The sequence below is a fragment of the Labrus mixtus genome, chromosome 18 (assembly GCF_963584025.1).
Source record: "Labrus mixtus chromosome 18, fLabMix1.1, whole genome shotgun sequence".
Classification (NCBI taxonomy): domain Eukaryota; kingdom Metazoa; phylum Chordata; class Actinopteri; order Labriformes; family Labridae; genus Labrus; species Labrus mixtus.
The window spans coordinates 6806395-6950573 of NC_083629.1; the positions used below are offsets into that span (position 1 = coordinate 6806395).

The 144179-nt window shown below is 42.9% G+C and overlaps 5 protein-coding genes across 8 annotated transcripts; 4 read left to right on the forward strand and 1 right to left on the reverse strand.

The window, feature by feature from the left end:
* Window positions 1–1718: 1718 nt before the first annotated feature.
* Window positions 1719–10173, forward strand: LOC132993003 (GTPase IMAP family member 9-like). 2 transcript variants are annotated; one of them, XM_061062636.1, is made up of 2 exons: window positions 1719–1984; window positions 7625–10173. In XM_061062636.1, exons 1-2 carry the CDS (start codon window positions 1963–1965, stop codon window positions 8383–8385), a joined length of 783 nt encoding a protein of 260 aa, XP_060918619.1. In that variant the 5' UTR covers window positions 1719–1962; the 3' UTR covers window positions 8386–10173. The 2 variants fall into 2 exon arrangements, with proteins under 2 accessions (XP_060918619.1, XP_060918618.1); XM_061062635.1 differs by lacking the exon at window positions 7625–10173 and adding an exon at window positions 4313–7490 and having other exon boundaries at window positions 1759–1984.
* Window positions 10174–10370: 197 nt separating this feature from the next.
* On the forward strand, window positions 10371–18289 carry galcb (galactosylceramidase b). Of its 2 annotated transcripts, none has more exons than XM_061062630.1 (17): window positions 10371–10641; window positions 10754–10822; window positions 10907–10970; window positions 11241–11354; window positions 11428–11567; window positions 12550–12588; window positions 12760–12887; window positions 14017–14172; window positions 14602–14726; window positions 15809–15936; window positions 16027–16116; window positions 16228–16317; window positions 16403–16547; window positions 16833–17013; window positions 17099–17262; window positions 17557–17633; window positions 17964–18289. In XM_061062630.1, the coding sequence occupies exons 1-17, from the start codon at window positions 10471–10473 to the stop codon at window positions 18105–18107; spliced, it is 2025 nt and encodes a 674-aa protein (XP_060918613.1). In that variant the 5' UTR covers window positions 10371–10470; the 3' UTR covers window positions 18108–18289. The 2 variants fall into 2 exon arrangements, with proteins under 2 accessions (XP_060918613.1, XP_060918612.1); XM_061062629.1 differs by lacking the exon at window positions 12760–12887 and adding an exon at window positions 13576–13706.
* Window positions 18290–19106: 817 nt separating this feature from the next.
* On the forward strand, window positions 19107–27356 carry ak7b (adenylate kinase 7b). The gene is made up of 19 exons (XM_061062798.1): window positions 19107–19231; window positions 19354–19381; window positions 19451–19521; window positions 19621–19735; window positions 19981–20075; window positions 20400–20510; window positions 20601–20684; window positions 21113–21201; window positions 21397–21487; window positions 21759–21836; window positions 22741–22890; window positions 23894–24022; window positions 24124–24220; window positions 24506–24634; window positions 25246–25308; window positions 25416–25613; window positions 25765–25985; window positions 26485–26643; window positions 26739–27356. The coding sequence occupies exons 1-19, from the start codon at window positions 19139–19141 to the stop codon at window positions 26775–26777; spliced, it is 2040 nt and encodes a 679-aa protein (XP_060918781.1). The 5' UTR covers window positions 19107–19138; the 3' UTR covers window positions 26778–27356.
* Window positions 27357–36110: 8754 nt separating this feature from the next.
* On the reverse strand, window positions 36111–90987 carry si:dkey-288a3.2 (protein phosphatase 1 regulatory subunit 37). The gene is made up of 11 exons (XM_061063118.1): window positions 90653–90987; window positions 88961–89061; window positions 76482–76527; window positions 73038–73138; window positions 72727–72846; window positions 71548–71695; window positions 67786–67941; window positions 67442–67554; window positions 63825–63966; window positions 63506–63675; window positions 36111–36468 (listed from the first exon to the last, which is right to left on the reverse strand). Exons 1-11 carry the CDS (start codon window positions 90834–90836, stop codon window positions 36307–36309), a joined length of 1443 nt encoding a protein of 480 aa, XP_060919101.1. The 5' UTR covers window positions 90837–90987; the 3' UTR covers window positions 36111–36306.
* Window positions 90988–93101: 2114 nt separating this feature from the next.
* On the forward strand, window positions 93102–101861 carry vrk1 (VRK serine/threonine kinase 1). 2 transcript variants are annotated; one of them, XM_061063057.1, is made up of 14 exons: window positions 93150–93215; window positions 94604–94655; window positions 94739–94898; window positions 95114–95169; window positions 95757–95826; window positions 96389–96476; window positions 96704–96812; window positions 97565–97657; window positions 98281–98413; window positions 98725–98845; window positions 98936–98994; window positions 99726–99895; window positions 101314–101407; window positions 101538–101861. In XM_061063057.1, the coding sequence occupies exons 2-14, from the start codon at window positions 94641–94643 to the stop codon at window positions 101696–101698; spliced, it is 1329 nt and encodes a 442-aa protein (XP_060919040.1). In that variant the 5' UTR covers window positions 93150–93215; window positions 94604–94640; the 3' UTR covers window positions 101699–101861. The 2 variants fall into 2 exon arrangements, with proteins under 2 accessions (XP_060919039.1, XP_060919040.1); XM_061063056.1 differs by lacking the exon at window positions 94604–94655 and having other exon boundaries at window positions 93102–93215; window positions 101314–101861.
* Window positions 101862–144179: the final 42318 nt, after the last annotated feature.

Below are 144179 nucleotides of genomic sequence, written 5' to 3' on the forward strand. Positions count from 1 at the left end.
CACAAATGCATGCTCGGATCTGCAGCCTTTTGCAACACTTGTACTGAGCAAGATCCAAAATTGCATGTTTTGATCAAGGACAGCGTGTCCCAGCCTCCTCCTGTTGAAACAGGATGAAGCCAGAATATCTCTATAATTAAACCTGCATTTGATACATTCAATTTTACTTTAAAAAATGTTTTAACATGGCGGGACTTGTCCAGAGGTACAGTGACCATATGACCAAGACCAACGCTAACCTGGGATTGGCCGTTGAAATCTGATCCATCAAGGCAACAGTTGAAGATTCAGTTCTTGCTGCCATCAGCACAGACATGGTTTTCTGTGCTTTCAGGGCAGAGTGCATTTCTGACCTCCCTCATTTTACAAATACAAGATTTTTCAAGATTCGAAAACCAACCTCTCGCACTGCATGGACGAGTTGTTATTTGATGAAAAAAGGCTGAGATCTTTTACATTGGAACTGGATTTGCAGTGATAGCTGTGTGCTACATATGCTTAACTTTTTTTTTTCTTTATTGAACACAGCTGTCCATCCAGTGGATACCAAGGATGGAACAGGGATGTGGTGTTGTCCTGTGCTGACTTTTTTTTCACCATCATCCTCTGGAGGGAAGCATCACTTAAAACAATGGTGATTGACACATCCATCAAAAAAGACGACAGCCATAGATTTGGTGATAAGTTAAGGTCTAGCTAAGAACATCAGGTAAATGTCTGCACGTGTTAGGCTGGACTACATTAATTTGACATGACTGTGTTTACTTGGGAAACAAAATTAGACATGTGTAATGTCCAGGAAGACCACATGATTAATTTTCTTTCAGCTGCACTTATCTGTTTCCTGTCTCTCAGCAAAGGTCTAGAGACCAGTTGTTCTTGTCTTGAAGCAGGTCAGTCATCTGGGAAAGGGACTTCAGGTGATTCGCATGCATGAAACAAATGAATGTCATCATAAACTAAAACAAGAAGACATCCCTGTAATGTGAAGGATGTTGTCTGTTAAATATTTACATTTCAGGAGGATGAGAGATAAGAGGGAGTAAAAAAGGAAAAGATACTTTATGCTATTTTTCTGCCGAGTCATGGAGACTTGTTTCTAAGTTGTTCAGACAAGCGGAACAAGTTTGTCGGCATGCAGAGGTTTTTCTTAGCTCAGTTTCTGGTAAGCTCTTGTTGGTGTTACCTTTTTAAAGATTGACCTTAATGCATGAAATGAATGTGTCACTGTCCACCAGTCATTGGTTATATGTCTTTGAATTGTTCATAATTGCACTGTGCAAAAAATGTGTTTTGTGACTGCGGTCTCAAAACACCACAAGACTGTTTTTTTTTCTACCTGCATACAAAAGAAAAAGCCGAATACTTTGGATAACTCTTTAAGTAGCGTCATCCAGTTTAATCTACTTCCTTCATCGCGGCTGCTGTCAGAGATAGGTGGAGTGTTGAAAGTCATTTCTTGAAACCAGTGTTTAGCTTCTCATGAAGAATGTTGTTTTTTACATTCAGTGTGATGAAAGCTGTGGACACTTTCACATACCATGAATGAATGCTGGCACACAAACCTGACAGAACTGGAGTTACGTGTTCATCCCACTTACAAACATGTGAGTCATAGTTCAAGTTGCCCTAACTATGTAGCCCACAGACATGAAAGCAGGCGAATGATGAAGAAAAAGCCTGCCTCGATTGTGAGTGGAAATGAGGCTGGTTCAAAAGCATGAAACATCCACTTTAAGATGGCGGCATTAAAATCTGACATTCCACACGTTCTGTGACTTGATTGTATGTTTGGGAAAAACACGCTTCTCTTCCTCCTGCTTGGAAATACCTGTCGAACAGAGAGAGGGACCGCCCATGTGAGAGACACAGATAATGTCATGACAACATTGTTAGAAAGAAATGTTCATAGCATGAGAGGAGACACAACAGCAGGACCCTTCCAGATTTAAGCTTTTCAACATGAGCAAAGAATACTATAACGGTAAGAGTCGGGGGTTATCCTGTGAATATGACCGCTCGGTGGAGTTATTGACTTTGTGAGATATTTACTTTAAAAAATATATTTTATTGATTATTTTTCAATATCAACTTTCGTCAAGTTTATTAATGTTATTTTTAATTAATCAAAGTTTGACATTGCATGACAACTTTGATGTTGAACTACGATGAACTAAAAGCAGAGTGGTTGGGTTTTTGTATTATTCCAATTTTCCAGACAGCTTCAAAGTTAAGTATACTTAAAGACTGTTAATTAAAGCACTTACATACAATTAAATACCTTAGGGCCCATACTTCACCTTTCCTATTATTGATGCAATTATGTATTACCATCTGTGCGTAGCTATAACTACATTAATCTAATGCAATTTATTATGACTTTACATAAGCATTGTTGGGCTAGTTCACTTTGGGTACAGGATATCTTGATTTCTTTGTATGCTAGCTTAGCAGAGCTAAATGTAGCATCAGTTTGTTTCCCCACATATCTTGTTCAATTAGTCACTTGGCTGTGTGGTTTGCTCTGGCAGTAAATTATGTCATCTGAAAGACATTTAAAAAAGGTTAGGCTGCTGCTAAATTACATTATTTACAAACCTCCTGATCGAGACACTTTAACTTTTCCCGCAAACCCACATTTATTGATCCACAGTTTGATCACCTGCACTGATCACATGAGGTGGAAGGTTAAGTTGCCTCCTGAGTAGCCTGTTTAAGTTGGTTGTAATTGTTGTTTGCCTCACAGAATGAGGTCACAACAGTGCTTCTTCCAGCCTGTACCTACCGTTTGTGTTTAATAGTTTCAAAATAGCTTTGCATGTAACATTTTCAAGCTCTGTGTCTCAACAAATATATATAAGAACAAATACTATACAGTTCTTAATTGTCTAATTTAGTTTCTCAAACACTTACATGTGTCCCTAGTCTGTCTACAAAACCCAGAATGATTAGAAAAGTCCATCCTCTTCGTCTTTTGCTTGCTCCACTTTTCATAAAATGTGTGCTCAAACAGGCCGTTTGGAGATTTTCCCTTCATGACATCACAAAGGGCAGTAACCCCTCCCCCAGGTGGGTGACACTCCCATAGGTGTTTGTTCTGCCCTCTGAGTCTGCCTTCTCACCATAAACAATAGGACATGGAGCGAGAAAGCCCAAGCCACCCAAGCCCTTCCAGAGAGGGGGCGTGGTCAGACACAGCTCATTTACATATTTAAAGGTACAGACACAGAAACAGCCTGTTCTGAACAGGGCTGAAATAGAGGGGTTTATAGACATGATCAAATACAGGATCAAAGTGGATTTAGAACAAGAAACTTCACACACATGTTTCATGGGGACCTCTGAGACTTATTTTAACTGGTTAAAAAAGAGAAGAATATGTGACCTTTAAGTTTGTGTGTTACTTTTAAAATCGTATTTGTTGTCTGTGAATACTGCCTTGATATTCTGTCACTTATTTACTTACTGTGTTCTGTCTTACATTACTTCGAAAAGCTTTGGTGTTGGAAGGTGCTGCACATTTAAACTGGTTCTGGGTTTTAAGAATTATTTGAATTGTTGGATATAAGGGCCCTGACACCTGTTGGATATCACCATTATTGCATTACCCAAAAATAACAAAGGATGTTTCTTTCGGGGTTGTGACATGACTGTTGGGTTTAAATAACTGACTGATATTTTCCCATGAGTGGTCACTCTAATCTTTCATTTCAAAAACGAAGAGAGTCTTTTCATCAGTACTGTGCTCTCATAGCCCCCCTGTTTTTGACAGAACATCACTGTATGTAGGGCTGGGCGATACAATTGTTGCGATTACGTTTAGGTCATTGACATTACTCAGATGGATCAAACAGCCTATCACACAACGGCTAAAAGGCATTCAATCTGTAGGTTGGAGCTGGAATTCCCACCATCAAAAGTAGTCCAATCGGCCAATTTCAGTACACTCTTTCTATTTCTCTTTCTATTAACTTCCTGACAAAACCATTTTAAGAATTTGTTTGTAACACCCACATGGCATGGAGGAGAGGGTTAAAACAAGGAACTCAGATCATAGCTGCTGAAGTCCCAACAAAGTCGACTAGTCCATCGTACTGGTTTCAATAACTCGGTACATTGGTTTATGAGAAGAGGAGACCTGAGAGTAATTCAGATAAGGGTACAAAAATAAATTCTAAACTAAGCTAATATACTTCTAAATTGGTAGGATAATCAGGTAGTACATCATGATAAAGAACAATCTTGATAATTGAAGTATCACTGTATCGCCCAGCCCTGATTGCATGATAAACAGTGTATTTCTGTCTGACAGGGTACGGAGGAGCCACTGACTCAGATGAAAGAAGGATTGTTCTGGTTGGAAAGACCGGAGTAGGGAAGAGCGCGGCAGGAAACACCATCCTGGGCAGAGAAGCGTTTGAGTCGGAGCTGTCTCCATCTTCTCAAACTGCTGAATGTCAGAAAGCTAAAGGGAATGTTGGAGGCAGAAAAGTGGCTGTCATCGACACTCCGGGGTTGTTTGACACTAATTTCACTCAAGAAGAAGTGCTGAAGAGGATCAAGATGTGCATCTCCCTGTCGGCTCCGGGTCCTCATGCCTTCCTGGTGGTTCTTCAGCTGGGCAGGTTCACGCAGGAGGAGAAGGACACCATCAAGATGATCCAGATCACTTTTGGGGAAGATGCTGCGAGATACACAATGGTGTTGTTCACCCACGGAGACCAGCTGAGGAGGCAAACCATCGAGGGGTACTTGGCTGAGAGTCCTGACCTGAAAGCCTTCATCCGGACCTGCTACAACCGATACCACGTCTTCAACAACGAAATCAAAGACCCAGAGCAAGTCAATCAGCTCGTGGACAAAATCAACAAGATGACCATGGCTAACGGCGGCGGCTTCTACACCAATGAAATGTTCTTGAAAGCAGAGGAGGCCATAGAGAAGGAGACAAAGCGCCTCATGAAGGAGTTAGAGGAACAGAGGCAGAAGGAGCTGAATCAACTGAGATCCAGATATACAGGATCCACATACCGCAGGGAGGAGCGTCTGGTGTACAAGAGATACGAGTGTCAAGCCAGATCTCAGGCTGAGAGATCAAATGATTTTATTGCTGCTCCAGCTATTCTGTTAGCTGCGTCGTTTGGCGCTGCTGTCGGAGGGATTCTGGGTATTGCTGGAGGTCCAATTGGTATCGCAGTCGGCGTTGCAGTCGGTGCAGGAGTTGGAGCAGCAGTTGGAGTCTTAACTGTCAAAGCCTCAGATAAATGCAATGTTCAATGAGAAGAGCCAACCCAGTCTAACAGCAGTTCATTAAATAGTCACAACATGTGAGTCCTGTACGCGAATACTATACTCTTCTGTGTGTGTCAGACTTTCAAACGACTCCTTTCAAGTTGAAGCATATTTCTCACCCGCTGCATGAAAGTGTTTTTGTCATCCCCAATGCCGCAAAACCCAGTGGGGATTTAAATTAAATTCAGGGCAGTCTTCATATCCGTGTGAAAATTATCCTTCTTTTAACCAGACCATCAATGCTTGTTCTTTAAATCAAAATCTGATTTTGATGTGGGGTTTTTTTGCTGCTTCAACTCTGATCTATTTAAGACTTTCCTATGGTTCATTTGGTGCCAAAACTGCTTGCTGACGTCTCAAACAATATCTAGAGTCCAGAAGTCTTAAGGGTCTATAGAAGTTTATTCTCTTTTCACTTCGGAGGATTTTGTTGGAATACTATGTGAAACTTGAGGTCAACATCAGAGAACTAGTTTGCAGTGGCGATTCTAGAGTCTGTTTGGTCCCTCTGCAAAATTTCACAGGGGGGTCCTCAAACCAGCGTTCATCAATATTATGTCTTAAAGGTCAAATTTTGTGCAGAATCCTCTTCACCATGTTCCTATAACACTAATGTGTCCCTAGTCTGTCAACAAACCCCCCATAGATGAGATAAGTCCATTCTCTCCTTCCTTTAGCCTGCTCCACTTTTCAGAAAATGTGTGCTCAAACAGGCCGTTTGGAGATTTTCCCTTCATGACATCACAAAGGGCAGTAACCCCTCCCCCAGGTGGGTGACACTCCCACAGCTAGGTGTTTGTTCTGCTCTCTGAGTCTGCCTTCTCACCGTAAACAATAGGACATGGAGAGAGAAAGCCCGAGTACATTTAAGACCTTCCAGAGAGGGGGCGTGGTCAGACACAGCTCATTTACATTTATAGACACAGAAACAGCCTGTTCTCAGCAGGGCTGAAATAGAGGGGTTTATAGGCATGATCAAATACAGGATCAGAGTGGATTTAGAACTAGAAACTTGTTTTAAAGTTTGTCAACCTTCAAGGGTTCAAAGTGCTCAGGATGAATTAAGCCAGGTCTTTGTAATATAGCATTAAGTAAGGTCTTTTACCTGCTCTTTGTAAGATAACAATGCGCCTTGGCTGTTGATAAGAAGCGTTTTGCTAGTTTAGCCCAAATCATCTCATGCTAAACCTTAATACAGACTAACTGAGGTGCATCTGGTGCCTAAAAACGACTTGGTCAGCTGTAAGAACAAAACAAAGAATAACAGAGGAAAGTTAAAATCAAAGGAAGTTAACTCAGTGAAGTGTTTCTCTGCCTCTGCCTGACACCTACCTCCAGGCATTGATAACTTTGTAAAAAGTAATCTTGTAAATATTGCATTTATTCTTGTAAATGTAGATCTTTTACATTCTTGCCTTTGTGTTTGAATTGTGTAGATCACTCTGTTTGGAGTCTCTGCCTTTGCCTTGTCTTTCAAAGCACTTTGTAAACATCTGTTTTTAAAGTTTTTATATAAATAAATGTATTATCATGAAGTTGTATTTTTCGACAATGGTCTGGTGAATATTCTGTTGTAGCTCATAAAGAGACATTAACTTTAATCTCAGTTTGATTTGTAACCAGTGAAAAACTCCTGACAGGAGTCTAAAGGAGCTGAGTGGTTTAGTGATACGACCTTATTTATGCCAGTGAATCATTTTCGACTCCATGCTTTCTCTGTGGACGCTTTTCTCATGTGAAACCAGAGGACAATATGAATTAGTAATTCATTAAGGACACTACGAAAAATTGAATTAATGTTTTGTATGCTATGTTACATATTTGCATCACCTTCCTCTGTAAGGCTTTCAGAGGCATGAAACATTTTGCCAAAGCGGTATGTTTGTGGAAATGTTCTGCACATGTTTTGTGACTGTTTGTGCATTTACAGGATAATGGTTTGTCAGAACATACAGTTAAAGTTTGTTTAGTAATGTTTACTGTGAAAACATTATTCCAAATTCTGATGTCATCTGCCTTTTATACCTTTGTTAAATCTTTGCACATCTGACAGTACACACGACTCTCATGATGTTATGAATCACTTCATATCTGATACATTTTGTGCATAAAAGCTAATCAACATTAACATGTACCATCCTGCTACTTATAGAGTTTGTATTTATGTGCAATAAAATTTAAGAACTAATCCTGCTGGACTCAGGCTGAATGATTTTTGTTGTCGTACATAAAGGGGGATGAGGGAATAAGTCTTAACATTAAATAAAGCTGCGTTCAGATTGTTTGCTCATTAAAGAAATTTAAGAGACATTGCTTTGTTTTGTGTACACAGGAACAAGAAAGCAGAAGAAGAGTGACGCTCTCCGGATCATTATGTTGGGGAAGACCGGCGCAGGGAAGAGCGCGACTGGAAACACCATCCTGGACAGAGAGGCGTTCCAGTCTGAGCTGTCCTCCTCATCCTGGACTTTTCAATGCAAGAGAGCCGACGGAGAGGTCGGAGGTCGAAATGTGGTGGTCATCGACACCCCGGGGCTGTTTGACACTAATTTCAACGAAGAAGAAGTGTTCAAGAGGATCCAGCCGTGTATGACGCTGGCTGCTCCCGGTCCGCACGCCTTCCTGGTGGTTCTCCAGCTGGGCCGGTTCACCAAAGAGGAGAGGGACACCATCAAGATGATCCAGTCCTATTTCGGCGAGGATGCAGAGAGGTACTCTTTAGTGTTGTTCACACACGGAGACAAGCTAAAGAAGCAAACGATTGAGACCTTCATCTCAAAGAGTGAAGAGCTGAAGGGGCTCATTGAGATGTGCTACGGCAGATATCACGTCTTCAACAACCGACTCAGTTCCCGGGAACAGACCGTTCAGCTCATGGACAAGATCGACAGGATGATTCTGGAGAACGAGGGGGGCTACTACTCCGTCAAGATGTTCAGAAAAGCAAAAAAGGCGTCAAAGAAAGCGAAAAAGAGAATTTCAAAGGAGCAGCAGGACGTCGAGCAGGAGAAGAGGAACACGGTGAGGGCTGAAGTGGCTAGAGAGATGGGTTTGACAGAAGAGACAAAGAAACAAATATGTCTTCTGCAGTAGGACATGGGGGGGTTCTCAGGATTCTGTCCCCTGCTGGTCATTAGAAACAATGTCGGTTTAAGACACTCCTGCATTAAACCCAGAGGCTGCATCCCCTTTATGTTAGGTTTGAAGTGAATCTGCAACCAAATGTTTGTGCAAAGGATTTCTTCAAACTTGTGGACATAACAGTATTTTAAGCTAACAGTTAATTTTGTCACTCATTTATCTAAATGTAGCTCTAGCTAACATTCAGTCAGGAACACTTTATATTCTGCTCACATCTATCTATAGCAGTGCTTTACTCCCTCATCGTTAGCCTATCATGTTGCTGCTGTCTTCCACAAGTTCATTCATGCCATCGTTGCCACCAAACCTTTGCAGTCTCATCATCCTCTTCCTCCGATCAGCCCCAGATCACAGCATAATGTTACTTGTCTCTCCTGAAATTGTAATGGTTTTATTACATGTTTTATATTGTGGGGTATAAATTTAAATATCATCATCATCATTATCAAAATACAAAATGTTCATGAGAGAGCTGGGTCTTTAGCTTTTTCTTAAAGGTGCAAAAGGATTATGCAGATCGAATTGAGTTTGGAAGTTCATTCCACCACCGGGGGAAGAGTCTAGTTAGAGACTTAGGACCCTGTTGTGAAGGTTTTGATCAGACGCCTTTCATTGGCAGAGCGTAGTGGGCGGGAGGGAGTGTAGACCTGGATTATAGAGTGTAGGTAAGTAGGTGATGTTTTTGTAAGCGAGCAGCAGAGTTTTACATTTTTGATGCGAGCAGTAACTGGGAGCCAGTGGAGGGAGAAGAGCAGCGGAGTGACCTGTGCTCTTAGGTTGAAGACCAGTCGTCATTTGACTAACAAATGGATGGATAGTGACAGCAGGATAAGTGGGGGGTATTCATGTGCAGGTATTTTAAGTGCTCTGTGAACATGTGTATTAATGAGAAGATGTACACGATTACAGCTGTTCAAAAATAAAATCTAAATTTTGACAAAAAGTTGACAGAAACGGATGTACAGTCATCTGTAATAGAGGTAATTATTCAGCTGTCTATTTATCAGTTTAAAACAAACAAACCTCTTTAAACTGCTAAACAATGAACTGGACGATGAATGAATGGGATTTGTTTTACTGCCTGACAGTTTAATGGTGTGAGAGAGGATGAATCATTTCACAGCAAACAGAAGCAGAGATTATAGCCTGCAGCTTCCGGTGAGTTCAAACATTGTTTACGCAGACAACAGCACCACCAGGTGGCTTTAGAGTGTCATTGCGCCCCATTGAAGGTTGGTCATGTATATAGCCTATGTTTATTAGTTTAAAGTCTATATGTTCACATAAAATAAGTCTTGTAAAAAAAAAGGTTTCTCAGTTTCACTTCTGTAATGTGCATAACAACTTAAGCTTCTAGACTTCTGACTACTCAGCACTTTTAAACCGCAGGTCACACCTACACATTCACACCTACACATTCACACACTGGTGGTAGAGGCTGCTTGGGGTTAAGTTTCGCACACATCGGACATGTAGCTGCAGGAGCTGGGGATCGAGACGATTTGCCAACTAGCATGTAGCTCTGTATTCAGTACTCGTTGTATTTTTGATCACCATTGCACTATTATCACTTTACCCATTCTGTATTCCTCTACTGCATTAAGTTCTGTTTACATCTGTTAGTCCGATCACCGTCCATTTATACCTCTATTCTACTTTATCTATTTATTATTTTCTTCATACTGCTCTATGTGCCTTTGAACTGCCCCCCAGGGACAAATAAAGTTTTTTTAAATTGAATTGTTTGGGTCTTAAGGGTCTTAAAAAGTCATTAAACATTTTATAAAGCTTTACAGTCTCATTTATTTTTCCTTTATCTTAGAGCAAGTTACAATCTTTCAGCACAATCTTTACGAAATGAGACAACTTCTTCCTAAATAAATTAAAAGGTCAAAGGTCACAAATGTTGCTAGACAACTTTTGAGAGCACGTGACTTGTCAGCAGTTCAGTCACGTGAGGTAGCAGGAGGAGGCGCGAGCGTGCACACAGTCCGCAGTCGCAGCCGGAGCTCGCGCTGCTTCCAAGAAGATTCAGTGATGGATTTGAGAGTTTCTCCGGTGTTAGCTTTAATCCTCCGTGTTTCTGCGGTGCTTGTTTTAACCCTCGGTGCTCCTGCGGCTCTCTGCTCCTCTGAGGACTACATCCTGAACGATAAAGACGGGCTGGGCAGAGAGTTTGACGGGGTCGGAGGTCTGAGCGGCGGAGGGGTGAGTTCACTCTGTTTACTTCCTGTTTCAGAGTTAAAGTGACATATTTTCATATTTTTCTGTCGTAATTTTGATGATTATAAAGCATCATTTTTTCCACCGGTTTCTGCAGGCGACGTCTCGTTTGTTGGTGAATTACGCAGAGCCGTACCGCAGTCAGATATTGGACTACCTGTTCAAGGTGAGCCTCGATGCAGCTCATTCATTCAGCTCACTTTAAACCACCTGACAAAAATCACCACCTGTCGTCTTCTTCTGATTGCAGCCAAACTTTGGAGCCTCTCTGCACATTTTAAAGGTGGAGATCGGAGGGGACGCTCAAACTACAGGTGAGGACAGAAAATAACTTAATTATTTAAAAACCTGTTTGTCGTCAGAAAAGACCAAAACCAACATCCAGACATCAGTGGCGCTCCTGGAGTCTGTGTTGGCCCAAGGCAGAGATTCAAAAGCTTTGTTACACACGATCCTGAGGACAGATAAGTGGAGGAAACAACCAGAAGTTATCCTGGAAACCAGCATTGTTCTCTTGAGTTTTTCATGTGAGTTATCTTATTTTAATATTGTCCTATTATGTGTTTTTATTTTTAATTCTCCAGATGGCACCGAGCCGTCGCACATGCACTATGAAAATGACGAGAACTACTTCAGAGGTTATGAGTGGTGGCTGATGAAAGAGGCCAAGAAGAGAAACCCAGATATCACTCTCATAGGTAAAGTTTGAATCCTGCACCATGAAGTCAGACCAGCAGCTGGGATGATAAAGATTGTATTTTCTGTGTGCAGGGCTACCCTGGGCGTTTCCCGGTTGGGTCGGTCACGGTAAAAACTGGCCGTATGATTTCCCAGACATCACTGCGACGTACGTGGTGAACTGGATCATTGGTGCCAAACAGTACCACGACCTGGATATCCAATATGTCGGGGTGTGTTCACGTTTAATTTATCTCTCTTTCTTGTTAATGTTGCATTCTGCACAAATACAAATACCTCTACCTCATCATGTGTAATCTTACCTCTAACAGTACACAAACTGTGTAATGGCTGGGTGCTATGTCAAGTTTGTAAGATATATGGTCATATTTACAAATGAGATATAGTTTATGTTGCATGAAGATAACTTCTTCCATCGAGCCGCCAGTTCATGCATTGGGCTCTTATAGTGCTTTTCTGAGAGTCCAGCATTGACTGCAGAGTCCGTAGGTCGGCGCTGTTAGCCATACTTGTGCTAGCTGTAGCCGCAGGGGGTGACGAAGGCGCAGTCAAATGAGAGGCTTTGCTGCGGCCTGCACGAGCAGCATCGGTTCTTGTTTTAGTGGAGGTCATAGTTGGTAAAAGTTCCAGAAAAAGTAAAAAAAAAAAAAAAAAAAGTGTCCCAAAGTTATAACTAAGGAAGCAGAGAGTCACACGGTGTCCAGAAATGACATCAAGAAACTGATTTTAGGTGAAATTGTCACATAACAACGGAGCATCGAAAAGCACGTCTTACATGCTTGGTGTCCGGCTCCGCCCCTCCTTATAGCACTTTTCTAAGTACTCAAAGATACTTCACAAAACAAAACAGTGAAAACAATACAATAAAGAAATAATGTAGGAGAAGGAAGATGAGAAGAGTCTGTTAGAGGTGATAGGCGATGTAGAAAAGGAGAGTTTTTAGGGATTTCTTAAAGGTGGAGAGCGAGGGGGGGTCTCTGATGGATTTTGGGCTTGAGTTCCAGAGGGTGGGAGCAGCAATGGAGAAGGCCCTGCAGCTTATGTATGCAGACCCCCCAGATCCAACCATCAGTCCTGGGGAGTCTGACCCTTCTGCATCACACATTGAATGTTTGTTTGAAGGATTTGTTTCAGCAGCAGATCACAAATAAAACCAAACAAGTTTGTAACTAAAACTCACTTTCCTGTTTTCAGATTTGGAACGAGCGAAACTATGACAGCAAGTACATCAAGGTAATCCTAACCGCTGAAATTTTAATGTCGTACACATGACTGTTGAAGTGCATTATGGGAAATTAGAAGAGAAAAAACAGCCACAAACAGTTGAGTTACATCCCACATGGGGGGGAGATGTAGCCTGCGTTCAAAGCTTGGCTCCTCTGAGAGCGTGTCTTTATCACTAAGGTGCTCCGGGACTCTCTGGATAAAGTCGGTCTGACTGACGTCGCCATCATCGCAGCAGACGGCGACTGGAGCATCGCTAAATCTGTCATCGTTGACTCTTACCTTAACGATGCTGTTCAGGTGATCGGGTGAGTACAGCCAGCCTGAAGTCAGGTGACTGAAATAAAACTCCTGTAAAGTGAAGGAATGAGGTTTGACACAGAGCTGTGAGGTGACTTAAGGACACTTGTATTTCTAACAACTGATTGACAGAACAATTGTGCACGATGATGCACACAAGGTGTCAACAGTTCAGTTCCTCGTTCTTCTTCCCATAAAAACCTCCTGATGTGTGGTTGAGAGCTGAATGTTTGTGGCTGTTTTTTCTCGGGGATCTGTTGTAGTTCCGTCGTACATTTAACTTCATCGTCTGCATACAGTGTGTGCATGCTCGTGTCATTCACCTTTCTGCATGGGAACGTTTTCTTATGAAGCGCAGTGTTGCACAACAACATTTATGTTCAGCCAAACAACTGATATGCAGACAAAGAATTGAAAAAGAAATCTGCATCAGTTTGATATTGTATTTAGCCTTTTTCAGGGGAGGAATATTAGCCAATAGTTGCATTTTTTACCCATAATCTTTTGCGAGTTCAAAGGGGGAGTACCTGTAAAAAGCTTGAATATTTCAGGATGTCTAACAGCGAGATAAAGTCATTAAACATAGATTTGAAGCCAGTTTATTTCCCTTCAGAAGAAGTGGTTTTTACATGGTGTCAGTAAAGTCTGCAGAGTCAGACACAGTCAGTGATTCTGTGTCTCCCTCTGCTGCTCCAGCTGCTGCGCTACACTCTGGATAAGAGCGGTCTGGAGGGGGTCAGGATCATAGCCAGTGACAACCTGTGGGAGCCCATTTCTCTGACTCTGCTGCTAGACCCTGAACTCAGCACAGCTGTAGACGTGATAGGGTAGGAGCCTCTTCTGTTCACGCTAACAGAGTCTGTCTATAACTCATTATCACATGCATGCAAATACTAACACTGGTTATCTTTGGAGGGGCTGAGAGCGTTTGTCTTTATCTGCAGGATGTGAGAAATAACGGCACTACATATACATATATATATATATATATATATATATAGGTATCCCTCATTTGATTTCATGTCAGTGTGTGTGTGTATGTGTGTGTTTGTACTACTCTTGCATTGGTAAAATGTGTGAACAGACCTCTGTTGTTTTCTCTTCATATCGACGCGTTGTGTGCTGTGTGTCGTTCAGGGCTCACTACCCGGGCACCACCACCGTGCTGGACGCTCTGAAGACGCAGAAGAAGCTGTGGTCGTCGGAGGACTATAGCAGCTTCAACGACGAGGTGGGAGGAGGCTGCTGGGCCCGGATCCTGAACCAGAACTACGTCAACGGACTCATGACGGCGTAAGAAAATGCTCAAAAACAAGCTATAAGCGACCATTAATTACAACTTAATGTTAAAGCAAGGTTGAAAAATCATTGTTTAACATTTTCTGTAAGGTTTAAAAGCCCTGTGTTAATCCCTCCTCTCTCTCTGTGTGTGTGTGTGTGTGTGTGTGTGTGTGTGTGTGTGTGTGTGTGTGTGTGTGTGTGTGTGTGTGTGTGTGTGTGTGTGTGTGTGTGTGTGTGTGTGTGTGTGTGTGTGTGTGTGTGTGTGTGTGTGTGTGTGTGTGTGTGTGTGTGTGTGTGTGTGTGTGTGTGTGTGTGTGTGTGTGTGTGTGTGTGTGTGTGTGTGTGTGTGTGTGTGTGTGTGTGTGTGTGTGTGTGTGTGTGTGTGTGTGTGTGTGTGTGTGTGTGTGTGTGTGTGTGTGTGTGTGTGTGTTCTCTTTCCAGGACGATCTCATGGAACCTGGTGGCGAGTTACTACGAGAAGCTCCCGTTTGGTAGAGACGGGCTGATGACGGCCGAGGAGCCGTGGAGTGGAAACTATGTGGTGGAGTCTCCGATCTGGATCACAGGTCCGCTTTAAATACTGCACAAACATGGGACTGTGTGTGTTTGAGACGATGATAACGTCTATTTGAACAAGTAAAACACTGAACACTCCTTCATGACCTGTGCAGGAGTTCATCGTCCTGCACTAATACACGATTATGAGATGCATTAAAAAGACATATTAACGGGCCGCTGGTGGCGCAGTGGTTGTATGGAGGCTGTACTCGTCAAAGCGGGCGGCCCGTAATCCAGCCTGTGGCTCCTTTCCCGCATGTCATTCCCCACTCTCTCTCGCCCTGATTTCCAACTCTATCCACTGTCTATCTCTCCATTAAAGGCACAAAAAGCCCAAAAATAAATCTTTATTTTTCAGATGCTGTAATGCCATTCACCACACACTCCCAGACACTACGGGGCAGTATACACCTTTAGAAAGATGCATGTTTTACGTGTAACCTACGTTAAAGTCGTTTTTTTTTTATTGAGTTAAATTAATTTAACATTTCTGTCGAGTCTTTATTTTTCAGAACTTCAGCTCTGAATCTTTGGTTTCATTTTATTTCTAAGATGATTTAATCCTGATCTGTATTCTGAAGACCTTATTCTCATGATGAACCGTAGTTTACAAAAAGACACCAGGCCTTCATTTAGAGACAGGACAGTGGATAGAGTCAGAAATCTGAGAGAGAGGGCATGAGTGAAAGGAGCCACTGGTCGGATTTGAACCCGGGCCATCTGCTTAGTTGACTAAATCCTCTGTACATGGGGCATGCACACTAACCACTAGCCTACCCAAGATGTTTTGTTTCTTCAATGTAGTGCCGATTCTTCTTCTTTTCTGTTGAATCTCTCAACTCATTTTCTGTCATCGCCCCACCTATAGAACAAAATCAATAAAATATCCTTTTTATTTCAGTTTGATGCATTAATAATAAAACTTTGTGTTATTAACTTTTTAACCGTGCAAGCTGCCTGTTGCAGTTATTCCTGTTCATCATGGAGTTCCCCCTCGAGAGGCATTATTTCTGATTCTCATTGTTTTTAAGCTTTGATATCTTTTTTTCTTTTAGTTTAAACTGTAAATCCCTGTATCATTTCTCTGAAGCCCACACCACTCAGTTCACTCAGCCCGGGTGGACGTACCTGCAGACTGTCGGACACCTGGAGCACGGAGGAAGTTATGTCGCTCTGACTGACGGGAAAGGAAACCTCACTGTCGTCATAGAAACCATGGCAAGTTATCCTTCACTATGATCCTCTTTATTGTTCTTAGCAGTATGCCTGTACATGAGATAAAAACATAAACTTTATTTTTTTTCTCAGACTCATGATCACTCGGTGTGTGTCCGACCGCCTCTCCTCCCCTTTAATGTGACGTCCCAGAATGCAACTTTCCAGCTGAAGGGATCGTTTGTGAGTTCATCTGAGGTTTGACTCGTACCGTTATGTGTCAGGAAGTGTCACCTTTCTCTTTAATCACAGCTGTTTTTCTCCCCCCCCCCCCCCCCCCCCCCCCCCCCCCAGGCCTTCATAAAGGAGCTGCATGTTTGGCGTTCACAGTTTGACTTCAAAACAAAGAAACCGTCGTTCTTTGAGAAACTCGCTCCAGTGAAGGTGAAAGAAGTTCACAAACATTGATCTCATGTGAGCTGTAGGGAAGCTTACATTTTACATGAACATGTTGTTTTAATGTTTTCAGATCATAGACGGATCTTTCACTTTAAATCTGGCTGAAGATGAAGTGTACACTTTAACCACGCTGACAACGGGACAGAAAGGCGTTTACCCCGCCCCCCCTCCATCGGCTCGCTTCCCTAAAGTCTACAAGGACGACTTCAATGTTCGTAAGTACAACGGATACACCTCGGGAACTAAAATCAGAACAAAGACTTTTTTTTTTTTTTAACAAAATTTTATTTACTTTAAATTAAGATCTCAGTATTAGTTTATTGGCATGCTAATTAGTAGCATACTGGCTGCTCATTAGTCATTATTAAACTCTTATATGTGCCTTATTCTACATGACCATAGTCTATAGCCAACAGGTCATTAACTTAACCTAATTACTGTTTATTAATTATTAACACTGAATGAAGTAACCCTCACGGTGCCCCTCCACCTCTCTGCAGGAAACCCTGCGTTCTCGGAGGCTCCAGACTTTGCAGATCAGACCGGTGTGTTCGAGTACTTCATGAACCTGACCGATCCTGGACCTCATGTCTTCACCTTACGGCAGGTTCTGACCCAGAGACCTGTTACCTGGGCAACAGATGCTGACCAGACCGTCAGTGTCATCGGAGACTACCAGTGGTGAGCAGAGCAGAGCGGGTTTAATACTGTGCACGTTTTTATAAATGTAAATAATATAACTCTGTTCAATGTTTCTGTGTTCCAGGCAGAACCTGACGGTGTCCTGCGACGTCTTCATGGAGACGGTGAAGACTGGAGGAGTGTTTGTAGCAGCTCGAGTCGACAAAGGAGGACAGTCGATCCGCAGCGCTAAAGGAGTTTTCTTCTGGGTGTTTGCAGACGGCACGTACAAAGTCACCAACGACCTCGGTCAGTGAGAAAAACCACTGCTTATTATGGAGAAAATAAAGAGAAAGAGAGAGATATGTTTGCTCAAGTTTTAAGTCGATATTCAAAACCTTACTATGCAACTTTCAGAGCAGATTGTCTGTCCCAAATATACGCTGTCTTCAGACACACCTCCTTCATCCCTCAGCTTCCCCCTCCCCTCCTGTCTCCACACTTCCCCTGCCCCTCCCTTGCTGTTTCGTCAGTCGATGTAAATCTAAAAGATTAAACTGCTGTCATTTTGTGTGTTTTTAATCTGGTGTTGTTTGTCCACAGCTGGACAGACTGTTCTTGCAGAGGGAAAGTCTGGTACTCTTGCGTTCGGTTGGCACACGTTGACACTCACTGTGGAGGTGAGTACACACTTTTGGAAACATTGACATTTTCTCAGTCTTCTGTGGGTTTTGGAAAAGAAATCAGCAGGAGCAGATCATTCAGTCGTGTTAACATCACAAGTCTGAGCAACTGTCTTAAATTAAAAAAGTCAAAGCGTCCCGACTGATGATAAAGTACACAGACATTGGATACTGACAATATAAATAATGTTGGTTAACCTCAGTATAATTTAGACAGACCTGCAGAGTCTGGTTGTTAATGTAGAGGAGATCCAAACCTCTGTGATGTACCTGCAGTCTGTGATAGACAGATGTATCTAATGAGGTGTGTGTGTGTGTGTTTTGCAGGGTCAATTTGCGTCTGGTCTTCTGAATGGATATCCTCTGTGGAAGAACGCAGTGGTCCTGATGCCTCAGAACGGCTGGGCCGCTGTAGGAACCCGCTCGTTTGAGCTGGCTCAGTTTGATAACTTCAACGTGGTGGCGGAATAATCACTGACTGATGAAATGTACACTGTGCTGTGAATGCTGTGATGACTCTAATTTATGACTTCATTCATGCTTTGATTAGGATGCGAAAGGGGAAATAATGTATCAATACGCACTCCTGCCTTTAAATTCTTACCTGATCATTTTGTAAATTATTGTCTTTGTAATAAAAGGATGTTTTTATACTTTTGTTTTGAGTTTAGTTGTTTTTTAAGTATCTAAAACGTGTGTTTAGTAAGGGCTGAAAGCTATTTTTAAATTGAGGTTATTATGTGAAAGCTGGAAAGGAGGCTCCGACTGATTGTCGAACCTCAGATAAAAGAGGAATAATGCGGACTCCATCCGGCCGTGGGACAGTGGACTGACTCTTTACCCTCGCAGGGCTCCTGGGTGGAGCATGGGAGTGTGCTCATTGAGTCTACATGTGTTCTGTGGACTTGGAGAAGGCCAACGACTGTGCCTCTAGGAGGTCATTTGGGTGGTATTGCGGGAATATGAGGTCCCGGGGCTGTTGCTACAAGCCATCAGATTCTTCATACAGTTTACAAGTAGCCAAAATGAGTTTCCCCCAGAGAGTGGCTCAGCGTTAATACTCTCAAAACTTGTGCATAGGGAACAGGTTTAGCTGTCTTAAAAGTTTCTTCAGATACATTTTAAAAGGATGCTTTCTAACTGGGGACACGATCAGTCAAAGATTACATTTCTTACATTTAAAGTGTGATAACTGGGCACAGACAAGCACAGGCTCAGGTTAAAAAGAAACCGACAAGGGGATATTGTGTTTTTACTCCTTAGTGCCATTATGTTGTTGTTTTTTTTTCATTATTTTTGCAGATTAAAATTTAATTAATGCTAGGCAGGGTCAAATATTTACTTTTTATATATGTTTTATTAACAGAGAGAAAATAACTACTTTTCTTAAATGAGAAATCACTGAAAAGCTTGACAACCCGTCTCCATGGCAACGACGGTTCTTTTGCGATCTCTGCGGTCGTCTCCATGGTAACAAGACACCGACAACAACACTAGCCAACATGGCGGAGCAGGGGATGGAGAGACTCAAACGGTCCCCTAAAAGAGTTTTTATCAACAACGTAGACTCATACACTTCTGAATGGATCGCCAAGGTAAATATATTATAAACCTGTCAGAGCTGCTAGCTCGAGCTAATGCTAGTGAACAGGTTGGTTATTAGCTTAAACATGCCTCAGCTAACGTGTCGTTTTTCCTCTTTTTGTTGTTGTTGTAGTTCTTGTCGGAGTGTTTGGTGGGAGCAGCTGTCTATCCTGAAGGAGAAAATGAAGATGAGGAGGAGAGGAAGATCTCTGACCACAGCGGAGACAAATCTTTCTGTGTTGTTGGAACTGTTTCTGACTCACCTGAGGAGGACAGACCTTACCTGCACGAAGAGTATTCAGTAAGTACTTCATTCATAAAATAATCATTCATAAAATAATAAATAGTAACATTAATAAAACTAAATAAAACCAGGATATTTTAACTTCCTTTTAAAAAGATAAAGAATATGAACGGAGACATCCTGCTCTCCAAACTGATGGACTGTGACGTAGTTATCTACAACATTACCCAGCATGCCGAGCAGCTGGAGGAGGCTCTCTGGGCTGTTTCAGGTAAGAAGGTTTGTTCCTGATTTTAGTTTTAGTTTAATGGATTCATCAAGTAGTTAAAAAAAATAACTAGAAAGAACCTGATAAAAAGAACTCAAAAACAAAGTTCAGTTCAGATTGTGCATCAATGTTCATCTTTAGCCATCACATGACCAGTGGCTGAAGTTTTGCACCTGTGGACAATAATAAGATTTGATAAAAATGTAATTAATCAGTCAGGTAATGAATCGTGTTTTTTGTATTTGTAGCTCTTCATGATAAAATGAACATTTTCTCTGGACCAAAGATGTTCATCCTCGTCTCCACGGTGATGACCTGGGCCTGCAGCAAACCAATCGATCCTGTAAGAAAGCGCATACAGTAACATTGACAAGCTGTACATCAATCATTGATCAAAATAATTAAATAAATGTATTTAATGAATATTGTTCTTTAGTTTAAGTGAAGAAAAACATTTATTCACTTTCACAAACATCAATAGAAAAATGAAGATTCTTTTTGTACCTTCAACCTGCCATTAACCCAACGATGTACGGTTTTGTTTTATATAGTTACTCCATTAAATGACTTTTAGTTTTGACTGTTCATTCACCACCTCTGTCCAGATCAGATTTGTGTTAAAGTGAAAATCTTCTGTTGTGTTTTTGTCGTCTTTGTTTTGTTTCAGGACGATCCGGAGCTTCCGTTCACAGATGAGATTTTCTGGAGAAGACGAGCTCACCCGAACTTCAAACATCACATCGACCTGGAGAAGAGGGTTGTCAAGATGGGGAAAACTGTCAGTATCAAAACCGCCCAATTTATAAAGTCTTAATAGAGGATTGTTATTAGAGAATTAACCACAGTGTCACACGATGGTTGTTTTCAGAACAGGAAGTTGTTCTCGACTTACGTGGTGGCGTCTGGACTTCAGTACGGGATGGGGGAGCAGATCTTTCACTTCTTCTTCAAGGTCAGATTCAAAGACTGCTGAGGGTCGTTGTGCCGTTGTCATACAGCGTCCCTGAGTGGGTGGGAGCCATCTCTTTCCCACCACTTGGTGGCAGGACTAAGGGAGAGGGAGGGGTTAACATAAAGTACAACAACATATGAATCCTGTTTGAGCCCCTGAGCAACACATAAACAAGCTGAAGGAAACGTCCCGTTAGTGTGAGCACACAGCTGAGAACAAGAAATCCAGAGGGAGTTTCACTCTGTTTTTAGGAAGTCATGACTTCACAACATATTTATGATTTATGCTTAATTAGTATACAGAATGTCACACAGTATACCTTTACGATGTCTTACTCTGGTGAAAATGTTGGATAGGCAAACATCACAATAATTACAAAAAGTGTGAATTTTATTGTGTAACTAACTGATAAAAACCTTTATTCTCAGACGTCCTGGCTCGGGCAGAAACAAAGAGTTCCTGTGTTTGGAGACGGCAAAAACATTGTTCCCACGGTTCACATTAAAGACCTGGCAAGGTTAGACACAAACACACAGATGATCAATTCTACTTTTTATTATTACTATTAGACAGTAATCAATCATAAATGCTGGTAAATCTATAAGCTCACATTCATGATTTGATTGAAACAAATGCTGTTTGAAATTGAGATTTGACTTGTTGTGTAATTATTATTTTTTTTTTTACAATTTTAAACACTTTTGTCTTGTAGTGTGGTTCATAATGTGATCGAACATCAGCCCAAGCCGTATTACCTGCTAGCTGTGGATCAGTCGCACAACACCATGGAGGAGATAGTCAAGGTGAGGGTCTCAACTGAGGGAGAAACCAGAGGGAAATATTAAACTCCGAAAGTCTACATAAACAGACTGGACATGTTGAAACCTGTCCAATGCAGACAGTGACATCTTTAGACTGATCCTCTTCTGTTACAACAAACACTTAGAATATCTATAAATATATCTGTTAATGTAGATCTGATCACTAGTCTGACTTCTATCTGTTCAGGTGCTCGATGTCATTTTCATTCATTCCGATGATGATTTCATAAAATGTATCTGTGTCCTCCTTCAGACAGTTTCCACTGCTCTGGGACCGGGAAAGATTGAGAAGAAGATGTTCAAAGAAGCTTTCCTGACAAAGGACCTGAGTGTACGTTCTGCTAAATGTGTTTTATCTCACAGCAAACTTTTTTCAACATGTAGGAAATAAATGACATTGCTCTTTGGTTGAAAGCATGTTGAAAAGATAGATGTTGTTACAAACAGTCAGGATGGTTTCACTTTAGCTTAGCTTAGCATTAAGACTTGCAGCAGCTAACCTGGCTTGTCTCAAGTCAGACCAGAATAAATTAATATCGAACAATTCAGACATGATGGGTCGACTCAATATCCTCCAAATTAAAAAGAAAAGAAAGAAAGAAATCATTTAAAAAGTGCAACAGTCAAACCTGACACAAGCAACTGAAATAAGAACAAAGGAAATGCCTGTATAAATATAAAACAAACTAGGGGAAAGAAAAAAGATTAGAAGACTTAAATAAAAGGAGAATCGTTCAAAAAAGGTTTTTATGTATTTGTAGTAAATTAGAAGTAGCAGGTCTGCTGTTTTGTTCCTGTTTTTTATACAACGATTGTGTTTGATGTCAGCTAACCTTAAAAAAACATAGAGTCGGGGCGCCGGTATCCTAGTGGTTAGTGCATGAGCACCATCCACCGACTCCTGGTCCTCAAGTCCAACCTGTGGCTCCTTTCCTGCATGTTATTCCCTACTCTCTCTGTCTCTCTGTCTCATCCTGATTTCTGACTCTGTCCACTCTCTGTCTCTTCATTAAAGGAATAGAAAAGCCAGAAAATAGATTTTTTTTTAAGCCGTAAAGTCACGCAACAATAACTGAACTGACTGATCGAGGCAGCAGTGGACCTCCTGTGTTCTGTGAGGTCAAATCACGGTTTTTATTACTGAAGTCTGGTGTGCTTGAAGAAAACCATGTCACAGCTGTTTCTGGATTCAGAAGAAATACTGAATCTTATTAAATATGATTTTCGTGTCTCAGGTGATGGAGATGGACTCCCTGCAGGTGAACCTTCATATGGAGGCACTCCACATTAAGGAGCTGTTCTCTATGGAGTGGAGCTGTGAGTCTGGACTGGTGGAGAACATGGAGCAGGTGGTGGAGGAGTTCAGGCAGACCAGAGGAATGCTGGTAGGAAACAAAGCTGAAGCCAGATGTGTTTTATGAACAGTCAGAACCAGGAAATAACTGACAATATAAACCTCTCACAGATATTTAGTTGGTGTGTTCCCATGTAACACTCGAGCAAAAGCGCTGTATGTGTGAGCGCAAACAGTCAAACTTTTCACTTCAACTTTAATTCCTCCTGCCAGCCTCCTAGTAGAATTTTCACGAGAAGTCAGGGCAGGTCCATGAGAGACTACAGCAGGAAATATTCAGTAAAACTCACCGCAAGCAAGCAGGAGGAGGTGATGAGGTTAATATCCTTTGACCAAAACATGACCATAGACTGTGTCGCTGCCATCTTCGTGCTCATAATGAAACTCCTTCATATTGTTTTCTGTTCTCTTCTCCACTCTTTTGTTGATGCGCTGAATATCTCCAACTACACATACCACTGATATAGCTCCATATGAATGCAAAAATGATCATCAAAGTGTTGAATTTCCTGCCGTAAATTTTGTAGACATTTTCAGGAGTGCATGTGTAAAACCGTCTTTAGATAATATTATAATATTCTGGGTTGTACAAATTAACCCTTGTGCTTTTGTAGGTCTGTCTTAAGTCTATTGGTCTTACTGGCAGATTGTCTTTAGTTTGAAACAAAATAATTTCACTGTATTTTAGAATATTTTGCTTCTTTCTAGTAGAGCTGTTTATTGCAGTGCAAACATGAAATTTAAATCCACACAAGTGACATTATTAAACATCCAGACGGAAAAAAATTATAGTTTGACATCAATAATTTATTACATTGGTGTGTGTGTGTGTGTGTGTGTGTGTGTGTGTGTGTGTGTGTGTGTGTGTGTGTGTGTGTGTGTGTGTGTGTGTGTGTGTGTGTGTGTGTGTGTGTGTGTGTGTGTGTGTGTGTGTGTGTGTGTGTGTGTGTGTGTGTGTCTGTCTGTCTGTCTGTCTGTCTGTGTCTGTGTGTGTGCGCATTTGTGTGTGCATTTGTGTGTGTTCTCTCTCTCAGCCCCTGCGTGTGTGTGTTGTGGGTCCTCCTGCTGTGGGGAAGAGCTCAGTGTGTAAACAGATCTGTGAACATTACAGACTCCATCACATCACTCTGAAGGAGACCATCACTGAAACCATCGCACAACTGGTGATCTCTCAAACACACATATACATACTTGTATACATACATTACACATACACATTTCTATTGTTTAACGCTCGACTTTTCTATTTTAACCTACTTGTCAGGAGTTTGTTGGAAAGAACTCTGATCCAGAAGCAGAGAACGATGAATTGGCAGCAGATCTGCTGTTCAGTCTGAAGGAGAGCATGGAGCAGAACGGAGGTAAACACAGTGAAAACCAAAGATGACCTTCCTGTTACCTCCTGAATAAACCCTTTAAAGCACACCATACTTACTAATCTTGCAAGTCTTACACATTTCATTAAAGGCTGTATTGTTTGAAATGTAGGATGAAGTGTTTATTGAAGCACAGCTCGGGATATCTGTGACTCTTATTCATCCGTCCTTCCCAAAGCTTCCCCCTTTATAAAAGTGCAACATTTAATCTTCATAATGTTCCTATAAGGTTAATTTTCCACTATAAGAATGTATTTCTGTGTCTGTCAGGTCTATTGGAGGATCATCTGCTGATGAAGGTGCTGAAACTTAAACTGATGTCAAACCCATGTAAAAACCAGGGCTTCATCCTGGACGGGTTTCCAAAAACATACGAACAAGCCAAAGAGCTCTTCTCCGGTGAGACACACACACACACACACACACACACACACACACACACACACACACACCAATGTAATAAATTATTGATGTCAAACTATAATTTTTTTCCGTCTGGATGTTTAATAATGTCACTTGTGTGGATTTAAATTTCATGTTTGCACTGCAATAAACAGCTCTACTAGAAAGAAGCAAAATATTCTAAAATACAGTGAAATTATTTTGTTTCAAACTAAAGACAATCTGCCAGTAAGACCAATAGACTTAAGACAGACCTACAAAAGCACTTCCAGATTCCAGATTTTCCAGATTTCTTCAAAATAGCTTGAAAGTGTAGCCACTGAAAGACGGTTATTCAATTCAAAATTCAAAAATTAAATACTCAACTCGACAAAAAAGGATGCAGTAAATGATTTATCAAATGCAAAACAAGCTCGACAAGATCATTTTCTTTTAAGATAAAAATTGAGAGTAATATCTCAGAAACAATCCTTTTTTAATTTTAATTTCTTGAGATTCTCACCTTTGACCCCAGGGACAGTGTTTGCTGCCGGGGTAATAGATTATGAGGATCCAAATAAAGACATGAATACATAAACATACATGTGAACATTTTCTTTCTTTTTCAGATGAAGACGAGTCTGAAGGTGACACATCCATGACTTCTGGACACAACAGGAGGATTACACCAGGTCTCTGTTCACCCTGATGAAAGATGAACAGAAACATCCACAGAGACATTGATACATAGATGAGCTTGTGTTATAGTGTCTGTAATATCTCGTTGTGTGTGCTGCAGAGTTTGTGTTGGTCCTAGACGCCTCGGACTCGTTCCTGCAGGATCGTGTGATGAATCTGCCCGAGCGGGTCGTTCAGGAACAAAACTACGAGCAGGATCACTTCCTGCAGAAACTGATCAGATACAGAGAGGCAAACATGGAGGAAGAGACAGTCGTCAACTTCTTTGATGAGCTGGACGTCTCCCTCCTCTACCTCGGTAAAGTGACACCCCTCATTTATGATTTTTTTGATGCTGTAGGGAAAAAAATATAAAAATTGTTGGGGTCATTTTCACATCATTAAACATTCCTCCTTCTCCTCCTCTTCCTCCTCCTCTTCCTCCTCCTCCTCTTCCTCCTCCTCTCCAGAGGTCACCAGCAGCAGTGAACCCAACTGTCTGCAGCTGATTCAGAAGATTTTCGACACGTTGGGTCCTCCCAGGAACTATGGCCGCAGCATCGAGGAGGTGAAGAAGGAGGAGAGGAGGAAGGTGGAGGAGAGGATGAGGAGGGAGGAGCAGGAGAGAGCTAAGGAGGAGAGGAATGAGGAAGAGGAGGCCAGACACAGAGCTGCACGCTGGGACGAGTGGGTATGTACTGGGAGGAGTGGATAGGTACTGGGAGGAGTGGACACGTAATGAGAGGAGTGGGTACATGCTGGTAGGTTTGGGTACTTACTGGGAGGAATGGGTACATACTGTGAGGAGTGGGTACATACTGTGAGGAGAAGGTACGTACTGGGAGGAGTGGGTATGTACTGGGAGGACTAGGTATGTACTGGGAGGAGAAGGTACGTACTGGGAGGAGTGGATAGGTACTGGGAGGAGTAGGTCTGTACTGGGAGGAGTGGGTACATGCTGGTAGGAGTGTGTAAGTACTAAGAGGTGTCGATAGATACTGAGTGGATAGGTACTGAGAGGACAGGATACATACTGGGAGGAGTGGATAGGTACTGGGAGGAGTGGATAGGTACTGGGAGGAGAGGGTAGGTACTGGGAGTAGTGGGTACGTACACCAGAGGTAATCAGATTTAAAATATGATCATGTTGTCTGTGTGGAGCTTTGATGCATCCATCATGTTTGTTTCAGACTAAACACCTGGAGGAGGTGAGGCAGCAGGAGGAGGAGCTTCTGGAGGTTCAGTCGGCCTCGATGAGGAGCTACCTGATGGAGCAGGTGATGCCCTTACTGAGCCGCGGTCTGATGGAATGCTGCACCGCCCGACCACACGACCCCGTTGACTTCCTGGTACAACACCCAGCCCCTGTGACCCCCTGACTCTTAAACCTCTGACTACACCTGAGTTTGATTCTGATCGTCTCTTTTGTTTTGTCTCGATCCAGGCGGAGTTTCTACTGAAAAACAACCCGTCCAACTACTAATGGAAGAGGTCAGTCTGTGTGGAGAAACCAAAAAAGCATTCTTTAGTTAATTAGAGACGGTTACACATGTAGTGTTTCTGTTAAATAAACCCTCCTGGAGCCTTTAAACTTGTTGTCACATACTTCAGTGTCCCTCTGCTCCCGCTGCGATGTTGATTAGGTCTGATTTGTCTCCGTCCCCCGTCGTATTTCTCCCCGCTCTGTTCGGGCTCTGCTGTGCCGGCCGTTACTTAAAAACCCTCTAAAACAGCGGATGAAAGTGTGCATGAAGCCAGCAGCTCATTACCAAGTTAATTTGTGTAATGAACTCTGTAAACTGAAAGTAGACACTCTCGGGTCATAATGGCTGTGATTTGGCTGCAGATATCAGGAAGTATGAACGTTTCAAACAGCAGCTCGTTTGTGTCCCTCTCTCATGTCGACGCTCGTGACTCCAAAGTGAACATAATTGTTTTGACGGAACAACAAATTATTTCAATGAACGCACTTAATCACCACACGGGGAAATTAGTTTGGTTTATTTGGGAAACATTGTGACGAGAGCTGAAAGACAATTTCAGTGAACCATCTGTGAGTCCAGGTACGAGCACAGAGCGGAGAACAGCGGAGAAAGAAAATATACCAATATCATATTATCACTGTCTCAGGTGAGCTGGAATAGTGGAGTTTCTGTCATGATAAACAGTCCTGATGTTTATTATAACATCTGAATGCAAAAGAAGAAGAGAGCAGAATACAAACACATCAAACCTCTAACATACACACTGCTTCTCTTCAGAACCTGCATGCCTCAAAGTCTGTGTTCACCTCGCTGCTCAGCCTCAGCTCGGTCCGAATGGGGAGCTGCATTTAATCCTGTGGTTGTGGTCAGATCTGTAATCATACAAACCTTAATAATAACTTCAAAGAACTCACATTAACTGACAGATTTACTGAAGACATTTTGATGCTGTGGATCATCAGCGTGTGTGGACCTGTGGTTCTGTCCTGTTTAAAGTTCTGTAATGCTCTGAATGACCAGCGGGGGGCAGACTCTTCACTCCTAATAATGAATTATAAAGTAGTTGGTGTGATAGCAGCACTTCTTCTGTGCATCAATGATGATAAGTCACTCAGTCCTTCTGGGAACAGGTACAATCATTATGCACAAAATTCTAAATATTATTTATGGATATAAATATATATTAATCTTTAGATATTTCTGAGTCAGGTGCTGATGTCTATCAATTGTCAGCGGTCCAATCAAAAGGGGTTTTCAGACCAAACCGTTCTGGGGACTTTTTGACGAGGAACTATCCACTAGGGAGTTCCCTGAGAAGTACACACCATGGGGACTTATTTCTGTCTGCATTCGCACCACCATGGTGCTGGATGAGTATCTACTCTGAAGCAGGAGCTAATATGGTGCTTCTAATTAAGGTTCTAGGAACTACAATAGTTTACAGTCAAGGTCCGAGCCACTTAGGGATCGAGACCGAGACAAGACCAAGACCATATGAAAAATCATCATCATGTGTTTAGGGGGCGTGTCACTCACTTAGACAGTAACACCGGGAAGGTTGCAGCTGTAACGAGGGATAATTGATAATTGATCATTCAAACTACAAATTAATTTAAGTTATTTGTTCTTTTAGAAAGAGGAGTTTTCCTTCTAATCACAGTTATGACGTGGAGAAATAGTCTGTCAGTGGTGGTCTTGACCAGCCTTGATTTAAAATCTGGAGTGTGCCCAGTCTGAGGGCGAGACAAGGCAGAGTAAAAATGCTTCTGATTCTGAGACGAGACAGAGACCTTCAAAAGATGGTCTCGAGATGGGTCTTGAGATTGACATTGTTTTATTTTGTAGCCACTGCTCCGGGGAATTGACTTTTACGGTCCAACTGCATGACGATAAAATGATCTATTAGAGAGTCAAACTGCAGCTTTGATTTGAAATGATATTTAGATGAATGTTGAGATTTTAAGTTTCTGCAGACTGATAACAGAAAAAACAAAAATACATGCGTCTAAAAAACCTGGACACACTTGTTAGTTTTAAATGCAAAACATCTCCATAAGAAAACATGCACGGCTGTAAATGTAAATGTGTCTGAATGTAATGTACACAGAACTGAAATTTAACAACAAAACATCACTCTGAATCAATTCAAACCAACCCTTCTGTATTCAGGACGTACACGGGTCCTGAGTTAACCTTAATCACTCTGCTCTTTAAAAAAAAAAAACTTTCTATTTTAGCAGCCAACACTTTGAGGAAGGATTACTGTAAAATGACCTTTGACCCCTTGACTTGAGCAGAACTGCTCCCTGGTTCTGATGTTTGCATCAGTCTGGTTTGCTGACATTTCCAGAAACAGTCTGACTGTCAGTGTTTCACCACTAGGTGGCAGTCTGAGATCATGTAACAGAAGCCGAGGAACAAGCCTCGATCTCAGCAGGAGGTTTCGGTTTTTTAAAACATTAACCCTGAAGGAATTATTCTGATTGTTTAGGATTTACAACAGAATCCCTGAACTTTATCCAGATTTAAATTAATTAAAATTCAATCAAAGGTGAATGTTTGAGCCTCTGAAGGTTCTGCTCTTTTTTTCTTTTTAATCATGATGGGGAACTGCTGGTGGAGTCGACCCTGAGCTGTCGTCAAAGGTTTTTTTTTAAACTCACATAGAGAAAGAGGGACAGAGCAGTGGCACATATCAGCAGACAAACACTTCTTATTAGTTAATAAACAACTTTAATGGCTTTAATCATCACTTAATGTGCACGGCCTGACAAAATGAACCCACTTAATGACACCCAGCCAGTTTTACACATACAGGCCACAAGGGGGCGCTACACTGTGGAAACTGTAGTTCAATGTTTTTTATGAGCCTGGAGGAATTTTTTTCAAGTCTGAGAATCAACACACTGTGAGCATCAAATCTGTGAGAAGCAATGTCCAGTGCTGCTTGTCTTTGGTAATTAAACATCAGCCATGACATAACAACCCTCTAGCGTCCATGATTGTTGCTTTTTTTCTGAACAGAGCACTTGAATGCGAGTATGTTGTCGTTAGGACTCCACGACCGGGAAGAAGGATGTTGTCAGAGGAGCACCTGAAGGCAGCATTACTCTTTAAAAATGTTTTATAGTGTCTTTGATTAAATGCTTATTTTTTAACTCCAGCGTTATTTTCTGCAACTTTTCTCCTGAAATGAACTCAGTAACAGAGGAACTGTCGTGTAGAATAGGTTCTTTTTGTGCCATTATTTATGATTGTTCTTCCACGATTCAATGCAGAGAGTATTCTGCAGCAGCAACAGATCACATGCAGCGAGAACCTTTAACCTGTGCTTTATGTGATATATGTTCCTGCATCGTATTTAATAGAAACCCTGAGCCGCTTAAAGCCGAGTGTGTGAGAGAGAGCGAGGAGGTATCTGGACTGAATCCACACTCACTGATGCTGGTCACTGTTCCCTAACTCCCCTAATCCACAGAGGGATCACACACACACACACACACACACACACACACACACACACACATACACACACTACATGCATGCTCACACACAGACTGAGTCAAACACACTTACACAGACTTTAAACTACAAACTAATAGACAAACACATTTTTGGGAGACAGACACATCAAACTGCTGCAATGAGTCGTCAAGGGATACACACACACACACACACACACACACACACACACACACACACACACACACACACACACACACACACACACAGCCTGTCCGTGCGCTCTGAGAGAGAGGGAGAATGTGTTTTGTTGCTTAGGAACAGTTTGCCTTGCATCTCGGCGGGGGGTCTCCTTTTGAATATCATTACGTTCCCCCCTCGATCGAGAGGGACGACACATTTTTCTTTTCTGCCAATATTTATCTTCGACTCGCCTCGCTCTCCGGAGGTACACACACAAACGCTCTCATTGATTAAAGGCAGATTCTGGCACCAGACGCCAAACCTCTTTTAATGTAAATTTATCAAAACGCCGCCGAGGCGGGTGTCAAGGTGAGGAGCAGCTTTTCTTTAAGAGGAGAAAGGGACGGTTATTAGGACAGAGTGAAGGTATGGCTGTTTGACAGCCTCACCTGAACACAGACTCATCCACACGCACATGCAGCAGGCTGTGCTCAGATTAACACACCGTGGGTCTCTGTGTCTGCAACCAGCATCTCTGGGTTGTGTGGGACAGAAAAGGGCTGATACCGACAAATAAACATTTAGCTGATTGCCTATACCGATTTGTTTTAAATGACGTCTTTAAACATAGATGCTGACATCGTTTCATGCCACATTACTCGTCGATGGGACAATGTCTGATATCGGCCGATACCGAAGTTAAATCATTTCATCCCTATTGCTTATATATGGTTGGACAGAGGATGAGCACGGTTCTGATACTGTTTTGGACCGTCATGTTTTTCTATTTCTTATTGAAATCATTTGTCAGCTATTTGCTCCATAAATGGTACAGAAAGCCTTTTGACTTTTGTATGTTAAACTGAACCCACAAATTTCCTGGAAATTTCCTGGAAATTTTGGGACTAGCAGACTGTTTGAGTGCAAATGGCTGAATATTTTACCCTGACTTTTACCTAAAAGTTTTGCTGTAACTGTACCTACTGATTTTTCAAAATGAACTTGCTTACATCATGTTGAAATATTTCTTAAGGTGTGCTTCATTTTTTTTTGGAGCAGCTCTTTTTCAAGTGCACCTGTAGATTAAGACAATTATCAGTGGATTCATTCTACTGAAGAAAATTTGATAATTCTCAGGCAGGTTCTCAGCTTGTGTGGCATCTGGCATAAAAATAACTTGTCTGATCCCATGTAGTGAGTCAAAGGTTGAACCTTAGCCTCATTTTCACATGTTGATGAAGTCTAAATGACTTGTAGTTTTAAAAAGTTTTGAATGTCTCCAGTAGATTTCTTCAGCCTGCAGCAGTGAAACAGGCTGTAATGGATCAAAGTGCGTCCTCTAAATGTTCTCTTTTTGTCACCGACAGGCTCAAATTGTTTGAGTCTGACAACATTTCAGAAAGGATCCCTGTAGAGAGAGACGTTTTCGTTAAAGAGGAAGATTTGAAACAGTTACGTCACTCTCTTCAAAGCCACCAGATTCCATTAACAAAAACTGTATTTTTACCTCACATGTTGCGGTAGTTGCTGACAGGTGCTGCAGATATTTTCTTTGTGTTATTGTTTAACTGTAGTGGTTTTTAATGCTTAGTTGAGATTCTACAAATTATTACAACACTCGAGAAAACAAAACCTCTGACAGAACGGGACAGGCTACACCACCAGTCTACAAGTTAAAATTAGTGTTTTTTTCAGTGGAGTCTGGTATCTTTGTAAAGCTCAATGAATGAATGTTATAGGCAGTGTCGTCACTTCGACAAACAAACAGATGTGTTGAGACTGAATACTTCTGTAGTTCATAGTCTGAAACGTGAGACTTCTAAAGGTAAAGCTGATAACTCACACAGCGAGCTGCAGTAATAAATCAGAGGACCTCACAGGTGTCCAAAGACAAACGTGTATGAGTGTGTGTGCAGTGGGAGGGGAACCAGAGGAGACGCAGAGAGCACCCAGAGGACGCTGCGAGTGGCGGACGGCCCCCGCCGGGCCCCCGCCTCAGGACGGATGGATGGAGGGATTGTGTTGACAAGGGGGAAAGATGAAGAGGAGGAGGAGGAGGAGCAGCCACACGTTCAGCGGGGAGGCAGAGAGTCGGCCAGAAACTCATCAAACCAAGAAACACCTCCAACAGCAGCAGGACTGTGTGTGTGTGTGTGTGTGTGTGTGTGTGTGTGTGTGTGTGTGTGTGTGTGTGTGATGGATGAGAGCTTTGAAGGAGGCTTCGTTGAACCATTGTTCATTAGTAAAGAACACGACTGTCCTGCCTAATTGCTCAGCCGTGATGTCAGCGAGCGATGAGTGATTACAATCACGCCGACCTGTCGCTTCCACCTGAGCCTAGGAACGCGTCACCTCTTCATCGCCCCGAGAGACGAAGGAGGGGACAACAAACTGTGTGCATACCTGTACAGAAGAGGCTGTAATTCATGCAAAGTTATTGTTACATCGTTTTTGGCTCAATTTCCACTCAGAGTTGAGTTATTCTTTTAGCCTTCACCGTGACGTGTTTTCTAAAGTTAACTTCGGAGTTGTTGTGCCTGAATATGAACCAAAGAGACCAGTGAGCGATGTGTTAGAAGATCAAGAAAAACACAAGCTAAAGGGTTCCTTAAAACTGTCACTATGGGGTTCCTTAAAACTAGGGCTGGGCACGTTAATGCGTTATTTTCACATTAACTCATTAATTAATTATCGCCGACAATTATTTCATCTCGCATTAACGCAGTTTTTATTATTTAATTTCTTATTGTGAAAGTCTGTTGCTCACTGGCTTTTATTTTGTAAAATTCCATCGTGAGCGATGCGATTGCTTACTGCTGCGCATGACTGCTGCGGCGCTCACAGGAAAGAGGAAACAGTGTTGCCAACTTGGCGACTTTCTCGCTAAATCTGGCGACTTTCCAAACCCCCTTGGCGACTTTTTTTTGTCAACAGCTACGAGCGACAAATCTAGTGACTTTTTCTGGTGTTATTGGAGACTTTTTTGGTGTAAGAAACTGACGTGAAAGCACGTATTGCTCTGCAGTTACTGTCCTCAACGAGCAGCGGGTGCTGCCGTGAGCCCCTCCCCCTTCCAAAAGCACTCACAGGCTGTCAGTGTAGCCTCGCGCAGCAGACCCAGCTGCAGTCAGAGAGGAGACCCACACCACTCTGCGTCCAGACTGCAACCAATGCAATAAGCTTTAGTTTTGTATTTATTTGCTTTGATTACATTGTTTAAGTTGAGAAGTACATTTACAATAAAAGTGCGCTATACACTACTTTTGAATTCATTATTGGATTTTGCGTATAACAATGCGATTAATCGCGATTAATCACAGGAACTCATGCGATTAACGCGATTAAAACTTTTAATCGTTGCCCAGCCCTACTTAAAACATAAGGAGGCTAATATGAAAGAAGCATATGAGCTGACACAAGCACTGAGAATAGCTTGAACAGACACTAAGGCCATGTTTGCATAAAAACAATCCACTGAAAATAGAACCAATTTTGGTTTGTGTTTTCAAAAAGTTCCAAGTTAACATTTTGAAAATCGGCGTGCACACAGATCCCCAAAAACAACTTCAAACACTGTGGTACACATGCCGGGACAGTGTAGTTGTGCGGTGGGACTTTACACACTCATGCACACGTACCCATCCTAGAGTGTTGAGGTCTAAAAGGCGGCTGATCGCCTGTTGGCTGCCCTTAGAGGCAGATTCAGTATTTGGGGGTATAGAAGTAATGCGTCTCCGCTGATCCAAGTGATGATGCATGAAATCTACCTTTTGCTGGAGAAGCGTTGGTAAGTCCGCCATTGTTGTTGTTGTTGTTGTTCACCTGCTTGCTTATGGCTGTTGACTGGAACCGTAATGCCCATGTGCAAAATGTTTCAGTTTCAGAGGAAGTGCATCTTGCCCATTGAAATGAAGACGGAGACAGTGTCATTTTCAAGAGTTTGCACTCTGGAACCGGCTTTCCAAACTTTGCATTTCAGGCCACCAAAATGCTGTTGTCATATAAACAAACAACCAGAACGCAACTAAAGATTTTCGTTTTTCTGCCGAATTTGTCGCCTTAGGGCCTAAGGGTACCTTGAAACAGCAGCTACAGAAGGTTTAAAGCTGACTCTTAAGGGTACATTAAACCAGTGGTTCTCAACTGGAGGGGCCAGGACTCTAAAGTGGGTCGCAGAGCCTTTTTCAGTGGGTCGAAAATGTGTGTCTGGAAAAACAATTGTGGCAGCTTTCTGTTCCTTTGTCCTAAGTTTTTCCTCAGTTTTGTGTTGTGTGTGTTGGTGTGTGTTCTTCATGCCTTGCCCTCACTCCTCCCTAACGAAGATAAAGTAGTCCCTCTCATCTCCCGTCATGGCCGCCGTTGCCCTGCTCCCACTGCCCCAGCATCTGCCTCCTCTTCCTCTGCCATCAGGACTGGACCTGGTTCAGACTGGCCTGCTACCGGGCGGAAAAAAAAGGGGGGGGGGGGGTTATGAAGAGGGTTTTGGGCTTGAAAATGAGTCCTGGGGCCACTCTGGCTAGAGGAGAGGGAGGTTGGGAGGCCGCCATGCCCACACGGGTGATGATGGAGGAGGAAGACGAGGAGTTGAAACATCAGGTGAGGTTTGAGGGCGAATCACTAACATCGCATTCTGGCCCTGGGGCAATACTAACTGTGTGTGTGTGTGTGTGTGTGTGTGTGTGTGTGTGTGTGTGTGTGTGTGTGTGTGTGTGTGTGTGTGTGTGTGTGTGTGTGTGTGTGTGTGTGTGTGTGTGTGTGTGTGTGTGTGTGTGTGTGTGTGTGTGTGTGTGTGTGTGTGTGTGTGTTATGTTGCAGGGTGTACCACAGAGGAAAGTAGAGATCTCCCCTGTTGAATCCACTCGTCTAATCTCATCTGTCAATCACTGGATCTATCACAGGTGATGTGCAGGTGGGAGGGAGGTGATGAAACTGATTTTGCCACATCCAGCGGAGCAGATCACGGCTCACAGATCGACTTTAGCCGCTCACAACTTTAGCTTGAAGCTGCGTCTTCAAACAGCTCAGTGCACACACTCTGCAGGTACACTGACTGAGTGTCTACATGGACTTGAGTATCTCGGTTATGAGCCTTATCCTGTTGTTGATCACATACGGGATGTGTTGTTTACATGCACTCAGAGAAACCGTCAAGGTTCAAGGTTGTCTTTATTGTCCCTCTGAGAGTAACATACAAACATGCAGCCAGCAATCAGCGTACAACATAAGACGGACACTAAGAAGTGAAAAGTCCAGTGGACAATAAATAAATACAACAGATAAAAACAACAAATGAACAAAAGAGACAGACTTAATCGTTGAAAAAGGCGATGGCAGCAGGGACCAATGAGTTCCTCAGTCTCTGTGTCCTGCAGGCTGCCAGGCTGAATCTGCAGCCTAAGAGCAGCAACTGACAGAAGATGACTCTGATATGTTCCGTCACAGAGGGACCAACCTGCAATCTTTACCACTCATTTTGCTGGGATTCTTAACGCTGAGTGACCTGTGCCAGGTGAGGATGCAGAAAGTAAAAACAGATTCAATTCAACATGAAACCTAAAAGTCCGAACCCGCCCTTTTGTATGTTTGATATCAAGAATTGAGATAGAATTGTTAAATATATAGATTTGTTTGTACACAGAGAGAGAGTGTAACTGAGTCCTGGAGAGGTTTTGTACGAGCTCTGAATCTTGTGTGTGTGTGTTTGTGTGTGTGTGTGTGTGTGTGTGTGTGTGTGTGTGTGTGTGTGTGTGTGTGTGTGTGTGTGTGTGTGTGTGTGTGTGTGTGTGTGTGTGTGTGTGTGTGTGTGTGTGTGTGTGTGTGTGTGTGCGTGCGTGCGTGCGTGCGTGCGTGCGTGCGTGCGTGCGTGCGTGCGTGCGTGTGTGTTTATCTGTGTGTAGTCTCAGTCTGTAGTCGTGTTGTCCCCTCAGCCTCAGCAGGTAAACTCTCAGAGGTCTCCATGTTGATATTGGAGCGGTCGGCGTTGGCGATGCAGCGCTGGACGATCTCTGACTGAAGCCTCTTCTGAGTGTCTGTCAGAAACTCGTCCTGTATTTTAAAACACAAACACAGCCGCTTAATGAAACACACACTAACAGATATTTATTAACAACAGGAATTCCTTAACGGCAGTGGCAGAAAACTTCCAACTCTAAGGCGTTCTTTTTGAAAGAATATACCCGTACAGGTGGGGTCACACACGTCGACCAGCTGGGCCAGGTGTTGTCATGTGTGCTCGTGCATAAATAAAGTTTCAGGCCTCATGGTTGAATGATGAAAAGAGGAAAAGGAGTGAGAGGAGAAATAAGTGTGGCATAAAATCAGAGAGCAGAAGACGGGTGGCGTGCTGACTCCTGGCTTGCTGCTGGTCGCCAGAATCACTAATTTACTTTCCCGCCTCATAAATTATCGCCGCGGTAACGGTGTGATGCTGTCAGGAAAGACCAGCATCTCCCAAAAAACCCAAACAGCAGCAGCAGCAGGTCGGGACAGAAGCGCTTCTTAATCTTCTACCATCACCCTCTGCTTCAACTTTTTAAGAAAACAGGAAACAAAACGATGTAGAAAGCTGTAAATCTGACTATATCGGGTTATTGTTTATTAAAACGTAAAGAGGAAGCAGCATGAGGGGAGGTGAGGTGTGAGGAACAGGCGTCACCATCACTGACACACCTGTCAATCAAAGAAACACCCTGACACATATCCCTCTATAAATAACATTAACATCGATAACAGGTCACAGTAATGATGTGATGACCTCAACAAGACTGTTAACTTCATCTGTCAGTTCCATTAAATCACTTTAACTTCAGAACTAGTTAAACCCACTCTGAAGACAGAACGTTGGAAAAACAGCTGCAAAGGGGCGACAGGTCTTTTTGTAAATATTGTGTTTTTAATTATTTTATTGGTTTGTTCAACTCTTTATATTATTTTTTAATGCATTTATATAAGAAACATCTTACCAACATTATTAACCTGTTTATTAAAAGTCTTTATTCTGTTAACTAACACGTATTAAAACGATCTTAAAGGCTTTATATTCACACCTAAATGTAATAGAAATCAAGTATATCCTCTGAAAATAACTGTGAGTAATGCCTTTAACCTAACGCATCACCACATTATTTTCATATTTCCTTCCATTACAGATATTTCTCCAGCTGTCTTAAAATGAACATTTTTCCAAACTTTCTTAGCTGCAGCAGCATACTCCTTCTACTCCCTCCCTCCTTCCTCTGTTTTCACCTCCTCCTCTCTCCTCCCTCTCTCCTCCCTCCTCCCTCCTCCCTCGGTGGCGGCGGTCTGCAGCAGAGCAGTTAATAAAGAGATTGATTATCGGCCTGTCAGGAAGTGACAGTTGGACAGGGCTGCTCTGCGTGAATGACAGAGGGCACGCTCACCACGCAGCAGCCCGCCTGACACACACACAAACACACACACACACATGGATGCCTCTGCCAACACCGGGGGTAGGTGAGGAGGAGGAGGGGGAGGATGTGGGGGGGGGGGGGGGGGGCCTGGATGGGTGAGAGGTGGGCATGTGGAGAACAGCAACACAACCTTCTGCTGGTGGGAGAGGTTTGTCTTTTGGTTTGTGTGTATGTATGTGTGTGTTATTTTGTGTGTGTTTGTGTGTGTGTGTGTGTTTATGTGTTAGAGGTGGAGGGGTCACAGCCACTGCCTTCTGGAGGCAGAGAAACAGGGATGCCAACGACGCCTTACAGCCGAGCCAAAGGGGTCAAAAGACACAGACACACACACACACACACACACACTAATTCTGCTGCTCATATACTCCACACAACACAATCACAAACACACCCACAGGTACAGTGCTGGACTGAAGCACGTCAAACTTTTTCTCTCTGCACATCAAACCCCCTCAGGAGTGGCTTTTGCTTTAGTTCCCACGGTTGAGTTTTTTGATTATGCGACGTGTTTTCTTTAACACAAACACTCTAAAAGAAGCACCTGTAAAACAAAGTGTCACACACAGTCAGCTCAGCTAGAGAGCGACCCTAAAGCTGTGTTCAGACCAGACATTAGGCAAGTTTAAGCCGTGTTCAAATCACACAAGTTTCCCTGTTGGATCATTTTTTGTGCTGGATTGAAACAATCTGCAAATACTCCACTCTTTCAGTTACATCAGTGGCCCGTCGTCAGTGGTGATGGCACACCTGAGGAAGCTACAGGCGAAATGCTTTGTTTACTCACTCAAAGTTACAGCAAAATGATTGTCAGTGCAACGTCTCTGCAACCGAGCGGCACCTGAGAATGTAGGTTGGCTGTGCACGGAGTACCCTGTTGGTCATTTAGATGAAACGTCTTTAAGTGTCTTTAAGTGACAGCAGCATGCAGAAGAACTTGAGTTCACAAAGATTTTTTTTTAATGGATTTCTTTTAATGCACTCAAGCTCTCTGTGCATGAATGACATGTGAGAGGTCTGTGTCATGTGAGACCGCCCCTCTAGACACGCCCCTCTAGGAAGGAAACACGTTTTTTTTAATAAACCCTCACAGTGGTTATATCGTGAGTTACAGCGTGATGAAGCTGACGAGATGAACACACACACACAAACTACGAAGAACAGGATTTTTTTTTTTTAGTTGTGAAGGGCGGTCATATGAGTGTGTGTGTATACATTTATGTAAGTTTGTTCATGTGTGTATGAATAAATGTTTAAGCATTTATGGATATATGTTTGTTGATTCCATTAATTTGAAGTAAAGTGTTTTTTTTTTACAAATGAACAAAAAAGGGTGCAACAAAAAGAAAAAAAGTTGTCTCGGTAGAGTCGAAACGCGTCGACACATTCCCGTTAATAAAGATTTTTGCCTCGGACTTTCAGTTCAGACTGCCTTTAACTTTGTTTGTAACTAGGACAGTCAATTATTTATTAGCCTATTCAAAAAGAGTTTTAAATAAATAAATATATAGAGAGTATTTCATTGGTAATGTGTCACATATCGTACTTATCTCAGTGTCTCTCCGTGTCCTGGTGGGAAACCCCTTGGACTGAAATTCACTAATTTGATCATGTTTAAAATGTGATCGATGTGTTTTTTAAAATGTTCTTCAGTGAATCATTGTGAGGTTAGTGAACAAGAGTTCAACAGGGGAAACCTGGTTTTATGATTTGTTCCTCTGATTGACCTTTATTCATGGGGAGGGATATCTCTATTAGAGATTCCAGATGTTTTTGTTTCTTTTCCTTCTCTGCAAAAGCCTTTAATCAATCATGTGTTTGTGTGTGTGTCTGATCTGAGGTTGTTGTTGTCTGTTGGACAGACACATGGCTGTGAAAAGGACTTTCCCCATGGGGACAATAAAGACCAAAGTCTTCAAAATCACATTCATCTTCCTCTCCTCCGCCGCTGAACTCATTTCCCGTCAGTCTCTCTGCTCTGCGGACTTTTACCTTTTTACTCGGCGGTGATTTTTTTCATTGTTACAATCAAAAAGCCTCTATGACTCAGTAAAATAAAGTATTGGACTGCATACACTTTGATGTTGTTTTAATAGCTTGTATAGTTAGTACTAGCTTTGTTACCATAATGACATAAGATTTTATTTATCATGCAGTTTCCAGATTTTTTCCTGTTCTTCTCAAAATATTTGACATCATTTAAAAAATATTTCAGCGTCTTTACATTTGAATATGAAAAAAAATCAAACCTGCAGGTCTTTTTTTTTACCTACATAGATCTGAAGTGCCAGACTTTTAACAAATTTAGTGACTCACGCACACGAATTGAGCCTCGAATCAAGATGTTTTTTTATTTTAGCGACAGAGAGGAGGGAGCGTTTCACACCCAGAGAGGAGGAGGAGGAGGAGGAGGAGGAGGAGGAGGAGACGCAGATGGACAAGTGCTTTTCCGGCTGAGTCTTCCTCTGGCTCGCTGCCACACACACAGACTCTCTTTGTTTGCTCGGATACTAAACTAATAGAGATAAAGGCAGGTTCCTGCTGGCCCTGAATTAGAAAGTCATTAAGGAATATAAACACACATGGAAGCACACACACACAAACACACATGTACACACTCCAAAACACACACACACAAACACACACACACACGTGCATGAGTGTAGAAATGCTAAGGTGCTCATGCATGAACAAAAATGATCCGTGTGTGTGTGAACAGTTTCAATGGCTGCTTCTGCAACATCAGTGCAGAATACAACCTCGATATGACACACACACACACACACACACACACACACACACACACACACACACACACACACACACACACACACACACACTTCAGCACCTTCTGCCAGTGCCAGAAATCCAAACAAACTCTTGTTTCCCGACTCGGTGCCAGGGGGAACTCCTTTCTGTCCCCATTCGATCACGTCTTTCTGCAGATTCTCTATTTTCTGACACATCGACACCGTAATGTTGTGCGTGTGTGCGTGCGTGTGTGCGTGCGTGTGTGTGTGTGCGTGCGTGCGTGTGGCACTCAGGGCTGATAGAAATCTCTGAGAGCTAACGCTCAAACCGCTGCCTCTCTGTGTGATAATATTTGTTTCTGTTGTTCTTATTTATTGATTCTACTGTGGAGGCGGCTGAATGTTTGCAGCACTTTGAATCCAAGACAAATTTCCTCAAGCGGCCAATAAAGTGTATCGTATCGTAACGCCTGCCCTCACATTCCTACACGCAGGGCTCGTCCACACGTAGGCGGGTATTTTTTAAAAGGTAGCTTTTTCTGTGTTTGGGTCTTTCGTATGCAAGGTCTCTGAAAACGCACCTTTTAGTAAAACTCCTTGCAGGGTGAAGATGTTCAGAAACTCTGTTCAAGGTGTTTCTGTGTCGATGGGATTATAACGTCACGCTGTGTGCCGGTTTCTCCTCCGTGCGTCGTCATCGTGCAACGCTGTCACTTGTCACTGGCAGACGTGGCAGACCAAACTAGTGCTGATGATAGGTTGCTAACTGGACTGTGTTCACGTGCTTTCAGTTAAGAAAGTCTGAATGCTGGAACAACAACAACAACAACAAAGTTGACGTGCAGCTTTTTAAGTATCTTAACATTAACAAAACCTCTTTTGCCCCCCTTGTGATGACGATCATGACGTCAAGTCGTCAAGTCGGGCACCTTAATCGCCCCCCGAGTTTCTGAGTTGTTGCTTTCGACTTGAGCAAGTGTTCATGTACACTGTAGAACTCAGAAACTTGTTTTCCAATGTGTCCAACACCACATGAATGCAGCAAAACTGCAGCCAGCAGAGTGAGGCCACCTGAGCCGAATCAGACACAGAGTGGAGCCTCCAGTTTGTGAAGTGTTGCATTTTTGGTTAATATATCCGTCACTTCGATTTGTGCCTCCTGAGCATTTCTTCTACAACATCTTTTCAATACAACGATCAGTTAGCCCGTATTCAGACACTCACTCATAGGTTGTGTTGAATGAAGGGTTAAAGAGGCTGATGAACTTGCTACTGCTACTTTAAGAGTTCATCTTTAATAAATTGTTATCACTTTCTAAACTCGGTACAGTTTGCACCAAGCTGAGCATATTTCTGACCGTTGTACTCGCCATGTTTCCACACAAAAAAACCTCTTTAAATACATTTTTATTGTCCAACTTGATGAACTTCGAGCCTTGTCACTGCACCCTCACCTCGTTGTACACATCGTACACTGAGGAGAATAAAATCCTCACTTTGTGCACAGATCTCATCCTGGATTTTCTGCCTCTGTGCACAATAATATGGACACAGAAAATAACCTTGATGTGTTCTCAAAAGAATATTGACTGCAACACAGTAGAAAAATATATCACATGATTTTTTTAAAAATAGCAAAAAGCTGGATGTGTTTTGGACGTCTGGGGTCACCATGAGTTTGCAAAGAGATATCTTGCAAATCAAAGAAAATCAGTGATCCAGTCAGACAACAAGATGGCAGCAGAACACAACCAGAGTCACAATATCCACACGTTCCGATATGAGCAGGGGAGCACAGCTTCAGGAAAGGAAGGGCACTTGTAGGGAATATAAGACTTGTGCGTTTAAATCATTTTCATTAAAGATTGTGCAGATTTTGTGACACTGAAAAATCCAGAACCACAACCTTGCCGTGAAATTCCCTGCTTGTCAGATATGTCAGCCCGTGTTTCTGCATCTGTGTTCGATCTTGAACCTTCATTTCAACAACAACACATTTGGGAGGTTGTGATCTGATTTCCCCCCCCCACCCCCACCCACCTCGCTCTCTCTGTCGTCTCAGTCTCAGTTAAGATGGCTGCACGGCGGCTGCAGAGCGAGCGTTTAAAGCTCTCTGAGGTGCTGCAGGCTTAAAGTCGCTCATTTTGTTCGCTCTGCATCCCCGAAAGAGAAGCTCGTAAAACGCAGCAACGACAAAAACATTATGTTATTATTATTAACAGAAAAGAGAGGCGGCTGCAGTGCGTTCACCTCACTCAGGACGGACACACAAACGCGCTCTGAGGGGTCAGCAGGGTCATCAGAGGGGTCGGCGCTTACACCGGGAGGAGGCGCGTTTTCTTCTCTATTGTCGATGGCAAAGTTTGAGTTAAAAAGAAGAGGGAAGGAGACGGTTTAAGTCGACGTGTGCAGGTTCAGTGTGATCAATTTGAACATTTATACACACAGCAGAACAATACCTGCACACACACAAACACACACACCCGCTCGCACAGCGTTTATAAAAAAATCAGAGTAGAGAGGAAAAACAGCATATGGATCCCCAGCAGAGGCATTCTTACTTCTATGTGTGAAAATTCATTACGCATTCGCACAATGAGTGTGTGGGTGTGTGTGTGTGTGTGTGAAAGTGAAGGAGTGTGTGTGTGTGTGTGTGTGTGTGTGTGTGAGAGAGAGAATTCACCGTTTGTTGTCGTCGTTAAAACAAAGGCACATGTGCTCGTTTTCAGAGCGGGACGCGGCGCGGCCTCGATTCAAAGGCTCCACATGAAAGACGACAGACAGCTATTTACAATATTTATACATTTAGGATGCTGATACTGTGTGTGTGTGTGTGTGTGTGTGTGTGTGTGTGTGTGTGTGCGTGATGAAAAAAGGTTACTTTGGATATTCTCTGATAATTGGAGCCTTAAAAGCGGCTCATTTTTAACTCTGTCACCACGACCGCTCGATGACAATTAATGTGTTTGCGGCTGCTTCGCTGGCATCTGTGCCAATTACTTTATATGCTAATGTATGTAAATGACATCTCAGACGCCGGTTTCAAGTGTTATGTGAGCCACGTGTCGTGTCTTTTTTTAAACTTATATTGTTGAGGCCGATCAACAATGCGGGGGCTTTAAATTTGGGAGGTGTGTACGTTAATAATTTCCTCCTCGGCTCTGTGTTTTTACCCATAAAAACGTGATTCCTCACACACACACACACACACACACACACACACACACACACACACACAAGGTGAAGAATCTGGGATTACTGGTTCATCATCTCTAAATAAAACATTAATTTAAAGCAGGAGATAATCGCACGTGTTAAATAAACTCAATGTGTAGAGTGGTAAGATGAAGAGAAGCAGATCTGATCATGTTCTGCAGAGCCCGGTGTCTTTCTTTTTTTTGCAAAATAAAATCACAATGCATTAAAGTCCTGCAAAAATCAAGATTTTTAAATCTGAAACTGCAAAATGATGGAGGGTTATTTTACAGATTTGTTTTTGGAAAAATGCTTTTTTAAGATTTTAAAATATGAGATTAATGAAGCTACTTTTTTAGTCATGATTTGTACATTTTTATTCATAAAATCAAAGCTGCATTTTTCTGTAGCTTCCTGTATGTTAGTGTACATTTATTTTGAAAATCCAGCGTTGTTTGACACTCATGATCATAAGAACACCCCCCCCTCATAAAACTCCAAATATTAGCATCAGTTCACTGCATTGATCTGATTTAAAGCAGCTTCATTTAGCGTCTTCTGAGCTCTGCACTTTACAGAACATTAAACTGAAGAATGAATTAAACACAAGTTTGTTCTCATATTATAAATAATAATTCTGCTCATGTGAAGCTCTGATTTCTGGTTTATAAGCTGGTAATAAAAGCTTTGATAAAACAGCACAGCATCCAATGAACTCGACCTAACAGAGCTAAATAAACGTGATAAATGTTTTCATTTTTAACCAACAATTTAAAATAAATTCAGCCCAGATTTTAGCATTAGACAAGATCACACGAGCTACTTCTAAAGTCTGAACAGGATTTTTACATTTACAGTCGTAAAATAAAAGCTGTTTTTTCCGTAGCTTCCTGCATGTTAGTGTACATTTATTTTGAAAATCCAGCGTTGTTTAATTCCCACAATTTAATATGCATGTTCGATGTAAAGATATTTGTACGTACATTATTGAAATTAATATATTTTTATAAATTTGACCAGATTAGTGAAGCCGCTGTACGGAGGTTACCGCCAACGATTAATCAATCTATCGAGTTTATAAGGAGATGAAGATGCTTCATGTGATGAGGTGTATGTGTTGATGAATACACTGAGTGTGTTTTAAATGATTTATTGAGGGTTTTATTTGCTGCTCACGGGGAAGTAAACATCAATAATAATAGTTCAAGATGACGAGTCCATAAAGAGAAGATATGAATATTTACTTTCTCCGTCTGTTTCACCTTTTTAGATATAGATTCCTCTATTTGTTTTTTTTTACTAGAATTCTGTATGTGCGATATATTTGATTGATTGATTCATGAATACTGACAGAAACATGTGGGGCGGTTGTATTCGGTCTGTGGGGACTTGTGTTGGGAACCGGAGGGGTCGCCGGTTCAAGTCCCGGTGTGAATCAAAATGTGGAAATTGGTCTGGTAGGTCACTTCTCCAGTGCTGCCGAGGTGCCCTTGAGCACGGCATCGAACCCCCAACCGCTCTGGTGTGCTCATGTCAGTGTGTAGCAGCCCCACTCTGACATCTCTCCACTACTGCATGTCCACAGGTCAAAGAAGTGTGAGGAGCAGGTCTCTAAAATAACGGAGTGTAAACCAGATTTCTCTCAGGGATTAATAAAGTCTGTAAAATTAAAAATAAGTGCGTAAAATGTGATTCAACTTCATACATGAGGAAACATGAACATAATGACCTCACACACTTGGCGGCACTTGACAAAATCTAAACACATTCCTCTTACAAGTAGAAGTGAATAATTAAGAGTTAAGAAATGATGTTACTGTCACTGACTCCATCGAGGAAAGGTCAAAGGTCAAGGGTCAGGGGAAATCATCCAACAGCACAAATTTTGTTAATTTGACTTCTTTTGATTCAGACTTCAACAATAAAAATGATTTAAAATCTGAATTATAATAAAAGTCAATCTGAGAGTAGACAAATGTGTGATCGATTTTGCCCAGTTTTCAATAAATACATCTTTCTGTGTTTTTAAATAAAAGGTTATTTTCTCCTTCAGAAAGACGTTATACGGCGCGCAGAGTGGTTAGGTCGCGCCACATGTACGGAGGCTTTAGTCGTCCAAGCGGGGCGGCCCGGGTTCAAGTCGGTCCTGTGGCTCTTTCTCCGCATCATCCACTCTCTATCCACTGTCCTATCAATGAAGGCAAAAAGCCCCAAAAAAATCCATCCATCTACCTCGGGTGTTTCTTTTTTCAGCTCAGTCATGTTTACACACACACACACACCAGTAATAATCTTATCAGGTGTTTTTAACTCTTTCTCCACTCGAGCTCCTCTACATCCACCGGGTACGACACTTTGAACTGTACAGGACTTGTTGCTAAAAAGACGATCTCTGGTATGTTCCTGATTTGCAACCTAAACAGGATCCCAGCAGGACAACTTCAAAATGTGGGAATGAATAACAGTCTCATCCAGATTTTAAATTATTTTAATTGTCGAAGTCTGACTCAAAAAAAGTCAAATTAATGTTCAAATCTGTGCTGTCGGATGATTTCCCCTGACCATTGACCTTTGACCTTTCCTCGATTGAGTCAGTGACAGTAACGGATCATTTCTTAACTCTTAATTATTCACTTTCAAGTGTAAGAGGAATGTGTTTGGATATGTTGTTGATCACATCAGTCCAGTTCTGAGATCTTTACACCACCTCCCCGCTGACGGTTTATAAAGCGCTGAACGGTTTGTGACCTTCTGATTATCTACAAACCATCGGCCTGTCCTCAGAGTCACAAGCAAACATGGAGAAGCATTGTGCAGTTTCTACGCTCCGTATATCTACAGTACATATTGATTTCAGGAACTCTGAAGTTTTTTTTTTGACTGAACTTGTCAAGTGTTTTAAACTCAGAGTAACGCAGATCTGTGTTAAAGTCGCTGCAGGTGAAGTGTCGCTATGAAGGTGACTGCAGGTGACTATAAATCTCTATTATCACACTTACTCAAATCAATGTCTAATCTCCTGTGAAAGTCCGCTTTGCATCCTCACTTTGTAATCCAGACTCTCACATTCACACACAAACTCATCCTCTCTTTGATTGCCTCTTCTATTTCACATTTCACAGATTTGTTTCAAATGTACTTTATTCTATTTTCTAGTTTATTGTCATGCACCAAAAGAGGAATGCAAACTCCTGTTGTTGTTGCAGGTGAAGGTGGGCAGCAGGGAGGATGCACAGGGTTTTAAAGAAACTGTCATAAATTGGCATGAAGTAGAATTCAGTGATGAATCTGACCGAGCGTAGCAACAATTAATGAAATGTGATGTTGAAGTCGAGATGTTTTGATTCTCTGTCGAAGTTTCTGAAACATTTTCAGCGTGCTTCTCATCAGAGTGACGACTCGGGGTTTCAGGTGGAATAATGCTGAGTAAATGTTAATGAGTGCACGCCGAGCGTCTTCACAGAGAGAGCTTCTCTTCTTCTATAAATGGCAGCAATTACCGGCATTACACACACACACACACACACACACACACACACACACACACACACACACACACACAATGTTGCTCCTCTATTGTTCCTCGTGTGTCTGCAGCCCTCCATCACTCCGACTGAAGATGTCACTGTTGTACACCAAATACGCTGCCTGTGAGGGTGTGTGTGTGAGTGTGTGTGTGTGAGTGTGTGTGTGTGTGTGTGTGTGTGTGTGTGTGTCAGATGTGAGAATATCTCTTCATGTTCATCAGTCAGAAACAAAGATATGTCGTATTTAAGGCGTTTTTGACGGTGAAACAAAGAGAATTATCAGTTTGTTGATATTTCAATAAAACATACAATACATAAATGTGAAGTAAAAAAAAACACAATTACTTAGATTGATGTGCAATTAAAGATAAATGTGATAAAAATGCAACTTTTAGGTTTAAATTCTGTCTCTTTAATCGTCATTTTTTAAAATATCCTGCATCTTTTTTCAGCTGTACAAAAAACCTCCAGAACATTTTGAAATGTTGCACTCGAGTGTCACTCAGATGAAACTGTAAAAATACATAAATATGTCATTATGATATATTTTATTATATTTTTTGAGCTTCAGTGGAAGTCTGACATACATTTAAAAAAAGGTCTGGTGTTGTTTCAGAGGTGAGAGGTGTACACACACACACACACACACACACACACACACACGTTGTCGTCACTCTCAGTCTATATGTGTGTGTGTGTGTGTGTGTGTGTGTGTTTTATTCTAATTACAGCATCAACATATTTAGAGAGTTATGATTTGATAATTACAAAGAGGCTCACTGTGAGCGTGCCGATTAACCAAATGTCAATATAAAAGTGGAAGGAGTAAAAACAAGACGCTCCGAGGACAAAAGAAGAACATAACGTGTTCCTCATAAACACTCACAGCCTGCTGCGTTAGCTCGCTGTTGTCTGCATATATGACTTTATTTTTTAAATGTCATGTGAGGAGAAATATCCCAACGGTGTTTTTTTCATCTTTCTTAAATCGCAGGTTTTTGTCCTGGAGTTTGGTCCGAGTGTTTCTAAGTGAACATGACTTCTTCTGTTCAGGAGGAAAGAGCAGCTCGTTTCATTTATTTCACAGAAACTTGACATGACACCTGAAACTGTTTCTGAGCATTTTGAGCAGTAAAGAAATATGGATTCATATTGATAAAGAATTAAAGATAAATATTAAGCTGTTAAAATCAGCTGCTTGTTGGAATTTTTTCAAAGCGGTCAGCGTGCAGAGAGAATCTTTTATTGACACAATCATGATTATTATTCAGCTTTAAACACCCAATTATAATTTAATTATCATTAACCTTAAAATTGACAGAATTAAATTGCTTTAATTCAGCACACTGTGGTAGTCATGGCAACGTACAAAGATCCGTCACGTCGGGGAGAAGTTGGTGTAAATGTCGTGATGACTGAGCATTTAGTGTTCTTGTCATCTTGGCTACGATATAAAGGTAACAATCATGACTCAGCTGAAGTTAAGAGAACGAGTTAAAGTGATATTAGTTATGATACAGGTAACCTCGTTTTGAATAATTCAGATATCATCACAGTTAGGACCTGAGTTTGAGTCCTGCTTTGAACGTGGATCAACTCAAAGAATTTTTCTTTTAACAACGCCTAAAGTTACATTGGAAGAGAAGCGATATCATTTGCAATGGATTCTGGGATTCGTAGTTCTTTCACTCCGGAAAAAAAAAGTAAAGTCTCTTTGCCTTTTTTTCTCAGTTTTTTTAAACGCTGTTTTTTTTATTTTTATAAATCAAGTGTTTCATTGTGACGAGTGTTGGGGTAGCTGGTTGTCATAGTTACAGGCTTTAATCTCTTGATGTGAGGATTTTGTGAAATGTCAACAGGGAATTTGAACGGGGAAAGTCACTTCTGCAACGAGAGCCGCTGGTGAAGTGGGCGGTCACTGTTGAAGCTCTGTAACACTGGTTCTCATCTGGTCTAGCCTCAGGACCCACAAAACACTCCTCCATGACAACCAAACATTCTGATATTTTTTAAACAAATCAGATGTATTTAGTGAAAATTGGACCTCAAATTTTGTAGAAACTGGACTAAACAAACTTTATGTCACACCAATTTTTGAGACACGTATCCCTACCCACTGAAAACGGCTCTGCGACCCACTTTTGGGTCCTGACCCACCACTTGAGAACCACTGCTCTACAGTATCTGGATTTCTTTTACCAACACAGCTCCGGTCCAACTTATAAATCTAACAAAATATGAGAACAAGATCACCTAAAGTTCACCTTAAATACTTAAATATTCTTAAAAAACTTTCTCTCTCACACAGTCGACTGCTCCATCGGTATCTGATACTTTCTGACCTCACGGTGCCCCCCCCCCCCTCCTCCTGCTTGTATTTGTGTGTGTGTCTTTCTAATCCCTCTTTTTTAGCAGCGGTGTGTGAAAGCTCACGCTCCTCGGTGTGATTATGGGGGGCCGTGGGGGGCTGCTGATTATCTGCAGAGACCACCGTAGAGACCCCCGGCCATGCTCTGCTCCGCTTTAATTCTCACTAATTGATCTTCACACTTTCATAAACTTTTTTTATCCTTCCCCTGAATCGACACAGGTGAGACTCGGTGAGCTTGTTTCTGTCTGCAGGAGATTAATCGGGACGTCGTTGATGATGTTTCTCTCTCTCTGAATTTTACCCCTGAAAAGTGGAGGCAGGATTTAAAACACCTGATATCTTTTTACACTCGCTCTCTGGTAGTGTTAGCTCCACTTTAGCCTGAACTGGAATATAGTGACAATTAGCAAACTTAACGACGGCTTCCCAAGGGAGCTCACCGTTTCTTGCAGCAAGACCGGACGATCATAGCTTCATGAAAGGCATGATGGTGTGTCCGTTGTCAGGTTTTTATTGAGGACTCGGAGGGAAGGATGGTCCGATGGAGCAGCGGAGGAACGTCCATGAAAACCTGATTATGGACACCTCTGCAGGTATCATCCCACTGACACAGTAGCCTCATGCTGAAGACAAATAAATACTAACACTGTGTTGTGTTGCAGTGCATTTAGCGATCAAGTTTTCTAGAAAGCCAGAACTTGTTTTCCTGGTAACACATGAGAGTTTGGTTTCCAGTGTCATAGAAACACTGTTCACTGCGCCTCCAGTTGTGACGGCCCCTGCTTAGAGTGCATGTGTATTTATGTACTCGTCCGTCCTTCAAGATACCGAGAAGATGATTGACATACTGTGTTGATCTGGAGCACCTGGGCCCAAATGCTCCTCCAAGGATCTAAAGAAAAACAGCTTCCTGAGCCACTTTCTCTTTAAGTTTCGGTTTCAGATTTCCTGATGTTCCTTGAAGCCTCTATGTGGCGTTTAATAACTTTAAGCTGCCCGGGCACAACCTGTGATTGTCTTTACACAGGTGAATATGTGACAGAGCTCAGTGAAGGTGATCCGTGTCTGTGACATTTCTTAAACAGAATCCTTGAAGGTAAACCTGCAGCCTCCGTGTTATAGGCTCGCCTCTGTGTTGGCTGCAAGAGTGTCTGAATTACAAACTATTCTTCTCGTGCAAAACTGAGACAAAAAAAAGTCTTCTGCACCGTGCATTAAGTTCAACCTTCAAACATGAAAATGCATCATGGGAAATAAAGGTTGGGTTTTATGTTTTCAGAATGGAGCTGGAGGAGAAGTGAGGAATCCACAGCACACAGAAATGTGCTGATACAACAAAAATGTGGTAATGATTTTCAGATTTCTAATCTTGTGAGTAAGCAGTAGTGTTGTAGTCAAGACCACACTAACCAAGACCAGAGTGCTCCGAGACCGAGACAAGGCCAAGACATTTAAAAACCGAGACAGACTCAAGACCAAGAACAAGGCAGGATGAGACCAAGGCAAGACCAGGACCATAAATATCTCTGAAAAATCCTCATCTTGTGTGCGGGGGGCGTGTCACTCACTTAGACCATAACACCGGGAAGGTTGCGGCTGACTGTAACCGGGGGATAGAAATCAAACTACAAGACCGAGAAAAAATATTTTGATTCAGAGACGAGACCGAGACCTTCACAAAGTGGTCTTGAGACCAAGACCGATTTTGAGTACTTCAACACTAGTTTACAATAAGTATGAGAGTGCATGTAAAGAAATGTATTCAAATAGGGGCGGACAGAGAAGAAGAAGAAGAAGGAAACTATTCAGGTGACAGTAACACGTTCTCTAACATGTGACTGACGTGTGTTTGTGTTTGCGGTGTGATATTGGTCACCTACACCTTGGTCATGCCAGGTCATCTGTCAGAGAGCGACCTCATCACTGTTAAGAGTCAACACACCACCCGTCCTGATCTGTTTCCACACTGACTGATGGGACCAGCCTTTCAATAGAGACGTGTTTAATTTGTTGAGTACACCTCCATCAGTTCATCTCGGTCTTTGGACTCTCGTCCTCCGACTGAGTGAGTTTCCTCTTCTCCAGTTTTGGTGAATGACGCTGGACAGGATGTTGAAAGATGACTCCCGGTTATAATATACATCTCACACCTCAAAGTGAAGTTGTCAACACACACCCAACAAACTTCCTTTAAATCTGCTCCGAGTTAAATATCTACAAAACTGCACAAGCATCTTCAGAAGGATCATCCAGAGTTTCTTTTTTGCATGAATAAGTGACTGTTAAAAGACGAGCGTATCCTGCAGGACACTGAGGACGGGACCCGTTGATCCCTGACGGGGTGAATCAGGGGACAGCGTCACCGGAGCCTCCACTTCAGACCCTGACTTTGGCTCTCGTCCTGTCAGAGCTTTAATAAGACGTCGAGCGACACAGCAAATGCCAGGACAGCGGCGTCTGGTGCCAGCATCGCCCGGAAACACAGCGGCGGGTCCTCTGACCTCTCCGACAGAGTGAGAGGGCGGGGGGCTGGCATCTGCTTTAATAAGGCTGCCCACTCTTCATCCTCCACATCACCCCCTCGCTCCCCGAGCTGTGGAGTGGGCTCGGGCACAGGGGGGAGAAGTGGCAGAGGTAACAGCTGGCTGCAGCCGTGGCAGCATGGCCGAGGCATGACCACGGCTTTATTAGCCGCGTCCAGGACACCAGCTGATCCTCTCCCAGGGTTCCTGTCACACTGATGTCTTCATCGCTAAGCTGAGCAGACAGGCCCGGACTGCCAGCCAGCCGAGGTGACAACAAATCCAATTACCTCCCCTCCATGGTGCCCGGACCAGAGAGGGGGGCGAGGGGACAGTGGGATGGAGGAAGAGGGACATGAAGGACGGGACGGCAGGACAAGAGGACTGATACCAGGGCTGACTTTCAGTACGACCTTTTGATGACAAACTAAGGTTTACTGTATTTACACTGCTGTCACACACCGAGGTGTTTGAACTCTTACTGCTGCAACATCAAATTCAGGACATAGAAATGTGTCCTACCACACATAGAAAAAACTAAACTCGGTTTGTTCCTGAGAAGCTGTTCTGATGTGATCAGAAATTTCACGGCATTTGAGAACTTTTGGCAACATCATGTCAAGCAGTCTGGTTTCTGGTCTGTAAACCTTTCTGTGTTCTAACCTCTCTCCATTTTTCAAAAGCATCTCCAATATTGATCCTAGTTTGAGCACGTTTCTGCTCGTGGAGCTTATTAGAAACATGCAGAGGCTTTTTAGGTCGGGTACAATCACTTCTATCTGAACCACTTCTCTTGACCGCTTCCATCACTGCAACACCTGTTGACCTGATAACTGCTCTCATATCTGACAAACCGAGGGGCGTCCAAAACGGCCGTGTGGGAATGCCTTAAAACCTCCTACCTTCTCTGGTCCAAACAAATCCAGAGCATTCAGGAGCAGAATTTAAAGTTAGAAGGAGAACATACTGACTGCTGCATTGTTGTCAGAGAAGCCAGCACTTCATTTCCTTCATGTCTGATCATATAGTAAGATCATTTTATCATTTAAATCAGTAGATATCTTACATTGGAACTTTAACAGTTGGAAAAACACTTCTACCACAAAGTTTAACTACCATACAGAGGCTACTTATTCCCACTTGTGGCCTGCAGCGATTGCTATTGGGGGAACAAAGGAATAAAAATCTCTTTTCAAACAGAATGTGCACTTGTTTTGACACTGATGAACAAAGTCTAAATTCATCTCCGGTGTTCTCTCGTCTCAAACAAATCCAGTTCTGTTTGAACACTTTGAAAGTCACCGCTAACACACTTTGCGATAAAAGACTTTCCCTCCTTTAGGATCCATTAGGGTGAGGATCACTGACCCTCAGCTCAGGCAGAGAGGTCTGACCGTGGCCCCGAACGTGCACACACTTCTCTCACCCCATTTACTCTTTTTTTATTCCCACATCAGGCAGGAGGAATCTGACACGGGGCCAGTTTTTAGATCCAGCTCCTGTCCTGCTTTTAAACATTAACTCAATTAAATCTCCATAAACAAATTGGCTCCTGCCGCTGGTCAGGGAGGAAAACATGTTAAGTGCTGATCATGGCAGGCCAGTATTGATCTGCAATCAGCACGGCCGTCCCTGAAGGTGAAGGAGAGGAAGGACATGTCTGACAGAGAGGATGGAGGGATGTTTTTTATTTGAATGTTGTCTTTTTCCTTTCAGCCAAAACTCTTCTCAGAGGAAGGTGTTTTATTTTGTTGTCTTCAGAGCTTTAGCACCAGGAGTTTCCTCTTCAGTCGGTGACTTTGGAGCCCAACCGCAGAAGACCATCCCCCTCTTCCTCTTCTGATATCCCTCCACGCAGCAAAGGGACGATCGATCCTCGAGTGCAAAAACAGAGACGATACTTGAGGGTTCGAGTGTGTCGGGAGAGTTTGAAGGGCTCTCACTTCAGAGTTCGTTGAAGTCTTGCCAAGAAATTTCATATTCATAGTTTCAATATTCAGCGCGCGTGGTGGACAGGGGCAATTTCTGCAGTCAGCCCGCCATTCAGAAGTGAAAGGGAAGTGGCTGGTGGATGAAGGGAGCGAGAGAGGAAGACACGCATGGGGCTTCATGGTAGTCAGATGAGAGGCTGCCAGCTGCCGATGGGTGACTGTTTGAGCGTGGCGCCTCAGGACATGCCCGCTGAAAGGCGATGCGATCCGATACCCCCACTTATGCGGGGCTGATATACATATGCCCCCGTATGCAGAAGAGGCCCATATCAATTGCAGAGCTTGCAGTGTTTTGGTCATTATGCCGAGTTTGTTTGAGCGAGCGTCTTGCATGTCTGAATGGGGAATGTGGACTTACTGGGCTATGACCACTGAGAAAAGCCTCTTCTACATAAAACGACCTCGTGGCTCCGAAGAAAAGTTTAAATGTTGAACTGTCTGCTGTGTGTCAGCAGAGCTGCAAAGTGGGGAAAAGTTTTCAAAAAGGCGACTTAAGTTTCAAAGCTGAGACTGTCCATCTGGTGTGAGTCGGCCGGGCCACGCTCACTAAATAATATTTAATGAGACTTTCAGAAAACAGACAGCTGCCATGTGTTCTGATGTCCCAATTAAAGGGATCATAATTAAACATGATGTCACTCCAAATGAACCTGTGAGTGGTTAACCAATGTTGGGTCTATCTCCATTGGAACTAACTGACCTTCATAACATGAAGTTCATGAACGAGTGTCAGCGACAAAATCAGGTTGATTCTATTGTTTCCTATTTGAGTGTCCTAACCGGCCCCGAGCAATGCGTTTTTACCTTGACGCCCCGTTTCTATTTTCCTCTCTGGAGGAGAAACGAGGAAGGAGGGGGCTCTACAAGCCACTGACACTTTTATCACTCAGCAGAGCTTGTTAGCTTGTTGCACAAAGTGGAGATAGAGGTGCATTAATAATATCCTTATCAATGAATGAAATGCTGAGCTTTGATTTGTGTCAACACCAGAAAGTCACTGAGAGCCGTTTTACTGAAGAGCCTCTAAAAGTGTTGTGATTTGAGTCAGCTGCTCGTTAATACAAATTACCACACATCCGTTTGTCCACCTTCAGTACTAGTGCACTTAGGACACGTTGTTACGCTGAGACCCCCACCGCATGCAAGTGTGCCGATATTCATCTGTGCTGTAGTTCTGCTCCTTCCAAAGGTACATACCAAATCCTACTGGAACGGTTTGTAACACATAGCCGAGCCAAAAACAGCTGAATTCACCAAGTCACAGAAGAACTTCAAGATCACAACTTCCTATTAAACAGGTCACTTTGATTTTCCGAGGCTGACTGATACAATCAGCAGTCTGTATGTGATGTTTTATTTTGAGATTGACCCGATGCTCTGTGTGATCCTGTGCCTGACTTCTTGTCCGGGTCAAACTGCTCTTTTCAGCTTGACGTGTGCTGGAAGCTCCTCAGTCAAAACTAGACTCAAAATGCAAAGTGGTGCTGCGGTGTCTTCAGGCTTTCTACGCCTTTTTCACATACAAGCCTATAGAAAAAGGAAAAAGGATGAGGCCTTTTTAAAAAGCGCTGCGCCCGACGCCTTTTTCAGTTGAATTACTTCAACTTTTCAGAAAAGCGCTGGGTGACGTCAAGCGCCTTTCTGATAGCTGACCAATCAGGATGAGTAGTAACCTACGTCCCTAGTTACCGGTGCCCAAAAACGGCGAACTTCCACCAGATATGTGTGCATTGCGTGTCCGCTACGGTCTGTTATGGGTCCGTGCATCCTCATCTGTCAACACCCACCGGCTGCGTTCTCAGTCCACAGCACGGAGAGCACAGCCGTACAGCTGGAGTACGGAGACAAAGGAATTTCCGCGGTAATTTTACAGATTCACTCGCAACAGCACGAGATAATACGATGTTCGTGGTATAAAACTCAATACAAACCTTATAAACTTATATTATCTGAAAATAAACCGGATGTTTTAATGTTGTATCGGTGTCTGACTTCCCGTCCCGTTTGTTCTTTTCTGCGCTAAATTGATGCGCTGTGCTCCGGCCGGCTCCGGCACGGTTGCACCGTACGCTAGATCCCGTTGTTAAAGTTACAGAACACTCGCGCATAAGCGCTCAAAAGGTGCTGAAAGCAGCGTTTTTTTCTGAAAAAAGAAGTCCAGTGTGAACACGGCCTAAAGGTGTACAAAAAAAATTGCACTTGTCCAATGTAAAAAGATGAAGCAAAAATGCTTCATACTTAAAACATAGCTTGGATAAACATCCATCCCTCCAATATCTTTACAACCAGTCCTGTTCCTAGAGCAGATTACCAGCTGACATCAGGAGAGGCGGGGTTACAGTACACCTGGACAGGTCACCAGTGTAATGCAGGACTGACATACAAACATTCACACCTACCGGCACTAGAAAGTCACCAATAAAGCTGAGCAGCATGTCTTTGGTGAGTGAGAGATGTTAATCAGTTTAAAAATGTGACATTTACCAGTTTTAAAAAAATCATTTTGCAGCCAGCTAAGGATAGTACTGAGGGACAATCCTGTTTGAAGAGGTTTCATGTTAACACGGCGAGGTGAGTGTTGAATGTGAACACCTTAAAAAGACAGCGTCGTGTTTCCTTGTTCCCACCTCCAGTTCCCATCACCCCCCCCCCCCCCCTTCTCTCTAACAGGATATAAAGCCAGGAACAGGTCACACCTCTGGGTTTGTTAGAGTGATTAAAAATGACAAGCAGACATGTCGAGTGTTCTTCATCAAAGAGCTCCTCCTCCTCCTCCTCGCTCCATATCAGAACCAGTCGGTCCACAGAGAGAGAGGGGGGGCGGGGGGCCGGGGCTGGAAGTGACTCCGTTCCCCTCCGGCCCACATCCAGACCTTCCCCTGACTACACGTCCAAGTGATTACACTACACCCCCAAACCCCTCGCTAACACACACACACAAACACACACACACACACACACACACACACACACACACACACACACACACACACACACACACGCTCAGAGGGGCTAATTAAGGCTTTAATATGCAAATGAGAGTCGCAGTAAATTACACAGCTGGCAAATATGCCTGTTTTTGCCTGAAAATACATCAGGAGTGCAGCGAAGAGTGTGTTGCTGCTGCTGTTGTTGTTGTGTTTGCAGAGAGACAGGGGATTGCCCCCCCACAAACACACAAACACACACACACACACACACACACACACACACTCCACCCCCCCTCGGCAGCCCGAGCCCCCTCTCGTCTACGGAGTGACTCATCCAGCCTCGTCCCTCTCTGAGTATCGGGAGGAAGAGTCGAGTCTCTAATGGAGCATTTAAGAGACACAACAGGAGTTTAGTGATCCAGCTGGACCAGACCAGCTTTTATTTGATGACAGACTCGCTGAAAACAGTCTGACATCACACTTCCATTCTTGGCACATTACATTCATCTGCTTGGATGTGGTTTAAATAACTGTGTTCCCGTCCCATCCGTCCATGCAGATCATTTGTGTTTGTGTACAGCTCGGTCATTAGACTTCTTCTGAGCGTTGCAAACATTTAAAAAAATCATAAAACTGTTGCAGTGCGTATGGGATGTTGTTTTAGTCGTTAATGAATCAGGGCCAGAGCTACATTTGGAGGCCCTTTTGGCTTTTCTTTGATCACTTTTTTTTTCTTAAAGTGTGTGTCAGCAGGTGTCGTAAACCTGCTGGAAAAACTGGGTGAAAACCTTAAAGTTCAAGACCCCCCCTGATTCATTAACACCACCTGGTTCAATTTGTGTCAGTTGGTTTGAATTTGATTAAATTAGGATATTGGAAATATAAGCACCAAGAGTTGTCCTGTGTAAAACTATAACTGTAAGAGGAGCTGAATTTATGTGTAGAGTGTAATTTGCACTTGAGGCAAGTTTTTCTTATTTAGAGACTGGCAAATCTTAGGTTCTTGGCCAGTCCATTTTTACTCTCAATGTTTCAGAAACAGCCTCTTTGTCAGAGAACCAACTCTACATCTAAACATTTCTGGACACTGTCTAGATCTGCACGATATGAGGAAAGAAGGTGATGCAAGAGAGCATTTTTCAAGACTGCAATCACGGTATAAAGTGCAAAAATGAACAAAAAAGAAGTCCGTATTTGCTCTAAGATTGTGTCTACCTGTTCTTCATGTTTTACACCAGTGGTTCCCGACCTTATTATCTTTAAGTCCCCCCATTATATCCGAGAAATGGCCCATATTGCATATTTATTTGACCAAGAGCCTGCAAATGCACAACTAACAACGCATGTACCTAGATCATCACATTTGAAGCATCTGACCAAATTTGCTATCCAGTTGTTGCCTTTTTGATGACCTGTCTCAAAAGTCAAATTTTGAAATCGATGCTGTATGTTATGATCTGATTAATTGTGCTTTAACTTTGAATGACCTTAGGATGTTTGCATCCTGCAGCCCCCACATCTGTCCTTTGGTAATAAACCGTTGTCTTCAGTTTGAACTGAGGGTGGGAAAAACTCAGATACATCATTTCCTCTTTCTGTAGGAGAGTATTTGTAGTTATAGAGCACATATTCAAATGCTGGGTGAAATATTAGATTTTACTTTTGGTTGTAAAGGTTTGAGAAATGAGCTGTTCTCTGGTTAAATTGTTGTTAAAACCTGTCTCTCCTCCACACTCCCTGACCTGTGTTGTGGTTCCAGTAGGTGTCTGGCTGATCTGGTATCAGTGTGCCCCCCTCCATCCCCCCCACCCCCACCCCTGCCTGCTCTGATCCTCCTCCGCTGCCCTGTGAGGCATGCTGGGAGGTTTGTTCTGCCTGGTTGCTGGTGTCTGCCTTCATACTCGGGTCCCCGGAGCAGCCATGTCATCATGATGCTTCTGGAACCTGAGCGCCGGCTACATGCATGGTCAGGCCGTCGTGTCACCCCGCCGCCCTGCAGGGACTGACCGTGACAGGAAGGAGCCCAAAAAAACACGCCAGGAGACCTCTCTGTTTCGCGCCGCGCCTAAAATAAGCACCCTTTGTGCAGAACATTTCCCTCAGAGATCGCCACAGACGAGACGCAGACACGTGTAGCTCGGCTCAGGTGTCACTCCTGAACCTCTGCACAGTAAAGTAATCCAAAGTGAACTAAACTGAGGTGATTATAGTGCAGGTTCTTTGAGGAAATAAAGAATAAAACAGTTCAGCTCACAGGAATCGTCTGTTGACATGCATGTTTCCGACTGGCTAAATAATCAAGGATTATAAAAAATAATGTCATTAGCCGTTTTTTCCACACATGCACTCCTGACAATTCCTGGAGAATTTGCCCCTGAAACATGTTTGTTCACACATGCACCTCACAGCGAGAGTTTATCTCTGTCGAATGAGACGACAAGAAGTGGCCGACAAAGCGAGTTTTCAGGAATTGTGTAATCTAATTGTGAAAGCACCACATATAAAGAAAAGAGCTGCATCCATTTTGGTGCACTGAGATGTTTGAGGAGTCAATGCAGGTTTTGTCTTTGGCCTTTTTTTATTGTCCTGTCCAGAATATAAGGAGGAGGTAAAATTACGACAGCTGAGCCTTCCCCTCAATTTCTTTATCTTTAGTTCATTCAGCTCACTGACGCACAACAGAACTGGGGAAGGAAAGTATCTCAGCATGCTGTTATCGTCGTCCTGTTTGGTCATGTGGCTCAAACTTAGCCCTGGGCCCTGAAGCTGGACGGTCAGGCTCTAAATTTGCACAATTAGGACAATGTCAACAAACAGTGAACATTGCAAACTTGGTAATAACGGTGGAAAATGCCAAGCTGCTGCATTGAAGTGCAAAAGATCCAACAGGTGTACCTGATAAATTACCACCAAGTGTTAGGTAGTGGAGTGAAGACAGAAATACTTTCAACTTTTCAACTCTACTATCCCACTCGCACACACACACGCACGCACGCGTCGATGTAATTATGACATAGTGAGAGGACAGTTCTGTATCAGCTCCACCTTGCCGACACGCGACATTGAGCGGAGGACACAGAGCGGCGTTATCTCTGCTGGAAACGGCTCACAGACTCACGGCGGACAAAAATCCAAAGACAAATATTGAGGCATCAAACAGGTAAACAGGCCGTGAGAGTCCTCCTCTTGCCCGGGCCGCCATGAAGAGCGAGCCGGGCAAGAGGAAGTTTAGTTCATTAGCGTGCTGTCGGAGCCCCTGATCAGGATGAATAAACAGCTCCACCTTCAGCGGCTGCCCCTCGGAAGAGGCAGCTTCCCGCCCGGCCGGGTGCATGAATATTTTAGGAGGGTAAATAATTAATAATTAACAGCAGACAGGCCAGTGATCAAATGCAGCAGCGTGGCAACAGACATGAAAAATCAGACTCTTGTAAACAAAGACAAGAGAGCCCCACATTTCCTCCCCTCTCGCCACCTTCTCTTCTCGCCTTTTAAATATGCGCATCTTCAATCGCCCCCCCCCCCCGCACGCTCCTAAAACCACACACACACACAAGCGCTCACAAAGTGCTGCTAACCCCCTCTGTCACTCGCTCACATTCATACCATCACTTATTTCCCTTCACAAGAATGAAATTTTCAGTATTCCTGGGCGGCCGGGATGTGACTGAGCGAGAACACTTGATCTGGCCGCCCGCTGTTTTCTGATGGAAAGATTTGCTTTTTAATACAATCGTCACTCCTCCCACCTGGATGTGCCACGCCAAGACAAATCCCAGCTGTGTGACTCCAAAACCTGACAGGGCTTAAAAATTCCCTTATTACCATTCCCTTAAAATACCAGCCGCACTAACTCCCACCAATGGCGGGAATGCTAATCACGTCTCTGGGCGGCTTAGAGGAGCATGAACACAGAGCCGCCAATATGGAGGCTTTGGTGCATGTGCATGAGGAGTGAGGAAGACGAGGAAGAAGAAGAAGGAGAAGAAGTCCCAGCTATAATGACACACATTCACAGAAGCTCTTAAAAGCCGCCTCTGTGAAATCTGGCACATCTCGCTGTCTGACTTTAGCCAGAGGAGACATTTCATAAAAATCAGACTTAATCGTGTAAACAACGCGCAGACAAACAGAAAACCACTGCAAACAAAAATAAAACAACTCTGGAAGCTGTGCACGGATCGCCTTCAGAGTTAATTTTAAAGTAAGCATCCCGCTCCTCAGAGATTTTAATTAATGCTTTAATATGCAAATAAGTTAGCAGAGATAAAATCATGACAAACAGATGGCAAGTGTGGGTAATTATTTTGTGAATCCAGCAGGGGCATGTATTAAAGTTATGGCATCGTTTTCCCCGGGCCTCTGCAGCCACGATGGGAGGAGAGAGAAAAAAACAAAAAACAAGAAGCACTGATGAAACGAGACACAAATGACTTCGTTTTGTCTCCAAGTGACAAATCTGTGACCACAGTGAGTGTTTCACAACACACACGATGTGATCCTCGAGTCGCCCGTTCAGCCGCGATTAGAGAGAGAATTCAAATGAAGGAGCAGTGAGGGTGGTTTGAAGGCCTGCAGAGCTCATGGACATAAAGTAGATCCTCTTAACTATGACAGCAGACGTTCTATCAGAACACCTGAGGTACAGGTGAAGTTTGTAATCTTTAAATAAAATCAATGAGCACCTCTTATCATGATTCATTCCTGTGAAGTTTAATATTTTGTTCATTTCAGGGTTTGGATTCCATTTCCTGTTTTATTTTGAAATGTTCCCTCATGTTGCTTTTTAACCTCTGTGTATTTCCTGTTCAAAGAAGTTTCTCTTTAACTGAAGTTTTTCCTCCTCCGTCATCACGCTCAGTTCTCAAAAACAACTTCATCCACACAAAAACGCAAAACGCACTGTTGTGTCTGTCATGAGCACGCCAAGTCAAAAACGATTTCCTTGGCATGCGAAAAATGTCCTCGCCATTCCTCTACAATGTCCATGTCATTTTACAAAGGCGTCACATCCAGGCGTCTCTGCTCGTCAACATAGTGGGAGAGTAACTTTGTATGTGTGTGTGTGAGCGTGTAAAAAGTCCAGTTAGCAACGTTAGCACCAGCGCTAGTTTGTTAACGTCTGCCATCAGTTTTCCCCGTCGAAACAGAAACACTTTAAACAGAGTTTCTGAACATCTTCAGTCTGGAAGGAGTTTTACTGCTGGTGGTTTTTGGTCTGTCTGGTTTCCCTCCTTTCTTGATTGATCTCACCTGTGACCTGTCAGTCTCACCTGTGAGGATTGATTGATTGTATTTAGTCTGTCGCTTCCTTTTTGGGTCACTTCATTGTCAGACTTTCTGTTGACTATGTTCCTGTGTTGTAGTTTCCTCATGGCTGTTGGTTTTCTCCTTGTTGGATTTGTTAAAAGGAAGCCTTATGGGGGCGCCAGTAGAATAGTGGGTAGTGCGAGTCCCGGGTTCGAATCTGACCCATGGCTCCTTTCCTGCATGTCATCCCCTCTCTCTCTCTCCCTGATTTCTGACTCAACTGTCCTATCTCTAAAATAAAGTCATAAAAAGCCAAAAAAGTCTGCCTTATTTGCTCACAGACTCACTTTGTGTGTCTTTAGCCTTTTTGATCAAACCTGCACTTGGGTCTACTCTTTGTTTTTGACAAACTGTGACATCGCTCTATAAGAACAGTTTTTATGTCTCTGCATCTTTTAAATCTGTACATTTGTCTCTACAGTCACATAGATCACAGCTGGTTCTCTGCTTTATTTAGTATTCAGTCTATCCTATATATTTACCGCATGACGAGGGCTGATAACCATCGTCTTCTTTCTTCGTATAAAAACATCCTGCAGTTTTTTTTTTTATCTCCATGAAATTTGTGGAAATGAACAACAAATTAATTCCTCTCTGTAATCGTCTTTGTACAAAAAGAGACAAACGTTCCCCGCTGTGAAAAATATCGGATTGGACCAATAATGAGCAGCATCAGTAATTGTTGCTCATGCTGAAAACTCAGCAATCGCTCCTGTTTCTCTGCATCTGTTCAACAAAGCTCACCCTTACATTTCAAATGAATACATCACTGTGCATGTTTTATATGTGTTGTATACTTTTGGGGTGTGGGTTCATATTTCTTCTGTGAGTTTTCAGTTCATGATTTACACGAGCACATTTTTCTTGCTTCTCGTGCATTTTGGCCTTTAAAAGTTGAGTATAAAAGTTCATTCTTTAACCTCTCAGATCATGAACTTATCTCTGGCCACTAATCAGCTCTGCCAACCATCGAGTACAAATACTTCACGCTACAAACCGTGTAAAGCTGCACACACACACATCTCTACGCGTATATAAGTACGTTAAAACCGTGCCTACCTGGTCCTGTGAGGGTCTGTGAGGGTCTACATCCAGAGTGGTCAGAGAGCTGTTGATCCTCAGAGCGAGACACAACGCCATCAGACCTCCGACCTTCACCTCGTTGTGACAGAGGTCAAGCTGCTCGATCTGATGACTCTCGGCGAGGAACTCTGCCAACGCCACCGCACCTTCACCACAACAACACACCAGACGGGGGAAATGTTGCACTGAAAAACTATCATGGCTACAGCGACCAGAAATTGTATAATTAAATATATACAAAAAGTAAATAAAAAAAAAACATCCTGATAGTCTTTATGGATGAACATGTTTGTACCTTCACAGGTGATGTCTGTTTTGGCCAGGCCGAGCTGCAGCACCGACGTGTTCTGCATCAGAGGCTCCCTGATCACCTGGATCCCCTCGTTCCCCAGGAGGTTCTCACCCAGATCCAGAACCTGCAGAATCCGCAGCACCGGCTGCAAAAACATGGGCGGTCATATTGAGAAGTTTTTTTTTAAACTGGATTCATGGAGCTGCGGATTTTTAATGATTGTTTTGAAATGATGTCCCCAAACTTTCCCCGACAATAAGGGCTCTGCAGTGAGCGGCTTTCAGTGTGTGTGAGTGAGTGTGTAAAAGGCGGAGAAGTTTTAATTATCATTATTATTATGCGGTGATTATTATTCCTTTTCAAACCGTTTCCTCTCATGTTAAACGCTCAGAACTTCTGTTTCCTCTCTCCAGAGCCACATTAGCATTGAAGGTTGATTAGCTGGCGCACAAAGCTGGGGGTGTCTGGGGCACAAGAGGCCCATGCTGCCCAACAGCTTGAAGAGGAACGCACCACCCACTCCTCGATGCCCCCTCGCCTCGCCACCCTTGTTAAATTCCTCTGGTCACTGCTCTGAAGAGAGCGGGAGCGCGGGGGTGGAAAGGAAGCCAGGAAGGCGAGCGACAGACCCACAGAGCGTCTTCTTCTGAGTTAATTTGCAGCGCTGTGACAACAAACACACTTGAGAGGACCCCCCTCCTACTCCTCCTCCTCGTCCTCCTCTCTTCTTTTTTTTCTCGCTGAGTTGCAGCTCAGAGAGGCAACGCCACATCCAACGCGTGGCGAGAAGCTTCTCCGGTGAAGAGGGGAGGAGGAGAGGGAGAGCGGCTCCGATGGATATGCACGAGGGATAATAGCAGACAATTAAAGAGGCGACTGCGTGGTTGAGAGTGTGTGAGAGTCAAGCATGGTTGAAGCCTGTCAAACGTAAACCACAGGAGGGTTGGAGTGAGAAGTTTGAGGGGGGTAGGAGTGTGAAACTACCAAAAACACAGTATGCTTTCACACATGACATGGTGGCTTCAAACAAAAAAACAAAACACCAGACGCACAAAATGTAGAAAAACAAGAAGCCTGCGTGACATGTTCACCAATTTAACCAAATAATCTTTTTTATGTTTTTAAATTTAGACGTGATTTTGGCCCGTGCAGACTCCCATTGTCTTAATCCTTCAACAAGGCATGCAGGACGGAGAGAAAGGGGTTATTAACGGCTCGGTTTATTGGACGCTATCAGCGGCATGTCTATTTTTTTCCACATTGGCTAGTCTTCTGTGATTTGTTAAGTTAAGTGTCTTGCTACTTATTCTCCAGTTCTTTCAATCTGCAAACCTTAAAACGGAGAGTATTCTGATTGTACAGTTCTTTCTGTGTTGCCATGGAGGAAAGTGAGACATGTTACAGTTAAAGTTGAAGTAACAGTAATGACTGTATATTAATATGAACAGTGCAACTCCATCTCCTTCCGCTGTACAAAAGTGAAGCTAAACGGGCGCTGACATATTGCGCTGGTGATGTATTTTGGAGCAAAAACATGCACGCTGGTGGAGCTGCAGAATTGAGATCCTGCTCTTTCTGCGTCTGTGTAATTTACCTTAATAGTTTGACCCATTTACCTTGACTTAAAGTTGACCTAAAGTTGACAACAGAACACCATTTGTCAGTACAATGATCATCCATTATTATCATCTTCTAGATTACAGTGTGAGTATAACGTGTGTTCAATGTGTGTGTCATCTGTTCCAGGTGATCCGAGAAAACAGCATCATCATGTTGGAGGCCTTAGAAAGAGTCTGACCACCATATTTCCCTGATATGACAAACTAGAATTTAATCAGACGGCTTCCAGCCTCTACATAGGAAACCTCTTAGTGCAGCCCTGCAGTGTTCTGCCCCCTGGAAGGCTTTCAGAGAGCTGGCCAATCGGAGGCAAGGTGGCACGTGGGGAGGGGGGCCTTAAAGAGACAGCAGCAGGCAGAGGCTGAAATTAGGGTTTTAATGATACCTGCTTCAAACCGACTCTATAGGTTTGACAGACTGACAACATTAGAGGTGAACATGAGGATAATATGGGATTTTTAAGATCAAGGCGGTCTGCAGCCAGTCAGAAGGGGGATCTCTAAATATTTCGGCTTCTCTCTCAATGCTGTTGCTCCGTCCATCTCTTACAGTCAATGTTCTGGACATAAAGCCAATCATCTCAAGACTGAATTTTTCTGGATGTATCTGTGATATTATCTATTCAAAGGTATATTTGGTTACATTAGCTAACGTGCAATTTATGCACGGGAGCAAGCAAACAAATGTTAGCGAGCTTGCTTGCTAGCAGCGTAGTTGTCTGTTGACCTTGGCTGACTCCGTTTCTGAGCTAACATTAGCAAGTGATGGCTCTGCAGGGGAGCTGAAAACAGGCGAGGGTGGGTGAAGGAGTGACAAACCACCAAAACACACAATGCTTTCACACATACACACACACAAAAAAAAAACACAATACAGTCGTGCATCACATACGGGCCTCAGGAAAATAGTTTTATAGTATATTTAGATACTGCTGGACTAACCCTGGAAGTGACAGTCAAGAGAATAAGAAGCCGAAATGTACACCCCTGTCTTCCTCTTCCTATAAGAAGCCTCGAGGACCGAGAGGAAAAGCACCAAACAGAAAGGTTAATAACAGCTCTCCTCTTCATCATATTCCACACAACCAGCTACGGGTCTAATTATCATCATTACAGCCTGAGAGGACATCTACTTATCCCTGTGACTGGCAGGCCACATGAGCAGCCCTCCTTAACGCACATCTATTATTTAATCAAAGTGTTTCTTCTTTTGGTATCACTGGAGGAGACAGGGAAAGTGTGTGAGTGTGTGTGCCACGCGGGCCTTTAATTTCCAGCCTTTTGACTTCCACAATCGCCACTCACATGACAGGAAGGTGCAGTTTATGCTGCCAATCAGGCGGAAGGAATGCATGTTATTAGGAGCGTGCGGAGTGGAGGCGGGATGTTTTAGAGGGGGACATCTCTGTTTGAGGCCGAACACTGTTCAGCTCCTAATTCTGGCTCTAGATGAAAGCAGGTATTAGTCTTAGCACTTTAGCCGCTGTGAGAACTTCATGGTCAGATTGGATCGAGTGGAAGTCTTCCAAAGAGTGTTTTTGGTATTATATTCCTAGGATATTTTTTCTCATGAGCAGTGAAGGAGGGACAGCGACACAGAGGAAATATTGTACTAGAAAGGCCCTGAAACACCAAGGAGATGGTCGGCCCACAAACGTCGCCCGTTTTTGTGGAGTGTCCAGCTCCGTCACCACCCGTCGCCGAGTGGTGACCGACAGCGGTGTGAAAATGTTCTTCTCGTATCACAACAACGGTTTATATAGCCGCATTCTTCTCCCTCCTCGCCCTCTTCAGGTTTCCCCTTTTTAGAATGGCGATTACCGACTAGCGCCGCCTGCTGGCATGCACAGAACGTACGTGGTGGTTGGCCGTCGGCTGTAGTCTTTGTTGTGTGTTCAAGTACTTTTTGGCCAAGACAAAGACTAGATCTTTGCCGTCTGCTTGGTGTGTCAGGGCCTGAAGACTTTAAATCTGAAGGGTAAGAACGATTGGCTTCCTCACCAGTGCTTTGGCGAGGTGTACCATGCCGTCTGCGGTGATCTGGTTGTTCCTCAGCAGTAAGACCTTCAGACCTGCAGTCTGGTGCCTCAGACCATCACACAACTCCTCCAAACCTGGAGAGGAAAAAACATGACGACACGAGCTGAAGGCTGTTTCAGTTTGTCTTTTGGTCTCAGCCTTTGCTCCCATTGTTAGCTAGCTACAAAACGACGCTGAATAGAGAAATTAGCATAGTTCAGATGACATAGGCATGCTTTTGTAAGGAAGACATTTAACGCAGATCATGACTTCAAGTTTGAGTTAATAATATTGTTGTTGTTCAGTTATGGAGGTGAGTTTCCTACCAGCATCTGCAACCTCATTGTTGCTGAGCTGCAGCGTCTGTAAGGTGGTGTTGTATCGCAGCAGGTCTCCGAGCTGCAGAGCGTCCTGGTAACTGTTCAGCTGGTTGTCGGTGAGGTGGAGCTCTATCAAAGCTTTATTTGACCTTAGTGCACTGACTAGAAGCAGCAAGACAGAAAACGATAGAGAGATGTGAAAAGATCAGGAGGAGGATACTAAATGTACCTCGCTCCCTTAGAGTACAAGTATGTTTGATTCATCGACTACAAGATAAAATGATCAGCCTCACTAGTCTACATCAGAATTACTGGTCTGTTAATCTAACTATTGGTATTTTTAAAAATTAGAAGAAGATATCATTTTAATCATCTTGCAAGGGGAAATTCAATTTCACACTCTGTTGTTGAACATGAGCTAGTGGGGGTTCGGTGCCTTGCTCGAGGGCACCTCAGCAGAGCTCAGGAAGGGAACTGGCACTTCTCCAACTACCGGACCAATTTCCAGACTTGAGCCGCACCAGGACATGAACCGGTCCCCAACCCAAGTGACCTGAGCTCAGTCTGAAAGGCCAGCGATGCATGTAAATGTTGTGTCTAAGCTGTAGCACAGCTGCCTGCCACTAGATGGGGCTGTAACTCTGATTAAGGAACCTGCTCTCCTCTCTATATTGCCCAGATGGTTACCTTAGTTTATCAGTTTTCTGATCTTTATCGGAGGTTATGAGATTAAATATTAAAGGAGATCTATTATGCTGATCTATATATAAATAAATACATATAATGTTACGATGTTGGATGTCCATACTAAACCTCGGAAATGTTTTTTTTAACACAAGATCGTTGGTGTAATCCCTGGATGTGGTTTCTTGCAGTTCTGAACGAGACGCTACGAGAACTTTGCAAGACTTGCTCTGCTGATTTATTTGAGAAAAGTTGTAGGCAGCTCTTTCAAGGAAAACGCCCCTCAAATTTCCCTGCAACTGCAGACAGAGCTGGCCTATTGGAGGAAAGTGGGCACGTGGAGAGGCGAGGGCCTTAAAAGACAGTAGCTGAAATTAAGCGTTTCAGGCATAGGATGAAATGAGGGGTTTTACTGACGCCAGTATCAGATTAATAAGGAGGTTTTTGAGCTGCACATCTCGCAACGCTACTCAATCTGTGTCCCAGACTGACATAAGTAATTCTCAAAGTAAGTATAATAGATCTCATTTAAATATTAGTCAGTGCTACTCGCATCTTTGTAAAGGAGCGCATATGATGCCATGATGGCAATTTTTGTCCATACAACCACCAAACGTCTGAAAAATCTTGTTCCTGCTTCTACAAGTTCTGCGGTCATGTTCAGTTTATCTGTTCATAAAGATTAAAGAGAAGCTAGCAGTGAGGAGGACCTACGGAGTGTGAGGTTACATTTTCTCTCCAAACTTTAGATGGAACCACCTCCTCAACCCCATCCCCTCCTCTCTAAATTAAGACATATGGATTTCTTTAAAGTGGTATTAGATATGATCCATCGTGCCAAACATGGAGCCTGCAGGTTGGAGCGGCAGCAGGCTGATTGAAGGCGAGTGAACTTGAGCATGAAAACGAGAACACAGCAGGAACTCTGCCTCCTGCAAATTACTGCGCTAAAGATCAAGTGGCACTCCTTCAGAAATGTGGAGGAGCCATTGTTGGAGGCGGAGCTGGGACTCTTTTAGAACCGCAGACCTAATGAAACACTCGTCAAATCTCAAGACCTGCTCTCCAAATGTCTGCATGTCGGACTCCTTTCATACCGTTCTTTATTAAATGTTTAATAGAGAGATATGATGTGTGTGTGTGTGTTTTGGCTCTCTCCCTGTGTGTTTATATTTGGTGTACTGTACTGTGTGTCTCCTGTGTCAGTGTTTGTGGGCCCTCCCTGCCCCTGTGTCCAGATCGATGCGGCAGATTTGATCAGGCCTGTCGGGCTGCATGTGGAATGCCAACATTGTCATCAGGCACAGTGGGAACCAAATGTTGGAATCGGTGGGATTGATCCGGTCGACTCCACCACCAGCGCCCAATCCTGCAATCACAGGCCCCCTCGGATCGAAGGCAATGATCCTCAGCTGGGACCCCCTGCTGGGAGGGGAGGAGGGGAGGTGGAGGTGGGCTCGGTGTAGACAGGGAGGACGGAGGGGGAAGGGGTTGAGTGTGGAAAGAGTAGGAGGGAGAAGGAGGAGGGAGGTTGTGAGACCCTAAAATATCAAAGAGATCCAGGAAACAGCGGAAAATGTTGGAGGAGAAGTTTCTGTCATGAAGAGTGGACATCACACTGAGTCCGTTTAGATCTTTGTCTGCTCCAGCTGAGACGAGAAGAGACGCCCGAGTTCCAGTTTGGATTTTTTTTGTTCCAAAGAAAAGTCAGAAAGAGATTGTTTTCACCATCACACTGCATCTCAGACCAGCCTGAAAATTGTCCTTGCAAGGGATTTTAGTTGGAATATCAAAAACAAAATAATTGAATCTTCCCCCCTGAAGCCGTTTACTAACCACCACTGTTGAACTTGAACTGTTGTGTGTACGTGTGTGTGTGTGTGTGTGTGTGTGTGTGTGTGAGTTCATGTGTGTCCATCCATGTCCAGCACTTAACCCCCCTCTGAGTGTTCACCCGTTGTGAGTGTATTTATTTATCCATACACTCATCCATTTACCGTGTTTGTGTGTACTCGCCAAAGAAGCTGTCAGTCAATGAAGGTCAAAGAGCAGACCGCAAAAAGTGGAGCCCCTGCTTTGTCTTTTATATTTCTAATGACACTTTTAATGTTCTGTGCGTAACAAATCAAGTGTTTCTATGCTGTGCAACGTGCAAGTAGGAGTGAATGCATCGTTAACGTTGGTCACACTCGTTTACCTGCAGACGCCGAGGTCATGTGTTGAGCTGTTTTAAATAGATCGAGCTCAATTTTGACTGTTTTTTCTGAGTGTTTTCCTTTCTTAAGACGAGTGGACTTCTCTGAACTTGAACATGTTTGTAGTTGATTTTGAAGTTAGCGGCCCAGCTGTGACCATTTATTCCTAAAATACAGTTTCCGAATGCAAGATCCTTGGAAGAGGTCTGCAATGGTAGTGTTGTAGTCAAGACCACACTAACCGAGACCGAGACATACCCAACCCCAGAGATTGCTCTGAGACCGAGACAAGACCAAGACCATAAATATCACATGATCCTTTCTATATCAATTATGACAGCAAATATTATTCTTACTTATAAAGTTGCTAAAAACAGAGGAATAGGATTTTAGAAAAAGTGACTTCACACGTTTTTTTAGTGGAATGGTTATTAAATATGTCAAATGAAAAATGTGCTTATTTCATTTCATATTTTTGGTTTTAGAGACTTTAGCAGACCCCAGGTGTAGAATGTGTGTGTGTGTGTGTGTGTGTGTGTGTGTGTGTCCTGGCTGACAGAGCAAGCGTAGAAGTGTGCAGCGGTGTGTAAAGTGACAGGTAAGAGATTAGGCCTCTAATCCGGGTCCAGACCTGCAGAGAGGGTCAGCGGTCAAAATCTGGTCCTGCTGGCCACAGGACACACGCATGCTCACACAAACACACACGCACACACACACACACACACAGACAATGCACAACATGTCAGCATACACACTGTCCACACTTTCACACAAACATGATTTAACAAACAAACATGACGTCACTGTATCATGAAAGAGTGTCTATGTGGCATTACACTGCTCAGCGTGTGTGTGTTTGTGCATGTGTGTGTGTCTGTGTGTGTCATACTCAGTGTGTACAGAGGCACTCCGCTGAGCTGGGCGTTGTGGAGATGCAGCGCTGTGAGCCGGCCGGTCAGCAGAGCTTTAGACAGAGACTGAGCCGGGTAGTTGACCAGAGGAACGTTACACACATCCAGTCTGGACAGACGCACACTCTGAAACACACACACACACACACACACACACACACACACACACACATGGTGCAGACACACAATTACTACACACTAATGCATTAAGAAGCAGTTCATTTCAATGTGCAACACAAAGAAGGAAGGAGAGGATGTAAGCTAGAAGACAGAACCGTAACTTTGTAGACATTTTTTTTATTGTCCTTAGAAAATGTAACTTGATTTACATATTGAGTTCTGCATTGATGTGGTATGCATGAATGGCTAAAAGTTCTTCAACTGTTTTTTTTTTTCAGATTTTGGTGAAGGTTGGAGAAATTAGTCATGCATGAGCCAGTCAGAGCAGCACTCAGGTTGATGTAACAATAACAAAGGGAGATCTACTACTTCGACATGTAAAGAAAACTATTCGCAGCCTGTTCACCAGGATCTGTGATTTTAACATAAGTCCCGCCTCTGACAGTGTAAATAGCCAATCATAATGTATGTAAGAGTCCGATTTTGGGGGGAGATTCCAAGTGGGGGCCTATGCCACCCCATGGCCACCTCTCCGGAGCAGCCCCTGATATAAATCGTGACCATAAGCTTGTCACTCACTTAATGCATTAAAAAGTCTTCTTCTCCATCTCTGCAGCAGCTTTTAACCTTACAGACCTGAAGATAACGTACAGTGAAACTCTGGAAAATAGAGCGTCATCACATTAACTTGAGAACTGTAAGTGATGCTCTGAGCCTCGACACTGTTCTTTTGATCACATCGACACGTGTATTCATGCTGGATGATTGCTCCTCGCCTCCCGGCCGACCGGTTCTTTGTTTATGCTAACTGTGAAGCTGCAGCAACGTGTGGATCTGTTTGTGAAGATGTTTTTTTGTGTGTTGATGTACTCAGAAGAACTTCAGGCCCTGTTTGCTCCACAGTGCATCTTCAGCGTGTGTAATGTGAAACAAACTCACTTTCCTGATGTACATTACCCCCCCACCCCCTGCTCCCCTCCTCTTCCCACACGAGGAAGCCTACAAGAGAAGATTACTATTCCAGCGCGTCAGCCAACCTGCTTTATCAAATGAGCCAGGGCCCTCCAACACGATGTTCCCATACTGCCGTTGTCAGAAATGTCAAGATGGGTTGTAGATTCATAGTACAAAATCATATCCAGCAAGGACGCGGCTCCCTGCGAGAGAAAACAGAGTGAGGAGGAAAAAATGAAGAAAGCCGGGCTCCAAATTTGACAGGAATGTTATGAAGTTCTTTCTGAAGAAAAAAACGTGTTCTAATCTGATCCGGGGCCGGGGCCTGAATATGAAACTGTGTTGGAATTGGAAGACGAAGATGAAGAAAACAAGTTTTGCTCATAAAACTCACATTTTCCTCCAGTTGTGCCGCCTGCAGATTGATGAAATCAAAGTGCAGCGATTTGAGGACGGCTTCCAGAGCTTCACAGGAGCGCTGGTCTAATCGCTCACCTTGATGGAGGAACGCAATCAAACAGGAGATAATTGGAGGCTGTTTGCTAACACGCAAAATTGCACGACTGTAAATGTGCTTTATCCTTTTTTTTTTTTCCCTGAAGTGAATGTTTCAGCAAAAATTACGACAAAACAACTTCCTTTATAGGCAAAGTTTATCTGTGTGTGTGTGCGTGCGTGCGTGTGTGTGTGTGTGTGTGCGCGCGCATGTGTGTGTGTGTGTGTGTGTGCGCGCGCATGTGTGTGTGGTTAAATAAAGTTCTGAGACGTAATCAGAAACAGAAATAATGATGACAGGAGGAACACAGCGCCTGGTGCTGGAGTGTTCATTGATTACTGACGGCAGAACAAAACAACAGAATCAATAATAAAAAAAAAACACAAACTTATCTTCCAAAATGTCTGATTATTTTTACCCCTCAATGTGCAGATTAAATATTGAATAACTTTATTTTGGTTGATAACAGACACACACTTTGTATAGACATGGTTGTAGACATTGACAGTTCAGTTCAGGAGCATCTTACGTTAGTACATTTGATTTACTTTATCCATATGCTCTTCTACGAAGGGGGGGAGGGGTGGGGGGTCTGCTGTGAGGAGATGTCAAAATTTGTTAATAATGCTAAAATATTCACTTGATTCTTTATTCAAGGGTCTGGATGAATTCAAATTCAAATTAAAACAATAAAACAATTACATTGATGTAAATTTTTTTAAGCTTTTTTCAGGTTGGTACTGAGGGGGGGCTGCACAGTGGTGCAGTGGTTAGCGCTGTTGCCTCACAAGGAGGTTCCTGGTTCAAATCCCCGTCTGACAGGAGTCAGGAGACAGGTTCTCCTGCTTCCTCCCACAGTCCAAAATCATGCTCGTTAGGTTAACTGGTGACTCTAAATTGCCCGTAGGTGTGAGTGCGGCTGGTTGTCTGTCTCTATATGTCACTAAATGTACCCCGCCTCTCGCCCAATGACAGCCGGGATCGGCACCAGGAATCCCGCGACCCCCAACGTGAAAAGTGGTAAAGATAATGGATGGTATTGGGGGGTGAGGCTTCTTAGATACAAGTTAGCGGAAAAGTTTGGGAAACACTGTTAGAATTGAGACACAGTAACCTGTTTGTGTTCTGCCCGAACATTCACACTTTTTTAGTAGTTTTATGCACAGACTGTTAATATTAATGGACGAAGCCTGAGTGACGTCAGCCATCTGTTCCTGCAGGGGGCGCTGGAGGCTCATCAGCAGCAGCCGCCATGTTGGAAATCCTGTCTCAGTCTAACTTTTAGTCAACCTAACGACAGGCTGAGAGCTGGAGCTGAGGCGGGTTTTAAGACTCTTGAAGAACCGTTAAACCGTGGCCACCTGTCAATCATGTCAGCTACGCTAGCAGCATGTCACGTTACAATTCTAAAATTATGGATTTCTCTGGCTTTGAGAACTGTTGGAAATATTTCAGGTAATGTAAGTACTCAACAACAACATATATATATATACATATATATATATATTTATAACATAAGTTTAGTCCATTTTAAATTAATTTATATTTTATTTAAACATTGTCATCAAATTCAACATATTGTATGTTTAAACTTCTCTTTACTCTTGATTTAGAAATCCATCAACCAACCCTTTGTTTTTGTTTTTTTATGTATTAAGTCATTGTGTTTAACGGGGAGCTTCTCAGGAGTCATCTAGTGATCTGATGTTGCTCAAAAATAAGTTCTCTTCTACACGATGTGTTTATTAAACCAGTCTGTGTTTCTGCTCTAAGTGTTTCTCTCTCAGTAAACCTGATCAGGAGTCTCACTCTGATCAAACCGAGACTCGCTCCTGGTTCTTATCTCCTCAGACCGGGAGGGGGGATGATAATTAGCACCATAATTATTTACAAAATGATTTTTCCCCTTTTTTTTTGTAATAATAATCACTGAGCTGATGGAGCAGAGTGTGTGTGTGTGTGTGTGTGTGTGTGTGTGTGTGTGTGTGTGTGTGTGTGTGTGTGTGTGTGTGTGTGAGGTGGAGGCAGAATCTAAAATCCCATTTTTCTAATCCGCCCTGCGTCTGTGAGATAATAAGGCAGCGACACCCGCAGTCAGAGTCATCAGAGCGTGACAACGGTGACGCCCATCACGGCATCGAACGCACAACTTCACACCGCTGCTGCTGTGTGCACACGTAGCTTCTGTGGAGGTTATCTATATCTGTGAGGACCGCAGGAGGTTTAACACCTTTAAAGTGAAACTCTGTCAAAGGTTTTTCAGTTAGGAGAGACGACGAACGGCGACCAAGCTACGATTAAACCAAGTATCTGATTAACAGGTTTGAATTAGGGTAATTCTTTCAACGATCAACGTCAAGATCAGATCCTGATTCAGGTTTTTATTCATGCTGATGTTTCAAAGGCAAGAGGCTTATATTTCAGTTTGAGGTTTGGAAATCAAATTGTTGAAAACTAAAAACAAAGCCGATGCTAATGTGCAAGTGACTGCCCTTCCTCAAGTGTCCATTAGAGGCTGTTTCCAATAGTGAGTCAGTCTCCATAGAGCCCCATGTTAAAAGATCCGACTGAAATAAACATGTTTACAAGCTGGTACAAATCACAAATGTTGGTCTCTAGTTATCTCTTCATGACAACTTTTCAGGATGAACTCACCTGTTTACATTATATTAAGGATTAAAGTGATGTAGAATTAGGGGGCGGGGCCTCTTTGAGTGACATGTGGGAGCTGGTAGCTGTTTGCTGGGTGTCACCTCAGCTAATTCAGTCTGCCTGTTCCTGTTTTGGGGGACAATGACATTCATTTTTTATTGGCCATTTTTTTTTTTTGCCTTTATTGGATAGGACAGCTGAAGCGGGGCGGGACATGTTTGAAGGAGAGAGTGGGAGACAATATGCAGCAAAGGGCGGAGGTCGGATTCGAACCCACGGCCGCTTCATGAGGACTATAGCCTCTGTACATCTGCACATCCCCGACGAAGCGGCTAGGCTATGTGTGGGCGCCCCAGATTTCACTGAGGCCTTTTGAGGTTGTGTGCTGTGTTTTTAAAATGTGAAAAAAAAACACCAAAATGATGCAGTAATCGAATCATTTAATGAATGTACACATAACTATATTGAGATAAAGGACGACTCAAATCCCCCTGACAGGCCTGTCATTAACTGATGTCACACTCTATTCTCGTTATCTCGTAAAATGTTGACGATATTAAGGACTATTATGAAGATATTAATGACGTGTTGTTCCATATTTTTTTTAATATAATTAAACATCTCACAGAATCACTCACTGCATCATATGAAGTCCTCCATCATGTTTAATAATGACGGAGAGAGGCTTACCTTTGAGATCCAGACACTTCACACCGCCACCTACACACACACCCTGCTGAGAGAGAGAGAGAGAGAGAGAGAGAGAGAGGTGTGAGGGAGAGGCGTGAACACACACACACACACACACACATATACACACAAATAGATATTTGGCAGCGGCCTCTCCATCCAAGCCTAGCGTTTGGATCAGGAGGCTGATTGGACGGCAGAGCATGAATTATGAATTTCACACAGTTCACGGCTGCCGCTGACGGTGACACGGCGTCCTAATTAACCAGTGTATAATAATTAGAAACAGCTGGTCATCAGTTGATGTGTTCATTTGCCAGAGTCAGTGTTCCACATACATCTAATGTGACGGCATCAATCAGGGCGCAGGCAGAGACGGGAAACACTGACGAGAGCACGGCGCAGGGAGGATTGAAGAAGGTGAGGAGGAAACTCTGACAGCACTTTATCGTGCTTTTTTCTCAATATACGAGCGTGTCACCTTTGACCTTGCAGAGGTTAGATGTCAAGATTTAAAGGCAGTAATGTGACCGCAGTGAAGACGAGGGCAGCCTGAAGTCAGAAGCTCCTGCACTGGGGGGAAAACTCCGCCTAATGATCAAAACGCTGCTGATGCACATGAATAGAACTCCAGGAGAAACGTGATTGATTAACTGTTCTTTAAAACACCAGTCAGTGGAAGCTTAAATGATGGAGCAGACCCGACCAGCAGGGGGCCCCAAAAGTGAGTGAATTCTAACTCCATGAAGCCTCTCTGGTTTCTGTTTGTGTCATTCAGATGAAGGCTTTTAATCTAAACATGATGTGTATGGTTTAACTCTGTTTTTAAAATGTGTTTTTTTACACTTTAATAAGTAGAAATGTTGATCTTAAAAATGTGCAGCTGCTGTTTGAAGGGGATTAAACCTGAAAACATTTACTGTGCTCCCTGGAGGAGCAGACGAGAATAAGACAAAGTTAGGATGATGCAGAACATTTCTGTGTTTTTAGTCTTTATGGTTTGAAGTGGGCGGGGCATAGAAGGTGCCATATGTGTGTAAACCAATCAGGATTGAGCGACATTTTAAATTCAGTTGTGAGGCTATTTTGCTTTTTGTTTCTGGGAGACTGTCGATCGAATTGAATTGAATCCAAACAACACATTTATGATGACGTAAATACGCTGAGTGTGGGATTACTGATCTCATCAGGTACTACATATTGTACATTTTCTCCCTGAATTTGGCCTTTGATTGAAGCAAAAATTCCTGAGACATGTTCAAAGAAATAAGTCTGACACTGCATCCTGCACTGAATCTGCTTTTATTCACATCTTCAAACGCTTCAATTCCTTAAAACCTGTACAGACAAAGCTGAAAGTTCAGACTAAAGACTAAAAGATATTCATGCATTAAATGTTTTCTTTGGATACAACTTGCACAAAAAAATGGATCCTGCGTCATTTTCTTCATCAGATTTTACATAAACACCCCAAAAAAAGTGATTTGAACTCTTTTTAGATACTCTTATTTTACGTTTTTATCTTTTACTCTGCAGCAGAAACACGGCGCCTGCATCAGTATTCCTGGTTAATGTCTTGGAGTGTCTTTATCTCCCTAGAATCTCAGTTATTATCACCCACTACCCATGCACATTAGTGTATCTCCTTATTTTTATTTTTACAACACGTCCAGAAGTCCGCTACCCGTCTCCTCACACACTCCTGCACCTGTGACCTCATCACCCCCGTCCATCATAACCTCCACTGGCTCCCCGTCCCCCAGCGTATCCACTTCAAACTCCTCATCATCACCTTTAAAGCCCTCCACAACCTGGCTCCTCCCCCCTACCTGTCTGAGCTCCTCCCCCCTAACTGTCTGAGCTCCTCCACCTGCACACTCAGGCCTGCAGACACAAACCTCCTGCCCCCTCCTGCAGGACTAACCATCAGTCCTGGGGGGACAGGACCTTCTCTATTGCCGCTCCCACCCTCTGGAACTAACTTCCCCAAAACCATCAGAGACCCTCCCCCCACCCACCCCCCTCACTCTCCACCTTCAAGAAATCCCTTAAAACTCTCCTCTTCAACATCGCCTACAGCCTCTAGCAAACTCTGTCCTTATCTTCCTTCTCTTACTTTATTTCCTCGTTGTTTTCACTCTTTTCTTTTTAGGGGGGTGTACTATCCTGCTGTCTGCCACATTACCCCTCTGAGTACATGAGGTCGTCATGATGGAGTCCAAGACTTTGACTCACATTTATTTCCTGAATAATTATTTATTCTTAATAAAGTCTCTCCTGATTGAAACACAGCGTGTCAGCATCAGATGAGATCTATAATGTCAAAGGTTTTCTCCTCCAGATTTCACCTTTGTTTTCTTTTGTGTGTCTACTTAACGGGGACTCATGCAAACGAGCATCGCTTCATATGTAAAACACAAAGTAGGTGTCATGCGCACAGGTTTCTAGTCGTGGATAATTTGCATCCCGTGTCCCTGGCTCGCCGTTTAGGATTTAAAAACAAAAGCATTCGACTTGATACAGAAACAGTGACACTACACAAACACAGACATTCTGCAATAAATCATCTGTGGTCTTATTTTCTTCATCCTGATGAGTACGGACTACATGATCAAAAAAGCAGAACTGCCTGGGTTTAGGGGAATGTTTGTTTCAAAATGTTTCGGGCTGGTTTGTTGCTTACGTTTCAAGCTTTCTATATCATGTCACAATATTAAATTAAAGACCAAACGTAAAGAAAGAAGAAGGGTTTCAAGGTGCTCAGTTCTGCTCAGGACCCTTTAAACTCTCCGTCCTGCCCTCATGTTTCTCTCTCTCTCTCTGTGTGTGCACTGCCTCGTCTTGGCTCTCTCTCTCTCTCTCTCTCTCTCTCGCTCTCCCTCTCTCTCTCTTTGACTCGCCGCCTCCTGATTTTGCAAAGGGCTCCTTGTTTCCTCTCGTAGCTAAATATGATTCATTGTTCAAAGGGACGAGCGGAGCACAAAGGGAGCCGCCGCAGACGGAGACAAAAAAGACGGCGTCCATAATGTTCTGCTGTAAAGAATCAGACGGATCAATGGGACAATAATGACTGTGTGTGTGTGTGTGTGTGTGTGTGAGGGGGGCGCCGTGTAGCGGGGAGAGGTGGCTGAATTCATCCCGTAATCATCCACAGGGTGTTTTACATGTGCACACACATACTTATACATCAACTGATAATGTGTGTGTGTGTGTGTGTGTGTGTGTGTGTGTGTGTGTGTGTGTGTGTGTGTGTGTGTGTGTGTGTGTTTACAGATAATTAAAGCAGGTCAACGCAGGAGGGGAAGTGATGTGTCAACTGTCTTTAGTTTTATTAATTCACTCCCTGGAAATCAGAATAATTGCACAATCTGTTTATCATCGTGTTCAATCATGATCATGATTTTTAAAATTAAAATTTCAAAAGGAAGGAGTCTTTAAATGTTCTGCCTTAAATGTGCCGTGAGGGACGAGAAGAGGAGAGAGGGAAAAATGAGAAGATGAATTTAAAATCAGGAGGTGAAAACAGGAAACACACGCTGCTCTATTCTCCACTGAAGATTCAAACCATGCAGCTCAGAGTCTGTCTTCATCTCAGGGAGGTCAGAAGTGTTTCTCTCATTTAAATCTTTATTTTGAATATGTTAATAAAATAATTGTAAAAAAAAAAGATAAATAAATGACTGGAGCAATATACAATAATAAAGTGAACCTAAACAACAACATCAGCGAATTAAGTCGACATGAAGCAAACTGTAAATGTTTGAAAACAATACTGCACACAGTCAGGGCTGCAGGGTGTGTGTGTGTGTGTGTGTGTGTGTGTGTGTGTGTGTGTGTGTGTGTGTGTGTGTGTGTGTGTGTGTGAGAGAGAGAGAGAGATTAACTCCAGATTTAGGATGACGTTTATCGACTCCTCAACAACTTTGACTCACAGATCCACCCTGCATGTCGACATCAGTACATTGAATCAGTTCTCACTCTCCCTCATCTCTCATCACCACCCACAGGTCGGCAGGTTGGCCACATTTAGATCAAAGGTCTGTTTTTCTGAGGGGACACCAGAAAGAAGAGCAGCAGCACACATTCAATAATAAGAAACATAATCATCAAATCAACAGTTTGGAGTCTAAATCTAAAGATGAACGAGAGGGAAACATTCTCTCAGTTTTGCAGGTTCAGTTGAATCTGACTCTGAGGACGACAAATGGCATCATGTCTGACTAACGAAGCTTCTTTATGACTACAGGAAATATTCTCTACTGTAGATTGTCTTTAACATAAGGACGCTGTTGCTCAGTCTGAGCTTGTTTTTTAAAACTGTCCCACATTGTTGTTCGAGCACACGGTGTCTTAAAGTTAAGGTCTCCACTAAATTAAGACCCCCCCCCCCCCCCCCTCTGTTTCTAAACATTTTTTTGGGGGTGGGATCGGTAGTGGAAAGTACGGTGGCTGGTAAGTGCAAACAAAATGACAATGTGAAACACAATTTTACATTTTTAAAAACGTTTTTACATTTTGTAAAACAAAATTACAAAATGTGAAACACGTATACCAGTCCCCAAACAAATATACAAAACTACAGATTTTTTACGGAAAACAAACATTTTGACCCCTCACATGTGTTTCACATCTTGTAATTTTGTTTTATAAAATGTAAATTAAAGAATGTAAATTTGTCTCAAATTTTGTAAAAGCGTTTCACACTTTGTAATTTTACTTTGCACTTCCCAGCCACCGTAGGATAGTCTAACAGCTGTAGTCCTCCATGCTGGGCGGGCCCAGGTTCGAATCCGACCTGTGGCTCCTTTCCTGCATGTCATTTCCCACTCTCTCTCTCTCTCTCTCTCCCTCTGTCGGTGCAGTGCATCTCCTCAAATTAATTTAGATACAGTTATATTTTGTACATGGTCCATAAAAAAATGTAACAAAAAAATCAACCATTAAAAAATTCATTTCTTGTTTTTATTGTTTGTTCGGTGTTAAACTCTGCAGGATCCTAACATGTCACCACACGGGGCTTTAAGAACAGGCGGTTGTTGGTATCTCACACGTTGCACTTGTTCACTTTGTTGTGTAGTTTAAAATAATCCTGCACGGTAACAGCTGCAGGACTTTTCTCTGAGACAACAAATATGATCACATATTCTTCTTTTTTTTTTTGTTTAGTTTTGATTGACCTCACTCATTCAGGTTACATTATTATTTAATGCATGTGTGTTGTGTCATTCATCACTGAAATATGAATAAAAATGTGATCACAAAAAAACCCTCTTCTTAAAAAAATGTAAAATTGTCAAAAACATGATCATCTATTGGCTCTGATTCCTGCGTCTTATTATAAAATCACACCAACTTAGCAAGGGGCTGCACAAGTAGCTTAAAGCTAAATCAAGCACTTGACTTCAAATGATAAAGGAATTACATTTAATAATAAATCAAGTACATTTTTAAAGTGAAATCAACGAGTCAGTGAGATTTAAAATTGTTTTATAATCTGCATCAGACAGGATTTAAAAACATTAAATAATCTCGGGAGGATTTAGCCGATTTAAAACTGTTTAGCTGCAGAATCCCTCACATGTTCACAAAGATCTGTCTCGTATTTTTGTGCCTCTTCTTTGTTTTCTGTAAATTCAGGAGCTGAATCGTGAAGCTTTTTGGAAAAGTAAAGTTTCCACGCTTTGCAGAGAGCATGTTTGTCCGGCTCTCTTCATTCATCTCGTTCACTCACATCTCGTATTTCTATCACCTCAGATTTTTTTTGTGTGTGTGTGTGTGTGTGTATGTGTTTGGTCTGTCACAACAATAAGAAGAAGAAAAAAAAAAGAGAAAGTGTGAGTGTGTGCTGGCGTCCGGCTGCTAGTGAGAGCGGTTTGTTTGTGGCAGCGAGCCAGAGAGCGACGCTCGGAGAGAGAGTGTGCAAGAAGCGTATCACACTCACAAACACATGCACGCACACACACACACACACACACACACACACACACACACACACACACAGAAAGAAGAGAAAGAGAAGGAGGAAGAAACACTCGCAGATCTTCCTCCTCCTCCTCCTCAGCAGAAATCCAGCGGCTGTTTCTTTTTTTCATCTTAATGAATTTCTGAACTCGTGCGTTCCCGCTCCGCTCGCTGCTGGTGCTGCTGCTGCTGTGGCGTGCAGGACACAAACCCGAAGACGCCGTCTGCCAGAGCTACTGATGTGTCAGGAGAGAGACGACAAAATGGAGTGATGAAAAGAAGAGACTCACACACACGTACACACACACACACACACACACACACACACACACACACACACACACACACACACACACACACACACAGGCAGCAGCAAAAGACAGCAAAGGGCGGGTTTGTTTCTAAACTTGACTCGTGCAGAAGTCATCTCTGCTGTTTTCACGATTCTTCACTGAAAAGAGAGAGAAAAAAAAACAGTTTTCCTCCTCTGCACCTTTAATTAACTGACGGAGAAATATGAATAAAAATATGTGTGTATGTGTATACGTGTGAATATATTTTTAACATTCATTTTCCGAGGGGCTTAACATCCCTGCACATATTTCCCTTTCAGCATCTTTCCTGCAATAACGGATAAATTATTTAAAATAACACGACCTTTTATCTCGCACCCTTTGAAGGCAGCAAATTAAAAATGTAAATTGGCAGCTAATTAATATGCAAATGTATTCGTTGGCTGTTAACAATTAGCAATTAAAGCGGCAGTGTCTAGAAAGAGGCGCCCGACAAAACGAGTAACTTCATTTATCATTTAAAAAAAGAGAGATCTAAAAACAAACATGAAATCATAATTGACTTTCACAGTTTTTCTCTGTCGACGCTTTTTTTTGTTCGTCTGAAGTCGGAGCGTTTACAGGCTTCATTAACGCCACGCCGTGTAAAATATACTGCTCTTCTTCTGTGGTGGGTGACACAAATAATGCACACACAGTCAGGGCTGAAGGGTGTGTGTGAGTGTGTGTGTGTGTGTGTGTGTGTGTGTGTGTGTGTGTCCTACATGATCCTCTCAGCGCTCATGTTGGACTTTAATCTTTAATCGTCCTATAATTGGTCATCTCTAACCACTTTAGAATAAATAATAAAGATTTCTTGTTTTTAGACATTTTAGTGGGGGCACCGATGTCCTACGCCCCATGTACCTCGTGGTAGCGGCTGTGGGTGCGAATCCGACCTCGTCCCTTTGCTGCATGTCGTCCCCCCCTCTCTCTCCTCCCAACTTTTCCTGTCTCTCTTCAGCTGTCCTCTCCACTAAAGGCAAAAATCACCCAAATATATAACTTAAAAAAATAAGTTATAGTGGTGTTTTATTTTGAAATTAGGTTTTGAAATAAGTGTAATGGGGGGGGGGGCATTTATTTTGAGGGACCCTGGCTCAAACATTTGATCGGATCAATATTGATTTGATAATAAAAAATAAATCTGTAGAATGACTGAAAACAGAAACAAAGACAACGTAGAATGAGAACACACAAGAACAACAAAATCCACTCGCTCGCTTTCTCCTGAACTGTCTAGATGAGCGTCTTCAGCTACTCCATTACATCAATGTGTTATTTTGGAGCTGCAGTCGCGCATAATTTACAAACTGCTTAATTTTAAGTACAGTGATGCAACAATATGAAAACTGATTAGCAGAGCCGACATCAGTCCGTGTAGTCGTCCGTCCATTTAGAAATTGTAAAGTGTCTTTGGAGCAGGCACAGCCAATCAGGAGGTGACTAGTCTTTGTTTACTTCCTGGATTTTTCCTGCAAGAAATTCTGACCAATCAGAGGGCATTTTCCTCATGCATCACACATTTTGGTCCGCTTGTAAATGTCCTCATGTGAAAAAACAAACCAAACTTTAGGTAATTTTGCAAAAAATGAAACAAACTGGTCCATGATTCAGACCAGAGCAAACGCTCTATAGGTGTGACGACGCCATGAAGCGTTACAAATCAGATCATAAACGAATGGTCGCCATGAGCCTGGTGAATGCGCAGACTCTTAGTGTGTGTTTTTAACTTTTTTGTGTTACCCTTTGTTGTGTGTGAGCGTCTAAGAGCGTCTGAGTTCTGTAACATCATCCTGCTCACTAAAGCACTCGTGTTACGTGTGCGACCAGCTGAGCGTGCAAATTCAATCCAGCCTAATAGTCACCACCAATAGAGCATCACACACACTTTAGTTTAACTGTAACTGCTCTGATTCAATTAGAGGAAGAGAGAGAGAGAGTGTGTGTGTGTGTGTGTGTGTGTGTGTGTGTGTGTGTGTGTGTGTGTGTGTGTGTGTGTGTGTGTCTTCCCCTGAAGACGCCTCCCTGTTATCGCCGTGTCGGCCTGTAATGAGAGGAGCAAAAAATGTCCGGTCCTCCTGCTGCTCCCTGATAAACCTCAGGGGTCCTCCTCCTCCTCCTCCTTCTCCTCTTCTAGCATCTTTTAATTCTTCACCTTCTCCTCCTGCTTTTCCTCCCCCTCCTCCTGTTTCTACTTCTCCTACTCTTCTTCTTCCTCCTTAAGCTACTCCTCTTATTATCCATGCATTTCCCTCCTACTACACCTCCTCTCGCTCTTCCTATTCCCATGACACCTCCTCCTCCTACACGCCCTCATCCTCTTTGTGAGTTGTTATGTGTGTTTTTAACTTTTTGGATGAACTTTCGTTGTGTGTTGTCAGAGCGTCTCCTCTGTGTGAACTCTCCGAGTTACTCCAACATTTCATACACCTTGTCTTCCTCCTCTTTCTACTTTTCTGCTCTTCCTACACTTCTTCTTTCTCCTCATCCATCTTTTTTCTTCCATTCACTGTCCACATACACCACCTTCTTTCTCCTGCTCGTTCTCCCCCTATACCTCATCCTTTTCTTTCACCTCCTTCTTCTCCTCCTTTTCCTATAACATCCCAACTCTTCCTTGGCCTAGTCCTCCTCTTTCCTCTCCTCCTCCTCCTATACCTCCTCCTTATTTGCAACCTAATCATTTTCCCCTCCTCCTCTTCCCCCTTTCCTCCTTCTCTTTTTACTCTATTTTCTTCTCAACCTTCTTCCTCATCTCCCTTCTCCCCCAACTCCGTCTCAGCTTTTCACCTCCTCCTTTTCCTCATCTCCTAACCTGTCCTCCCTCCCTCACATCCTTCCTTCCTTCCTCCTCCTCCACCTTCGCCTCCTCATCTTTCTTCCATGACCTCTCCATCATCTCCCTCCTCCTTTTTCTCATTTTCCTGCTCTTCCTCATAAACTTCCTCCTCCTCTCTGTGATTTTATTTTACATTCAAACCTGCTAACAACCAAAAAGAAAACGAAAAAAAGGGTGACAGTTGAGTGACATTTAACTCGCTGCAGTGTGTCAGTGTGTGTGTGTGTGTGTGTTTGTAAGTGTGTGTGTGTGTGTTGGTAAGTGTGTGTGTGTTTGTAAGTGTGTGTGTGTGTTTGTAAGTGTGTGTGTTTTGGGAGAGGGGGCAATAACAATCAGCATGCATTTAATTTAAAAGCCGGAAGTTTGTGTGTGTGTGTGTGTGTGTGTGTGTGTGTGTGTGTGTGTGTGTGTGTGTGTGTGTGTGTGTGTGTGTGTGTGTGTGTGTTCTGCAGACTTCCGCAGTGCAACATTAATGCTAATCAAAGGAGCTGAGAAAGCAGCGGTGGTCTGTAGAAACAGATTTTCTCTCTTGTCTGTGTCTCCCCCCTCCTCTCCTCCCTCCTCCGCCCCCCCTCCTCCCCCCTCCTCCTCCTCCTCCTCACAGAGGTTTATCCAGTAAAATAACAATCGGTGGGAGTAGAATTTGACCCTCTGAATGAGTTGAACGGAGCCGTATTGTGGCCTAGCAGTGGGATAATAAATAATGAAAGGGAAGTTTGTGTAATTGATTCCTCTTCAGTCCACTCGGCTGAATAATCTGCACGGAGACGCGCGCTAAGCTGTTCATTAGAAGATCTGCCAACATGCAACTCCTTCTCAGATTATTCTGCAAACATCACGCAGAGAATACAGAGTCAGCGATTCAGTGTGTTTGACTCACAATCCTCTTGTGTTTGCAGGGTCAGGAAATAAAAACAACAACAACAGCTTTATGTTCTGAGCAAACTGAAATCAATCCGTCAATAAATGACCCGGGTTAACTCTCCTGACACTTATGTCTTACATTTACATGCTCAAAGGAAGGATACATCTTTAAGATTTCTGAAAAAATGACTCATGGTATCTCTGTATTATGTTTTGATGAGGACTGGTCAGTGCTGTGGCCTCACAGCGAGGAGGTTCCTGGTTTGAATCCCCGTTTGACAGGAGCCTCTCTGTGTGGAGTTTGCATGTTCTCCCCGTGCATGTGTGGGTTCTCTCCAGGTTCCTCCCACAGTCCAAAGACATGCTCGTTAGGTTAACTGGTGACTCTAAATTACCTATAGGTGTGAATGTGAGTGTGGCTGGTTGTCTGTCTCTATATGTCAGCCCTGTGATTGGCTGGTGAACACCCCAGGATGTAACCCCGCCTCTCACCCAATGACAGCTGGGATCAGCTCCAGCCCCCTGCGAACCCAAAATGGGGAAAAGCGGGATGCATAAATGAATAAAAATCTGCTCTCTCTGACCTCACAGAAACACCTGTGTTAGCCTCTTCCATGTTTTACAGCCATTCCTCTGTGCAGCGATGAATCTCGATCATCTCCTTTAAGTTTCTCATCACCGAGTCAGAGAGGAGAAAACTCCGAGAGTTTGAGCTCTGCGGCCTCAGACCCCCGCTGGCTCCGACATGTTATTGTTTACCACTCCTATGAAGATGTCACCAACAGCAACACTGTTTTATCCACTTACTACATTTCAAAGGAGTGCAGAGGGGCCCGAGGGTGCAATAAAAAAAAAAAGAAGCTTTAAATAGTCTTCATCGCTGCTCCTCGGGGGAATCGCCCCGCGCATGAACAGACCTAATTTAATAAATTTGCTCTTTAGGCGTTCGTCTCCTCGTTTTGCATCGTCTTATTACTGATTCATTCACACGCAGCCCTTTTGGTCTAAATATTGCCCCTCTTAGCTAATGCTTAACCATACATATTTTACTCTTCAGGAGGACCACCTACATTCAGCCTGCACTGTAACTGCCTTCATTAGCACCTCAGAGATAATACAGCGGCTGTATGCTTAATGTAAGCACTGCTAACACTCTAATTTTCCACAAATAATTCCCCTTGATCTCCACTCCAATTTATGCAGGGGGGGTGCTTTAAAGCAGCGTGCTTTAACAAGGCTGGCCCAAGTAAAGTAAGTATGTACATAAAATGAATTATAAATGGCACGCAGTGTGTTTCAAGTGCAGCGCAGAGAGAATAAGTGAGTTTAGTTTATTAGAGAGGCAGAGAATGTGTGTGTGTGTGTGTGTGTGTGTGTGTGTGTGTGTGTGTGTGTGTGTGTGTTGACTGTGTGTGTGTGTGTGTGTGTGTGTGTGTGCACGTACTGTACATATATGGGAGCAAGTTTAAAGACCAATTTAATATCAGAACTATGTAGAGCATGAGGTCTGAAATCACAGATATATTTTTGCTTTCATTTGATTAACTTAATCAAAAAGGCTGATGACCTGATTGTCTGAGGGTGTTGCTTTAGAGGCTTTGGGCCAGTGAGCTTGAAAGGTTGTGTTTGTGTGTATATGTGTGTGTGTATATGTGTGTGTGTGTGTGTGTGTGTGTGTGTGTGTGTGTGTGTGTGTGTGTGTGTACGTTCACGCTGAGCTGAGCTCCGTAGTTAACCTGCTCTTTGCCTCATGTGTGAGACGCTGTTAGCTCTGCAGCTACGAGCCTGATAGAGTCTGATGGAACCAAATGATTTAAATGATCTCAGGGACTTTACTGAGTGTGTACACTGTGTGTGTGTGTGTGTGTGTGTGTGTGTGTGTGTGTGTGTGTACAGAGAGAGTGCTTGTGCTTGTGTGTGTCTGCTCCATTGATCTGCCTTTGTGTTATTGAAATCTTCAGTTTTCAGTGTGACGAGCTCTGACAGAGTGTCAGGTGTGACTTGTATCAGGTTAAATTGTTGTTATTGATCCTTTTCTGCAGCGCCGTATAATAACTACATGTTCAGTTATTTTATGGGCTGAGTTGCTGATGTTGCATTAAAAAAACAAACACGGTTACACACACTAAAAGCAATATTTCTCCGTGCAGGTTTTTTTTATATCAGGTTTGAGTTTAGATCGTACTCGAGGATCTGTTTTTACTGTTTGAATTCAAACGCTCATGTTCAGCAGAATCAAAGTACACGAGAACGGAGATTTTGGTGCATTGCCAGAAAAAAAATCCCAGAAGTTTCTCAGGAAAAGTCTGAGTTTTTACATTTTTCAATTCAGGGAACTCTTAACATGAGACGTGAAAGACTCTCTGATCACACGGCACAGAAACTCAAACTTTAAACCGTCAATCCAACACAAACACATAAACCTCATTCTGTATGACTGCAGCACTTTAAGCTCTGATATGTTAGATGTGTGTGTGTACCTGTAGCTGCTGAAGGACGCACTCTTTGGGCTCCACCTGATGTCTGCTGCAGCTCTGCTCATACGCCGACATCACCTCCGCCAAGGTGACACAGCTGTCACCTGAAACAAAAGAGAAAGGAAGAAAGAGACACAAGGTGAGGTGTGGAGAGGAGTTGTTTTTGTTTTAGAAAGAGGCAGGCTGACAATGAAATATTGGGAAATATAGGAAATGTTTGCAGAGTTTGTGAATAAAGATTAGCTCTCCTCTATCCAGTGTGTCCTATTATGTATTTTTCCAAAATTTCAACAAACCTTTGAAATAAGAACATTTTGAAGGAAACGTTCTTGTTACGTTCAATCTGACGGGGAGTAAGTATTTGGAAATGTTTCTATATTAAAGACAGTAATAGTCCGGGTCCGGTCTCTCTGATAACACAGATCTTGTGTGAAACCAGAATACTGAGGTTCATGTAGTCCTGCATATGAAAAAATAAATAAACTGTGCATACTAGAATTCAAGGAGCAATATGTAACTTGAAACCTTTCTGCGTTCTAACCTCTCTCCATTTTTCAAAAGCATCTCCTATATTGATCCTAGTTTGAGCACGTTTCTGCTTGTGGAGCTTCTTAGAAACATGCAGAGGCTTTTTAGGTCCGGTAGCAAGTTCAGTTAGCATCAAAAGTCAGGGTTCCTACATGATGAAACTTATGATACTTAACATGACACAATTCTTACAAACATCCTAATCTCCAGAGGCGTGACTACGAAGGGGATTTAAACATATCTTTTGGTGTGGCTTCACTAACACTGACATCAGAGGTCTCGCTAAGCGGTCACATTAAGCTGGTTGTCACCCTAAACCCAGAGTCTCTACGAGTTCACATAAAGGGGGCGGTGTTAACAGCACCCGACCAATTATACAGGTGAATCGTGACATGTCACCAACTCAACACAAACTATTCTGATATTTAAAACATGAAGACGTTAAAGACATACTCACGACTAAAATCACACTGCTGCAACAACAGATGCAGGAAGAACTCGCACCAAAAAAACAAACACTTTGAGTGTGCCGATGAAGGTTTACAAAATCATTTGAAAGGAAGACTGTGCAACTTTTTGATCCAGTAGATGTCGCCCTTGAGCACCAGCATGAAAACAAAACAAACTGCTGTTAGGCCACGCCTCCTCCATACTGAAGCATCCACTCTCCCCCAGAGACACACATCCAACCCCTCTACACTCAGGTTCAAACTAAGGAGTCAAGTGCAAGCAGCGGACAAAATTTTCCTTTGCTAGAGCCGCAATTACCCATGACCTGTTGTGTTAGCATGCTAATGTTAGCGCTCTTTAGTTAGCTCGTAGCTTCACATTGCATGTAAACTGACACAGAATGAGCATGATCTAAAAACTCTTACTAACATCCAAATAATCAGTGAGTATGTTCTTCTTCTTCTCTCTAGTTCTTGACTAAAACAGTTTTTATACTCAAGGGGAGGAGCCGGCCGTCCCGTCCATGTAAACACGGCTCTGACAACAACACAGCCAGCGGGACTCGAGCTTCTCCCTCATTGTAGACAGTCATGACTCAGAGACACATTTACACAGGATACACTTGATGTCTGATATATTCATGTGTCAAATGTTGCACATTCTTCCTTTAACACTAATAACTAATAACTGGATGAGTTTATTCAAACAGCAGCTCACCCTTCCTGTCGTTGTCTCTGTGCTCAGAGAATCCTGACACGATGAGTTCATCAGGAGGGAACGACACATGTTTCTCTGCTTTACTCCCCTTCTCCTTCTTCGTCTTCTTCTTCTGATGCTGCTTCTTGTTGTTGGTCTCTTCTCCTTCGTCACTCTGTTCCTCATCGTCGCTGCAGCCGGTCATCCCTCAGTGGCGTTCGGTTCTCTCTGGAGGCAAGAAACCCTAGGACGTGTCAACAATAATCGATCACCTCCAGGACCTCTGACATAAACAGCGATATGGATGTAGAGAGAAATATGTAGAGAGCCGATGTTCACACAGAAACACCATCAGCTGCTCCCTGCGATCACCTGGACATGCACTAAAGAAACAATATCTTATTCATGAGCCGAACACCGGGCTGCAAGTGAAACTCAATATGTTTGTATCAGATGACTCATTCAAAGCAGGCTCTGCACATTTACATTCCTATTCAGATTCAACGTTCACACAGACATTCAGGAGAATATGAAGTGGTTAGATAGCCGTGCTGATAGCTGTGCTGCTTCCTTTAAAATGATGCAGGACAGACACAGAAACACAATAAGGGCCCTGAGAAAGAAAGACAAATGAGACAATACCTGCCACACCCACTAAGACACTTACTTTATGATGGTTTGGTTTCTTTCTTGTGTCGTATTTCAGGAGAAGGATTTGGCTGTTTCTCCAGTAAGACTTTTTGGTTCTGTGAGTGACATGAATAAAAAGCCCTATGCACCCTGATACCTGTTGCAAAGTTGTTGATTGTTCCCCTCAGGTTTGCATCAGGGACTTTTTTTTGTCAGAATCACAGAGTTCTGAGGTCGCACGTGGAGCTGCATCCTGATTCATTTCACTCTATTTCTCCTTTTTTTTATAAGCTGTTGACACAACCCGAGGCTATAATCACATTTATCACAAACTGTTGAAGCATGAAGGACAAATCATCAACAAAAACATGTAAGCAATGTTAGATTCACGCAGAGTGGACTCTTAAAAAGTGAAGAGGCCTAACTGTCGTCACATTTTTTATGATTTTAAGGCATAAACAGAGTCATATTTTATTCACATTGTTTAGTGTAGAGTCAATAATCAACAGATAGAAACATTTAAGAATGAAACTTCCACAGAACACAGTTTCACATTGATAGTCAACAGAATTTTATGTACTCACAGAAAGAAGAAATCATGTTTTGCTCACGTTTACCTCATCATAGGCTGTCCTCAGACTCCTTTCTTGCACATCATTCCCCACTCTCTCTCTCTCTCTTCCCCGGTTTCTGACTCTATCCACTGTCCTATAAAAATAAAGGCATTAAAAGCCCAAAATGTATATTAAAAGAAAAAAGTGTTTTCAGGCTTCTTTCACTGGAAGAGATACGATTTCAATGCGTCGAAAAACGTGATATTTTATAATAATATTTAAATACAAATATTGGTTTTTAATACTCTTACTTTGTCAAACTCAGGTCAAGTTGATTTATAGCCTGTAGCATCATGACAAAGAAAAAAACAACATTAAAATAGAAAATCTCACCCACAGTCGTTACAGTTCATATCACCAATTTGTTTTTGAGAATTGTGTTGGGTCTGTCAATTAAAGTGAACGAATACTAAAAGTAATCAGCTCAGCACGCTTAAATAAAACCCCGGCTCCCACAAAGTCTCACTGTCTCGCCGGACACAGATTCACCTGCTGGTCTCGACTAATCGCAACAGATTCTGTTTGACAATCCACCGCAGAACGTCATCCCGAGGATTCAGGCTCACAGTTTGCTCCGTCTGTGTCGAGTCAGAGCTAACAGGCTGGCTCAGACTTTCAGATAATCCCCTGCAGGGGCTCCTTACATAGCCCAACTCTCACCAATTGCAAAATAAAATGCCTATAAGTTGTTGTAACGATACATTAAAATGAAAAATAATTTAAATTAAAAGAAAAAACATGGCTGAAATATGACAATGCTGGTTTAAAATCAAAAAGTAAAAGTTACTGTGTATTATGACATTTAGCAGAGCATATTAATTAATTTGAAGAAGAAAAAACAATAGGCTATAAATAGATAAGAAGCATTGTAGGCTACCAAAGTTACATTTTGAACAAACTATAAATTATGAAAACAATTATTCCAAATGGGGATATGAATATCTGTTCAGAATTACAGGTGAGATATTTCTGCAAGGTTAAAAAAGTATATTGCTGTCCTTAAAGACTCTAACTTAGCACGGATATGATGGTTAATTTAGGTTCAACTGTTGCCTTGGAGATGTGTTTTATTACACAGAGCAGGGTAAATAATATAAGACTATTTCAAAGTTCTCCACTTTGTATGTTTGAGTTATATGAGGAGTTCTTACTTCCTGTTCAATAAACTTATTCAAAACATCGCATTCATACGTCACCGGTTCAATCGTGACGCAGCTATGAAACGACCAATAGAATAGCGCCGTGTGATGACGTCACTTCCTGACCGGTAGTTTTGCGGGAAGTTTGGTCCTCTCACAGTTCAACGGAGAAGTCAACAATAACCCACAAAGTCACATAAGGTATGTACACAAACGTATGTTGTCGTATCACACATGTAAGCAGCAGTTTGAGGAGTGAAGTACTTTAGTTTTTTATGATGGAGCTTTTTGTTATCAAACGTCGTCACGTAGCAGCTAACGATGCTAACAGCGCGGTTAGCGTGACAGCTAATGGATGTTTATAAAAACTGAAAGTAACTTCAAATAGCATGGCTTATGTCGCATTAATCCACCTGCTCTGCCTGTTCACACTCTTTGATTATAAGAGAGATAAGATATGATACAGTTACTAAAGCTGTGTGTAGCGAACACAGAGAAACTACAGGTTTAAACTGTTAGCTAACAGTAAACAAGAGATGTTCATAAACCATCCAACAAACACCTTTTATTATGTGTCTGTGAAATATAAAACATGTTAATAATCACTGTTTGTAAGACATACTCATAGTCTACGTTTTAGCACTATCTATTTCCGGTTATAAGTTATAATAAAACCTCTGTGCTTAAGTCAAAGAAGATGATTACTGAGAAGAGAAACTTCTTAAATTAAACAGTAATATTCTGCAAAATAAATGACTGTGATGGGGGTTCAGGGTAACCTTGTATTTCCTTGTATGTGTTTGTTTTGCTTGTCTTTTTCATGTGTACTAGCTGTCAGACTGACCCTTATATTCACACGTCTGTTGTGATTGGAAAAACACCAATAAAAAAATATATGTATAGCACAGATATGTTGGCATCTGTTCAAGTTAGACAGCGTTTGAGTTTGCTGTCATCACAAACTGTGTGCAGCTCTCTGACAGCAGCTCTGACACACACACACACACGTGGAGAAGTAATGACAACATGTGGAGGAAGAACAGGAGGCGTGACACATTTCTCCATAAACTTTTGGCGTATTAAAGAGTTACTTGTCGCACTTCAACCATTTTGAACAACATTCAAAGTTTTGTTAAGTTTGCATGGCCGGCCCAGTGATTGTAACTTCTGATTAAACGAAAGCTCACCGTCTTGAGTTGCCTGTGATTCACTTACCCCCTTAAAGTAAACAATCAGTAGTCTAGTATGTGGCCACAGCATTTATGAGCTGATCCAGAAACACACTCTTTTCAAATCCGCCTCGTGTATGAGCGTCTGCATTTAGTGTCATGGTATATGATAGCAGCAGCGTCTCCTGTACGTCTACATTTTACATGCAGGGGAAACACAAACTCTTAATGCACAACGGTCAGTTCTGTTACCACTCAGGGTGACATTAGACAAGAAAGCTGGCTGTTTTTGTGTTCATCAAACAACAGAAGAATGGCAGCATGACGGACTTCAGGCCACATGATTGGTATCGCACATCCTGCAGTGTGACTGTACATGTTCATGTCATAATTGCATTGTTAAAACAACATATTGTTCAGACCTAGTCGGGTGCCTGGGACTTCTATTTTTGTTGCCATGGTATCGAAACAGGTATCGATATATCATTTGATTGTTACTAGTATCATATCACGGTTTAAATACTGCTATCCTGACAACACTACTGGATGTTCTAGATGCCTCCTAAAGCCAAGCCTGCAGGGAAAGGCAGAGCTCCGGCTAAGAGGAAGCTGGCAGAAGAGTTCCCCCCCGGAGAGGTCCTCACTGACACAGGGAAGAAGTCCTGGAAGCTGGGGGCTCCTATCGGCCAGGGAGGCTTTGGGCTCATATACTTGGGTAATTCTGATGACCTTCTTCACATGTTAGTTTCTGAAAAAACGATAGTGTGACTGCACTTTTGTGATTCATCAGACTCTGTTTTCTAGCTTTACTATCACCCAATTTACAACTCTTCACTGACAAAGTTATATTTTTAAAGCCAAGTATGTCTTCACTTCTGTTGGTCGTATAGTCAAATCTGTTGTAGTAAAATGATTCCCGTGTTTCCCCAGCGGAGGAGAACTCTGCCAAATCTGTGGGTGTGGACGCTCGATACGTTATCAAAGTGGTAAGACTGAATAAATTCAAAACATCGACTATTATAATTTCCCTAACAAGAACTAAACCACATTTTCAATGCTTTCTCTTTAGTTTATAAAAGTGCTAATTTAGTTTGTTAATTACTGTGGGTAAGCGCCTTGCTTAACAAGGGGTCAGATTGTGCTTATTTAGACTGAGTTAAAACCAATTGTCTCCTTTACTGTAAAGATTATAGACTTCTTCTTTTCCCTGAGGGGTCAGAAGATCTGCTGCAGAACACAGAGCAAGACACACAAGATATAAAACCACAGATTGTGGCTATAGCCACAGAACAAAACCTGTAATTGATAAGAGATAGAACACATTTATAGATAGATATTCATGCTATCTGAAGAGCAGCTGTAAAAGTGGCCATATCAAGTGACGTAAGGGTTATATGAAAATTACACAACGAGCTGATGAGTTAAGAACTTTTTGTGTCCTATTACTCTGTTGTGTCCGGAGGGGACGGTTAGTGTTTAATTTGATCTTCATAGTTTCACCTGAATCAATAACGTCCATATTTTTAACATTGTTTGAATCCACACAGTTATTCATTCGTTGTTTTGTCCGCAGGAGCCCAGCGAAAACGGTCCTCTGTTCTCTGAGCTCAAGTTTTACATGCGAGCTGCTAAACCTGATCTGAGTAAGTGAGCTACACACACACACACACACACACACACACACACACACACACACACACACACACACACACAGCCTCACCATCATCAGACAGTTTCTCACCATCAGTGCAAACAAATAAAAGAAAGAGAACTTTCTTAATTAAAAAGACAGTCCTTGTATCTGAAGCAAGGGGGGGCCCTGCAGAGGGGGAAGGGGAAGGAGGGCTGTTTGTTGGCCCCCGGGCCACAGCTTTGCATTTTATATAATAACACTCCAAATGTCAATCTCCCCTGACAATTAACTGTTATATTACTAAGGAACCAAAGGCTCATATTTTATTCATGCTGGAATCTCACGTTGTTGGTAAATATTTGTCCCAGCAGCAGATTAGCTTGTGCCCCCCCCTTGAGCCCCCCCTTCCCTCCTCTTATTACTTTGAGCATCACAGCCATCAGACATATATACCTGCCTTTGAGATACACATTTTGCCTTTCACAGATTTAGACTCATAATTTGAAGATACTGTGGACAGAAAAAGTTCCTCTGACAGTCCTGACGAGTTTCCTGTTTCTGTTTCTCTGCAGTTCAGAGCTGGATGAAGACTCACAAACTCAAGTGTCTGGGGGTCCCGAGGTACTGGGGCTCAGGTCTGCACGAGAGAGGGGGGAAAAGGTAAGACCAGAACCACTCAGAAAAGGTCGACTTTGACAGTGATACATGTAGAGACTCGTCCGGCTTTACTCTCTTTTGCTGTTTGGGAAAATTATTTTTACTTTCTGTTTCATAAACTTCCCACAACAGACAAAACTGAAACCATCTAGATACTTTTTCTAATATCAATGAGGATTCATGACCCCCCAGTGTGACACAGTAGAGGACTGTCTTCTTTGAACCTGCAGGTACAGGTTCATGGTCATCGACAGGCTCGGCACAGATCTACAGAAGAAGTTTGAAGAAAGTGGAAAAAGGTTCCCCAGAAAACTGGTGCTGCAGCTCGGCCTGCGACTGGTCAGTTTATTCATCAACAAATGGTTTTATTTTAGTGGAATAATGCATGTCGTTTTAAGGGAAATATTGCACACTGAGCATGACAGGGGGGACTGTGCTGTTTTCTTACTTCCACAATCTTTAAAACCTAAAATCAGTCATGCAGGGTCCAGAACTGATGGTGGATTTAAAGTCATGCTATGTTGTTAGCCTCTCAACTGATTGCAGGGTGACGAGGTCACTCCTGATCATCAGATCTGATCAAGGGTCCATCTGATTACTGGACCCTTACATTTACTCATTGGTCATCAAGGATGGCCATCAGTGACAGCGAGAGATGCTTTTTTTTGTTGTCAGGAGCCAGGGTAGCTCAGCCCAAAAGAATAATGCATGCGTCAGTACCAGAACCAGAGAGATTTTATATATTTTATTGTGCAGATTTAATCTGCCAGGAAACATGAAGCAGAAGCTGTAACACAGTCCCACCCTTGAAAACTTAAAGGGGCGTAAATATCCCGCCTATAACTGGCAATCTGTGAGCGCCAATTTTGTTTTCTATAATTATAATTCTTATTATAATTTAAGTAAGCCCCCCCCCAAAAAAAAAAAAAAGAATAATGTGGTTGTCCAATCCCTTCTGTTGTTGATGTTTGTTTCATCATTTCCACTCAGCTGATTTCTGGTTCAGAAGCATCTATGCAGCACGTTCTGTGTGGATTGACTCTCTCTTAGTTTTTCAACGTGAATATTTGCATCTGTGTTTTCTTCTTTAGCTGGACACTCTGGAGTACATCCATGAACATGAGTATGTGCACGCTGACATTAAGGCATCAAACCTCATGCTGAGCCACAGTGATCCCAACCAGGTCAGTGCGAGGCAAAACATCACACGACTAAAGTCGCCATGTTGAATTTTGGAACGTTAAAGAGAGAAACAAATCTCCCTCTCTTCTTTCTTTGATGCTGTAAAAATAAAAGGTGCTGCTCTGACCTCAGATCTGCTCCTGAGAGCGGGAGATGATGGCATTTTTTTTCATCAGAACACACTCGTGCTGCTTCATTAGATTCAATTAAGGCTTTGGCGAGGAAGAGAGTGTGTGTGTTTAGTGTGTGTGTGTTTCAAACAGGGAGAGATTAGATGGCAGCAGCTAAGAGCTTTCTGCAGCAAACAGGGCAGGGGCAAATATTTAATTTGAAGATTAATAATGTATCATTGGTGCTGTTATTAAAGAGCTATTTATAAATGACAATTTAGAAATGGGCCCCTCAGGGGTTTAATACTAGGTAAGGTTGTTTTGTTATTTAGGAGCTAAATAATTTAAATAATTCCCCCTGGAGTTGTTTGGATGTAGCTTTGGTTTTATTACACCGTGTTTCTTTATTAACACGAATAACTTACTGTGCCTGATCGTTTCTTTACTAAAGTTCTTTAATCAGTTTGAACGTTTAACTCACGGAAACTAAATGTGTGTGTTCTTTTTACCTGTAGGTGTATTTAGTCGATTACGGGCTGGCGTACAGGTTCGCCCCTGACAACGTCCCGAAAGAGTACAAAGAAGACCCAAAGAGGTGTCACGACGGCACCATCGAGTTCACGAGCATCGACGCCCACAAAGGAGCGTGTACGTACACACACTGATCAAACTGCAGACTGCCACTTGTTTATTTATTGATTTAAAGAGGACATATGATCCCCCTTCTCCACATTTTCAAACAGTCTCCTGTGGTCTAAATGAAACATCTGTGCTGTGCGTTGGTCAAAATATAACATGAATCCAGCACCAGAGGAGGTTTGTGACCCTGTATAAACCAGCTCTCTCAGAACGCTCCGTTTTGATGTGCGTGTCTCTTTAAATGCAATGAGGATGTGTAAGCGATGCATACTGAGAGGTTGTGTTTTCTGCTGCAGCTGATTGTGTGTTTCTGTCTCCAGCTCCTTGCAGGCGCAGTGACCTGGAGATCCTGAGTTACTGCATGGTTCAGTGGCTGTGTGGACGTTTGCCCTGGGAGGACAAGCTGGGCGACCCGCTCTACGTCAGAGACTCTAAGCTCAGGTGAGAGATGCGTACCTGCTTTCACTGCTCACTATTCAATCAGTGAAGACGTAACCAGGCAGGAAAATCACTTCTTCTTTTCGCACACAGGAGCAGAGACAACATCTCTGAATTCATGACCAAGTGTTTCTCCTCTCAAGACAAGCCAGGTGAGTAAGAGACGCATACAAATAAGCGGCAACTTGACAGGTTTCAGGTCATGTCCCTGACACGGCATGTCCTGCCAAGTCACTTTTTTACATTCTGGCATTACAACTGCAATGGTTAAACGACAGCGCGGCCTAATTCACATGCATTTAACCCAGATTTCTGAGGTCCTCATTAGAATAGAAGTCCACTGACACACTCTGCAGACTGTAAACAGCGACTGTGTTGACGTGTTGTTCGAGTTGTTACAACTTTGACCTGCAGGCAGAGTTTCAGTTCATTCAGTGAAGATGAAAACACAAAGAGTCACACGTCCTTCCCACTGCTCCTCTGAACAAACCAAACTGTTGTTTACAACTCCATCTGTGTGTGTGTTTGTTTGTGGGAGTGTGTCATGTCTGAGGACGGTCAGTGCCGATAGAATAAAACAGGACGCTGTAACCAGAGAGGAGCGTAGTAGTGACGACATAATGCTTTAGAACAAACGTCTCCCCTCGGATGGACTCCTTAATCATCCCTAATCAAAGCCTCCAGATCACAGAGCGTGAACACGATGACTTAACACATAACAATATTAACTCAGTGGAAAAGGAAATACAACTCAACATTAGATGAACTGTAGCTGTAAGCAGATAAACACTCACCGGTCTTCTTTTTCCGCATTCAGTGACACGTGTGAGAGAGCTAGCCACTGATTTTTCTGTTTGTAAAGAGATGCTGTGTTGTGTTGTAGATGAGATCCAGAGGTTCATAGAGGAGGTGAAATCTGTGGGATATCTGGACAAACCAGCGTACGAGAAGCTCCGCTCCATCCTGCAGGCCGGACTGAAAACAATCCAGGCTAAAGATGACGGAAAGCTGCAGTTCACTGCCGACAATGGAGCTGTACCTCCTCCTGCAAAGGTCAGCCCACACACACACACACACACACACACACACACACACACACACACACACACACACACACACACACACACACACACACACACACACACACACACACACACACACACACACACACACACACACACGCACACGCACACACACACACACACACGGGAATTTGTTGTGAATGCGCTCGATGTGTCGGCGCTCTCTTGGTTTTGCTGCGTCTTAATTTCAATGTTAGGTGCTCAAAGACCCCCTCACCTGTTGGTGTTGAAGAAATTCCTAAGACTTGACTCCATACAATAAGACTCAGTTGACTCAGATGGCTTACGTTGATGAAAGTTTATGCATCAGATGAATACTCGAGGAGACATGATTCAACATCACACTTCTGTACTCGTGTCTTGCTCAATCGCATCTGCAGAACTTCTCGAAAGGCATCGCATATATCCAAAAAGACATTATCAGGGTCATGTCACATTGACCCACCTAGACTAAACTGTGACGTCTATAACACTGGAGCAGACAATAAGTCTACCAAACATCCTTGCAGATATCAGGAAGAACAGTTGACAACCTCTAAGCTGTCCTTTGTGTTCTAATAACAACTGAACTCTGTCAGGTCTGACTGACAACAGTGAATAAACCTAATCACATCTGTACATTATAATCTAAATAACTACAGAAATTCCACCACAGTTGGTGACATCTATTACACAGCAAATAGTTTACTCCTCTGTTCACTATTTTGTTCAGGTGTGGTTAAAGAGAAGTGAATCTGTGCAGTGTCATCAGCCTTATTTCCAGTCTTTCAGTAAGACTCTGTTACCCATAGTGTTTAAAACCCCTAACCCAGAAACAAAAGACTGGACACATCTTTGAGTTTCTCTTCAAAGAGAAATAATTTAAACGTCTTTAACTGGACAAGAAATTAATTTTAAAAATCCAGAACCTGCTGCCCATCTTCCAGTTGTCACTTTGGCTCATCTTCTCAGATCTTTCTTTTTCTATCTGTATGTCTCTTTTTTTTTTTTATACTAATTTTCTCTCTCACTCGCTATCTCTCTCGTGCTCTCTCGCCCTCTGTGCATATGGAAAAAGCCATTGGGGACGTGGCGCTGCCAGCCGAAGGGTTAGCGGGCCCCGGTGCTGGTTATTGTATGTAATTATCCCGACAATCTGTTCACCTCAGCGGGCGCCGTGTGGTGATCATGAGGTAGAAATTTTCGCAGTGGAGAGAAAAAAAAAAGGCTTTATCGATGCTCAGAAAGGAGGAGGATGGACAAAGGAGGTGATTTTTTGTTATTAAGGCCTGACCTCATGAGATGAAACGGGAGCTTTGACTACTGGAGAATAGGCAGACGTACAAGCGTGTTGAAACCACGCTTCAGTTCTAATCGACAGATCTGTTTTTTCTTCTCTTCTTTTTTCAGAAAACCACCAAGAGAAAGAAAGTCCCAGAAGAAGCAGGCGAGAGCGAGACTGATGGAAGTCCCATCAAGAAGAAGAGAGCACCAAAGAAAGAAGGTTTGATTTCTTTTTCTCTTTTTTCTTTTACTCTCATCAGACAAAACAGAGGCCATTTTGTTCATTCACAATTACAGAACTTATAGAAGGATTTACGGTCGTTTTGAACTGTTGTGAATTTCTCCTGCAGAAAAAAAGAAGAAAAGTCCCACAAAAACTTCCAGAACAAAGAGGGTCCCCAGCACCCAAAACAGGCTGACCCTAAATCAGATTGGGGTGGAGATGGGGACCCAGACGTCACCCGGACTCGCCCTGAGGACGAGAGGGAGACCCAAAAAGACTAGCTCATAAAGATCAGCCTGTTTTCTGCACTCCTCCTCTGTATGTTCTCGCCTTCTTTAAAAATAAACTTTTATATGTTTTCTTTTTCTGTTACACACTGAGAGATGTTCACGTTTTATGTATGAAGTGAGTTCAACACCACATTTATTGTAATAAAGAGGAAATGAAATACTTTGTGCCTTTTTTGTTTTTATTAAAAGGTTTCCCAATCAGACAGAAAGAACACTAGACGTGTGAACATGACGCGGGTACATGAGACAAGTTTGTTATTAGTAGGGATGGAAAGATTGATCGTAAAATCGTGATAAATCAATTCAAAGGTGTCAAGATTCACATCGGTACAATGAAAAATGAATCTCAATAATGAGGTGAGCGTCAGCAGCTGCAGAGAAAGATTTAGAAACAGGATGCACCACCGTCTTTTAAATCGGAGGTGTGGAAGCATTTTGGATTCCTCAAGAGAGAAAGAGGTGAGAAGATAACAGACGAGATAAAAACTGCAAATATTACAAGAAGACGGAACTACACAAATAGCACAACCATCATGATGCAGCATTTAATCCACACCACGATGAGAAGCTCCAATCACCTCCCCTTGTTGAGAGAAAAAAAAACATTAAAACGCCAAACCACAGTGACAAGCGGGTTTGCAGCTCCTAAAGGAATCTTTTATCATTTGTCTTCAGTCTAATTTAGTAAAATAAATCGTGAGAGAATCGTATCGTGAGTTGAGTGAATCGTTACATCCCAAGGAGTGATCAGTGTTGAGTGAATTAATAGAATGATTTTCTTGACTGCTAAAGTAACAGATCAGGAGCAGTTGTGATTGTATTTATTCTAGTTGATAGTGTGTGTGTGTGTGTGTGTGTTTGTAAACCTAAACATCGCGTCTGACTCCAGTCACAGCTGCATCAGTGTCCTGTTTCTGCAGTTCCACCTGTCCGTCTCCGTCCTCCTGCAGACTCATCAGGTGTCTGAGTGACACATTCTGACAGAAATCATTCTCAGACAGTTCTGAAACTTTTGTCGAATCATCTCAGTTTTATTTTTTTCTCTCGGAGCGAGGAGAGGAGAGAATTTCACACCTGAGCTGCCGCTGACAGGCGTCCATTTCCCCTCCGTCCTCTGTTGTCCTCAGCACCACCCTCGTTAACTCCCAACAGACCCCCCCACACCGCACCCTCACTCCATGCGAGAAGACATCTCCACTAATATGAGTGCTGTGAAGGCCCTTGGGGGGCCCCTGTGGCGGCTGGTGGCTGTCCATCGATTGTTGCAGCCTCTTCAGGAGTAAAAAGCCCCCCTGCCTGCCTCCCTCTCCACCTCTCACCAACCCCCCCTCAGACACTGACCTCAGGGCGACATAGACAGTAGGGGGCAGCAGTACATAATGATAGCAAATGGATGTTGGTGTGTTTTTGGAGGGTGAACAGGACAGCACTTTAACACAACAGCAGCATCTTTTCTGTTTTCAGTGGGGGTGGAGGTGGGGGGGGGGTACATTTTCACCCCAGCCGGCCCCTCTCCTCCAACGCAGCGTGTCATTCAGCGCCCGGCCCCGCAGGAAGTTGTTGTCCATCTGTTTGCCTCTGACAGTCAAGCCGGCGGACTGTGAACGCCGCGCAGCGGTCGCCTAACCACCACGAGAACGATACCCCCCCCCACCCCACCCCCCTTTATCCACCTCCACCCCTGGCCCGCACGCCAATAACTCAATAACAGTTTCCCGGCCGGTGGCTTCCTGTGTTTGTGACAATTGTCAGTGTTTTGGTGGGAGGGGGGGCCAAAGTGTTCAAACTCAAATTTAAGGGAACGCTAAGGAAAGTGTCAGGGTCCAAAAAGCTCAGAGGGAAGAGAAAGTGGAGTTTTTTTTTAAATTCCTGTGCTGGCAGGTAGAAATGTTTAACAATGTAAGTTACGATGGACAAACATGTATTCTGTGATTAATGTTCTCTAACTTGTCTATGAGCTTTTATTCTACTAAAGAACTGATTTGAGGAGCACAGACTGGATGTTAGATCTGGATGTCGTCTCTGGTTTCTAAAGTGAAGCTAATGCAGACATGACTTCAACATGGACTGTATGAAAGATGGATGTAACCACTGTAACGTAGCCTGTTGGTCATCCTCAAGATCAAGTCATCTTGTCTTTGTACGGTGTGATTGATTTAATTACACAAAAAGAGGACCACGTTGCTGATAGTTACAGCTTAAACGTTACTGTTGATGCACGGAGCAGCCATGTTGGATTTTAGCTCGGGCTACTTAAAAGTTCCAACAGTTTGCAAGTCAGAAATCTGACTCCAGGGGGGGCGTTCCTGATGACGTATCAGACCGGAAACTCTGAATCAACGACTTTCGAGATCAAATCAAAGATCGGAGTTGAGCAAATATCAAATATCGGACTTTGAATCATCAGTTTAACATGAAAATCCCTGAAATGGCGGCGAGTTCAGCTCCATGATGCCGGACTTTATGAGAGAAAGAACTTGAGGAAATGTGCCAAACTCGGTGACGGAGGCGTGTTGTTTAAACAATTCACGAAACTAAAGGATTCTGTGATAGGCAAGTGAAATTTTGATTAAGAATTTCACTTTTTTGGGGTGTATTTGTGCATATGTCCTGGCAGAGAATTGTGGGTAAAAGAAGTCATTTTTCTTTTCATCGTGTTTTAATGTAACTCATACAGACTTATGTGTCTTGTGGTTGTGAATAATCTGCTGTGTCAGTGTCCTCCTGCGTCTGCTCTTCAATCTCTGCCTCTTCGATTGTCACAGCTCCGACAGCAAATCTACATTTCACCCTCCACCCTCCCCTCAAAGAAAAAGTAAAACAGAAACTCTCCTCCTTTCACCCACCTGCCTCCCTAAAAAAAAAAGTGAAATCTAAACTCTGAAACAATTTCAATCATCCACACCCACCTCCTCCTAAAAACTCCGGGATGAAAAGATGCGATGAAAATTTCTCTGTTTGTGCTGTAATTTAGCCCCCGCTCCTCCGCTATTGTCACAAACACAGCCCCCCGCTCCCCGAAGACAAAAACACAAAATATGCACAGCGGCTCCAGGTGTGGAGGGGTGTGTGTGGGTGAAGTTACGGTACATTTGCCGCTGTAGTTGTGTGTAAATATTAGAAAGCAGCAGGTTCCTGGCGTGAAGAGAAGCCAGCCGAGGCGGCGGCGCGAAGACGGCCATCCTTATCGGTTTTGTGTTGAGACGGCGCCGTGCTCCTGCTGTTTGTAATCTGCAGCCGCCGCTGTGAGCAAAACTGGACAGGCATTTATTGTCCCAGCAGGAGGACGCCTGACAAGAGAATGTTAAACACTCTGCTACCTGCAATTTTCAAAAGGCGATACACACATGATAAAATGTACACACACCGCTAATTCACATTTTTTTTTTTTTTTTTTTTAACAGAAGGAGCTGCTGCAGAGAAAAGAGGGACCAGGTTCTTGATGATTATCTGTGTGTGTGTGTGTGTGTGTGTGTGTGTGTGTGTGTGTGTGTGTGTGTGTTCACTGAGGATGAACAGGATGAGTGTCACTGACTCTTCCAGCAGCAGCAGAGAGCCAGCTCAGGCCCACCGTCGGCCAAATGAAGCTTTAATTTGATTCATGGCTGGAGGGGGAGAGACGAGGCTTAACGGTCATCAAGGAGACAAGTTCATCAGCCCTCAATCTTCAGCACAACCTCTCACACTCACACACTGTTTTTTTTTCTTCTGTTTTTTATATCTCATGGCCTGATTTTTTACAATTAATTCCTGATGGATCAATGAGAGATTTGGAGCCCAAAAGCAAACCTTTTTGAAAGAACTTCAAATTATATTGTGTGTTTAAGTTATTTGCATGCTAAAAATGAATTTAGTTTGAACAAAGAAAATTCAATAATGTGCTCAGAAAATCTTTTTTTTTATGCTCGTTGTTATCCATATGTTAACAGCGACTCTCCCTGAGCGACTGCACACACTCTCATAGTGAGAGCAGAGCTGCAGGATGTTTCCCCGACTGCAGCGCTTCTTTTTCTCTTGATTGCGCCTGCACAAACCGGCAGACAGCATCTGAAATCACCATGGCAACATGCAAGTTTTGGAAGGTTCAACACACCACCTTTTCGCTCGCTGGCAAAACAACAACTTGAACTTCTGTGGGAGTTTTCATAGGACACTTTATTTCCAATTGCAAATGCTCTGTCCTGATAAAACATTTTGTGCTGGACAATCTAATTGTACAGACAAAGCACAGATTTTTGTGAGCTTTAGTTGAACGTCGTAAAAGATTGCCTTTTACATTATGAGATGATATTCCACTACAACATTAACATAATCGTACAGTATATGCCCAGCCTAAGAATGTAACAAATACCAGAGGATACCTCCAGAAGGCTTTAATAGACCGGTCAGCGTTTTGACAACTCTTTTGTCCATGCAGGCTTTGAGTGTTATGGACTCTTCATCTCCATGTAAAAATCCTGCACACTAACTTAACCCCTAACGTCTGACAAAACCTCCGGACAACCAGACCAGATCACAGACCTGATGCTCTGTTTGGTCTGATCCTGGATCTCTTTGAGTTCTCCATGCAGGTAACGTCTCTCAGGCAGTGGACACATCTGCTCTGTTTATCCGTGTGAGCGATGGCTCTTAACCAGGTCACAGCGACTAATGGCCACCATGCTGAGAGATTCATTAGGAGGAAATAAACCTGTGTGGATAAAATTTATGAAGTCATTTAAAGCTCGGGCCATGAAACATCTATTAGAGGATAATCAGAGAGCTCACTGACTAAGCTCCATTTTCTTCCGCTTATCCGAGGTCGGGTCGTGGTGGCAGCAGGAGCACTAAGTCAACCCAGACGTCCCTCTTCCCAGCAACGTGTTCCAGCTCCTCCTGGGAGATTCTGAGGCGGGATATATAATCCCTCCAGCGAACTCTGGGTCCACCCCGGGGTCTCCTCCCAGTTGGGCGTGCCCGGACTGAGTTTGTGATTCCTACAGTGGTTCTCTGAGCTCAAAAAAAATGGTTATAAAATATATATTTCCCACAAGTTTTGTGCACTTTTAAAGGAATTATTTTAACCTTGAGTGTGATCTACTAATAAAGACCATACAGCACCAGAGCTGCTTCTCTGTCAGAGAGGAATCTACAAACTATAAAGTCATATACATGCTGATAATGTGTTTAAGAATGCAACTGCTGCCTCTTTAGCTCTTTACATGTTGCTTCACCCAGTCACAATCCCATGAAGCAAACGTTTAAACTTCAACCACTGAATGACACGTTTCTGTTTAAAGTCGACAGTCTCAGTCAGCGTGGCCATGAAGGACAAAGGGAACGTGTTGTAGGATCTGTTCTCTGGTTGACCGCAGCTCTGATGTTTCTGAACTCACAGACTTTCACCACAACATTGTTCTGTGGCCCCGGTGTGGGACGTCGCCCGGGGCTCCCCATCGGCCCTCAGTGTTCGCTGAATGAGCATGACGTCCCCACGGACCCCCCGACAGCCATCCTGCTTGGCCCGGCCCCGGTCAGAGGAGCGCTGCCTGGGGCCAGTCTACCAGCCGGACCCTGAAGTACACTTCCAGACATCCAGAGGAAGAAAGAGGGTTCCCCCCGGGGACCAAGGATGACACAGCGACTGTCTGAGGGTCTGAAAGAGTCAGAGAGCAGATATATGAAAGATACAAAGAACAAAAAGAACATTACGATAGACTTTTTAACCTTCTCTTCTTCTCTGGTTTCTTTTATAATTCTGTCTTTTCTGACTGTAAAGCCTGACTGCAGGGACTATGAAGGGACACACCTGAATCAAATGACTTTAAAGTGTTTTTAAGGTTATTTTTATCACCCCCGATCATGACAGCTGTTTTTAATTTTAACCCCAGACAAAAATGACTGCCCACTTCATTAAATGGTTCAGCGTGCGTTTCTTCAATGTGGTTGTTCAGTGTGTGTCTGCACTCTGGAGCTGCCCTGTGATGCTCCAGTGTGTTTCTTCAGCACGTGTCTTCAGTGTGTTTCTTCAGCCTGTGTCTGCACTCTGAAGCTGCCCTCTGATGCTTTAGCGTGTTTCTTCAGCGTGTGTTTCTTCACTCTATAGCTGCAGATCATCTGTAATTAAACGAACGGTCTCGTTCTCTGCTCTGTAAACCAGCTCTCCTGGGCCTCATAGTACAAGCAAATCCAGCTCTGAGGATCCACTTTCTGATGTCTGCCTGCAAAACACAGCCTCAGTGTGTGTGAGTGTGTGTCTTTGAACTTGTACATTGGGCAGTTGTCGGATAAGGGGAACATACTATGAATCTTTTAACCTCAATATTTTCTCCAAAGATATGCAGATCCTGATCAGTGATTGAGACGCCGCTCTGATTTCAATCTTTTATTTATTAAAAAAAAAAAAAAAAAACATTGTGGAGTTCAGCTGGCTCTTTACAATTTTGTATTTGGTATACACCCTGTTTGTTTTTTTAAGCACTTTATAAATAACGTCGGCCCTTACTCATAATAATTTAAGTTTTATATTTGTTTCAACCTAAAAAATTTTTTTTATAGACTTTCAAAGTGTCTTAAAATTAAGGCGGTTGCCTTTTTAAATTTCGTACTGCCCAGTGATGTACTGGCTGGTGGTGCAACTCATCACACCTCTGATTAAAAAAAAAACATAAAATATGTAAAAATGCTGATAACAACAATTTTCACATTATTTTTTTAACTTAGAAAAGAAAGAAAGAAAAACATTTGAGATCGACGTAATTTAATGTTTTAGTTAAAATAATTTCTCCCCTGATGCCCCGCGGTAGCGAGAGCAGAACGGGTCAAGTGAGAACAGAAGTGGACACCAACAGTTTTGTACATGGGATGACTCTGCAAAAATAAGATGAATTGGGAACTTTTTGGGAACGACCAAAAAGAGAAGAGTAGAAAGAAGAGAGAAAGCTTTGTTGGCTGAGTAATGTAACTATAAACTAAGCTAACTCAGCTAGCCACGGTGGCTATCACTGTGCTGTGTGCCTGCTGTTTTCCAAAAAATCCCTTTATTGACGGCTCTAAGGCTTAGAGGCTAAATGAGCATGAATAAGTACTCGTGGAATATATGAAGGCATACCTTTCATTAGCAAGTCGAGCAGACATCAGAACCTACAGGTGTGGTGATTGCAGCAGCATCCCAATTCAGGTGTGTTTGTCCATTATTAAATGAAGGTGTCATGCAGGACCCTCAGCATTGAAGGAGTTCACTGATAGGGTGCTGCACATAAATAAGTTTGGTTCTCCACATTAAAGTTTATCAAGCAGGATGCCACCGGACATTCAGGAGGCCGTCATGCTGACTGACACTGAAGTAGAGATGCTGATGAATCTGGACTGGCAAAGAAAAGAAAACTCCTTCCAGGCTTGATGACTACTTAAAGGTAGGACACATTTATTAACATTTACGTGTGTTATGTTTATGTAGTGTTTAATGTGTTGATGAAACTACTGTCATGCACTGTGGCTCTGCAGTGCTCTTTCATATTCTGATGACCTACTGTAATGTGTACTGTGGCTGTGCAGTGTTTTTCATATTCTGATGACTTACCGTAATATACACTCTGGCTGTGCAGTGCTTTTTCATGTTTCCATGAAGCTATTGTCATACACTGTGGCTGTGCAGTTTTTTCCATGTTCTGATGACGTACTGTAATATGCTGTGGCTGTGCAGTGTTTCTTGATATGTATCCTGAGAAAAGAAAACTCCTTCGAGGCTTGAAGACTACGTAAAGGTAAGACACATTTATTATTTACTCTGCAGTGTTTTAACATATCTATAACGTTACTGTGGCACTGTGACTGTGCAGCGTTGTTTGTTAGATTCTGGTGACCTACCGTAATATACACTGTGGCTGCGCAGTATTATTCATATTCTTGTCTTTCCGTGTTATGAAATGTGGCTGTGAAGTGTTTTTTTGATTTATTCTGATGTCCTGCCGTAATATTCAGTGTGGCTGTGCAGTGCTTTTTCATGTATTCTGTGAAAAGAAAACTCCTTTGAGGTTTGAAGACTACATAAAGGTAAGACATTTTTATTATTATTTACTGTGCAGTGTTTGTCACGTTTCCATGGAGCTATCATGCACTGTGGCTGTGCAGTGTTGTTAGATTCTGGTGACCTACCATAATACACACTGTGGCTGTGCAGTATGTTTCATATTCTGAAGACCTACCGTAATATACACTGTGGCTGTGCAGTGTTTTTTCATATTTCATGATGTCCTGCCGTAATATTCAGTGTGGCTGTGCAGTGCTTTTTTATGTATTCTGTGAAAAGAAAACTCCCCCAAGGCTTAAAGACTACATAAAGGTAAGATACATTTTATTTACTTACTGTGCAGTGTTCTTTTAATGTCCATGAAGCTACTGTAATATACACTGTGGCTGTACAGTGCTTTTTCATATGCTGTTTGAAGGAACTTCTCTATTATTATATAATTGCTTGAAAAAAGCCTTGGTTTCTTTACTGTTGAACCCTTGTGTTTGTGCTGTATGTTTTGCTTTGGCGGAGCATATCATCAGGGTTTTTCCTAGCTCAGAATGGGCCTTTGGGGGGTGACTATACGCGCTGTAGTAAACGTCCGACCTGCGTATTACAGTATAGTCTGAGTCTGTATTACATTATTTGACAGAAATCTGTGCATTTCTGTCCATTTTATAAAGAATATTATCATTATGCTTAAGTTACTGAAACCCCAATTAAATCTGGTAAAGAATGTTTTTATTGCAACAGTGAAACATGGGAGGAGAGGGATTTTGAGGAAGAAGGGTGTAATGAGATTGGGAGAGGGGGGGTCACATCCTGCCAGTGCATTTCACCCTCTTCCTATGATGGCTGCTCTTTTCCTTTGAATTGTGTTTTCGTTTTACAAACACATTTGAGTACATTTATTTGAGTTACTAAGGTATTAGGCTATGTGAAATAATCACAGATTAAAGTCACAGATAATTTGGATCATTTGATCAGATCAGGAAATTGAGAAATAATATATCTGCTGGCTATAACGCAGCGCTGTTTGACAGTCTGTGTGGAGAAGTTCACAGACTACAGCTGGCTGACGTTACGATCGTTAAATTATTGATTGTTGATAAAAGCAGACACGGTGGAAGTGGACGGAGAAAAGTTGAACGTGCGTTCCCGACTCGGTCCATACGGATCGCGGATCAACCGTGTTCCGTTGCACTACAAGTAAACGCGGTGCACGCGGTGGTTGGCGTTCCGGTGTGTGTGTGCGTTTGCAGCCATGTATGTTGGTGTGTCTCGTCTCGGCGTGCCCCCATGATGACCCGTCTGCAGACAGTAGAGGAGCAGGGACAAGAAGCCGCAGCTACATCATACGCGGTTTAGTATAGTTTTAACATGACTGTTGGGATAAATATTTACCGCCATGAAGAGCATTGCTCTTTGAAATTAACTTGCAAAATAGAAAATCACTCCGCACTTAGCACTTGTGGGTGTCAGCAGAGCGTCCGGAACCAGTCAAAAGAAACAAACAGTCAATCAGCTGGCTATCCAGCGCGAGCCACATGCGTAAATGGATGAGAGGGGAGATGACTGCTAGAAGTCAGAGACGTCGTATGTTTATGTTCTTCTTGTTCAACAGTCGTTTGATGTATTGATATTTTTAACAAACATTCAGAGAGGATTTGATTTGCAATTTGAATTGTCTTTTTTTTTTTTGGCACTCGTGATTTTCACTTTGGCGCTGGGTAAAACCTCTTTGGGGGGCGCCAAAGAATTCTCTGATCATGCGCTAACCCTCTTGGTTTGTGTTAAATAACTGAGCGTCAGCCACTGCAGTGATTATAGTGTACAGTCATTTGTGTTTTCTCTATTCTAGTTCTAGTCAGTCTGAGATGTTTTAGCTTGAGCTTCTTATTGATAGTTGTATTGGTGTTGTTTCTGAAAAATCGGCTGGTCTGTCGCAATTGCTTGCAAATTTTTTGATCCCCGCCCATCACTGGTACTGTCCCAGCTCTCGTCCATGTCTTAATGGTGTTTTCGTTCAGAGCGTTCACTGTGGGCCTCGTCATTCTGACATCTCGGCATCAGAGCATGTCCATAGGATCCAGTTTGTGCATGTGTGTGTATTTCAGCCTATGTGTGTGTGTGCAGCATGTACAACAACTGACAATTATTTGCATAGTTCGTAGAGATTTGAAGGTTTAATCAGAGCTTTAAAGCAGCTACATCTGAAAACAAGGTTAATTAGATCTGTGAGAGGGAATGATAAAAGTAACGTCTTCATTCATTAAAACCAAAAACAATGAGCTGAAAGACACTAAAACAGGACATACATGCATCACATTTGACTGTCTGTTAATATGACAGCAGTCGGTGCAGTTTTAGGTTATTTCAGGAGATAAAGTATAAAGAAAGATCACTATCAGGTGAAGAAACTGAATCTTTTCACCAGCTGTCTCCCCCCCTCCTCCTCCTTCATGTCTTTATCCATTGCCTTCAAACACTCCCTCTTCCCATTGTAATGGATGGAGAGATGGAGAGATGGAGGAGGAGGAGGAGGAGGAGGAGGCCAGCCCTGCAGGCTCAGGTTTCCCTCCTCTCCTGCCTCACCCTGTGCCCTCTCTCGCCCTATCTTGCCCTCTCTCACCATTATGTGCTCCTCCTCGCTCGGCCTGCACAGGAATGGCAGCAGAGTGAGATAGAGAGAGAGGGAGGAAGTGAGTGGCCCCCATCCATCTGTCGCGGCTCCAGGATCAAATAAACGGATTGTGTGTGAGAATGGAGAGATAATTGCGGTCTGTATTCTGCTCTATAAGTGCATGATATCAACCCCTGCGCTCCCTGACGGCCCCGCCCCCACAGGCAGATGGTTCTGAGTTTGATATCCGAGCCAGGCAGAGTGAGGTCAGAGCTCAAGTTGAAGTTCACATCCAAAGGAGTGCTGTTCCTCCCCCCCTGAACCCTGAGTCTCCTTTCCCCCGTGTTCTCCCACGCTCAGGAGCGTATGGATGTCATTTAAAGAAGGACGTTCGTCTGCAGCCGACCTGACCACACCCGAGAGCAGGTAGCTTAGCCCAGCGCTAACCCATTTATACACACAGCATGCAGAGGTGTCGGGAGCAGGGGGCAGAGGTGGGGGTGTGACCTGTAGACCGGAGCCTGGAAGAGGCAGAGATTCAATCGTCAGGCAGCAGAGGTCACACACACACAGAGGGTTCATTCACAGAGATATCCATGATTTAGATTTCATGTTTGACTGTCTGAGAGAGCAGGAGGAAGAGGAGGAGGAGGAGGAGGAGGAGGAGAAGGACATGGTGATGAACTCGGGAAGAAAGTCACACAGAGAGGGAGACATACCCTTCATGAATAAAGGTTATAGTTTAGTGAAAGTGAAGTAAAGGGATAAGAGAGACTCCGCCGTACCATCCAGGGACCAGGTCTATCTGTAGAGCCAATGTCAACATGTTCAGTTGATCAGGGTGTGACAATTTAGAGAATTTATGAGAATTTATGAGAATAATGCAGAGAGCATGCTGAACCATTAATGGAACCATTATTAGACTCTTGTTCTTTTGTCAACATGCTTTAAATATGAGCTACTCTTTCCTTACAACAGCATCTCCAGGTGAGGGAAGATTGATTACATCTGAGTCCTAGTGGCTTTTTTTACAGAGGTCCTCTGTGATTGGCCCATACAGCAGGTGGAAGAGTAAAAAATGTGTGCAGAGACTGCTCACTATTTGCTCTGTAATTGTCACTGTGTAGATTCAAGATTCAAGATTTTTATTTGTCACATGCTCATACAGATGTGCAGTGAAATGTAAGGACTGTTCCGCAAGGCCATGCAATAAACACTCAAATTACTAATACACATATATACAGTAAAATAGAATATAAAATAAAAAAAAGAATTATTTGAATGTACAAAATATAGAATATAGAATAATGTAAGTGTCAGTGTGTAAAGTGTCCAGGGTGTCAAAGTGCAATGTGCAGATTGAAATGTGTGGTGTGTGTGCATCATGTAGTCACAGTTCTGTTTTGTTTTTAACTGAGGAGAGTGGAGTTAACAGTCCGGACAGCCTGAGGAAAGAAGCTCTTCCTGAGTCTCTGAGTGTAGCTGTAGTTTTTGTCAATGGAAGACCTGGGGTAAATGACCGACTGAATTATTGTGTTTTAACTTTTTTGATCTGACAAATCATAAACCTGCATGCTTGTCGATCCCTCTCACTCACACTGTCTGCAACTCAGAAGTACAACAGACGTAGAGCAGTAACTCCTTTTATGTTTAAAACGGTGTCTTTATTAATGGAGTCTGGAAGTCTCTGAAGATAGCTTTATAACAGCTGTTTCTTCCTCTGTAACTAAAAACTCTATCTCTGTAGGGATCCTTTCTGTAATGTCGTCAGTTACTTAGCGTGTTTTCACATTAGGGATCAGGACCTGGATCTGAGTACACTTGACCCCAAAGTCTGGTTCCAAGTTCACTTGAAGAGTTTGTCTTGGGCACGATTCCTGTGTACTTCAGCACGTTCCACGAGAGACGTGAAACCAGCTGTGCTCGAACAAGGAAATGACCGCTATATGACGTAATTCGAAACGCTTCCTGTTTGCTTAAATAACCGTTGTATCAGCGCAGAACGTGCCCTTTTTTCCATCTGAGCTGCACGGTAAATGTATATGTAGGAAGACGGGCGTTGTTGATGTCTCAGAAATAACAAGCACGTCCACAGTTTGCACGATGTACTCAGCCGGCGAGTGTTTGCCATGGTTGCTTCCTCTTCTTTCTGCTTCTTGGCGGATTTGCAAACCAACTATGTGCATACTGTCACCTGCTGTATCGGGTCTGTGTACATCTGCAAGTTTACTTTGGCACAGAACCATGTTACTAATCTGAACGCAGACCGGAGGAGGCTGGAGGTCGGGGGCAATTGTACTCACGCGCAGTATAAAACAATCATGTGTAAGTTGAAAAAAACCTTTAGAACAACAATCTGAGCCTGTCGGTGACAAAAATATGAACCTTTAGTGGAAACGAAGCGTTGACCATTAAAGGAATTTGTTGCAGTTACATTCTGTCTCTCTGCGGCAAGCTGAAGAAATCTTCTGGATATATTCAGAAAGTTTTGTTTCATAAAAACTTGAATTAAAAAAAAACACTAACAGGGAAAAAGTTGGACCCTGGTAAGAAATACAGAACTCACCCTTTTTAATTTTGGACTTTTACATCATTAAGTGCTCATGTTTTTTGTTAGCCATGTTGTTTCCGATGTATAATTGTACTCAGACATAATACTGGTGTTTCCAGGCAAAGAAACATCCGGATCTTCTGTAGCTTGATGTACAACATTACAGCCAAGTCTTCACCTTAATAGCTCACATGTCAGCGGCCCCACTACACCTGCATGCAGAATGAAGAGCAGCAGAGCTCATCACTCAGAGCGAGCAGAGATTTAATGTTTGTCCCCATCGAGGAAATAAGAAAAGAAGCTGCAGGTTCATCACACACAAAAAACGAAAACATACAAACACACAAAGCAGACGCTTGCACACGCCTGCACTCATATCTGCAATCTCAAATTTCACTTACACTCCAATTGAATACGAGCTATCATCACAGGCCTCCTTTATCTGCTGTGATATATGCTCACAGGCCGACGGGGGGAGGACGGCGGAGGAAGGGGGAGGAGACGGCGGTGAACCTATTTGTGTTTATGGCTTTGCAGGGAAGGAGATAAATGACCTCCCGTTTTTATTTGGTTTTAATGAAGTAGGGACCGAGGGACTCCCAGGCAGCCTGTCCGCTTCCTCCACCATCATCACCCGGCTATCCTCCTCACCCCCCTCCCCTCCTTCATCCTCCCCCTCCTCCTTGTTTGTGACCTAGATGCAGGACGCTCGACAAAGGACGCAGGTTGGAGGAGATGCTCACCTATCTTAAGGTGTGAAATGGACAAGACGCCAGGGGGAAACTTGATAACCCCTCTGCTCACCTGACCTCCCCCTGAGAGGTTCGGAGTAGGTCAGGGGGACGGAGAAAAAACATTATATTTGGCCACCAAATGTTTGCCGTACCAAACGGCCATGCTAACTCGCCGTTAATTGGACGCTCGGGCCCCCAATTAAGGCCACAACTCAAAAAGGCAAGTGGGGAGAAAAACAACACACACACACACACACACACTGGGACTTCATTAAGAGCGTGGTGAAGGGCCTCCTGTGGGAGAGGGCAGAGAGGATGCTAAAAACACAAATGTTTCCATGCACACAGTTTGGTGGCAACAGCTGGTGGTCTGATGGTCTGCTGCAGTGACAACAAACAACATTTGATGTATGTTATTTCATCTTTTTCTATCTTTAAAGGGATACTTCACCCTAGGCCTGGGCGATAAAACGATAACGATGATTATCGTGATATAATTTGTCAATATAAATATTAAAAATGTTCGATAGATTTAAACCTGTAATTACACCATGCCACCACAGGGAAACATGGGGGCGCTAGTGTGCCTTGAACGCTAGTTGCTACCCAAAATTAAATAGAAGAAGAAAAAGACTACGAACAGCCAATCACAGGGATTAAAGTTCTCCGTCGCTACGACAGATTTCCGTCAATTTCAAAATTGTAATATTTTTAGTCGTGTCAATCAGACAAAAAAAGTCGAGCAGAATGGAGGTTAGTGACAAACGTGCAAACTGCTCTTTTTGTGTCAGGCATTTATCTGAATCCTAACCCTGATCTCTTCTGTACACAAGTGTAGTTTGGGTCTGTGTGGCATTTCAATGTACAGTCAGAACTTTGATCTGCTTCTTGAAGTCCGCTCTGTGTAGGAGGCATCAGCGTGCACCGCCGTCATGTTCGGACTTTTTTTCTTAGGCTTCAGTGCGCAATTTATTAGAAAAATGTTTTTTTTTTTTTTAATTATTATTATAAGAAAAAGAAATACCATGGAATTAACACTACGGAGTTTACCATTAAAGTTTTATTACCTGCAGGCGGAGCAGACAGTCACCGAGTGCTCCGCTAACGGACACACTCCGTTAGGAACGTGTGTCAAGACAACAGGCGATACAGCACATTACCCACACAGAGCACCACGCGACATGAATCACCTTTAAACTGGACCGTTTGATGACACAATTCTTACATGTTATATTATCTTAACAAGCTAGCACTAGTTTACTTTTAACGACTTAGTGGGTGAAAGTTATAAAATACAATACTCTATAAGTTCTGTTCAATGTAAAGAAAAAAGGATTCTTGTACTTAAAAATATACTTCTTACTCCACTGAATTTATAGAAAATCTTAAATTTGTTTGCTAGTTACGTCTCAGATTCAGATTTATAATGCAAAGTAGAATGAATACACTGTTTGTCAAAATATCTTTATTATATGCCCTGGGAATTCACAAGGTATCCACCTATATGTGTGTAAATAACTCAAGTAGGATAAGCTCCAACTGTAGCAATGACAACAAAATGAGGAACACATTAATGCATTAAAAAAATATCTAAATAATATTCTGTAAAAGGTACATTTTTGCAAAGTAATTATTTTTCATTTGTTACTCCAGACTAAAGTCTGATACGTTTGTACTCTAACTTCTGTTACTTGTTTGAGGGTATTTCTGTGTTGTTACTACTTTAGGCTGCTTAAGGTTAAGAACAGAGTAGGCTTCTTATTTAGTATCAAAACAAGTTCCTCATTTATCAGGATCTAATCTCAAAATGCTCCAAAAAGCTTCATTTGAATGTTAGAATAGCTAGATTTTTCCTCTGGGGCAGAATCCCCCCAGACACCCCTAACTTGATTTACTTTTCAGAGTTTCACTTCTTTAAAGTTTTGTATAGAACACCTGCCTCACCTTTAATTTACATAAGACTAAAATTCACCTGGCTGTAGGTCAAATTTGTTAAAAAGAAGCAAACTCATATCTGTCAGCCTAGATCTTGAGCTTCAAAAAAAAAATGTGTCAGTTTTATTCCTTAGATAGAAAACACCTATTCAAATTGTTTTCTTTTAACTTGTTTTATACGTTGAGAATTTTCAGTCAAATTAATCCCTGAAATCATGTCGCAGGGATATGGGTAGGCAGGCTCAGCGCCGGGCAGGTTTACAGACCTCAGGAGCGGAAAAGAAACAGCCGAAATTAGCCATAGCTACTCTGAAGAAACGTCGAACCTACCGGCTCTAAGCAGGAGAAATGATCTTCGACAAGACGACAAGAAAGGCCGCTTAACTTCTGGCGTCTAGAGACATACCCATACCCATGAAGAGAGCTTATTTAATAAAAGTAACAGTATCTCTAAATGAACCTATAGTTCACTGTTTGATGAAGACTCTCTCCTAGTTGTACCCCTCTTGTCTCTGTTGAACCTCAGACTAAAAGCCCGTCCAACACAAAGGCTCTAAAGAGCTCCGATTCTAAATTCATAACCTCTTTTCAGAACCATAGTCAATAATGGAACAAACACTCTCACCATCGACAGCTCGTGACCAGGTGACAAAAACACTCCCTGTGTGTGATTCTCGTGTGTTTCCCATCAGAGCCTTTTGTTTCATTACGATGCAGTGAAAAATCCTCAGAGTGATGCCTCTGCTGTCCCTGAGGATCATCCCTCTAAGACAGGAACGCTCCTGGAGACACTCGACCTTTTTAAATATTAACATTTCCTCTTTCGTTCCCCCCTTTATTTTGTTCACCAGGCTCCCTCACATCAGAGAGTGATGAAATAAATAAATGAATTAAATATGTGAGGTGTAAACAGGCACGCACAGCCGCTCACAGCAATCCTCTGAAACATGCGACCGTTACATGTATGAGGGGAAAGAGTTCTCTCTGCACGGGGAATCCTTCTCCTGCACATGTTGTTGTGTAGTCATATTTTCTCTAACAAAGTGAAATCATCTCCCAGTCTATGATTTAAAAGTCATAATGGTCCTGGTCAGACGGTCCTCCTCCTCTTCCTCAAGGCGAGGCTGCAGGCCGCTCTCTATGGAGGCGTGTTAGCCGGCGGGGAACATGGACTCAGAGTGTCATGGCGGTCTGTATTGATCCGAATCTGTCTCCTGCTGGGAGCACTGGACGACTTTCTTAATTAATGCTAACCCGGTTTAAAAATAAAGTTCACAAACATATTGACCAAGGTCTCACAGATTTAATCTCCAGTTTTGAAGCATATCTGCACATACGGTAGCCATGTATTTAAGGCCGAAGTGTTTATTTCTGAGTTAAATCTGAAGTGTCTTCCTAGCATTTCACACTTCTGTTTCAATTTAAGAGCCTTGCCTCTGTTTTTTGGGGGCCTTTTTGTCGCCTGTATTGGACAGGACATCTGAAGAGAGAGAGGAAGGTCTGGAGGAGAGCATGGGGGATGACATGCAGCAAAGGGGTGGGGTTGGATTCGAACGCTTCATCGCCCCTCGCCTCTGTCTTTTGACATGTTTCTTAGGTTGTTTGTTTACTTCCATTAGCAAAATGAAATGCTTTTGATTTTGACTACTGCTCTTCTCTTCGTCTATTAGTGCATTATGTTCAACAACATTGTTTAAAAATAAATGAATATAAACTAGTTAAAACTACTATAGGTGGAAACTGAGACTGATGCTAACTTCAGCAAGATAGGCTAATTAGCTTCCACTTCAAAGTGGAATACAAATGTCCTTACACTATTTTAAAAGGATGTAAAAAGCAAGACAGATTAAAGTGCAAATATTTGATAGAAAAACTCTGAACTTTTGCTGTTAAATAATTTTATTAACGGTTTTATGCTGTGAGGACTCGCATGGCAGAGCAGGATTTGTATCGTCTGGTCTTGTCTCTGTCTCAGCTTGGTATTCATCCTCTTCTGGAGATTAAAAAATTAGGAGCTGTAATGAAAAAAAGCCTGAAGTAGCAAACAGTGAGCCGTGATTCTCGGCCTCTCTGTCATCAGCTCCTCTGCTCTTCTGTTCAGATGATTGGTGGAGGTTGCATCATGTTAAAGAATGCTTACAGAGCATCTGCATGTCGGAGCTTGCAGGTAACTGGGCTGGTTACCCCCCCCAACCCCCCACACCCACACACCCACACACCCACGCACACATACACCCTCATCATCATCATCATCATCATGTTGTGATGTAATCCTTCTTTCTCCTTTCAACACTCTGCTGATGCAACCTTGTTAGGGGCAGGACACACTGCTGTTGTTACTGCTCGACTTAATTACATCCTGTGTGTCCGTGTGTCAGTGTGTGTGTCAGTGTGTATATGGGGAGGGGGGTGTGGGGGTTACAATGTGCACTTGCATGTTTGTCATAATAGCATCATGTGTGTGCTAGCTTTGTGTGTGTCAGCTGTACACTTGTGTGTCCAAGCTGTCCTTGGAGATCAATACTATGCATTTTGTCCTTAATGAACGCCCCAAAGAGAGAGAGGGAGAGAGAGAGAGAGAGAGAGAGAGAGAGAGAGGAGGGTGGGTATAATGGTGAGGAGGGGGGAGACGGTCTAGCACCAATGTCCTGTCCTCTCCCCGGGGTCACAGCGAGTGTTTTGATTGGCTGTGATCAGACAGTTAACGCTGCTGGTTGAGCCTCGTAACCTACTGAGGCCACTTTACACAATCGCTAAACTCTGTGTGTGTGGGTGAGAGGGATGGGACACACACACACACACATACACACACACACACACACACACACACACACACACACACACACACACACACACACACACACACACACACACACACACACACACACACACAATAAGTGCCCTGATGACACAGCAGCCATGATGAGTGGAACAACATACAAGGCTGATCTCAGGGGAAAGTAAAAAAATAAACGCTCTACAAGTTTGCAGAGCTAAAATAATCAGTAGAAGAAGCAACAAAACATTCTAATAAATGAAGCTCTAAAAGGGCCAAACTGTGTATTAACGAGACGGTTAACAATCAGCAGCATAATTCTGTAGGCATACAACTCCTTCCAACATGAATTAAAGGTCCAGCTCATTTTGAAGCCTGCCTCCCCAAAAAACATGTCTGCTCCACAATGAAATATATTTTCTTTATTTCTTATATCTGTGTTGGGGGAGGGGTGTTTTCAATTGTTCTTTCAATGTCTCTTCTCCATGTTGACAAAGGCTTTCTTCTTCTTCGTCTGTCTCTAGACAAATCAGCAGAAAATAAACACTCACGAGAAAGAGAGAGAGAGAGAGAGAGAAAGTGTGTGTGTGTGTGTGTGTGTTGGTGGTTTTGAGTGTGCTGTCAGCTCGTAGGTAGAGTCTTCATCAGGAGACAGATCTTTCTTCGTCTTTTCTCTCTTTTGTTTTCAAACAGACATTTTTGAGCCCATGAACAGTGTTGTCTAATTAATGACTCAGTATGTGTGTGTGTGTGTCTGACAGTGTGTGTGGAGTTGACCTAAAAAAGTGATCATCACTCAGGTTTTAAACATGAACAGTTTCAGCCCCTCTCTTCATATCTTCTTTGTAACCATAATAAAATGTTTGACCCTGCAGCTCTGCAGAGAAACTCTCTGTCTGGCTCTGAATGTGGATTATGATGTTTGTCAGTCTTCTGTTACTTGGTGCTCGAATGTGTTCGAACGTCACTTGTCATATTCTACATTAGTTCGACGTTGATTATTTTTTAGTGACAATACTAGCCCACGTTGCATCAACTCTGTTTTTTTATTGGTTTTCAAACAATTGAATTTCCCTTCCCTGAAAATAATTGTTCTTGGGATTCCATGTGAAAATCGTTAGACTGTTTACTTGACTTCATATTAGATGTCTATTTGAGGCAGGTATCCAGTGACTATCAGTATCGGCTAATCTTATCGCAGATATGCTCCGATATTACTAGATTTATTCACCAGTCAAACAGCATTTAATTTGAGTTTCAATGTATTATACTAGCAGTTATCTTTCCCCAATAGAGGGCGCTATATGGATTATAAGAAGAATCCTCAGTCTCCAGATTGTCAAGCCGTGATGAATGTACATTCGCAGTTACATTACAGTTGAGTGACCATCTTGTGTGCGTGATATATCTTTTCCACAAGTGTTTGATAACTACATTTAAGGGTTATACGCAATAAATGTGTATATCTATTTTTTTTTTTATCCATCTCTAAATATCGAACATACAGTATATCTAAGAAAGTTATTGGCCAATTTATCGGTATCAGACTTTTTCTCTTCCTAATATTGATATCGGTATCTCCCCTAAAAATCCCATCTCAGTCAGGCCCTAATGTTTATATTGTTGTAATTATGTGATGGGTTTTAATGCTCTCCAGTCAGTTTCAGATGCAGGTCTGACGTGTATGATCGTCTGAGCAGGACCAGCAGGGAGGAGTTGGCGGCTCTGGTTTTCGTGGTGCCAGCTGACAGAACAAATGTATTCACACAAATACATTTTTAAAAAGCCAGCGCGGAGTCTGACGACTGCAGCGGCTCACAGAGCACAGACACAATCTGATATATTAAACCGCTCTCAACATGAAATATTGACAAGATGCACTGAATCAGCCACACTCGCACAGACCCCGACTCCATAAACAAGTTAAATATCGCGGCCCGGCTGTGTTGTGATGAAACAAAGTGAGGTTTACTGTGTGAGGAGAGCGGACACTTCATGGTTTACTCATCCAGGATCTTATTGAGCCGAGTCAACAGCTCGTAATACTCCCATTTATTTGAGCTCTGCAACTCTCGTAAAAATTGATTTCAGGGTCAGGGTTAGAAAAACAGCCGGAGCTTCACACACACACTCACTCAGCACGCTGCCAGCTCTTTGTTTGATAAAGATAGTTACAGGATTATATTTACAGTTTCAACTTCTTCAACATTTTTTTCAGAGGTAGACGTACAGAAGATTACGAGACTGGACCAAAACACGACCAGGCTGTGCTTTTATTAGATTTGCAGGTACTTAGACATGAAGGGAAGTACTGAACCATTCAAATTTCACCTGATGATGGCGCTGCATCAACAATGTGCAGTTGAGTCTCATGAAAGTTTTAACATTTCATCCTCTAAGAAACAAATGTCTGAATCAAGTTGTCAAATGCTCTCGGACAATGCAGAAGTGTTTTAACCCTGTGTTTTTTTTTGCCAGTGTCCAGCGGGTGGTGACTCCACTGACTGTCCGATTCAGCAGGATTACGTTGTGCTGATCCCTGGTCCATAAATATTTTTTGGGTCCTCCCCTCCCCCTTTCCCCAAACAGCTGCAAACACTCAGACACACACAAAAACATTCCAGACAATTCCACAACAGATGATTTATGTCAGCATGCAGAAACTATCGTGCAAACCAGCCTCTGATCAGCACCAAGGACAGCAGCCAGCGCAGCACATTTATCCGCCCTGGCCTTACAGCCCGCATTAAACCACCTCAGACTGGTTTTGAGACACTGTTCAGTGTGCCAGGGTGGCACAGTCAGTTTCCCGCATAGAAGTAGACCTATGTGATGGTGGTAGTGCGTGTATATGTGATCATATACGCAAGCATGTCGCTACACCTGGGCTAGGGGAGGCGCTATAGCCCCAACACAAATCTGTCTAGCGATGAAGCCCCTCACGTTTGTCTGCTTTTATTTGATAAAATACAGAACTTAAAAAGTATCTATGAATTCATGAAATTCAACTATTCATAGTACCCCAACATATTAGTCAAGCTCTCCCTAAGCACCGGGAGAAAAAAAAATCCTGGCGCCGTTCCTGCATATACGTTATCCCTTTGACTGCTTTAATACATACAATACAGTTCATGCAAAAAACACAAGAAAATATTCTGATATGGATCTGAGGTCATATCGTCCACCACTACTGCAAAGGTAAATTGATGAGAAAAGTGCGACAGCAATGACGTCATCATCAGTGTCCGGTGAGGCAGCAAGTGCCTGACAATGGTTTTTGTTATCTTGCAGATGAGCTAAAGATAAAGTCTTCACAGAAAAACAATATCAGATTTGAGCTCATGTGAATTATTTGTGGAAACATAGTTGAATTGAAAAAAAATGATCTGAAGACTTGTTACAGCTTCACAGAACGAGACAGTGACTGACGGGAAGTTTAGAGGCTTAAACCAGCGATACTGTCTGTTCTACCGTTTCCCCCCTTTTTAAAGACCGCGTTTCCCATGAGCCCCTTTGGTTGCTGAAGAGGATTGATGGAGTTGACTTTAATAATCCCTCTCTGTGATTCTTAATAGCTAGTAAACAGTCTTCAGTCATGGTGAACTAGAACACTAAACGTACCGCAGTGATCTATTCATTAGCTTAGCAGCAACATAAGAGTAAAATGCTAATGAGTGTACGTTACTTAATATGTTCAACAATAACAAGGGGACTTATAAGTGGGTGTTTTGTCATTGCTATAAACACATAAACTAAACATTTGGCGTGCTAATTATACTGTAAACAGTCTAAACCGGATCTGTTTCATGAGAATAAATGAACTTCTCAGTGTTGAAAACATGCACTCCTTAAGCAATGAGGCGTTGTTTTTTTTTTTTTTCTCAACTTAAGGGCTCTGTTTGATTCTAAAGTTTTGTATCAGTGCTGTTAAAATATTGGTGGTTATATTTAGAGTCATTAGAAAGAAGAAGGCGAGAGAAGTAGAAGATTTAAAGCTTCAGGGATCTGAGCTACAGATGGCAGAGACTCGGGCCTGGAAGAAAACAGAAACTCTGCGGGGAAATCAATCGTCACTCCAACAGTTTCAGACTCAGACATCCAACAGAAAGACAGACAGACACAGAGAGGCCGTTTCTATCAGAGGAAAAATGAATTGAAAAGTAACTTAAACAAATAAATAATTGTACTGTAGAGTTTCTTGTACGTGTAGATCACTTACAAGAAACTCTACTGCAGCACACTCCTTTGTCTCAGAGGTAAATATTACACACAACCAACACTGAAGTCATTTAGGCTAACAGTATCAGTTTGTAGGTATTTTACAAGTAGCAGCTTTTGGTGTTTAAAAAAGGAGGCCAATGTGGAAGTGCAACAAACTGATGTTCTGGCTCCAAAAAACAAATAATCCCCATTTGGGTCCCATAATTTTTTACTGCAGAAGTCAACATGTTAACTTTTTTAAAACGATGTTTTACAAAGTGCTTTGACATGTGTTGAAGAAAGCATTACAACATCACATAAGAACCCAAATCACAACAGAAAATCATGACAGGGAAGAGACACCCAACCAATAACAACAGCAAAACTCAGACAGTAAAAGAACCAAAAACGAAAAGCAGACCAGCGTCAGAACCCAAACATCAGAATTCAAACAACAATAGGTGTTGTCGGACCGCAGGAACTATGTCATAGTTCTAGGAACTGTTGGTACCCTCCCTCTGTTTTTCTGGATCTGCACTGCAGGAACTATTTTAGTTCCTAGAACCCCGTTTAGAGGAACCTTTTTAGCTCCTGCTTCAGAGTAGGTAATATGACGGTGTGAATGCAGGCAGAGAAAAAGTCCCCATAGTGTGAAGTTCTCAGTGAACTCCTCAGTGGGTAGCTCCTCATCAAAAAGTCCCCAGAACTGTTTGGTCCAAAAATACCTAATAAATAACTCCTAATAACTCAGGCAACACAGGAACCTACTGTTCTGGTGGGACCTTAATCATTTATAAAATATAGATACCAAAAAGTGGAAAAATGTAGCAGGGAAGAGAAGCTATGTCTACATTGTTTGATGATTAGAATAACTTAATTTTAACAATATAATGATGAATGTTTGATTGTATGGCTTTTCATTGTTGTAACTGTGCTGCTGCCTGAATGTGTCGGAACACTCTTAAAAAAAAGTGATCTCAGTGAGGTTTTCCTGGTTAATTAAATAAAATAAGTCGATGTTAATCTGTAAATCCCTTGTGAAGAAGAGGGGATCTCGGGTCAGATTTTACCTTTAAAGGTGACGATGTAAAGTTCATTCTCACTAAATAAATAAATGATAGGTCTGCTTTAAACATTTTATTGGTACATAAAATACTTTCATTATCTTAATAAAACATGCTGCAGTTTTTGGATCTGCCACTTTTTTCCATCACGGAGACTGATTAAACTAAAGTCTGAAAACTGCCTACTTCCTCAACTGATCACCAGCCAACATGCACTGAGAGATAACACACACACACACACACACAAATACACACACACACACACACACAAATACACACACACACACACTGGTCTGCCCTCCTGCCCCCTGTAGAGGGCAGAACTCTGCCAAAACACCTCAGGCTGCATGTCTGTATCAGAGGAGAGCAAACAGGGAGGGAGGGGGGAGGCGGCAGCGACTAAAGTGGCATTTCCAGAGTGCATCACTAGATACCCCCCCCCCCCCCCCCCTCGCCTCCCCACCCCCTCGCCCCCCCTCACAGTCTCTGCACCCCCCCCCCCCCCCCCCCCCCCCCACACCCCCACACCCCCAGGCCTCATAAAATTGGACTTATGGCTGTGTTGCCAGCATAAATAAGTCCCTTTGATAGTTAGCGCAGGAAGTTACGACCCCCCCGGGTACGGCGGGGGACAGTGGCAGGGCGGCGTCTGGTGGTGGCTCGCCCGCCGCCCCGTGGCTCTGATCCTCGCGCCGATTCAGGGCACGCTCTCTTCATTACCGCCGGCCACCGGGGACTTGTTTTTTCTGCAAGATTAATGAGTGCCGCGGAAATTCTCCAGCGCGACTCGATAATTAAGTCTTTGTTTATCAAAAAACAAGTTATATTAGGAGACGGAAATTCACAGTAATTATTCATAATCCTAACAATTCAAGTGTAGCTACCTCATTTGCCTGTGTAATTCTGCTTTTTAATTTCTAGAATATATTTGCATATTAATTTTGCCCATCGGCTGCTGCTGGGGCGCTGACAGTTTCTCTTTTTTTTCCTCCCCCCCTCCTCCCTCGGTGTGATGTTGTTTGGGGGGGGGGAGGCTCAGTTGGGTGGCATTTCAGCATGGGTGTAATGATAAATTATGAATTTTTCTAATTTGATGCATAATGAAGTAACCCCTTCCGATCTGCTTCCTCTCTGTGTCACTGATCCTTCCTCTCCGGCCTCATCAGACACCCTCAACCCCCCTTCCCTCACCCCACTCTCACCCCTCCCTCCATAAGCACCTTCAGCCATGTGGTCATTAGGGGTGGAGGAGCCACGTCTCATCGCTGTCACAGGCTGTCTGCTGGAGGACGAGGACGAGGAGTTCAGCAGCCATCGGCCAACATGACATCCTGTCCAAACCCTCCACTGAGGAAGAGAGGCCTGGCACACGTCCTCCCCCCTCCATCCTGTCCTCCACTCCTCCTAACCTCTCCATCCATCCTCCTCTCCTCTCTTTGAATCCATCTCCACATGCTTCCCTTCTTTTACCCTCTTCTCTGGAGTTTCTCGGCTGATTTTTACTCCCTTTCTCTCCTCATTTGCTCCTCTTGCCTCACTTATCCTCGTCTCCTCACTCCTGTACTTTCCTCTCCTCTTACTTATCTTCTCCTCTTATCTTCTCCTTTACTTGTTTGATTCAGTTTGTTTTCATTTTTCTCCATTTTCCTTTCTCTACTTCAGTCACTCTTTCACTTATTTAAATTATTTCCTTTGCTCTCCTGTCTCCTTTTCTGTTCTACTTCTAGCATCTTTTATCCTCTGTTCCCTCCTTTCCTCTTCCCTAATTTCAGATATTCCTCTGTTTTTTCCTCTTCTCGTCCATACTTTTCTTTCTCTTGTTCTTTACTCCTCCTACTTGATTCTGATTCTCCTCCTGTTTCCGTCTCTCCTTGCTCCCTTCTCCCCTCCTCTTCCACAATCACTACACTTTCTCTTACTTTATTTCCTTCCCCTCTTTCTCTGCCTTCTGTTCTTCTTTATCCTTCCCCCTTCTCGTCCCTCCTTTGCTCTTTCTCCTTCCTCTCCTCCTCATTTCCTTTATTGCCTCTTTTCATTCCTTTCCTTTTCCTTAATCCCACTTTCATCTAGCTCTCTTCTCATTTTCCCTCTTGCCCCACATTTGGATCCTCTTTTCTTCTCACCTCTTTTCCTTCCTCTTTGCACTTTTGTCCTCCTCCTTTTCTCCCTCCCCTTTTCCTCACCTCTCTGCACTTCCTTCCATGTTTCATCATTTACTCCTCTTTTCTCTACCCGGCTTATCATCTTTTCATCGTCTTGCATCCCTTTATTCATGCATTTCCTCTATCATCACTCTTAACCTCTTTTTTCTTGCATCCTTGTCCTCTCTAATAATCTGTTTTCTCTCTGCTCATTTTCTCCTCCTGATCATCTCCTCCCTCTCTCTTCAATCTTCTCCTCCATCCTCTCCTCTTCCTCCTGAGGCCCTGTGCAGAGCGGCTCCTCTCTCTGTTTGTGCCCAGAGGTTGTGTTTATCTCGGTGTGTTTGTGTGTGTATCAGTGTTTGTGTGTGTGTGTGTGTTGTATGTTTCTCTGAGGACGACTTCGGACCCCCTCGTCCTTGATGAAAACGTCTCGTCGTCTCTCTGACATCTGTTTAAGTGTCGGACTGCAGCGTTTGTTGAGTGTTAATCGTTACACTGCACTGACTTCTGCTGTCATAAGAGAATGAATATTGATGCTCTGAAGCCCCGTGGTGCATGCTGGGAGATACACTTCACAAATAAAAACACAACCAAGCAGCCAATTAGAGTCTCACACACACAATCTGTGATATTAAACAGGGAGTGACTGCTGACCTGCTCTGGTGAATTGATGTCACATATTTCTGTATGAAGAAAATCGGCTGAAGACGAATGTTCAATGTGATACCTTTTCCTTTTTTAATCGTTTTTGTTATCATCACTTTTTTATTTGTTCTCTCTGTAGATATCAGTTTCTTTTCAATGCACAGCCTCGCTCCGACGTCTTTCTATCTCCCCTCCATGTAAATGTCACAGATTAAACTGCAGCATATTGTCGGATCAGATGCACTGGAGTAGAACCTCTGCGGTTCCTGTTGTATAAAAGCAGACATGTTGTCACCCCTATTAGACACACTGGTGTTGATGCGAGTGATCTCTTTGACCTCCCGGGAACAGCGGCCTGCTTCTTGGATTAGACGTCGTGGTCTGTGCATGTTCTCCTTCTATTTGCAGAGAGTCAAAGTTCAGACATAGCAAAACAATTTATGCATAACACTGTCCATCATGCCAGCCTGGTTAATGTGAAACCTCTGAATAATCATGGAGGAGACACTGAGTGGGAGAGAGGGTGGGTCATTGGCGAGTGGCGAGGAGTCATCGGGCACGTTGGCGACCCGTAATGTGTGAACGGATGGCGGGGACATGACCTGGTAATTGCAAGGTGTCAAAGCGTCCTGCTGCCACCACAGAGGGCTGGCTCTGAACCCGGGTGACACTGGGTGACACAGCAGACGAGGGTGTGAGGGTCAGGTCAAACAGGATGACACCTCATAATCAACAGAGGCGACATCTGATTCAAACGCCTGATGTCAGGGGGAGGTTAACTACAGAGATACAGTCAGAGGGCCTGAAGTGTTAACCCTGCTTTTATTCATCCCATAAAACACTGTGTGGGTCTTTAACTGTGACCTCATGCTGCACAAGTCACCCCATAGCTCCAGAAGAATGACATTTGAACTGTACAATATCTTTGGAAATTGTTATATCTGATTGGATAATGTTGGATTGACATTAACATTAACCAATGGAACGAGAAATTTAGTCTCCTGTGCAACTTCAGGAACATTTTTCTGTTTACCTTTCTCATGTTTGTCCACATAGATGAACATGTTGACCTGCTCACACAGGCCAGCTCCTGTATCCAGCCTGCAAATCAAGCAATAAAACACAATATTATTCGCTGTCTCTTTGGAGGAAAACACTCGATGAAACACACTCTGTGTACGTCTGTCAGTGGAGCTGACACTGTGACACAAAGTTTCCTCCGAGCTGCAGGACAAACTGCACCTTCAGCTCTGCACTTCAGCCGCCTGTCTGCTGCCACCGCCGGGGTGAGAGGCTGTCGAGTGGAGCGGGAGGGCGAGAGAGGTGCGCACACACACACACACAGGAGAGAGAGAGAGAAAGAGGGGAGGGCGGGCTGTTGAAGTTGAAGCCTGTTCTTTTGTGGCGCCCTGCCTTCTGATCATTTACATCAAGTTGACATTCGGAGAGTTTACTCTGGGGTCTGTAATTGTATTCTTTTGCCAGTTCTGCATTGCCAACCGTGAAAATGGAATCTTATCAACCCTGACCAATTTTTAATGTACAAAATGAATTGGCAGGGGTTCAAAAAAAGAGGGAGCTACAATTCAAATCAGGTGAATGATACACGGCATTTTTTTTTTCAGTGAGTGATTGAGCCGCCCCCACCCCCCCTCCCCCAGCCTCCCACCACCTTATCACCCCTCCTGCATTCAACTATCACATTACACCAGATTTATTTTTCTTTCAAAGCAAGGGCGAGCACAGGAGGGGGCAACTTGAGGTAAGAAAAAAAAGAAACGTGTGTGTGTTTCTGTGAGTGTGTGTTCATGCATGCTTGTCTGTATGTGGATATACATACCTGTGTGGGTTCTGCATGTTTTTCTTTGTGTATAGGGTAAGAAGTGTGAGGAGATCATTGGGGGGGAAACATGTCAGCAAAACGCCATATGGGGTTAAATCTGCACATATTCGCAGCACTGAGTTAATAGGACTGATGACCTGCAACAAAACCGAAGTTACACAACTGAGACATTCTGTGCAGCGATGTTAGGAAACTCTGTGGAACACATACGTTGTCTGGAAACCGGTTTATAAGGTCAACATATATCCAGCACTATGCCTCAAGTGTGCTCAAAATTGAGTGGTTTTTCTTCTTCATGGAGTTCATTATAATGCGGTGAAATCCGGTCCATCCAAGACCTCTTTTAAACCATCTTGAAGACAACTTTGGAATAAACATGTCACAGAGATCACACCGTTTGCCCACATATTAATAACTTAATCTCTCCTCGGTTGAAGTGTTATGGTGACGATCTCAAACCTCTAGACCACAGAGAGGAACCTCTTCAGTATTCCAGTCCTGAACTCCACACAGATGATGAAAAAGAGGACCGCACTGGAGGAAAAAAACAAAAACAAAGGGAGTAAAATGAAAGCCATACATATGTTCAGATCGCAGCAGTAATAAAGATTAAGTAGAAGTTAATGGCATCCTCAGTCATGCTCGTGGAGGTAATCTCTCTTTTTTAAATCAAAATTAGATTTGGAGGGGAGGAACAAACAGGGGGTGAGACTTTGGCGTAATATTTTAATCAAATTGTCATGAGTGAGTGGATACAATTAGGGAGGCTGTCAGTCACCAAGGCAGGGACCCTGTTGTTGTTCAGCTGGAGAGGAAGCTGAGGATGAGGGGGGGAGGTGGAGGAGGATAGGACGAACCCTGGATGGAAATCGGAGTGTGATAAGTAAGAGGACATCTTCAATGGGACGATGCTGAGTACATTACAAATATCAGCAGGTAACCATTTTGATAGATCCTCTAATCAACGTCAGTAAAATATAAAACAAGAAGCTTTACTTTAAAAGCAGAAACAGCAAAGTCATTCAGAAAACGATCAGAGTTGAAGTATAGAATAAAATCATCACTTTTGCATCAATATTTCCAATTTATCAAAGCCAGAGAAATCTGTAATTTTAGAGTTGTAATGGGATGTGTCTTTTCATGACCGCCACCATGACAGACACGACATGTTTATCGTTGCCGTGGAAACAGCGGATGTTACGTCAAAGAGTGCTGCATGAGCTGCTGCTGAAAGCTGCCGTACTGTTACTGTATGTGCTGCTGTGATAGAAACGTCATGTAAATTATACTTGGATACATTAGCTCGTCAGTAAACATGTTCTCTTCCTCAGGTCAGTTTTTGTCGGGTCGTCTTAACTACGGTCAACTCTTGAGTTCGTTTTCATCGGCATGGTGGGGGCCGGTAGTAATAGAGAGAATCACTCCCATGATTCCCCGCCAGCCTTGACTTCATCTATTGTTACTGTTTTTGCTTGAGAGCCGCCTGGTGGTGGAATTTACATCCTGTGCGTTTAAGTGGGGAACACTAAATATTAATCTCCCGAATTCCCCCCCTCCAACAAAACATATCACCCTGATTTTGAGATGGTTCCAAAGATTGTGGTGTGAAATGTTTTAAAGGTGTTGCTCTCCCTATAGGAAGAAAATGGTTTAATCCATCGTGATTTGTCATTATGTTTCGGGTCTCACTTAATTTCAACTTGTTCTAAGTTTTTAAAAACCTTTTTATGTGGGACAGGTTTTTCTTTTGTGATGTAATTTGATCACCCCTTTTACAGTTATCTTTAGACTTGATTAATATGATTAATGTAAATATGCCGACACAAACATAAAGCCTTGGAGCTGTGGCCCTGTATCATTTGTTGCACAGGAGCTCCATGTACTGAAATTTAAAAAAGCATTGGCAACCGAACAAGAATAATAGATCTCATGTGTCAGAAAGCATCTCGCAAAAAACTCTTCGTGAGAAAATACAACCAAATACAGACACGATCAGGAAATCTACTTCTTGATAATAAAAGAGTATCTTAAAAAGTAAATGAATACGACTCGATGAAGAACATGACAGAATCAAACTTTGTGTAATGGTAGTAGACAAATAAAATGATGTTATTACAGGAAAACAGAAGAAGGAAGTTGGGCTTTTCAGACTCCAGAAAAGCCAAAAAGAAGCGAGATAAAAGAAGCAAATCACTAACCCATGATGTTCCTCCCTCGCAGCGTGATGCCCTCTCCTTGCTTTCATTTCCTCCCATCCACTCTTTTGCATGAGTACGCTAAAGCCTAAACAAGTGTGAAAACGCTTGCTTATTAGCCCCGTTTGGGCCAGGGCAGGCTCTCCGTTATCTGCTCATGGAGAGATAATCAATTTGTGACATACCTAAAGAGGAGCAGGGTTGGTTTCCCTTAATTGGGCCATTACTGGAGCAAGAGGCATTGACTAACGAGAAAGAGGGCTCTGTTATTATTACCCCGACACGGCATTATTTTTCCCGCCGCTTAGCTTTATTGGCTGGTTTCTCACCCCTCAGTAGAGAAGCATAAACAAATCCGTTTTCAGAAGATGATCTGAGACGATTTGATGCTCTATCCATGAGTGAATTAATCTCTCCTAAAATAAAAAGCATCACTGTTTGCAGACGATACACCGCTCTCCGTGTACCCCACATTAGGACATCCTCATGTAACCTAGGTGAAGCGGGTTCAAACGTTATGTCTGCTTTGTTTGTACAAGTCATTACATGTTTACACTAATCCATCTTCTCCAACCAACACCACCCCCATCCCCATGCTCCTCCTGTTCATGTTGGATGTACAGTAATTATGATTTATCAAATTAATTTGTCAGAGCCAATCCATCACTGAACGTGCGACATGCTAAAGAGCAAATTGACACGGTAGCACACACACACTCGGAGGACAGGTATCTCCTCCAACATTTGCTACAACTAATTAAACACAATGGATGTCAGATGGAGTGACTGATGGCGGAAAAAAAAAATCAACTCAAGCAAGACCAGAAGTGAAAGCACCGTGCGACAATGAGGGAGGCGTTTACAGCCGGCCAGACGCTTCATTCCACACCGCTCTTTTACGATTCATTTAGCTGCCACTGAAATTGAGAAAAATGCAGAAATCCTGGTGATGTGATGTGTTGTTAATGCTCCGACAGCATTTTGATTCGTTAGAACTTTGGTGCACATGTAGCAGCGGGGGAGGGGAGGCAGACACCCGCGTCACAACCAACATAATCAAGGAGAGGATGGTACTTTATTCCAGTTGGTCGTGTATTTCAATTTTATTTGAGTGTAGTTATTATCAAACAGAAGGAAAAGACTTACATCTCTTAAGTACCCATGGCTATGATGTACTATACGTATTTCTTCTAAGCCATACAGGAATTTAGGGCAGTTTTTCTCATGTCCTGGACCCCTAAACTCATACATTTAGATCACAGACCCCTAGGTGATTAGATAAGGTTCCCATGTTTTCCAATCGTATTGTATATTATGCTTTTATTCATCTAGTTAATTGCATTTTTTGCTACTTTATTTGATAGTTCAAGCTGAAAAGAGACAGGGATTGCGATGGAACAAGAATAGGGGTGGCTGTGGCTCAGTTGGTTGAGTCGGTCGTCTCTCAACTGGAAGGTCGAGAGTTTGATCCTCAGCTCCTGCAGCCACATGTCCGATGTGTCCTTGGGCAAGACTCTTAATCCTGGGCTGCTGCAAAAGTGAGTTCCCCATACTGGTAAGTGTTTTTCCACATACCTGCCAATGTCCACTGGGATTTTTGCTCTTGGTTGTTTTTATTGCAAAAAGGCAAGTAACTCATGAGAACGGTATTTTTCTTTCTTTTAAACTATGGGTTAAATGGTGAATAAATAGATTTCAAGGGGAATCTGTACCCTTGAACCCTATCCAACAAGCTTCCCATCAGTGTCCCAAAAGAGAAATTAATCAATCAATCTCCTTGTTTAATGTTGCTAAAGTATGAAAGTGGATTTTTCGGTATGATAAAGATTACTCAACCCTAATTTTGCCTTCATTCTTGCACAAACCTCAGCTGTTAACTTTGTGGATGTTTACCAGCTTTGCCAACAGATTGAACATTTTAACACTCACATTATATATTCTGCAAACTATCTACAACTGAAGAGCACATAAACCTCAAGCTATGGCCGTGTCTGTTGGCGAATATGTTCTAGACCCTTCGAGCAAACAGTAAAAGGCAGCTTTATTCCTGCATGAAGCAACATCATATTCCCCGTGTGATAAACAGCCACTGAGGATGGAGCAGTAAACACCTGAGGCAGGGCAGTAAAAGCAAATGGTACGTCCTCTGCACCGATGAACCGGCCCATTGATCAGGAGGGAAACATACTGTAGATATTCACTGACAGGTCTGTTAGTGGTGGACGGACATGAGGAAAGAGGACGCTGCATTGTGGAGGGAAATGTGTATTCAGAGACCCTCCCCAACTTAACAGTCAATAAGTCAGCATGTCCCACCCAGCATCCTTTTGTTAATCACTTGTGTTTGAAGAAGTTAAAATCAGTTTTGATTTGAACAACAAGATTTATTTTTAGTATTAATGAGTGTGTCACGATAGGATACAAAATGACACGTTGCAATACAATGCAATACACTATTTTTATTAATCACCCCTTTGCAAACAATGTCTTGGACTCCCCTATGGCACGCGTATAGCTGCCTGTGTTTGGTGTTAGATAAAAGAATCACAACAGATAGATACTTTGACATGCTGTGATTAGAAAGAAATATGTCATGATTCAATTGTATTCATGCAAACCTGTTTTTATGGTGTTTTACAAACTCCTCTTGAACTCTAATTTCAATGTCCCTTTCAGGCTTCAGGGTGAACAGTATTTACCGCTCTGAGTTTTAAAGTTAGAAATGAAAAAGTTGGCGTTCAAAGTTGGACAACTTGTCTCAGTGTTTGACTCTCAAACATCCACAGATCCACACAATGTTTCCTAAAAACCTCTTCCATGTGCACAGAGGCAGAAACTCCCGGATCCATTAAACACACTTTTTTGCACAGGATCACAAAGTTCCTCTCTCATCCATGCTGGCATTTTACATTATGCACAGCGTTATCAATAATCATCACCGGGCTAAATCTCTCTTTATTAATGTGTTGTGCCTGAGGCCGGGGCCGCGGGGCAGCCTGACTGAGAGCCCCGTTCATGCCAATGTGATTTCTGCTCATTTGTCTACATCATGGAGCCATGCATCAGCCCCAGATTGAGCTCCAGCCAAGCTCCACCACTTAATCAGCAGGTTAATGCCAGCCTCGCAGGGAGAGGGGGGGAGGAGGTGTCAGCGGTCATATTGGGATTTCAGCCCATTTACAAAGTGTGCATAAGAAATTACCTCGTACCCCCGCCCCCCCTTGCCCTCAGAGTGCTGTTAAAACCAGCAGGAGGGGTGACGACAGAGAGAGAGAGAGAGAGAGAGAGAGAGAGAGAGCGAAGCTATAATGTCCAGAAGAATTATACTTCTTCTTCTTCCCTCCCTCTGACTTTCTCTCTCCCTCTCTAACGTCCTCCCCCTTCGCGCCTCCCCTCTTTATCGCTCCGTCTTGTCATTCTCCTTCACTCTCTCCATATTCACCTACTCTCTGCCTGTCTCTCTCTTTGCCTTTCCCTCTCGGTTGTCCTCTCCTTTATCCTTCCCTCTCTGTCTGCCACCTCTATTCTGGGGGAACATGGCGTCCCAGAGCCCCTCTGTAATATAACTGCCTCTATCTGTGTGTGAGTGTGTGTGTGTGAGTGTGTGGATGCTCATACACACACACACACACTCCTGCTCTCCTGCCTGTGCTCTGGCAATATGCTCTCACTCAATCAGATTTGCATAAGTAACCTCTCAGCAGGCCTGCTCCACTGGCCAGGTGCGTTGCTCTATTTGCATATAGAACTGTGAGGCTCCCCAGAGTCACTTTAGACTCCAGTGACTGCTGAGTGAGCCCACATGAAATCTGAATTAAAAACCCCTCCGCCTGCCCGTCTGACACTCTCCTCCATCCCTGCCCATCTACATACATCCACCACCTCCCACCATCTCCTCCCTCCTGCACACGTATCAGCCTGGATCTACCTGGATGGCTTCCTCCACCCTCACCAGTGCATAACTCGCGAGTTATCTTTGCACCAAACACCTCCTGACACCCACACTCAACTATCAACCAAACGACACAGCTACCTGTAATTAAACATTTCATCTACCTGCTACAGCTAGCGTATCTTCACCCTTCACTTGCTGGCTGTCTTGGAACCCATCGGCTGTCGTATGACAAAAATATACTGTTCGGGGCATCTGGTGCAGCCAGCGGATAATTTAAAGTACTTCTGGATAAGACTTCCCTTTGCATGCATTGTTTTTGTTTACAGTCTGACTGCAACTTGGAAAGCGATAATGGAGTTGGAGTTGTGAGATGACGTCGAAAAGAAGATTGTTAGCTACACTTTAATGCAGATATTTGTTAATAGAGATTTTTTAAAGCTAAATTATCACCAGATTACTGCCTTGTGGATCCAGGATTTCCTAATTGCCAATGAAAATTGTTAACATATTGACCAATAGGAGTCAGTGTTAGTAGAGTGATGCATTGTGGGATCATTTGTCCATACAACTCAGACTATAGAAACCAGAACATTTTAACACCAACAATCTTAAAAACCAACAATCATCATTAATCCCCTTGTGGTTTTATAATCAGATGTCTGTACTCCCTTCCCCTACGCATCATTTAAAAGATATGATGATGTCATGATGGATTTTAAATGCCTTAATATTTTTTTCCCCCATTAGGACACCTTTCCTAACTGGAATGACTTACTTGCCTTTACCTTCTAACTTTGAGAAAGAATCATAATGTCACTTGGTTATGAAGCCGCACATGAAAAACTGTTGTCGAAAAAAGACATTTAAAACCTCTTGAAATTCAAAATTCCCTTCAGATTGGTTGACATACTGTAAATTATTTTCAGGTCTTGAACGGCCTCAAACTTCTGCAATCTGTCGGTCAGAAATGACAGAAATCTCCAGGAGAAATGGTAATCTGGGTTTTAAATTCTATTTTTAGTGACAAGACAACTATATTCAAGTTTTCTCTTACGCTAATTAAGCATATATTGGTTGATTTCAGTGAAAAACCTCAAAGTATGACAAAACTGTGAGAACAGTTTTATTCAGTCCTCCTTTGTGTGATGTAAATGCCCAGAAGAAGATATTGAAATGTATGCCTCGCTCGTCTCTCTCTCCATGACAGCAGCAGTGAAATTGGCTCACTGGATCTCAGTGGTGTCCCATTTCTGGGGGATAAAACTTGTAAAACAATTCATTTTAATACATGGAGAACCCCAGTTTGCTGCAGCCGGGCGAGAATGCATAATTTTCACCGACTCTGAGCTTGACCTCGACTTAAGGGTGTCCTTAACTAAGGGCTATTTGGTGAAAAACCACTGGCTATACTCTCTGTCATTTGTGCTTTCTTATATGTTAATGCATCCAGGAATTTATTCTAAGACCATGGGAGGAAAGAAGGAGGGGACGCCACGAGGGAATACCGATTGCTGAGCAATATCCTTTTTCCATGAACAGAGGAAATTGTTCAGTGACCCTCTGAGGTCCAGCACATTTGAATATGTGTGTTGTCCCTGTCTGTAGCCTAATCAGAACAGATTGAGTCATGGCCAAAACACAACAGGGCTGCTTCAATAAAATGAAATGCATTTGTTCTGCTGCTCTCTGTACAAACACTCGACACACTGAGCTGCTGACTGGTTTGCATTTCAGGGTTTTCAAAGAAGAAGAAAAAAAGGAGCATGTGTGAAGTGGGAATATTGTGTAATAGAAGCAGACGGATAAAGAAGAGGATGTGATTCTTCACATACTTAAGATTTGTTTCCTGTAACTTTCTTCCTCTCGTCGCTTCATTTGCATCTCTAGTTTCTCCTCGACCTTTCCTCTTCTTCTTCTTGTTCCCCTTCTTCAGTTTATCTCCGCTCTGCCACGCTGAGCTGTGTTCAGGTCAGCCCGCAGCGTCGGGCACACGAGAGGACACTTGTAATATAGCGGCGAGGGCAGGGCAGAAATATAATAACAAGAAAAAAGGTGAAAGCGAGCAGAAGCACAAGGTCTTCATCTCTCATGTATAGAAATTGGAAACGTCTGACCAGCCAGGGCTTGCTTATCTCACAGGGCAGATAGCATCATGAAACAGGCCTGTAATGGCCACATGCTCCACTTGATAATCCCCCCCGCCCCCGCCACCGTCCATCCGTCCGCAGATACGCAGCCCCCGGTCGCAGGGCTTAGAGGCTCGGAGAGCAGGGGAGCATTACCGATACAAAGAAATGCATTTGTGCTCTTCCAGTGCTCCGGCGGACTGGGTTAACATAATAGCTTTCCTCCCTGGCCCTTGCCTTGTTTTTGATTGATACTTTTCAATTACAGTCCACTCCCGTCCGAGCTGGCCCTGCGCGGCCCCCGCTGCACTCAGAATGCTATTTTTCCCTCTGTGTGATAACTTCAAACATTTAGGGGTACAAGAGCAGCGGTAACCCTGTTTAGCCGGCACAGTAAATTGGTTCCATGTTCAACATAATAGCACTGACAGGCTTTTGCTAGGGAAATCAGTCCGGCAAAGGGACATGCCAACGATAAGACATCCAGCTTTGAAATTCTATTTCTCCGTATCAGAATTAAATCTGGACTTTATATTTCTTTTCGCCAGGCGCCGGCTCTCTCTGGTCGCTTCCCGGCCTCCACTATTTGATCACGGGGTGACAACTAATACTTACCCCCGAGATCCGCTGCTCTCTCCATTTTCTGCGACTTTGGACCTTATTTTTTTCTCCTGCCTTGTTATTTTTCCTCTTTCTTTTTTTCGTATTGGTTGTCAAAATCTCTGATGATTTGTCCTTCCCCGGGATGTAATGCATCAGAACAGACTCTGTGCTATAACAGCATTTAAAGATACCACTGTGCACCTGAGGGCTCTCTGCACACTGCACCATCACACACCGTGTCAAGTGAGGTTAACACTATGAACCCTGCAAAAGACGAAACATGTTTCTGTGTAATTTTTATGGGAGTATCTTCAAATTCTTCATCTCCCTAAAATCTCCACAACCTGAACTAAAAATCACACAGTCACATTTTTGTAATTATTAAAGAAAGTCTCTGAATTCTGCCATTTAAAAAAAAAAAAAAAAAAAGCAAAGATGGGGCGTGTATATTCTTCATATTTTGGTAAATAAACACACAGAACATGTTGCTATTGAATTTTTTTTTTAGATATTCTCACAGTGTAAAGACGTATTTATAGTTTAGACTTAAACAGAAAGACATTTCATGCATTGCTGGGATTGTAACCTAAAAAAGTCTGTAAGTAATTCTCGAGTTATCATAGTTTTTTTTATTTTAAACTAGACTTTATGAAAACGATAATCTCCTGCAGCCAAATCCTTCTCTGCCACTGATGTGTTTTCACCACTTTTATACACCACATAAAAAAACATAAAAATGTGCAGAACAAGTTTAAAGCTAGAGCCCGAGAGATTAATTGGCCAACCGATAATATCGGCCGATATTAGCATATCAAGTGACGATCGCATCGGCTGATTTTATCTCAGATATGCGCTGATATTACTTTGTTTATTCACCAGTCAAAATGTATTTCATTTAAGTTTCATTGTATTACACTAGCAGTTGTCTTTCACCAGTAGAGGGCGCTAAATGGATTAAAACAAGATTATTACTCTCTAGTGTCGAGCGGTGACGTACGTACATGCGCAGCTACTTTACAGTCTAGTGACCATCTTGTCTTGGTTATAAAACTTCTCCACAAGTGTTTGATAACTACATTTGAGGGATCAACACAATACATGTGTTTATGTATATCTATCTATCTCTACAGATTGAACATAGATGTAAGAAAGATATCGGCTGATATATCGGTCAGGTCCTATTCAAAACAGGATGATGCTAAACATGAAACTTTGAGCTCTGACGCTAAACACCAATAACCACATTAACACCAAATGTTCTACACAAAGACACAAAAATTAAGGCTCCAACTTTTAGTGTTTGTTCTTCTATTGGATTTAAACTGAATCATGAAAGAGCCCAAGGTCAGTTCTCAAAGGGTTAAAGTGAAGATGTGCATCATGGGAAACATCTGTATGATGACAGAATAAATGTAAGGTGCAACATGATGCAGGACTTTAAGCTGTATCAGTGTCTCTCTCCCCCCCCCCCCCTCTCTCTCTCTCTCTCTCTCTCTCTCTCTCTCTCTCCCTCTCTCTCTCTGGGTAAACATGTTGGAGCTGTAATCATTAGCAGGAGGAGCTCTCTCCTATCTGAGCTCATCTGATTTCCACCAGGCTCCGCTGACAGCACCGGGCCGGCAGATAATTAATCTGTTTAGCAGAGGGGAGGGGGAGGAGAAGGGGTGGGGGGGTCAGATAAGTTTGTGGATTTACACATTTTAAAGTCATCCAGTCCCTCAATGGCACCAAACTGAGAGATATTCTAATGCCATTAATTACTATTTCCGACTGGATGGTCTCGCCTGTGTGTGGACCAGCTGTTTCATCAACCGTGTGTTTGTGTGTGTGTTTGTGTGTGTGTGTGTGTGTGTGTGTGTGTGTGTGTGTGTGTTGTCAGTGGGTGACTTTCTCAAAGACTGCTGTAACTCAAACCTCCATCACAGAGCTGCGTGAGAACACGTGTGCAGAAATTCAATCAGACTGTTGTTTATTCATCATCAAACACTTTCTATAGAACGATGTAAACAAACAGATTGATGACAGATTGATTCTTAAAAGTCCCCACTATCCAAGGGGTTTTAAGTTTACACATGTACATTTATAAGATAAATTAGATTCAATAAGATAATATTATTAAAGGGTTAAAAACAGACGTTACAACTGATGTCTGAGCACAACTTTCTGAGCACCAGCATAGAACCAAAACAAACTGCTGTATGGCCACGCCTCCTCCATACTGAAGCCTCCGCTCTCCTCCAGAGACACACCTCCAACCCCTCTACACTCGAGTTAACATGAAGGAGTTATGAAATAAGAACGCACCATAATCAAGCACGATTAAGTGCAAGCAGCAGACAAAAATCGTGTTTGTCTTGAGCTGAATTGTTAGCATGCTAATGTTAGTGCTCTCTAGTTAGCACGTAGCTTCACGTTGCATGTAAACTAACACAGAATGAGCGTGATCTAAAAACTCTTACTAACATCCAAATAATCAGTGAGTATGTTCTTCTTCTTCTCTCTAGTCCTTCACTAAAACAGTTTTTATACTCAAGGGGAGGAGCCGGCCGTCCCGTCCATGTAAACACGGCTCTGACAACAACACAGCCAGCGGGACTCGAGCTTCTCACTCATTGTAGACAGTCATGACTCAGAGACACATTTACACAGGATAGTCTTGATGTCTGATGTATTCATGTGTCAAATGTCGCACATTCTTCCTTTTAAATATGAGGTTTCACATTCTGTTATTATTTACATTTTACACCGTGTCCCATCTTTTTTAGGAATTGGGGTGATTTTTCAAAGTTGATGTAACTTTTATTTCACCAGGAATATACCCACTGATGGTCCATCTCTGTCACAGGACAGAAGTGTGACAAGTTTCAAAAACAGCAGACTTACACAAACAGAGTAATGAATTAGACATGGTGCAACGTAGACAGCCTTGCAATGCCCAATTCCACGGCTATTTACAGGTGACTGTGTCATGCATTAACCCGCCAGAGAAGGCGTCATGACCTCAGGATAATCTGCAGAAGTCAGATTCTGCACCAGGCCAGTAAGGAAATGAAACGAAACTGTGGATAAATGGGATGTTTTTTGATTTATTTAATGAACTCCTGATCGTGTGCTTACCAAATTAAGTATAAGTTCAGACCTGTTTGTGTCCAGTGTGAGAAGTGTGTGTGTGTGTATGTGTGTGTGTGTGTGTGTGTGTGTGTGTGTTTTTATACGTGTTGGTATCAGTGCTGGGGTCTCCTATAGATGTCAGTGGGACGTCACGATCTGCAGCCTGAGATTTACACATTCCAAGCATGCATTAAGGAGGAGGGCGGGGGGGGGGGGGGGGGGGGGCATAAAGAGACATAGGGATGGAGAGAGTGACAGAGAGGGAGGAGGGGTGAGTGAGGGAGGGGGGGGGGGGGGGGGTTGGCGTGCTCCGGGTCCCCAGCTCTGACATTGTGAGTGTCAGACTGCGATCACTTTAATCAGAGCGGGGATATGCATGATAAAACGGATAAGGGACTTTAATCAAAAAAATTCGCTGGTCTGGAAACGTGACACACTCCAACAAGCACGCACACCCCCTCCTCCTCCTCCTCCTCCTCCTCCTCCTCCTCCCCCCCTCCTCCTCCTCTAACACCTCCACCCCCCCAGTGTCACCCCACTGCCACCCCGGTCTGAGCTCGCCATGAATATGCATGGACCAACCAAGAGTTAGACATTAAAATGGACCTTCAGCAGAGACGGATAAACACACAAACACACACACACATTTACACACCGTAGCTACGATATAATTAGATAAGTACATATAACATATATAGAATAAATACAGTCTAAAGTGAAGCCGCCCTGCCTCCTCGTCAGGATTAATTTGTGTGTCAGCAGCTGCAGCTCCTCCACATTCCTTCACACGTTTCCTCTTTATCACGTGTTAATGGGATTCATGTTCACAGTCATAGGTTCATGTTGGTGAATGCAGCGTCTGTATGCTCCGCTGCTGCTTAATGATAAATTACACATGTTGGAAATGACACGTGGACGCCTGACCTGACATGAAATATAAATACCCTCATTTGGAGAAGTTCATATATTCAGATTGAATCGGAGCTGACGCTGTGGGGACTCTGAATGCAGACACAGTATCTACAGCGGCACATGTGTAACAGAGTGCAGGTACACACAGCAGAATAGAGCAGAGCACCTGCTGCAGGTTTCATGAGAAAAACAACCAACAGTCGCATGCCTTTGAATGCAAATGTAAAATGAACAGATCACAGTACATTCATGCATTTAGTTCTAAATCTCAATCAATGATACAAAGCTTTAACGTGACGCTCCAACATCATTATGGATAAACCATTCAAACACTGATTTTTTTTGTTTCTGCTGTTAAAGTAGCAGGGCTCCAGACTTTTGCATTGGTTGCACTGGTGCGCCTAACTTTTTTTTTTTTAGGTGCACCAGCACAAAATTTAGTTGCACCCAAATTTTTTATTGCGTCGCCTTTAACGCCATAAGGTCACCTTTTTATCACTCTCCATAACTTTCATATAATGTGAATGATTTTTAAACAAGAATAAGGTGTAGAGCAGGGTTCAAAGTCCTATTGGATCGGGAGCCGGATTTGTTCAAATGAGACCTCAAGTGGGCCGGACTAATTTTGTAGACATCACTATAACTCAACACATGCATATATAGGCTAATGTATGATTAGAAAAAAAGACAAAATATACATGGAAATATTTAAATGTACCACATTACAGAAGAAAACATCAATAATTTATGTTTTAATATTGCTCTTCAAGGTTATAGAAACTTTGACACAGGTTATTCTACCTGCCCTGGGATCAGTGCATTACTATAGAGAGAGAGAGAGAGAGAGAAGATCTGTGTGTGTCAGGTCACAGCACAGTTTGCACTCGTTAAGGTTCATCACAGATAAAACCTGCTCACATGAATAAGTTGTCACAAACAAACAGAGTGTCTTTGATGCAAGACCGAAGTCATCTTCAGGTATTTTAGTGTTAGGCATTATAAAATGATAACATGTTTCCAAACCAACAGACTTAAAGTTCTCCTTCAGTGTTGATCACTGCAGTCTGATCAGCTCCGTGTGGAGTGCAAGTTTTTCAACTAAGTAAACTCAGTTAAACGACTTTTGATA

What these genes read in the sequence shown, in the direction of transcription:
- LOC132993003 (XM_061062635.1), top strand. Translation starts at nt 1,963, where the DNA reads ATGAGCAAAGAATACTATAACG. An exon ending in GAGCAAAGAATACTATAACG is followed by an intron (nt 1,985 to 4,312) that starts GTAAGAGTCGGG and finishes TCTGTCTGACAG; the next exon opens with GGTACGGAGGAGCCACTGAC.
- vrk1 (XM_061063057.1), top strand. An exon ending in CACGAGAGAGGGGGGAAAAG is followed by an intron (nt 96,477 to 96,703) that starts GTAAGACCAGAA and finishes TTGAACCTGCAG; the next exon opens with GTACAGGTTCATGGTCATCG. An exon ending in CTCCTCTCAAGACAAGCCAG is followed by an intron (nt 98,995 to 99,725) that starts GTGAGTAAGAGA and finishes GTTGTGTTGTAG; the next exon opens with ATGAGATCCAGAGGTTCATA.
- ak7b (XM_061062798.1), top strand. Translation starts at nt 19,139, where the DNA reads ATGGCGGAGCAGGGGATGGAGAGACTCAAACGGTCCCCTAAAAGAGTT. An exon ending in CAACAGGAGGATTACACCAG is followed by an intron (nt 25,309 to 25,415) that starts GTCTCTGTTCAC and finishes TGTGTGCTGCAG; the next exon opens with AGTTTGTGTTGGTCCTAGAC. An exon ending in CTGCACGCTGGGACGAGTGG is followed by an intron (nt 25,986 to 26,484) that starts GTATGTACTGGG and finishes TGTTTGTTTCAG; the next exon opens with ACTAAACACCTGGAGGAGGT.
- galcb (XM_061062629.1), top strand. Translation starts at nt 10,471, where the DNA reads ATGGATTTGAGAGTTTCTCCGGTGTTAGCTTTAATCCTCCGTGTTTCT. An exon ending in ACAGCTGTAGACGTGATAGG is followed by an intron (nt 13,707 to 14,016) that starts GTAGGAGCCTCT and finishes TGTGTCGTTCAG; the next exon opens with GGCTCACTACCCGGGCACCA. An exon ending in TCCAGCTGAAGGGATCGTTT is followed by an intron (nt 16,117 to 16,227) that starts GTGAGTTCATCT and finishes CCCCCCCCCCAG; the next exon opens with GCCTTCATAAAGGAGCTGCA.
- si:dkey-288a3.2 (XM_061063118.1), bottom strand. Translation starts at nt 90,836, where the DNA reads ATGACCGGCTGCAGCGACGATGAGGAACAGAGTGACGAAGGAGAAGAG. An exon ending in TACACCTCGCCAAAGCACTG is followed by an intron (nt 63,967 to 67,441) that starts GTGAGGAAGCCA and finishes ATGTTTTTGCAG; the next exon opens with CCGGTGCTGCGGATTCTGCA. An exon ending in AACAGACATCACCTGTGAAG is followed by an intron (nt 63,676 to 63,824) that starts GTACAAACATGT and finishes GTTGTGGTGAAG; the next exon opens with GTGCGGTGGCGTTGGCAGAG.